The sequence below is a fragment of the Lissotriton helveticus genome, chromosome 7 (assembly GCF_964261635.1).
Source record: "Lissotriton helveticus chromosome 7, aLisHel1.1, whole genome shotgun sequence".
NCBI classification, from domain to species: Eukaryota; Metazoa; Chordata; class Amphibia; order Caudata; family Salamandridae; genus Lissotriton; species Lissotriton helveticus.
This window is the reverse complement of record NC_136068.1, coordinates 327,173,404-327,317,582: the sequence shown is the minus strand read 5'-3', so window position 1 is coordinate 327,317,582 and position 144,179 is coordinate 327,173,404.

Here is a 144,179-nt window from a genome sequence, read left to right as displayed (position 1 = left end):
GGAACGACTCCTGGTGGCCCACATCGCTAGGCACACCCCCGGAACCCACAGACCACGCACGCAACCTGGGGGTCATCCTCGACTCCACCCTCTCCATGACCAGGCAAGTCAACGCCGTCTCCGCGTCCTGCTTCAATACCCTCCGCATGCTCTGCAGGATCTTCAAATGGATCCCTCCCAACACGAGAAAAAACGTCACCCAGGCCCTCATCACCAGCAGACTCGACTACGGGAACGCCCTCTACTCAGGAACAGCAACCAAGCTCCTGAGACGACAACAACGAATCCAGAACGCCTCGGCATGACTGATCCTTCACGTCCCCCGACGCAGCCACATCACACCCCACCTGAGAGGCCTGCACTGGCTCCCCATCAACAAGAGGATCACCTTCAAACTCCTCATCCACGCACACAAAGCCCTACACAACACCGGACCTACATACCTCAACAACTGACTCAGCTTCCACACCCCCACCCGAAACCGCTCAGCCAACCTCGCCCTCGCCACAGTTCCTCGCATCCGGAAAGGCATCGCCGGCAGCAGATCCTTCTCCTACCTCGCGGCCAAGACCTGGAACGCTCTCCCCACAGGCCTACGACAGACTCGGGACCTGCTGGCCTTCAGTAGACTCCTCAAGACCTGGCTCTTCGATCAGTAGCGGCCCCCCTCCTCCCAGCACCTTGAGACCCTCACGAGTATGTAGCGCGCTTTATAAATGCAGTGATTGATTGATTGATTGATAAATATGCCCACACTCGCCCAAGCAAACACACAGTGGTTTGGAGCAGTTCGACTATCTACTTGCCCGACGCACCCTGCTACAGCAAGTGCTGAAGGAAGCCAACCCTCCAGCAGACGCACTGAGAGAGACGCTGTCTTTTCTCCTGCCGAGAAATCCAGCTCCAGTGTTTCCAAGCTACCCTTGCGGGTTGTTGGGGAATCGAGTCCCGAGACCAGCCTTCTCCATTCTAAACTAAGGTACGGAGCTGATTAGACCCTTAGAGAAATATTGAGCAGATTCTTGGCAAAAGAATACTACATTTATGCTACACCTCACTTACTTCCTCCCTCGTAATAAGCTTAGGTTAGGTTCACTGGGGTAGGCGTGTTTTAGAAGCACCAATTGAGTACTTTTAGCCTCTGTTATTTATGTATGTATTTATATATGGTTTAGGAACCATACAATGCTCTTACAGTATTATTTCATTCTACTATTTATACTGATTGCATTATATTTTACAACCAATGTTACGATTGTAGCAGTTAATTTCTTATGCTTGAGAAAGAAGACTGTTCAATAAATCCTTTTATTGAAAACGCCCGTCTATCTATTTCTCTGCACCTCTGGTGAAACGAAGCATGCACGATTGACTGAGTGAAATATCTATCTATTGTTTCCATGACTCTGAAGAGATGTTTTATCTTGGGGAAACAAAGTTGTCATGCTTATGCGGTTGTCAGAGACTAATCCCTTCTTGTGAATTCGAGAAAGTTTCTAGTGTCCTCAGAGCTAGCTGGCACACACACTTAAGTCTAGTATATTCGATAGAGACCTAGTCAACCTCAGTCCTACGTCTAATCTATAGGATATATTATTCCAATGAGCAGAGCCTATTGGGAATATAGGAACTACATTACATGGCGCCTAACGTTTGGTAAGGCACTAATTTAACGCTAGATACTAGAGTAACTCAGTCGTGCTTTTCACAGAGACCCCTTTTATCCCGTAAATACTCCAATAGACATCTGGAGTGGGTTAAAGGACAAAATATCCGTCATAACTGAGTAGGACGAAAATCCTATGTATTAGTTTTTTGTTTGTTCAATGTTGAAGGATACAGTGTTCCAAAATATTGTGCACCTTATCTTTATTTCCTTTAAACTTGCTCTGCAAACCTTCATAATAAATGACGGAGAGTGACGAAGAGTTAGCTAGAGCTGCAGCAGCAGCAGTTGCACAAAACCTAGATTCTACAGGTTTTAATGAAAATGACCCGGATGTTGTACACATCCTGGCAAATGCAAAAAAAATTATAACTTACAAACTCATAAATAATGGAGTATCATTGAGAGGTGGTAAAGTATTATTTGTAATAGAGGCACATGAATATCGGCAGACGTTGAAATTCCACTAACTTACCAAGAGCATCAGTTCTCGTTTAATGGCGCCCTACAACATCAAAATCACATTATCAGGCTCGGTCCACTAGATAGACCAGGTGCTACATGGCCTGTACTAGCCAGCTATACACCACATCCTAAAATTGAAAGAATGTCAGATGTAGAACTGTTAGCTCAGCTAAAACAACTAATAAAAATACATAGACAATTGGTACAATATGTCATGCAGGCTTTAACAGTCCAACCTGCTAGAAGAATTCCACAGCACACCCCTCATCAGGGGAACACAAACAAAATCACACCACAGACTATACAGTCAGTAATCGGTAAGTTGCCTGCAAAAAGGGAACAAATTCCATTTTGGTTAGCCCAGAAAATTACTCAAATAGAGGCAGTATTTCCCAATAGTACACCTCATGAGAAACACAAGATTCTAAAAATCTGTTTACCAATGGGGATTGCACCCCACGTAGAGGAGGGTGACACTTGGGGTACAGTCTCTGCTTCAATCTACAAAAAAACACATGGTGTCCTGTCTATGGCAGAAATACCAGATGTTCTGAGACAGATTCAAAATGAATACGGTCCAGAACCGGTCTTGAATTTAGGTATGAAATTACTGAAAGATTTCAAACAGGTCTGAGCTATCTTATTAGCTAACATTAAAGGTGAAACAGCATCAGTGGCAATCCGCCAAAAATTAAAAGAACTTGATATTACTGAGCAACTGTATGAACTTGCCAGAATTATTGAGAAATCCTATGAAGAACTAGGAAGAGATAGTTTGGGAGGGAAACTTGTAAAGCCTGAACTAACAGAAAATCCTGAATTTTATTTATCAAAAACAATCTAACTACTCCTAAAAAGAAATGGGAAAATAGTAAACAGTCACTTCCTAAAGAGAAGCGCTCTCAGTTCAGAGGTAGATCTCCTCAAAAAGAGCACTCTGAAAAAAGATATAACCCTAGAAATAGGGTAATTTAAGTAAACCTGATAGATATCAAGATACTGATACACGATCCTCTCGTACCTTTCAGACTTCCTCGCAGAAATCTGAAAGAAGAGGACTATCAGAACAAAACGAAGAACGTGTGAAGTCCAAAGACGATCAACACGTTCCAAAAAATTAGAAAACTCAATTCTCCAAAAAGAAGGTAGCAAGTATTAAAATCAGACATGCCGAGGATCTTGAGGACACAACTCAAGAACGGGGAGTGGGCCCAGACAATTCTGGACAGCGCAGCAGAGGTCACCATAGCTCGCAGGATCCTGAAAGATCATCTGGAGACAGTGGACCTGAATGAATGCATTCAGGTTTAAACTGCAGACACCAGGGTTAGTGTACCTCATAAGTTATATGAAGTAACACTCCGAATTGAGGGGGATATAACTAGGAAGATAAAAGCACTCTTTTAGGAAAAATTACCTAAAGGTTATGACATCCTTCTAGCTGAAAAAGACTGGCCACCTGAATTTGTCAGGGAGTGCCCACATGGCGAAGAGATCATTATGCCAGCCTTCTCTAATCATATTCCTATTCATAAAAAATACACCTATGCCAGAAAATGGGCTGTAGCCCAGGCTCCAGCATTATATAAAAATCATGTGGGATGAGATGAGGATTCTCCTCACCATAAAATCCAGTTACAAAATCAACCTACTGCTCAGAAGCAGTATCCAGTAAAGCAGGAAGCTTAAAAACAAGTCAGGGAGATCTTAGATCAACTTGAATACCAAGGGGTGATTGAAACATGCACCTCGTCAATGAACAATCCTTTGTTTCCTGTCTCCAAACCAGATGAAACATATCGTCTAGTTTTGGATTACAAACATTTAAACTCTTGTTGCAAAACATTTGCAGTACAAAATTCACACAGTGCAGCACTGATGAATAATATAGTTCAGAAGAAATATAAAACTACTTTAGATATTTCAAACAGTTTCGTCTGTCAAAACATTGCACCAGAAAACAGGTACTTGACCGCTTTCTTAATAATGGGGAAACAACAACACTTCTGTTGTCTCCCCCAGGGATTCAAGAACAGTCCTGGATTATTTTCAGCCAGAGTAACAGAGTTACTACAAATGTATGATGATGAGGCATTATCTTATGTCGATTAAATCTATCTTACATATGATGATTTGGACAGGCACTTGAACAGGGTGAACACCATAATACTAGTGTTCGCCTCAGAAGGGTATAAATTCAACTTTAAAAAGTCCAGAATTGCCCACCTCAACGTCCTATTCTTGGGATACGAACTTTCAAGTGAAGGTAAAAGCCTGGCAGCAAACATTTTAGAAAAATGTGCGCTGCCCCAAACTCCAAAAACGCTGAAAATCTTACATTCAATTCTAGGTTACCTAAACTTCGGAAGAACTTACATTCTGAATTACGCAGAAAGGGTTAAACCTCTCTACGGACTAGTCAAACCTGATTTCAAACCAACTAATTGGACTCAAAAACACACCACAATTTTGCGTTCAGTACAAACAGACATGTTGGCAACAACACACTTACAAACACGCGACAATGTACCCAACCTTGTTATGCGAATCATCCCAGGGAGATGCGGATTCACATACCTAACCTTTAATGAAGGTGAAAAGGTACCAATAGCTTACAAACCACACTTGTACACACAAGCTGAAATGAAATTCACTTCAACAGAAAAGATTCTGACAGCAGTTCAAACTGCTGTAGCAAAGGAGAGAGCCCTTGCGCAGGGTAAACACATTAAAGTCTTTACACCTGTACCTGCCTTAGAGGCAGTGACGAAGACAAGCATTCCAAATGCAAAAGCTCTACATCCAAGATGGATACAATGGGTTAATTCTCTTGCTGTAACAGACGTTGAATACGTTTTTGACCCTTACTTGAAGACACAAGAATTTCTCCAATATGAACAAGAATGTCCTCTGCCTTCTGAAATTCTACTTCTAGAACATTACGGCTGTATAATATATACAAACGGATCAACACAGCCCGCAATTGGGGGTAAACAAGCCTTTAGTGCTACGTGCGCGATTGTTAAAGGTCGCTGGCATGGTCACAAAAACTCAATCTCTCGGAGGCTGTACAGCTCAGTGAGCTGAACTACAGGCATTTGGGAACAAGTAGTTCTTTTACAGAAAGAACTACAAAAGACTCACGTGATTCATACACTGAGTCACCGCATGATGGCGTTCACGTTGCAGGGAATTCATTGGCTGATGTAGCCGCGAAGGCAGCTGTGCAAACGGCTTCCGTAGCTACAATCAATCATTTGAAAACGACAACAAACGGTGAAACCATCCTCGCTGTCAATGCCACGAGCAAAGACAGTGGAGCCACGTTACCTCTAAATTATCATCTCGAGTATACATACATAATTGATGCAAACTATGTTCCTTTTGCTCGAATCCCTGGAGTGGGGGCTAGGGTAATTCCAAACAGGAACTGGAGAGGTGCTCTCGTTTTCGAAGCATATATGGGAGAGGGTCTGATACATCAAGGGATCTCTAAATCTCTACTAGAATTAGAAGAAATGTACTGGTGACCAGGGATGAAAGCTCATGTATACGAATTCGGAATTAATTGCGATGACTGTTACAAATACCACAGCTTTGAATACCACTGTTAGACAGTAGAGGGCTATCTACATGCGGATGTCCGAATGGACTGATGCAGTCCCACAAATATTAAGACGAGATTTATTTGGATGTGGCCTCAGCGCTCAGCTGACGCCCAAACTGTTATAAAAGATTTGCGAGTCTTTATCGGCACATACGCAATCGGCACGCTACATTCTGACCAGGGTCCTGCGTTTAGCTCTAGGGCTTACAAGGAGGCCATGGCCAGCTTGGGCGTTGCATTTCGATTTTCGAGTCCATTCCATCCTGAGGGAATTTCAGTGTGGAGAGAAAAAAACGTGACATAAAGCAATCTATACCACCTAGGGTATTAGGTTCGGGTGATGGGTGGGTCAAACATCTAATAAATGTCCAACATAGTCCTATTAACCTGCCAAGAAATTCTCTGGGTGGAATCACTCCATATGAAATCCTTTTTGGTACTAGAATGCTGATTGAAGATCTCGATTGTCACACTTCAGTGGTGGAACAAAAACCCTTTGATATCAAAGATCGTTTGGCTGTTTTACAGGACTTAAATGAAACAAGAAGAAGTCTAAGCAATACCAGCGAAAAACAAATGACCACTGAAGAAAAACCACCTGTCCCAGCAAGACCTGTCTGGATTCCAAAGGTGGGGGATCTGGTCAGGGAGAAAATAGTGGACAAGAAGGAATTTGGGCCTTCTTACAGAAAACCAGTACCTGTGCTAGCAATCCACGGATCAAGAACAGTACTACTGCCGCCCCTTGCTGGAGAAAAGGAGAACCGGTCTGTGTCAATTGACCTGGTAAAACCACACCATGTGGCCGATAATAAGTAGTAGGCCCAGTGGACTCCCAAGATGTAGCAGACGACCAAATCTTGCTACTATCCAAGAGGTTCAAACTGAAAGACTCATCACCTTTGAACATTCTAAAGTAAGAAAAGAAGGACTATGCAATAAAGCCATGGAACTTGTGCCTCTTGAAACCCAAATAACAGTTCGTCAAGAAACTCCCTTCTACAATGATGTCGCATCTGACTATACAAACATGTCAAAGGAAAAAACAACTCCAGCGATTCCAAATAATCCGAATGGAATACCAACTATTGACAGAACTGCCTCTGGCTATTTTATCAACTTCGATAACTTTTCAGAGGATCCCAGTGAACCTGAAACTACGCCAGAAAATAAATCTTTCAAGGAAAAAGTAAAGGAACTTGGTCAAGAGATTACAAATACATATCTGGTTTCACCATGGTTTGAACTTTGGATTGTGTTAGGTGTACTTTATCTCCTGCTATGGCTCATTCTTGTGTTAAATTTGGGAGAGCTGATAGATGGAAAACACATTAAAATGGACACAGCAAGTAAGAACATCAACTTGCTCCTGAAGCCACACAAATCATCTCATCGTGTACAACGAGACCTGTCATCAGTGAACATCACAACGGTCACACTACCTACTGGAATAGCATAGGATACAACTGATTATGACATTTATGGCCCTGTTGAGCAGCTAAAGATTCCTCATCAATTTAAGGTTTCCTTGAGTAATTTTGTTTCGCCCAGCACATTTTCTGATGATTGGGACATTTAGACTATTAATAACATGATGGCAAACTTAGAAATGTCAGCAAAATTTACAAAACATGAACACTTAGAAGGTTCAGCAAATCATTTTGGCCATCATTACTTGCATAAATCTGCAAACCCTAGAAATGTTTTAACTTATAATCAATGGGAACATTGTCCAGCTCCTAAAAAAGGTAGTTCTAAACATTTCTTAGAAAATTTCCATATTTCACAGCTTTTAATGTTACAAACCCAGAAAGTTTTTACTTTAAAAATGTGAATAAGACAGGGATGAAGAGTATGTTGATGAATACAAAACACATTTATTCTGCTGCCTTTTATGCTCAATTGTCCACCTTAAACTTTGACTTTTGGAAAGACAACATTGAGGCAAAAACTGTTTGTGGCACAAAAGACTGGCAGGTACAAAGTTTAGAAGCATAGTTCAGAGCCTGCATCATCCCAGAACAAATGATGTTCCTAAATGACACTGTTCAACAGACATCTTGTCTTGGCATTGCTAAGATAAAAGATTTAAACAAACCGTCCATACCTAAGCCCACACCTGATAGTAATTTAACTTCAGATGAGGAGGTAGATGTAAATTATATTTTACAACAGAACAGAACAAATACTGAATGGAAAAAATGGGTAATCTGGCCCACAAACACAAATAACTGTCAAGATAGATTCCTGAACAAGACTTAAGGGTTCACAGTAACTCGCCAGATCCAAGATATATCCAAAGACAACATCCAGGGATAATAACAACTTATAGTGTGGGAAAACTATGCCATGAATGGCTACAGAAATCCACACTCCAGGAAATAAAACACTTATCTTTGCTTAAAGATGGCGTTGATTTACGAGAATTCTTACTTGGACCTCGTAATCCATGTCATAAACGTTTCATATACGCCTGTATATACGCTGCTTACAATGAAGCTTGGAAAGTCACGCAAATGGAAACAGCTGAAAGAATACGAGAAATTGATTGTAATAATTTAGAGAAATCACTCTCTGTAGTTGACAACGGGTTAACAACTCTGTCATCCAGAATTTATTCTTTGGACAGCATTGTATCATCTGTGTGAGAAGTTGGCCTGATATATGATGTTTCCAATTCTGGAACCACCTTGTATCAGTCCAAGCTTTCCCTTATGGTGTCTGGTTGTAAGTCAACCTTGTAGACAAGCTATCTTAATGGTAGCATAGACTAAGCAGCCTTAAAGGCTTAACTCAAGAGGTCGTGTTAAGCGAGCTGTTTTACCAATCACAGTCCTGTAATATCAAATGAAAGGACACCACACAAGTATATATTATAAAAATATATGTATTTATTACTTAAAATAATCCCCAGTATTCTTTATGAACAAAGGGGCACAAGCGTTAAATCAAAAGCACAGTATAACATACAAAGTTGCACAATTATGGATGAGGGCGAGGGGCCACTCAGACCATATACTAAGAAAGTGGTATAAGAGATACCAATCGAACAGTGGTTAGGCCTAGGGCCTAGGGAATCACTGGGAGCAGTTGGGACAAGCAATGCTGAAGTCGGGAAAAGCCCGCGGGATTCGGGTGCAGTGCTGAAAGCACACGCATGCACCAATGCAAGTCAATGGTGCGTAAAAGTTAAGCAAATAGAGTTTTAGGACACTTCCGCTGAACCTAGAAAGACAAAACTTAAGACACAGACCCTAGAGGTGTGTACCAGTGTGGAAACACCGGCGTTGCAATGTTACCTCACCCACAGGAAGCGGGTGCACAGGGTCGAAGTAGTGTCGGGTTTCGTCACGCTGGTTCTTGGTGCTTGAAGCTGAAGAGGCTGCAGGCGCTGTGAAGGAGAAGTGTCCGGTGGGATCCAAGGGTGGATCGAAGTCGAAAAGTACCTGAAAGCAGAGGGGACAGAGTCTGGGTCACTCAGCAGTGACCAGGGTGGAACCAGGATGGAATCAGGCAATGTCGGGCGCAATCAGGTGGTTGTTGAGGAGCTTCTCTCCGCTGTCACGTGAGCTCTGGGGCATCTACGAAGTCCAGGAGCGGGTCAAGATCTGTCCCACGCAGGCTCTCGCCGTCGGCGCTGTCGGCTTCAAGATTGGAGCAAACAACACTTGGCAAAAGCAATCCACGCGGAACTGGAAGATTGCTTCTCACTCGGACCAGGAGGGTCAGAGTGGGGGCTCCTTTTCACGGGAGCTGGTGCAAATCTGGAGCAACCAGAATCACAAGTCGTATTTCGGTTTTCATTGGCACAGGGGCCACAAGCCAGCTGGCAAGGGACTGGCCAACGCGTTGAGCCAAAAGAAGCAGAAGGGCCTCACGCAGCACTCGTCGAGTGTGGAGGGCTGAACTTCGGTGCAAGAGTGGCTCAGGGTTGGGGCTTCTCAAACCCTGGTGTACAGCTTCGAGGGTCACTCGTGGGCTGCACGGTCAGCGTCTCGTGGTCTTTTCAAGAAGGCGCCCCACGCTTCCGGTCGCCTCCACGGGTCTCAGCTCTGCAGGGACTGTAGATCGGGCTGTTAGAAGGCAGGCAAGCTTGATCTCGTCGATCTCTGTCGCTCGAGTTCCAACGGGAACTGCAACAAAGCAGACGTCGAGGTGCTGGATGGTGCCTATTTGCACAGGGTGGTCACTCCTTGACCACAAGGGAGATTCTTCAGTCTTCTACGTTGAGTAGGATGTCGAAGGGTCCAGAGTTTCATTTCTTATGTTTCATCAGGATAATCTGAAGTGCATTGGCACTGCTCCCACTCTTATTCGAATCTGGGGGGCTGGATTACCTGCTAGGTCCCCTCCTATGGGTGGGACCCAGGAAGGGGGTGGATACACCCCTTTCCTCTGATCCAGGCCGCGCTGGGACTGGGGCTGGTGTGCCCCAGAACCGGTTTGACCGGATTATGCAAGGGGCAGCCTTGTGCTCCCCATGCAGTGTCTGGTTTCTTTCAAACCTCCCTGCTACAATCCACTATCTCCTGTCTGGGGGGTGTGACACCTCCCTGCGACAGGAAACCCTTTGTCCAGGCCCCTTTGGCTGAGTTTCGGTCAGCTTCAGGGGGTCAGACTTGTGTCTGTGGCAGAAGCATCCATTTTGTGGATCTGAGGCCCTTTTAGAAATTAACCGCATTTCAGTAAAGTAACATGTCTTACCCCTCTAGAGGGGTGGAATGCTATCCCCGTCGCCAGAACTGGCGAGGGGATAGTATACCTAATCGTATGACACCTTACACAACATGTTTTGATAAAGCCAAACCAAAGTTGCTATATAACCGCGAGGATTATAATGCACATAATAGTATATGGTATGGCATTATCCTGAAACAGCTTAGGGATTTGTTCCCGACGGCTGCAGACAGGCTCAGCTCATGCTAGAGCTCCATCTCACATTAAACCACGCACTCTGCCTCCAGAATTGATAAGGCCTTCCATAGGAGTGGCTCACAGGTTTATATGTGTCCAGATATAGGTTTAGATATAGGTATACTATTTCTAAGCAAGAGGTGATTACACCATCTTGCCCCAGCTGAGTGATCTGCCAGTTGTGTCAATTTAAGAACCAGCCAGGGGTGGCAAAAGATATGCTGCAGCCCCTGGTAGGCCTTGGTAGCACTAATGCCCTGAGCACCTATAGTGCATGGTACAGGGGCTAACAAGGAGTCAATTTCCAATTGTGGTATGTACCTATAGCATATGTATTAATAATTTAGAGAGAGAACAGCAGGCTGGGGGTCTGATTAGCAGGCCCACAGCCTCAGTAGTCGAAAACCAGTGAAGCAAAAAGCAAAAATGTGGGGTGACCATAGGATAGCAGACCCTACTCTCCTACACAACCCCCCCCCCCCAACGCAGGGACATTAAACTAACCTTCACCAGATAAGTCTTCATGTTCTAAGTGGAAGTACCTGGAGAGACCATCTGCATTACCATGGTCAGTCCCTGGGCGGTGCTCCACTGTAAAGTCCATCCCCTGTAGGGAAATGGACCACCTGAGCAGTTTGGGATTTTCATCCTTCATCTGATTTAGCCACAAGAGGGGCTTATGGTCTGTCTGAACTAGGAAGTGAGTACCAAAAAAGTATGGCCTCAACTTCTTCAGGGCCCAAACCACAGCAGGCCTCCCTTTCAATAGCTGACCAACGTTTCTCCCTGGGGGTCAGCCTTCTGCTAATAAAAGCAATGGGCTGGTCTTGACCATCTTGATTAAGTTGTGAAAGCACAGCTTCCACCCCCAACTCAGAAGCATCTGTCTGTACAATGAACTGTTTGGAGTAGTCAGGACTCTTCAGGATAGGTGCAGAGCACATGGCCTTCTTCAGGTCATCAAATGCCTTTTGACAGCTAACTGTCCACTGAACCTTTTTTGGCATCTTCTTGGATGTCAAGTCATTTAATCGTGTCACAATGGACCCATAGTTTTTCACAAACTTTCTGTAATACCCAGTCAGGCCCAAGAAGGCTCTGACTTATGTCTGGGTAGTTGGTGGAGCCCAGTCCTGTATGGTCTGGATCTTGCTCTCCAGTGGCTGAACCTGACCCCCACCTACTAGGTGGCCCAGGTATACAACCTTACTCTGCCCTATCTGGCTCTTGGTAGCCTTGATAGTCAGGCCTGCCTTTTGCAGGGCCTCCAGAACTTTCTTCAGGTGGATCAGGTGATCCTCCCAGGTGGAGCTAAAGACGGCAATATCATCTAGATATGCTACACAAAAGTCATCCAAAAGTCATCCAACCCAGCAAGGACTTGGTTCGCCAACCTTTGGAAAGTGGCAGGTGCATTCTTCAAACCAAAGGGCATTACCACAAACTGATAATGCCCACTAGGGGTAGAGAATGCTGTCTTGGCTTTTGACTCTTCAGCTAGTCTGATCTGCCAGTAGCCAGCTGTCAAATCAAATGTGCTCAGAAACTTGGCTGAAGCCAATTTATCAATGAGCTCATCTGCTCTTGGAATGGGATGTGCTAGTCCTAGTGACAGCATTGAGACCTCTGTAGTCCACACAAAATCTCATTTCTCTCTTTCCATCTTGGGTATGAGGTTTTGGCACAAGGACCACTGGGCTTGCCCATGGGCTCTCTGATGGCTCAATCACTCCAAGCTCCAACATCTTTTGCACCTCAGCCTTTATACAATCCCTGACATGGTCAGGTTGCCTGTAGATCTTATTCTTCACAGGCAGACTGTCACCGGTGTCCACCTCATGGGTGCACCAGTTAGTTTGACTGGGTGTGAGTGAAAACAAGTGTATGTGGGCCTGCAAAACTTGTCTGCAGTCCATCTGCTGCTGGTCAGTGAGGCTGCCTGCCAAGGCTTCTCCATCAACTGAACCATCATCAGGGTTCTGGGAAAGCAGGTCTGGTAGAGGGTCACTCTCTTCCTCCTGTTCCCCATCTGTGGCCATGAGCAAGCTCATGTCCTCCCTGTCCACAAATGCTTTCAAACGATTTACATGAAGCACCCTGTGAGGGCTCCTAGGGGTTCCAAAGTCAACCAAGTAGGTGACTTCTCCCTTTTTCTCAATGATAGGGTAGGGTCCAGTCCATTTGTCCTGGAGTGCTGCTGGGGCCACTGGCTCCAACACCCACACCTTCTGCCCTGGCTGGAACTCAACCAGAACAGCCTTTTGGTCATGCCAAGCTTTCTGTAGTTCTTGACTTGCCTCCAGGTTTTTGGATGCTCTCTCCATATACTCAGCCATCCTGGAGCGGAGACCAAGTACATAGTCCACAACATCTAGCTTAGGCTTTTTGAGAGGTAACGCCCATCCTTCCTTCACCAAACATAGTGGACCCCTCACAGGGTGGCCAAACAAAAGTTCAAAAGGGCTGTAGCTAACCCCCTTCTGTGGGACCTCTCTGTAAGCAAAGAGCAAGCAGGGTAAAAGGATGTCCCATTTCCGCCTGAGCTTCTCTGGTAAACCTTTTATCATTCCCTTGAGGGTCTTTTTGAATCTCTCCACAAGCCCATTGCACTGTGGGTGATAGGGTGTTGTAAACTTGTAGTTTACTCCACACTCCTTCCACATTGCTTTTAGATATCCAGACATGAAGTTTGTACCTCTGTCTGATAACACCTCCTTTGGGAAGCCGACTCTTGAGAAAACTGCAATGAGGGCTTTTGCCACCACAGGTGCTGTGGTGGTCCTTAGGGGAATTGCCTCTGGGTACATGATCCACTACCACCAGTATAAATCTGTGCCCAGATGCTGTTTGAGGATTCATGGGACCCACAATGTCTATTCCAACACGTTCAAAGGGCACCCCCACCACAGGTAGTGGTATCAGGGGGGCCTTTGTTGTGCCACCTGACTTACCACTGGCTTGGCAAGTGACACAGGAGCGACAAAACTCCTTGACATTTTCTGACATATGAGGCCAGTGAAAGTGTGGAACAAGCCTGTCCCAAGTCTTGTTCTGGCCTAAGTGTCCTGCAAGGGGAATATCATGGGCCAAGGTGAGAAGGAAACCCCTAAACTTCAAAGGTATAACCAACCTCTTGGTTGTACCAGGCTTGGGGTCTCTAGCCTCTGAGTAAAGGAGTCCATCATCCCAATAAACGTTATGGGCAGCTTGGGCATTCCCTGCAGCCTCAGCAGCAGCTTGCTGTCTGAGGGGTTCAAGTGAAGGGCAATCTAATTGAGCCTGCCCCAGGTCTGCCCTTGAGGGTCCCCCTGTCCCCAGAAACTCAACCTGATCAGGCTCAAGTTCCTCAGAGGCAGTCTCCTCTTGGACTGCAGAATCAGTTTCCTCTGAAATCTGATCCTCAACCTGGGGCAAGGGGGAAGACATAGCCTTAACCCTCTTGCTCCTTCTCTTGGGTTGTGGTTGGTCTATTGTTCCAAGATCCACCACTGGTTCAGAAAGGCACTTCTTAGCCTGAGTCCTTGTCACTGCAAGGACATGTGCTGAAATCCCTAGCATTTCTGCATGAGTCCTGTACTCCACTTCTGACCAAACTGAGCTTTCAAGATCATTGCCTAACAGACAGTCTACTGGGAGGTCTGCACTCACAACAACTCTCTTTAGGCCATCTACCCCTCCCCAGGAGAAGTTCACAACAGCCACACTATGTGAAGTAGTGGAGTTGCTTGCATTGGTCACTAGGTAACTTTCACCTAGTACAATCTGTCCAGGGTCCACAAAGTCAGGTGTCACCATAGTGACACTGGCACATGTGTCCCTGTAGGCCTGAGCCAGTTTCTCATTTATCAAAGGTGTCTGCCTATATTTGCCCAGGTTACTGGGACTCACTGTAGTGGACAAAGCTAAGTCCACATCATATAGGAGAACTGCCTGAGTAGGGATTCTGACTAGGCCAGATTCCATCTCAGTACCCAAGGTTAACCCAACTATACCCTTAGGTTGTGTACCACCACTGTTAACTGTACTGGGGGTGCAGGTGCTTTAGGAGCTACAGTGGTGGGGACTGGATTTGTCTTGGTGTATTCACTGCCCCAGTGTGAAACTGATTTGCAGGTATTACACCAAGGTTTCTTTGGGCCATCATTCTTCTTTTTCTTGTTTCCATTTTGGGAACCACCCTCCTTATTATTAGTTTGGGGGCCTGAAGACTTCTGGTCCTTTTCTTTATCTTTCTGATTCCCACCCTTCTGGTCTGTTTTCTTCTGGTCACCACCTTGGTTCTGGGGTTTCTGCTTAATCCTTAGTCTGACCCATTTGTCTGCCTTCTTTCCCAATTCTTGGGGAGAGGTCAGATCAGAGTCAATAAGGTATTGATGCAACAGCTGGTTCTGACAGTTATTAAGGATCTGCTCTCTCATTATAAGATTGTACAATCCTGTATAGTCTGAGACTTTACTTCCCTGCAGCCAACCCTCCAGAGCCTTAGTGGCACAATCAACAGAATCAGTCCAGTCCTGAGTCTGTGCTTTTTGGGTGTCTCTGAACAACAACCTGTATTGCTCAGTGGTTAGGCCAAACCCTTCAATAAGAGCACTCTTCAGGACAGAGTAGTTTTTGGCATCCTCAGGTCTAACTGTGAGGAGCCTATCCCTCCCTTTCTCAGAAAAGGAGTACCATAAAATTCAAGCCCACTGATCCTGAGGAACCTGCTGTACCATGCAGGCTCTCTCAAGTGCAGTCATCCATTTGTGGATGTCATCCCCTTCCTTGTAGGGGGGCACAATTTTTATCAGGTTTCTATTATCATAGCTCCTGTCTTTCTCTCTAGGAATTATGTTGCCACCAGTGGCATCTAAGCCACACAACTTTTGCTCTCTTGCCAAGGCAAGTCTAGCTTGAGCCAGGGCTACCTCCTCCCTCTCTATTTGGAGTTTGACAGCCCTCATCCTGGCTCTATGTTCTATCTTCTGAGAGGAAGTCATCCCTCTCTGAGATTCTCTTGAGGCACTAGAAATGTGAGAGTCCCCTGATGGAGATCTCACTCTTCTGTTGCCTGGGAGAATGATATTTTGGGATCTGGGGAGGTGCTGGCCCTCTCCATTCCCCAGTAGGTTTAAGTTAGCCTGGTTAAGCCTGGCAACTATAACCTGGTTACCCTCTGATCCTGATGTTCTGGGTCCGCTACATCTGAGTCCTCCTCCTCCTCCTCTTCTTCCTCTTCTTCTTCCTGCTCTGGAGTCGTATCCGTTACATGGGGGTTCACTCCATCTCCTGAATCTAGGGGAGCTGCACTCGCCTTAGCCAAGTCATCCTGTTCTAGAATGGCTATCAGGGTAGGAATGGTGGGTCCTCTGCCCCTTTTTAGCCCTCTTGATATGCACAAGGCACACAAGTCTTTGTGGCTAAGTTTGTCATAGCTGGAAGTTGCCTGGGTAAGGTCAACTGTCACAGGCAGAGAGCTGGGAGTCTCACCTGTGCCAGACATGACTGCTAGTGAGGTGTAAGTGGTGCACTTACCTGCACTAAGTGTTTTTCTACTGTACCTTGCTAGTGAGTTGTAGTCAGGGTGTGCTAATCCCTTTAATCTACAACTACTAAGATTGCAATGTTAAAACAACAGCAAGCTCAAATCCGCACTGCTGCGCACCAATGTGAGAAGTTGGCCTGATATATGATGTTTCCAATTCTGGAACCACCTTGTATCAGTCCAAGCTTTCCCTTATGGTGTCTGGTTGTAAGTCAACCTTGTAGACAAGCTATCTTAATGGTAGCATAGACTAAGCAGCCTTAAAGGCTTAACTCAAGAGGTCGTGTTAAGCGAGCTGTTTTACCAATCACAGTCCTGTAATATCAAATGAAAGGACACCACACAAGTATATATTATAAAAATATATGTATTTATTACTTAAAATAATCCCCAGTATTCTTTATGAACAAAGGGGCACAAGCGTTAAATCAAAAGCACAGTATAACATACAAAGTTGCACAATTATGGATGAGGGCGAGGGGCCACTCAGACCATATACTAAGAAAGTGGTATAAGAGATACCAATCAAACAGTGGTTAGGCCTAGGGCCTAGGGAATCGCTGGGAGCAGTCGGGACAAGCAATGCTGAAGTCGGGAAAAGCCCGCGGGATTCGGGTGCAGTGCTGAAAGCACACGCATGCACCAATGCAAGTCAATGGTGCGTAAAAGTTAAGCGAATAGAGTTTTAGGACACTTCCGCTGAACCTAGAAAGACAAAACTTAAGACACAGACCCTAGAGGTGTGTACCAGTGTGGGAACACCGGCGTTGCAATGTTACCTCACCCACAGGCAGCGGGTGCACAGGGTCAAAGTAGTGTCGGGTTTCGTCACGCTGGTTCTTGGTGCTTGAAGCTGAAGAGGCTGCAGGCGCTGTGAAGGAGAAGTGTCCGGTGGGATCCAAGGGTGGATCGAAGTCGAAAAGTACCTGAAAGCAGAGGGGACAGAGTCTGGGTCACTCAGCAGTGACCAGGGTGGAACCAGGATGGAACCAGGCAATGTCGGGCGCAATCAGGTGGTTGTTGAGGAGCTTCTCTCCGCTGTCACGTGAGCTCTGGGGCATCTACGCCGTCGGCGCTGTCGGCTTCAAGATTGGAGAAAACAACACTTGGCAAAAGCAATCCACGCGGAACTGGAAGATTGCTTCTCACTCGGACCAGGAGGGTCAGAGTGGGGGCTCCTTTTCACGGGAGCTGGTGCAAATCTGGAGCAACCAGAATCACAAGTCGTATTTCGGTTTTCGTTGGCACAGGGGCCACAAGCCAGCTGGCAAGGGACTGGCCAACGCGTTGAGCCAAAAGAAGCAGAAGGGCCTCACGCAGCACTCGTCGAGTGTGGAGGGCTGAACTTCGGTGCAAGAGTGGCTCAGGGTTGGGGCTTCTCAAACCCTGGTGTACAGCTTCGAGGGTCACTTGTGGGCTGCACGGTCAGCGTCTCGTGGTCTTTTCAAGATGGCGCCCCACGCTTCCGGTTGCCTCCACGGGTCTCAGCTCTGCAGGGACTGTGGATCGGGCTGTTAGAAGGCAGGCAAGCTTGATCTCGTCGATCTCTGTCGCTCGAGTTCCGACGGGAACTGCAACAAAGCAGACGTCGATGTGCTGGATGGTGCCTATTTGCACAGGGTGGTCACTCCTTGACCACAAGGGAGATTATTCAGTCTTCTACGTTGAGTAGGATGTCGAAGGGTCCAGAGTTTCATTTCTTATGATTCATCAGGATAATCTGAAGTGCATTGGCACTGCTCCCACTCTTATTCGAATCTGGGGGGCTGGATTACCTGCTAGGTCCCCTCCTATGGGTGGGACCAAGGATGGGGGTGGATACACCCCTTTCCTTTGATCCAGGCCGCGCTGGGACTGGGGCTGGTGTGCCCCAGAACCGGGTTGACCGGATTATGCAAGGGGCAGCCTTGTGCTCCCCATGCATTGCCTGGTTTCTTTCAAACCTCCCTGCTACAATCCACTATCTCCTGTCTGGGGGGGTGTGACACCTCCCTGCGACAAGAAACCCTTTGTCCAGGCCCCTTTGGCTGAGTTTCGGTCAGCTTCAGGGGGTCAGACTTGTGTCTGTGGCAGAAGCATCCATTTTGTGGATCTGAGGCCCTTTTAGAAATTAACCGCATTTCAGTAAAGTAACATGTCTTACCCCTCTAGAGGGGTGGAATGCTATCCCCGTCACCAGAACTGGCGAGGGGATAGTATTCCAAATCGTATGACACCTTACACGACATGTTTTGATAAAGCCAAACCAAAGTTGCTATATAACCACGAGGATTATAATGCACTTAATAGTATATGGTATGGCATTATCCTGAAACAGCTTAGGGATTTGTTCCCGACGGCTGCAGACAGGCTCAGCTCATGCTAGAGCTCCATCTCACATTAAACCACGCACTCTGCCTCCAGAATTGATAAGGCCTTCCATAGGAGTGGCTCACAGGTTTATATGTGTCCAGATATAGGTTTAGATATAGGTTTACTATATCTAAGCAAGAGGTGATTACACCATCTTGCCCCAGCTGAGTGATCAGCCAGTTGTGTCAATTTAAGAACCATCCAGGGGTGGCAAAAGATATGCTGCAGCCCCTGGTAGGCCTTGGTGGCACCTATGCCCTGAGCACCTATAGTGCATGGTACAGGGGCTAACAAGGAGTCCATTTCCAATTGTGGTATGTACCTATAGCACATGTATTAATAATTTAGAGAGAGAACCGCAGGCTGGGGGTCTGATTAGCAGGCCCACAGCCTCAATAGTCGAAAACCAGTGAAGCAAAAAGCAAAAATTTGGGGTGACCATAGGATAGAAGACCCTACTCTCCTACAATCTGCCATAGACATAATGCAACAGGACTTGCTACTGTTACAACATGGCCAGTCTAAATTACGTTCTATAATGCTATTAGGCTGGACGTTGCAAAACCTTCGTTCTGGCTATGGGCCCTGGCGTTTAATCAACACTACGTCACTGTTTACTGTATTTAACCTTACAGATTAACAAATCTCGTTGGCACAGAGGGGAGCAGACTATACGGTGCTGAGCATTGAAAAACTGGAGAGATTACCATTGACCATTTCTGACAAACCATCAGTTGAATGGATAATACATGACACCATCACGATACCCGTGACGACTTTCCAGTTTCAGTATTGCTTAAAACATATACCAGCAGGCCTGTATGGAAGGTTGGGTAAAGAATACATTAAGTCGACCTGAGATTTACCATACACACACAAATGTTGGAGTGGGGAAAAGGAAGTATTTCTTAGTGGTAACATTTGTGAAAGCTCACTAAGCGGTACACTATTGTGTCAAGGTATTAATTTACACAAAGCCTCTTCCAATAACCTTTCTTGCCACCTGCAGGGTTCGCCCACAGCGGTGATAGATCCAATTTTCAGGCAGCTTTCCAATGGTAGCTACGTTATGTTAAATGATCACAGCTGTTGTGGAATGATGCCAGGAATAAGCTATCTCGTTACTGTGTCAGCCAGGGTCACTTACTGTATGCAAGTATTGTTTCCTAAAACTAAGACAGACGGGGAGTCACCACTATGGCCTTCACTGAACATCTCTTCTATACAAATTGATACTTTAAGCAGAATGAAAGCCATTCTTTTGCAAAAAACTGTGCCACTGACCTCGTCCAGAGAGACGTATGATCTGCAAGTTGCAAGGTCCTCTGCAGAGAGTCATGCATTATTATCAACAAACTGCCCAGTACATTTCGCAGAAATGATAGGTCGTATCTTTAACATGTCTGATACCAGGGGTATTGCACATGTATTAAAGACGATTGTTTTGGGACTGTTAGCACCCTTTGAAGCAGTCCTGGCCCTTATTCCTAACTTCGTGCACTCTGTGTTCAGCGGCCTGCCTCTCATTTTGGGACTCGAAGCAGCAATCTTATTTTTATTCCTCCTGCTCGGTTATGGCAAATCCAGCCACCAGTGATACCCAACTCAGCATGGAAAATGCGCTGCAGGCTATGAGTTACCTTGACAGAATAACACAGATCCTTGGCTTGGCTTGTTTGAGAGATCTGAAGACCACATGGTTCCTGTCATTCAGACCAATCTGGCAAGATTGCATCTTACCTGTTCTACGATGCCTGCTTTGTGGAGAGGAATGAGTGGTAGATGTCTGTCTAACACTACCATCGGTTATGCCAACGGATGCTGAGGCATTACTGGGTCCGGTAACGGCTCATGTGTTGTGTTGCCCCTAACGGCTACCAATCCTGATGACGGCATTCATTGAGATCTCACCGTCAAATCCAACTGGAGGTGAGATACGCGGATCAACAGGCACAGGTACTATCTGCTATGAACATTGCTAACGCGGCAACCAACGCTGACGGCGATGCTTCACATATGTGCACAATTGACCTTCTTAATGAAGTAGGCGAACTTTCATCTACTGTGGTAGGCGATTTCTTTGCCAGCCTTTATGACTTAATGTTTTCTCCTGACACCGAGATTAACTTTTGAAATTAGCACACAGCATTCTTTCGAACTCTGAAATTCGACCTTCACTTTTTTCAAAACAAAATCTACCAACTTTGGAACTCTATTTTAACGACAGATTTATTTGACTTTTTCCAACAAACCAAATGTATTTTGGCACAAAAAGTAATCTGCTTAAAGTAGAACTATTCTTAGAAAACAAGAAATTCCTTGAACACTTCCTAGAAACAATATTAGCCTAATCCACAAACAAAGACAGTTTGTATATTCTGCTATGGGATGGTTTCAACCTTTTTCTTCTGTAACTAAGAGCCTTTTCATAAATGTAATTTTCGTGATTCATTCAGTTAGCACTGCTAATATCATATCATATGCTTACAATGAAGTAATTTCCTTTAAATGTGTACTGCACAAAAATGCTAATTTTTTTATGTGCAACCATTTCAAATGCATTTTATATGATTTTTTGGGGGTTGTAAACACATGCTCTAGATTATATGTTTTAGTATTTACTCTTAGATGAACATAATAGCGTGGAGTGGGTGTTATGTATCATTTTAGGACCCTATTGTAAGTTTCTCGATTCATGCCCTTTTATAGGTATAAATCACTATATCCTTATATAGGCATAGAAATCATAACCATATTAGGCATAGCTCATGCAGTCCAAATACGGCAGGGATACTTCCACTAGTTCTGAAAATCCACAACGATTTCTTGGAAAAACCCGCCTTCAGCAGTCAGGAACTTCCCCTTGCTTGAGTATTGATTTATCCAAGAACTCATGGAGTTTTCAAAGAACTGAGACTCTTTGATGACGTTATTATGTCCAACTGTACGTCAAACTCGGCACCTTCAAGGTGTAAATATGCCCACACTCACCCAAGCAAACACACAGTGGTTTGGAGCAGTTCGACTATCTACTTCCCCCACGCGCCCTGCTACAGCAAGTGGCGAAGGAAGCCGACCATCCAGCAGACGCACTGAGAGAGACGCTGTCTTTTCTCCTGCCGAGAAATCCAGCTCCAGTGTTTCCAAGCTAACATTGCGGGTTATTGGGAAAATGAGTCCCGAGACCAGCCTTCTCCATTCTAAACTAAGGTACAGAGCTGATTAGACCTTTAGAGAAATCTTGGGCAGATTTTTGGCAAAAGAATACTACATTTATGCTACACCTCACTTCCTCCCTTGTACTAAGCTTAGGTTAGGTACACCGGGGTAGGAGTATTTTAGAAGCACCAGTTGAGTACTTTTAGCCTCTGTTATTTGTGTATGTATTTATATATGGTTTAGGAACCATACAATGCTCTTACAGTATTATTTTATTCTACTTTTTATACTGTATGCATTATATTTTACAACCAGTGTTACGATTGAAGCAGTTCATTTCTTATGCTTGAGAAAGAAGACTGTTCAATCAGGTTAAGCTTGTTTGACCAGTCCTTCAGATCTTCCAGAATGAGTGAGGCATGGTATTTAGGTTGGGTTTAAATAAGCCAGGATGACTCGTTCCTAAAGATGGCTTGAGGAATGCCATTAGGTCCTTGAGCACCATCTCCTCTGCCTTTCTGTATTATACATATAATTTTGTCAGCCGAACAAAAGGACTGATCTAACTTTACTTTGAGGGAACAGGTGCCATATTTACTGTGTTTCTTTGTGGTTTCCTCGGATCACTGAAATAATATTGAGTTCAAAAATATAGACTTGCAGAAATATCGAGGATAAAATATCATATACAAAAATATCGAATTCCTATCTACAAGCAGTTAAGTACAAAAATATTGAATCAAAAATATTGTGTAAAAAAATAGGTAGTCAAAAAATCGCATTTTTGTAAATGTCTTAAAAGTAATTTAAAATAAATGAAATATTAAAAATAATTAACTAAAACATACTTAAAAATACTTAAATAAACTTTAAATTAGAAAATAATTAATGTAAGCTATAAAAAACATACAATTTTATTTTTAAAACATATATATATTGACATAATATTAATAAAAAATATACAATATTTTTACCGTAGGATAGCGGGGGGGGGTAACATTTACTATTACCACTCCGGTGAGTGCAACAGTAGGGAAAGCGTTGGATAGCGTAGGGGTAAAAATTACTATTCCCACTCCAGTGAGTGCAACAGTAGGGAAAGCGTTGGATAGCGTAGGGGTAAAAATTACTATTACCACTCCAGTGAGTTCAACAGTAGGAAAAGTAAATATTTAATATATTAATAAAAATACATTAAATATCAATGCCAATAAAAATTAATTTTAAGTAATTACCAATTTAAGATAATATATTAATTAATCAATTATAAAAACTATTAATTATTCAAATTCATTAACTATTAATACAGATGAATTACCAATTAACAATTAATTAATTAACAATTAAAAATTAATTACCAATTAATTCAAAATAAATACCAATAAATACATTAAAATAATTACAAATAAATTACTTCCCACCCTATTCCCCTATAAACCCACAACCCGCTACGGAAAATAAATTCATAAAATTCACATATTTATCAATTAATCAATTAATAAAAATGAATTACCAATTAAAAATAAATTAATTACCAATTAAAAAATAATTAACAATGTATTCAAAATAAATACCAATAAATAAATAAAAATATTTAATTAATTACAATTAAATTACTTCCTACCCTATTCCCCTATAAACCCACAACCCGCTACAAAACTAAATTAAAAATAATTAATAATTTCTAAAAAGTAATATTATATTTATTATAATTAAATTACTTCCCACCCTATTCCCTATAAACCCACAACCCGCTACAGAATTAAATTATGCAAAAATTAAATAACATAAAATTCATTACTTAAAATAAATTACAAAAAAAATATTCACTTTTCACACATATACTAACATACAAAACACTTTAAAAATTCGATATTATTAAAAATTCTATATATTTTAATAACCTATATTATATACTTCAATATTTTGCTATATTTATAAAAATAGATATTATTGTTGACTATATTCTGTCCATTCAATATTTTGTCCATTCTATGTTTTGAAGTCGATATTTATGTAAGTCGATATTTTTAACTCAATATTTTGTGTAGTTACCGGTTTCCTAACATCAACTCCTTCTTGTATGATGTTTTCCGTTGTTTCTTTTGCTACCACTAGTTCTTGGTGGTATTGCCCATCCTGAAGCATCAATGATAGATTATCAACAATTGTGATTTCTGTAAACTTGGTTGTTAGAAATTTAGCCCACTCATGTTCTTGTATGTTTGAGGTTAGAGTATTCACCGGCCTGTTCAATTTATTTATCATTTCCCAGAAAGTGTTAGAGTTAGTTTTCTTAGCACTACAGAGTAATTAGGACCAGAATTTATCATTGATATTTCTCTTTTCTTCCCATTGCTTTTTTTTAACGCTTTCCTCAACTGACGTACGTTGCCCCAAGCTGTTTGGTCAAGGTATGTTTTTTTTAACCTTCTGATGGCTTTTTTAAGTTCACGTTTCAGGGAGCCCACCTATTCCTGAGGTACTGGGTTTTTCAGAACCGGTACTGAACCGGCAACCCAGCGGTGCCAGGGTACACCCAAAGACCTCGGGTTCTTCCTGATTCAGACCACAGAAACTCAGAGTCTTCTAGGTGAAGTCAAGGATCGATTTTATTGGCTGCAACCAAGAAACAAGCGTCCTAGAAGTACAACACACGGGATGTATATTCTCAGGAGACTGCTCGAATTCACAAAGCCAGGCTTCTCTTTTTATACAAAATATTCAGCTTCAGGCAAACATTCTTGAATTTACAATATACTATTCGCATACTTTAATTTACAAAGGAAAAGCAGAGTCATGGTGACAAGCCCATATTTCACTTCGTCCAGCCCTCAATAAATTACCCGGCAAGGTCCAGTATTTCCATCAGATATCGGTGGACCCTCAATAAAAACGGGCACCTCCCCATCATAAAGCAAGTGAAGCAAAAAGAGCAGAGACAGATGTGAGCAAGATACAGCAGGTGTGTGTACAAAGAGATACAGGTGGTAGTGTTCCCAAAAGGGAAACGTCCGCACAACACTCTATACAGCAAAAATAATATCTCCAAATTCAGTACAAATCTAACAATGTATGTTATATGGAAACAGTAACCACAAAAGGGTGCTAAAGAATCTCAAGGCACCTACCACCTCGAGGTGCCGTTAGTGAACACAAATGTGATACACATACAGTCAAACAAAGTTTTGAGAAACTATTGACAGCACTCCTGTAAACAAGTACTCATCACCGTTAGGGCATAAATAATAGGCCCTGAATTCCAATGTTTCAAACTCTATTAGTTATAGAGTTATACAAAAGTTATTTAGATTAATGGCACAATAATATCAACATAAATTTTAGTCAACACAGGGGGTTCAAAAAAAATATAATCCACTTCTTTCTCTTTCTTCAATCTTTATTCTTTCATTTTTCATAAAACAGGTATTCCCAGCAATAAGTAAAGATCACCAACACGTGTTTCGTCCTACACAAGGACTTTTTCAAGGCATTAGTAGGATAACCTGAGATGAATAAGTGGCATCAGAGTGTCGCAGAACCAGTCATCGTATGTTAATGAAGCTTAGTATCTAGAATAGAAATAAGTATGGCGCGGTGAGTAATGCAGCGCGTAGAAGGCAAGAGGGGGGGGTACTCCCAGTATGTGGCACCCTTCCCAGCGGTGAAAGGACGTCTCAAATAATACGCTAGTTTCAAAATATGTAGTTCAACTATGAAAGGGTAATGGCTACAAACGAGTTCCAAATACGAACACTCGATAAAGTGGTCCACACAGTCAAAAGACAACCATAGTAAGTTTTAGAAGCGTGAGAACTAACGTCACATTTCTTTATCCCAAAACGTCTCAAAGTCACGGCAGGTGTGTGTGCGATGAAAAGGTTTTATGGCTTGTTGAGCCTTGATGCTATCTTGTTCGGCCACTGGGAGAGGAACTGACCTAACAGGTTCGGCCTGGGGCAATGGTTCCAACTTGCACAGGTCATAGGAAAGTCGATTAAGGTGTATGTGTCCTTTTGGAATCAAATTCAGCTGCTGGATTATAAGCCTATGTAAAGGGCAACTTACAAAATGGCTTCCATACATAAAATGGAAGCCGAGGGTTCTGAACGATAATGACGATTTCGAGGTGAAATCGTCACTCGAATATGCTGAAAATGCTTGTACATGGTGTACTCGTCATTCTCGGTCTTTTGATACTAAACTCGTCATGTTACGATGAAGTTTTTATTCTCGAGTCCAGAATAATTACACGAGTCCAGAAGTTTCAGAACCACAAACCCTCCTTTTGCCATTACATAGGCAATTAATCTATCCTCATGCTAATCTGAGTCCAGATCTGTATTCCTAAAGTCATTGAGATGTTGCTGTTACATCATTCTAGTACTTAGTTCATTTCTTGATACAGGCTTCCTTACACATGATGTGACACAGAGGCCACATATTGCAGGAGCACACTGTACGCATAGACAGAACAGGAAAAGAATGGCTAAGACCATCCCAATAACCATCAGAATTTTCCATCCCCAGGCGGATATCAGTTCCCAGAACCATCCCAGTAACGACCAATCTCCTTTATCCACATGAATAGATTCGGAAATTTTATGCAGTTTGGAGATGGCCTGGTACACTGTTGGAGCGTTATCTGGGATGAAAACACAGCAACTCGATTGGATCAATCTGCATACCCCACCTCGGTCTGCAAGCATGACATCTAATGCGACCCTGTTCTGAAGGGTCATAAGACGATCCGACTGGAGCTCAGCAGTCAAGTTACTAAGGGCACCAGCAGTTTCAATCACGGTGGACTCAACTACCCTTGTCAATTGCCTTATGTTCCTGCTGTTAGCCATGGATCCCCAGAACGGTAGAAAACCCTTTGCAAAGTCCCCAAATTCTTGACCTGCAGTGTCTTCTTCACTCAAGACACCTCTAACTACCCTTGTCTTGTGGTAATCTGCCGCTGCTGTGTAGGTGGGAGGCAACAGGAATGAAACAAAACAGGAGCCCGAAAAGTCAGGGGGCAACCATGTATAGGCTCTATCATGGCAGATGAAATAGGTACCCTTAGCTGCCAAAAACGCAGGGGGAGGCTGAGACCCAAAAACATACGTTTCAGTACAGACACTCTTCCCTAACTGAGCTCTGGGATTCTTGCCAGTACCCTGCAGACACAGGTGACCCTGATGGGGTACAATCCAAATCGGGGAAGATATCTTAGCTTGCTGTTTCTCACTCAGAATAGCTCCATATCCTGTCACGTTCCATCCTATATAGGCACGTATCTCATCTTCGGGGGTAGTTTCATAAAAAATACCATCCTTAATCATGTCAACTATACCCTTGACTAGAGCACTATTTTTAGGATTGTCTGTTACAGAACGTAGGGGGTAGACTTCACGTGCATATATGAACATTGTTCTGTATGCCCACACAGAACCATTGTGGCTAAATGGCAGGACCAGATAAGGAATACCTTTATCCGTTGTGTGAGGCATAAGACCATCCCGCTGTCTGAGTGGTAATGTATAGCACACTTTCACTGGGAACCCACTTGGTTCTCTTCTGATAAATTCATAAACAACAATAGTCCATTCACTGTTTAATCTTGTTTCAAGACTTTCATGTTTATTGATTTTGTTTCATCTTTTTAATTACTGCGAATCCTTTTATATCCATGACATTTCAAATAAACATTTCCCATGTACCCAATGCATTTCGGGTCTATGATGACCCTTCTTCCGGGGTCTCTGTCAGAAAAATCAAGAAAAATGCAATCAGCCTCATAGCCATCTCTCTATATAAACAACTAGTACATTGGTTAGCATTCTGTGTTTATATACAATCAAACGAGTTGTATAACAATACATCCATAACCCAATTGGAAAACTAAAAAACTCAGAAATCCGTATCCCAACTGAAAAAAGTCACCCCCTTCTATGTTTGTTTCCACCCGAAAATGACCTACATTTGAAAAAGTTGCTAGCGCAAATGAGCGAAAGTACTCTTTACGCGCTTACAAACAGTGCGTCCTGTCTAATACAATTAAAATAAACTTAAGCAAAAGAACCCAAAACTTCTCGAGCTAAACAAACGCCCTGCTTTCTACGCTCGCGCTTACTCACTAGGAAATGCAGACGTCCTCAGTTTCAATAATGTCGACCAATCCGCTGCTTCCTCACATTTGGAATGAGGCTATATGGTGCTCTAAGCACTGTGATTGGCTAAACATGCGATCACATGACCGCAACCACGGACTTGTCTTTAAGCCCTCATTTGTACTTAATAAAATTCAAATAAATGTGAGTGGCTGGTACACAATATATCGCGCTGGTACAGAGCGTAAATGCCATTAATGTTAGATGATAAACTAAAAAATTCGTGACATGTCTGAAAAAATTCGCATATCAAAAAAACTGTTGCATATTAATCATAGATATGTTTCCAACACTAAATTCCTACTGCTATTAATCTGCAAGAATAAGAAAGCGATAAAACGACAAATAATAAACAGTTACACAAAATTCCTGTCGGCCATCTTGGATAGGGGAGTTTTCACACTTCATGTTATGCAAGGAAATATTGACAGCTCTCCCAAAATCAGTTTATAAAAAGCAGGATAATTCTATCCTGTCATTCAGTCCATTAGGTTGTAGACTTCCCATCTTCTTTATCCAGAAATATTCCGATCTAAGTCTTTGTTTGTGTGAGTCTCTCTCTGGATGATATTTTATGACTTCCAGTATGGTGAAACGTAATTGTGCAACATTATGTCCTGCTTCCAGCCAGTGTGCACTCACTGTAGATTTCAAATTTTTCAACCGAATGTTGCTCTTATGTTCTGTTATTCTGATTTTTATTTTTCGCTCAGTTTGACCTATGTATAATTTTCCACATGGGCACTTGATGCCATAAATTACGTTTTTTGTATCACAGGTTCCTGAATGTAACAAAGTCACCTTTTTGCCAGTCATTGGATGTGTGAACATCTGCCCCACCATCACGTTGTTACAATGGACGCAATTTTCGCATCTCTGCATACCCTTGTAATTAGTTACATCCGGTTTAATTTTCTTTTTCAAAAGTTCTTTAAAATTTTTTGACCTGTTGTATGCGAACGTAATCCGATCAGCGACCAATGGTTCTAGATCAGGTTCTTGTGCAATGAGTGCCCAATGTTTCTTCATAATGTTGGCTATCTTCACTGATTGAATCGAATGTTTCAGAACACATACTGTCATTTTGGTTACATTTCTTTCTTTAGTCACAAGTAAAGACTCTCTCTTCATGTTCAAGACTTTAGTTTTGGATTCTTCCAGTAATGGTTCCGGGTACCCTCTTTGTAGGTACTTTTGGATCTGTTTGTCAATGGTGGAGAGTAAATCTTGTGGATCAGAGGTGATTCTTTTTTGACGGATAAATTGGGACACTGGAAGATGTTTCTTTAAGGAGTGATGGTGAAAACTCTGATAGTGTAAGCCGCTGTTTCTATCCGTTGGTTTGGTGTACACACTGGTTCTTATACTGTTCTGTTCAAGATGAATTTTCACATCTAAGAAAGCCAATTCTTTCTGGTCCATTTGGTAGGTAAATCTAATGCGATCATGAACTGCATTGAGTCTTTGAATGTTATTGATTAATTCTTCCTGTTTACCCTTCCAGATGAGGAAGATGTCATCAATGTATCTTTTGAAGACCATTAGCCCAGTTGTCCAATTCACGTTGTGAATTATATTGTCATGCTCAAATTTTGCCATGAAGGTGTTTGCGTAGGACGGTGCCCCCGCAAACCCCATGGAGGTCCCACTGCACTGTTCATAGAAATTGTCTTCCCAGTTAAAGTAACTGTGTAATAGAGCAAACTGCAATAGTTCTAGCATAAATGTTTTTTCTCCACCACTTATTTCATTATTCAGTAAACACCATTCCATCGCTTCAATTCCCTCACTGTGTGGGATTGAGGTGTACAAAGCGGTCACGTCAATAGAGCATAACCATATTTCTTCGTCAGTAGGAATATTAACTGTGGATAACATGTTAAGAAATGCAGTGGTGTCCTTTATGTGTGTGCTCCATTTCTGAACCAAAGGTTGTAGGAACCAATCTAGGTATTGACCCAGTGGTTCCGATAATGATCCACATGCTGAGACAATTGGTCTAAAAGGTGGTCTCTTGGGGTCCTTGTGTATCTTAGGGAGCATGTAAAATTGAGGTCTCCTGGGATGTTTGGGGTTTAAAAATTGATATGTCTTCAAAGTGATCCATTTCATCTCTAAAGCTTTATCCAGAATTGTTTTGAGTGTCATTCCAAAGCTTTCTGTTGGATCTTGGTCCAACTTATGGTATATGTTTTCATCCTGTAGATGAACCAGTACACTCTCTTTGTAATAGGTAGTATTCATCACTACTATTGCGCCCCCTTTATCTGCCTTTATTATGGTGATGTCGTTGGCCTCTCTCAAAGTTTGTAAAACTTGCCATTCTTTTCTGGAAAAATTATTAGTGGTACCACTAGAGTATTTGATTTTCTGAATTTCAGATGTTATAATTCGTTCATATGCATCAATGGTTTTATGTGAAGTAGGAGCACAAAATGTGCTTTTAGGTCTGAATTCTTTCAGATCCATCTCTGGTCTTTCACTCGGTGGTAAGTTGTTGAAGAAGTTCTTTAATCTCAAATTCCTTAGAAATTTATAGATTGATATTTCAGTTTCCTGGGCATTAGATTTATAACTTGGAACATACGTTAAGCCTTTGTTCAACACTTTAGTTTGAGCCTCCGTCAATTGTTTATCCGATATATTGATGACTAAGTCAATTTCGGTTTCTTTGGTCTTAGTTCTCTCTCCGCTATCGTTTCTTTTACTTGCGTTTTTTCTTTTTCCTTTTCCCCTCCTGGTTTGGAGGGCTCTGTAATTATTACGCTTGTCGATGGGGCATTGTTTGCTGCTGGGCTGGTATCTAAAAAAGAAACCTTACTTTGTTGATCTTTACGTTTATCCTTTGGTATAGGTCTCCTGTTTTGCGCTGTATCAGAGTCAGATACCACACTTTCTTGTGAAGAACTAACGTTAGTCTGTGGTTGTTGCCAATTCCTTTGATTGTAAACTTCTGCCCAACTGTACACCTCTTCAAGTTTATAATCAATTGTGTCTCTCCGGTATTTTTTGATCTTTCTATCTTCAATCTCTTTAGCGTATCTTTCCAGCTTTTTGTTAACTTCTTCAAGTGTAGCTGATAGGTCTTCAAATTGATTCAACTCACTTTTTATATTATCAAGTTCCACTTCCATTGTTTTCAGTTCTTTTGACAACTCTTCCACGATCAGCAAAATCAGGTCCAAACTACATTTGTTCAAGATTTGGTACCACTTTATTAGGAAAGCCTTATTATTCCTGCACAACATGGGTTTCAGGGCTATTCTTAAACCCCTCGGGATTCGTTGGTTCCTATGATAATGTATTAGAGTTGTCGCGTGCAATCTCTGATTTATTTCTCGTTTGCTTGCATATTCCAGTTGTTTTAACAGTTGGTTTACTGTACTTGGCTGCGGGCTGAAGGCTCTAGTTTCCTTGATCAAACTATAAATTCCTTCCGCTTCCTCTGCGGTGTATGCTAAAGTTTCTGCCTTGTTAGATGTGATCTGCGCTATTTCTTCTAAATTCATTTTCGTGGTGCTTAGATGAAGAGTAGACTGTGAATTTTGACTAAAACTTTATTGAGTCCATCCAGCACTCTGGTAATTTTATTATTTCTTCTTGGTTACTCCTTTCGTTGTTGTGCAACACTAACCAAGTGTTTAGTCTGAAAACACTTTCCTAAATGTGAAAAATTGGGAGTCAGCGGACGTCTGCATTTCCTAGTGAGTAAGCGCGAGCGTAGAAAGCAGGGCGTTTGTTTAGCTCGAGAAGTTTTGGGTTCTTTTGCTTAAGTTTATTTTAATTGTATTAGACAGGACGCACTGTTTGTAAGCGCGTAAAGAGTACTTTCGCTCATTTGCGCTAGCAACTTTTTCAAATGTAGGTCATTTTCGGGTGGAAACAAACATAGAAGGGGGTGACTTTTTTCAGTTGGGATACGGATTTCTGAGTTTTTTAGTTTTCCAATTGGGTTATGGATGTATTGTTATACAACTCGTTTGATTGTATATAAACACAGAATGCTAACCAATGTACTAGTTGTTTATATAGAGAGATGGCTATGAGGCTGATTGCATTTTTCTTGATTTTTCTGACAGAGACCCCGGAAGAAGGGTCATCATAGACCCGAAATGCATTGGGTACATGGGAAATGTTTATTTGAAATGTCATGGATATAAAAGGATTCGCAGTAATTAAAAAGATGAAACAAAATCAATAAACATGAAAGTCTTGAAACAAGATTAAACAGTGAATGGACTATTGTTGTTTATGAATTTATCAGAAGAGAACCAAGTGGGTTCCCAGTGAAAGTGTGCTATACATTACCACTCAGACAGCGGGATGGTCCGCTGACTCCCAATTTTTCACATTTAGGAAAGTGTTTTCAGACTAAACACTTGGTTAGTGTTGCACAACAACGAAAGGAGTAACCAAGAAGAAATAATAAAATTACCAGAGTGCTGGATGGACTCAATAAAGTGAGGCATAAGACCACACACCCAACAGTTAGTCGTGTTCATTACAAGTTGGTGTTGGTGCAAGAGCTGAACAAAGGAGTTATTAATAAACTCTAATCTCCTAGCCGATTCGTGTTCAGGAAGGGGTTGAAAAGAATGTGAGGAAACAGTAGAAGGAGGAGGTATGGGCGACGTAGTGGGTGCAAATGTTACTCGAAAAGAGAATAACACATATCCTATTAAAAATGTCATCACACTGAATAACATAAAAATGCACAATATCAAGAAGCTTTTCTTTGTCATAATTTCACATAATCTGTGTTTAAAGTTCATTTCCTTGGCAGGTCTCTCCATCTCGGGAAACTCCATCCTCTCTAAAGTGCTGCCCGCGACGGGAGGTTCATTCTGCTAAGAAATGCTTCTGTCAGTCTAGGGCAACTCCCTTGGACCAACCAGAACTGCCGACCTAACGTCGTCAGCTGCACCCCAAATATTTTAAGAAATCACGGCCCTAGCAGCGGAACCCGGATGGTGGTTCGAAAAACAAAAATAAGCAAGTTTCTTAGATGGGGGGGCTGCACTTTCAAAAATAGTACTTGGAGGAAAAAAATAAATATATTTATTTGTCCATAGGTCTCGGTCTCAAATTGTAAACAAGAGTTCAGGCTCTGCAGTGTTCAATCGCTTTGATGGTGATACTGCTGGCTGCAAAACATTGTCTCTCTCTTGTTCAGTTAGTGTTCCTTTTACACGTGCATCACTGAAAGGTATGACACGTGGCACGGTTTCAGGTTCCGAGTCAGCGACACCCTTCTGGACCCACTGGTCATAAGGCAGAGGAAAAGGGATTCTTTTACAATGGACCCCGTGGATCCAGTTGGCCTTCCCCTCCACCCGAACAGCTGATCTTGTGGAAAGAAGGACGAGGTGCGGTCCGGTCCACCTGGGCTGGTCGTTCTTCGTTCTCTGGAAGTTCTTGACCAACACCCAGGATCCAGGGTCGATCCGATGTCCTGGAGTCTCAGAGACCGAAGGCAGGGTGTCGTGAACCTGTTGATGCAAAACACCCAATTTAGCCGTCAATTCATCCAGATAATCAAGCAAAACAGGGTGTTCAATCTCGCTGAATTTAGTGGGTCTAGGCACTCCCCATATATTGGCCGGGCGGCCAAAAACTATTTCATAGGGACTAAGTTTCACTCGCGAATGCACAGTCATTCTGGTGGATAGGAGTGCTAGGGGTAGAGCATCAGGCCATTTAAGACCTGTGCTCGCTTGAATTTTGGCCAATTTAAGTTTTAAAGTGCCGTTGTAGCATTCTACTAATCCAGCTGATTGGGGGTGATTTGCAGCGTGGAACTTTTGCTGGATACCTAGCCCTTCACATACATTCTTCATCGCACGACCCACAAATTCACTCCCATTATCAGTCCAGACCATTCTAGGCATTCCAAACCTGGGGAAGTACTCTTTCACAAGGGCTTTTGCTGTGGATAAGGCAGTATTGTCTTTTAGGGGGTATGCTTCTACCCATCTTGAGAAGGCACAAACAATAACGAGTACGTATTTTAAATTGTTGCACCTCTCCATGTGAATGAAATCTAGCTGCAAAACCTCAAACAGATACGTAGGAGGTGCAAAATGACCAGCTGGAGTTGGGGTTCCCCTACCAGGATTGTGTTTCAGACACACCATGCAATTCTTGACAACATTCTCTGCACACTTGGGAATTCCTGCATTTTGCCATACTGGAGCGAACAACTTGCAAATCCCTTTCACGCTGATATGAGCCATTCCATGAGCCATTGTAACCACTGCAAGCACATATGCATCGGGTAACAACCATCTCTGATGCTCTGACAATTCAATCCAACAGCCATTTGCATCCATTCTACCCGTACTTTTTCTCCACATGCTCAACTTTTTCTCTGTAGCTTCAGCTTGAATAGACTTCACACTCTCTATCGTGTCCTCACACATTCCAACATCACCAACCCATTTTGCAGGGCCTGCAACATACATTCGGCTCATCACATTCCTTGCAGTTTCTTTCGCGATTTCGTCAGCAAATGCATTTCCACGACCAACATCATCAGTCACCTTTTTGCGAGCGCTACATTTCACAATCGCCACTTGCAGAGGCAAGGTCAGTGATTCAAGGAGCTCATTCACCAACTGACCATACTGAATCTTAGCTCCATGCGAAGTCAGGAACCCACGTTCTCTCCACAGTCGTCCAAAACTATGAGCAACACCAAATGCATACTGGCTGTCGGTGTAGACAGTCACTTTCATTCCTTTTGACAACACACATGCTCTTGTAAGTGCAATCAATTCTGCTGCTTGAGCTGAATTATGTGGAATACGTGCATCTTCAACAATAGTATGCAAAGTCGTGACAGCATATGCTGCAGTCGTGGCACCACTCGGAAGCTTGAAGCATGAACCATCCACCCATAATGTACCATCACACTTTGCAAGAGGAGTGTCCTGGAGGTCTATTCTCCCTTTCGTTTCTTCTTCTGTTTTAAGAAAACAATCATGCTGTTCTGAAGCATCTAATTCCTCTACAATTGGCAACAACGTAGCTGGGTTGAGTGTGTTGCATCTTTTTATGTGCACATGACTCGCTAACAATGTTAATTCGTAACCTGACAATCGAGCCCTAGTTAAGTGCTGTGTCTTGGTTCTATTTAACAACGTCTCTACTGCATGTGGGACCATCACGACTAGTGTATTGTTCATTACTAGACCAGCAGACTGTCGAATAGAAACAGCTGCTGCCGCTGTGGCTCTTAAACAACTTGGCAACGCTCTAGCTACTGGATCCAAAGTCGACGAAAATTATGCACATGGACGCTGTTTGTCCCCAAACAACTGAGTCAAAACTGACAATGCACAACCTTCCTTCTCATGGACATATAATGTAAAGGGCTTACTGTAGTTGGGGGTACCTAACACAGGAGCCGAACATAATGCTGTGCGTAATTCAAAAAAACTTTTCTGACACTCTTCAGACCAAGGAATGGGATTGGGTGTATCGTTACACGTTAATGCCACCAAAGGTTGGGCCAATAACGAAAAATTTGGAATCCACTGTCTACAGTACGATGTAGTGCCCAAGAAAGCACGCACTTCTCTTTGCGTTTTTGGCACACTCAATTTCGCTATTGCCTGAATTCTTTCTGGGGTCAGTTTCCTTCCCTCCTTCGATAAGAGGTGACCTAAGTAGGTCACTTCTTGTCGGCAATATTGTAATTTGGAAAGTGACACCTTGTGATGCAAATCACACAGATGACGCAACAATGACAACGTGGCTTTCTTACATATTTCCTCAGTATCTGCAGCAATAAGCAAATTATCAACGTACTGTACGAGAGTAGCACCTTTAGGTAAAACAATCGTATCAAGCTGTGTCTTTAGAGCTTGACTATATATTGATGGACTTTCACAGTAGCCCTGAGGAGCGCGTTTAAAGCGGAAACTGCGACCTCCTAAACTGAAGGAAAAAATATCCCTGCTCTCCTCAGCAATCGGGATGCTGAAGAAAGCATTCTTCAGGTCAATTACCGAAAACCAAGTGGCAGAAGCTGGAATCATAGTCAATAGGGCAGTAATGTCGGGGACAACTGGAAATTGTGGTACAACTATTTTATTGACCTCTCTAAGATCAATCACGAATCTGTACACAGGTGGCTGAGAGGGATCAGTTCGTTTTAAAACAGGCAGAACAGGACTATTGCAAACGTTGCCTCTTGTCTCTTCAATCACATCCTTTTCAATCAGTCCGTAAACGATCGCTAGCAAAGCTTCTTCACCTTCACTAGAAATTCTATATTGGGGAATTTGTGGCATTCTAACATTGGCTTTCAATGTTACAACATATGGTGGTATTTCCAAAAGACCTACATCATTAGGACCAGTAGCCCAAAGAATATTAGGGAGAGATGACAATTCTGTTGGAAGTTTGTCTCTCGACAAATACATTGGAGAAACCACTGTGAGAAGTTGGCCTGATATGCCGTGCTCACTATTCTAGTGATCACTATGTATCATTCCAACAACCCTTATTGATGATTGGTTGTAAGTCAACCTTATAGACCAGCTATCCTAGTAGCATGGATACGAGCAGTCTAAGGCTAAAACTCTAGAGGGCGTGTTAAGCCAGCTGTTTTACCATCACATGTACCCCTTGAACACCAAGTGAAAGGGCACCACACAAGTTGTTATGAAAATAAACAGATATTTATTTATAACAAGACTACCCTGGCTCTTTATGAGACAGGGAGCTAAGCACACAACAAAACTCTTGAAGAAATACTTAAAGTCGCACAATTTACACAAATGCCCGAGGGGCACGAAAAACCATATATTATACAAGTGGAATGCGAAATACTAGCAGGTAAGTAACTATTCTCATAGGCTTTAGGATCGCTAGGACTGGACTACTGAACCTTTAGATTACAAGCAGGAGGCCTAGGGACGTCGTGTGCAGAGTGGGAACTCTCACGCGTAAGGCGGGAAAAAGTCTATGGAGGCTAGTAAAAGCAAAGTTAGTGTTTTCGGGCGAACCCGACTAGGTAGGTCAAAAACGAAAGTGGATCTAGACACTTAAAGAGTTGGTCTACGCTGGAGCACCGGAGTACTCGGTTTACCTAGCCCAGGGGCTGCGGCTGCATAGGGTTCAAATGTCGTCGGGTTTCTTCGTTGATGAACCAGGAGCCTGAAGAAAGAAGTTGCTGGCAGGCGACCAGTGAAGAAGTTCGTGGTGATCCAAGCCTGGATCAGGGAAGAGGAAGACCTGTAAGCAGAGGGGACCAAGTTCTGAATCACTAGCCAGTGATTTAGTGGGCACCAGAGTGGCACCGGACGAAGTCACCTCGACCAGGTGAGTGGGAGCTGCTGGGCTCTGCAGTCTCTCGGACCAGGAGGCGTTGTCGGCGACCAGGATGGAGGTGCGAGCTGTCCCACGAAGGTATCTGCTGTCGACGTCGCTGGACCCAGGATTGGGGCAACAAGTCTTGGCAAATGCAAGCCCACGCGGTGGACTTAAAATGGTGTCTGAAGTGGACCAGGAGGGTCCGGGGTGCTCCTCTGTTGGAGGGGAGCAGGGGCCAGTCTGGAGCAACCAGACCAGCGGTGTTTGTCGTCGAAGTTCGTCGTCAGAGGGCCACTAGCCAACGGGCAAGTGACCTGGACAACGCGGTGAGCAGCAAAGAGCAGAAGGGCCCCACGCAGATCTCGTGGATGCAAGGGGACTGAACTTCGGTGCCGGAGCTGCTCAGGGTCGGGGCTTCTCTTACCCCAAAGCACTCAGTCGAGGGTCACTCGGTGGTCGTGCTGGACAAGCGTCGTGCAGTCTTGAAGATGGCCGGTCCTTCGAGGTCTCGTCACACCCACGGGTCTCAGCTGGGCTGAAGATGCAGGTAGAGGTCAGAGGTGCCAGGGAAGCCAGTTCTCGTCGAGCTGGGCAGTCTTGATCCGGAGGAGAGACTTACAGCAAACCGCGATGCTTGGATGGTGCCTGCTGCTGCAGGGTGACTACTCCTTAGTCACAAGGGAGAAATCTTAGGAAGAGTCTTGAGTTCCTTTCGTAGAAAGTCGGTTCAGGATTCAAAGATGATCTGATTTGGAAGGGGGCCTGCTCCTACCTTTATCCTGCAAAAGGGGGCTGGCACGCGACTAAGTCCTGCCCTATGGGTGGGACTAGGAAGGGGGGTGGTTACACCCCTCTCCCATGCCGGGCTTTCCCCAGCTCAGGGGCTGGTGTGCCCCTGGAACTGGTTCAAGCCGGCATATGCACAGTGAGCACCGGGGTGCCACTTGCAGTCACCTTCCTCTAAAGCCCTGCCTACCTAGGATACACAAAATCCTGTCTGGGACGGTGCTGGCACCGCCCCTGACAGGAAACCCTTTGTCCTTGCCTCCCGTGCTGGGAGGACTCCCAGCAGCAGGAGGGCAGACTTGTGTCTCGGTGGCAGCATCCATCTTGTGGAGCTGAGGCTATGTCTGACTTTAACCGGGGTTACAGGTTACCAACATGTCGTGTCCCTCTAGAAGGGTGGAACGCTAACCCCGTCACCAGAATTGGCGAGGGGTTAGTATTCCAATTCGTATGACACCTTACTCAACACGTTTTAATAATGTTATACCAAAGTTAGCATATGACCGCGAGGTACATAATGCACTTAAGAGTATATGGTATAGCGTTATCATGGAACAGCTATTAGGACTTGGTTCTGCAAGCTGCAAACGGGCTCAGCTCATGCCAGAGCACCATTTCACAATATTCCACGCACTCTGCCTTCAGGATTGTTAAGGCCTGCCATAGGAGTGACTGATAGGAATATATGTGTCCATTTTAGGTTTAGATATAGGAATACTATATCTAAAGCAAAGGGTGATTACACCACCTTGCCCCAGCTGTCAAGCAGCTAGTTGTGTCAGTTTTGGATGGCCAGCCAGGGGTGGCATAATACATGCTTCAGCCCCTGGTAGGCCCTGGGTACACCTATGCCCTGGATACCTAAGGTATACTGTACAGGGACTAATAAGGTGACTCAGTATCCAATCAGATATGTACCTAGGGTACATGGAATCCATTTTAACAGAGAGAGCAGTGGGCCTGGGGTCCTGAATAGCAGGGCCCCAGGTCAACTAAGTCAGAAAATCAGCAAAACACCAGGCAAAAAGTTGGGGGCAACCATAGTCAGGGATCTACCTTCCTACAGCCACTTTCTTACCTAAAGTAAGTTGTACTCCAGAAGGAGAACAGTACAAAGTTGCATACAATCTTTTTAGCAAATCTAATCCTAGGAAGTTTTCACCACAACCTGTTGTCAGAATAAGGGGTGCTTCAAATTCACAAGGTCCAACAGAAAGGGACAAAGGGTCAGGAATCGGATTTCCAACTGGGGCGCCAGAAAAACCTAGAGAAACATTCATTTCGCCAGACAAAGGTGCGCCAGGGAGTTTGGAGTGCATAATAGAACTCTTTGTAGCACCAGTATCCAACAGAAAAGGCTCTGACACACCTGATGTAATCACCTCAACGTAAGGTCCACTCTGATCTACTGGAACTGAAACAACTCCCTCTCTTTGTCTATGGCTGTCCTAGCAATCATTACCTTCCCAATGCTCATCTTCTGCATAGTAATCATCAGTATAGTACTGAGCTGTCCTACCAGATGCGTTATTCTGCTGATCAAACCTATTCATCGAATTTTGAGGTGGAAGAGACTGTGTGTTCTGGGGGAAATTTCCACGTCTTCTACCTCTAGACGCTTGCTGAACACCTCGACCTCTAACACCAGAAGCACCATTTGCACGCTGTAATAAAATAGGACAACTATACTTAAAATGACCCTCTTCCTTACAATATGAACACTGATTGGGGCCTACAGGGACACGTGGTTGAGTATACTCGACTCTTTGCGAGTTCCTCTGATACTGTTGAGGCTGCTGATAATTACTCTGATAGTTACTCTGACCACTATTATTTTGACCACCACTATTCTGGCCACCACCACCACGTGGCGGATATGCTTGCTGTAACAAAACCTTAGTTTTCAAATCTTTAGTTTTCTTTTCTGCTCTATCTTTCTCGTCTTTGTCTCGATTTTCGTAATACTGTGCAGTAGCCAATATCTGTGCTGAGGAGGAAACTGCCCATGAACTCTCTGAATCTTTTAACTTTTTACACAACTCGGGAAGCAGATTGTGCACAAATTTATCGACGAACAAACGCTGACCACCTTCTGTGCTCATATCTTGACCACTGTGGTCGACAAAAGTCTCTTCAAACCCGGTGAAGAAATCTGAGACCGTTTCATCTTTCTTCTGCTTACATGCAGACAACTTATCCCAATTTACACGTATTGCAGGCATTATCGTTTTCAGGTAATCAATTATTTTACCAGGAAGTTCGGCTATTAAAGGCTCAGGCTTAGCGCCACCAACTTGTCGGGCATCTGCAGCAGCAATATTAGCCCATGAGTCACCTAACTCCTGATCATGATCTACATGACGAATCTTACCCCATAAAGGCTGTGGAACAACATTCCCAAATAACATATCGATATCGGCTAAATTCATTATACATGACCCAGCAGTTTGTGACAACTCTTTGTAATACCCTGCAGGATTTTTACGGGGATCAGGCAATGTCTGTTTAAGTGCTAAAACTTCAGCTCGCCTCCATGGGACATGTACCCACACATGCTGAAAATGAGGCTGAATAGGTGGGTCAGCAGTTGTGTCACCCTCTCTCCATTGTGGGGGAACTTCTCTCATGGGGAATTGTCGCGCCTTTTTCCTACCGTGCTCAAATAGCAACTGAGAAGGGCCCCCCTTACTCCGATATGACAACAATATCTCAACCGCTCTCTTGACATCGCGACCTACAATCATGCCCTCTGTGAAATTGAACCGCACGCGACACAACTCTTGTGGGTTGTATTCCAGATCATTGTCTTCCAAATCCTCACAAAGAAAAACACACATTTGTTCAAAAACATATCTCTGCGTAGGTGCTTCCCATTGACGGAAGACTTCCATGACTGACTCTACATCATACTTTACAGTGTCCATAACCCATTTATGTGCTAAACGATTCAGTGAATCTCTCTCTTGATAGTCAGGCAGTTGACTTCGCAACTGTCTTCGTCCCATGTTAGGGGTCGTAGTAGGCGACCCGAAAAGAGGTGAGAAAAGATTAGTAACAGTGTTGGCCATTTTCTGCCGAACGGAAGGAGAAACTGAAGGAAGAACGGGTGGAAAAACAGTCTGAGACAGGGCAGGGGCAGAAGCAATAGCAGAGGGATCATTAGGAGAAGTAGAGGGTGCACTAGGCAAAGTGGTAGAAAGCACAGGTGAAACAGATGTGATCGGTGGACCTTGAGGAGGCTGCACGGAAGGAGCAGAAGCCAGCTGAAGAACAGCTGGTGGGTGCTGTGGAGGAACAGGAGGCAGTGTAATCACAGGTTGCGCAACTAAAGGTTGCGGAGGTGCCGTAGCATTTTGTGCATAGGGGGTGGCGAACTTAATAAATGCGACATTAACGGATCTTTTTCACGCTCTTTTGCTGCCTCTTGCTGAAGAGACGGCAAAACTGGATAGCATTTATCTATTACCATTTTATGTTGCCTGTGCAACTGCTCACTCATCTGTTCTTCTTCATCGTCTTTAAACTGCATAGCAGCTTGCATTATCGAAATTCCACCTTCTCTCTTATTTTTTCTGGCTAATTTAATTTCCTTCTGTTTGGCTTCCTTACGCCATAGGCGGAAGGAGTCAAACATCGCCGGCCGGGCTTTCTTTTTGAAAAGTTTAACTTCAATGTTATCTAGGATTTCGGTATCAAATCTACCGTATTGGGGCCATTTTAAAACACCATCTTTTCTGGTGATTTTGATCCACACCTCATTATATGTGATGGGGCCTACTCCATGTTTCACGTATAATTCATAAGTTGGAGTTCCAACCGGAGGAACCGGACATGAGTCCTCCAATCGGGAGTCCCTATTATTACAATCAAGACAAAACTCATTTCCAAGTCTAAGACCAGGCATCTTCGCTCTCTAGTCTAGTTCCAAACTTCAAAGGATTATCGATTACGGTATTTCTCGTGAATACACGAGTCCTTCGGCTTTGGCACTTGCAAGTTCCACATAGATCCCAAAGGATACCCAAGACTAAGACCAACTAAGGACTGGGAGACGCTCCACTTATACTTAACTGAGATATCGATGACGTCACCAGAAGACTCGTCTTAGTGTTTCGCTCTACCAAACTTCAAGGGTCCAAATCAGGGCGATAGCCAGGGCAGCAGTCCTTTGTAGCCGTCGGGAAGCGGGGAACCTCGCAGCAAAGACTTTCGGACCACGTCGACATGCAAGGGTCGATGAAGTGGATGGCCTTCCTCCAGAATTTTCACACAAAGCTCCTCACGAACCTCTGGCTGGACTGGTACCGTTGGTAGCGCCCCAAACGTTGGGCGCCAACTGAGGTACTGGGTTTTTCAGAACCGGTACTGAACCGGCAACCCAGCGGTGCCAGGGTACCCCCAAAGACCTCGGGTTCTTCCTGATTCAGACCACAGATACTCAGAGTCTTCTAGGTGAAGTCAAGGATCGATTTTATTGGCTGCAACCAAGAAACAAGCGTCCTAGAAGTACAACACACGGGATGTATATTCTCAGGAGACTGTTCGAATTCACAAAGCCAGGCTTCTCTTTTTATACAAAATATTCAGCTTCAGGCAAACATTCTTGAATTTACAATATACTATTCGCATACTTTAATTTACAAAGGAAAAGCAGAGTCATGGTGACAAGCCCATATTTCACTTCGTCCAGCCCTCAATAAATTACCCGGCAAGGTCCAGTATTTCCATCAGATATCGGTGGACCCCCAATAAAAACGGGCACCTCCCCATCATAAAGCAAGTGAAGCAAAAAGAGCAGAGACAGATGTGAGCAAGATACGGCAGGTGAGTGTGGGATGAAAAGGTTTTATGGCTTGTTGAGCCTTGATGCTATCTTGTTCGGCCACTGTGAGAGGAACTGACCTAACAGGTTCGACCTGGGGCAATGGTTCCAACTTGCACAGGTCATAGGAAAGTCGATTAAGGTGTACGTGTCCTTTTGGAATCGAATTCAGCTGGATTATAAGCCTATGTAAAGGGCAACTTACAAAATGGCTTCCATACATAAAATGGAAGCCGAGGGTTCTGAACGATAATGACGATTTCGAAGTGAAATCGTCACTCGAATATGCTGAAAATGCTTGTACATGGTGTACTCGTCATTCTCGGTCTTTTGATACTAAACTCGTCATGTTACGATGGAGTTTTTATTCTCGAGTCCAGAATAATTACACGAGTCCAGAAGTTTCAGAACCACATTCCGTCAAATGTTGTGTGTTTTTATTTTTTGTGGCCTGATGTTGTTTCCTGGGCATTAATGTTGTTAGTTCTGTTGTAAAATTTACCCATTCTTGGATTTTATTTAGGGTCTTGGTTTCACATTCCGTTATCAGCCTCTTTAATTTCATTTGAAGCTCATCTATAGTTTCATTTGACCATTTCAGATGATTAAGATCGATTGTGTAAATGTTTCCCTCTATAGTGGGATTGACCTGGTGTTTGGGTAATTTAAAGTTGAAATGAATATGCTGATATGGGTGGTCACTCCTAGTTGTATGCTCTATCAAAAAATGGAAAAGTGATGGCATCAATGATAGTGAGATGGCTGCATAATCCAGTCTAGATCGCTACTTTCCTCCATGGAATGTATGTTTGGGCGTAAAGTCATCTGGTGTTCTGACGTTTATTACTCTCAATCCCAGAAACTCTAAAGCTTTTACCAGGAGTAGGCCAGCATGGTCTGGGGGTATCATCTTTAGCTGGTATTGAAGTGGGACTTTCTAGTATGTGTTGTCAGCTGCTAGCTTCTCATCGTCATCCGGGGTATACATTAGATTGGAATTAAAGTCCCCTGTCAGTACTATGTCCCATAAGAGATGTGTGCACCATATGTCTGCAATTGTGGCAATTAACTGAAAGTTATGGGCTTTTTTTCCCTTACTTTCAGATGTGCACACGTGTGCAAAACTGTTTTTGATATACCGGCGATGCATGAGATAAGTTTTATTAATTGGACATTGGGTCCCGGAGAGATTATCTTTTCTGATTTGATGTTTAATGCTGTGGAGACATAGACTACCGGGCCACCTTTCGGCCATCCGTGTTTCTTAATTTTTACTACAGGTGAGGTATAATTTATATACCCGGACAGGGGTAAGTTGTCCATTGCCCATGTCTCCTGAAGTGCTATTATGTCACATGTTTCCCAGTTCTGAGGGAGGCAGCCTTTTTCCTGACATTTTTTGCTCCTAGAATGTTCCATGAAAGCAGATGAATGTTTCCCTTGTTAAGCTTGTCGGAGAGCCTTTCCATGGGTCAGTTACCCTTGTCTATATTTAGTGCTCCTGATAGCCAGCTCCATTTATCTTGATCTGGTTCTATAGCTGCTTTCTGATCTTTTTGCACCCCACTCCTCTGAGAGGTCCATAAGCTATATGCTCCCTTTGGCACTCTGCAGAACTGAAAACGCTTGCTGGTTCGTTTTTCTTTGTCCTGATACTTGATTAACATCATAGTTAGAATTTACAATCAAAGGGCCGGGGTAATGTGGTGTAATCAGTCTTGACAGCTTAATGCCCCAAGTTTCAAATTACAAATGATAATTTATGATGAGCTGGACTTCTTCTTCTGACTGCCATGTGGTCAATGTTTGTTCGTTGTTTGTATGATTTTTTTTAAGTAAATTCTACTGGTATTTTGCTGCTTCTGTCCATTCATCCAGATATATAACACAACAACACCTACAACAAGCTAGTACTATTGGCTTTGTCAATGTTTGAAAATTGCATAAGATAAATAAGCAACAACTGAAAAATGAGTCTCTTTGAAGTTACATCAAAAGCAGTAACAGGTTGTACTATTGCAGAGTCAAGCTTTTTTTTCCCACCCTGAAGGTAACAATGGAGAACCCGGTAGGGACTCGGCTCGGCAGCTGCTTTTAAGAACTGCTGGTGCTGAGCACCGGCAGGACCTGGTCCACTTAAAGCCCTCAATACATTACCCGAATTTTGGAAGAATTGGCAATTCATACTGAAACGAGAATTGAAAGATATGCTCTCCTTAAGCAAATTGTTTATTTCTTCCAAGTAGCGCACGCAGGAGGAGTTCGGCTGCATGCATGCTACAGCAGATAGGAAGACAGTGTGGTTATGGAGGGCCGGGGGCACAGACCAGAGGTGCCATAGTCCATAGCTACTGTTATTTATGCGTAGCTTGTAAATGTGTGCTATATGTATAAACAGACACATTTACTATTTATCTATGTGTGTGTGTCTTTACAAGGCTACACAAAATCGGGACAGGCCATACATAAAAGTAAGGATAAAGACTTTAGTCCTGCTTTTATGTCTGGTCTGTCCTGGCTTTTCCTTCTCAAAATCTGGTCACTCTAGGGGAGAGGTCTTCAAACTGGGGGCAGGCCCCCCTAAGGGGGACTTTAGTTATCCCAGGTGGGCGCCAGACTCTGGCCAAAAGAAGCACTATGATGATAACAGTGCTTTGTTTTAAGAGGGAAAATGTGATAAGCCATCACGAACATGATTTGTCATTTATATGGGAGTATGTGCCAAAAGGGAAGGGACTCCAAATATTCTTCAAAACCCCCACCCCCATGTCTGATAAGCACTCTGGATACTTGTATACATTAGGCCTTACCAAAATAGTATGTTTAGCAATCATGTATTTGATTGCATTTTTAAAAGTGTAACACAATTTAACTGCAATGTTTAGTTAAGTCTAGACATATTAAAACATTGACAATTTAGAGGAATATTTGTGAAAAATTCAGAGAAGGAGCGAAGATTTTTTTGTTTAAACTGGGTAGGGGGGGGAGGGGCGCGATTAAAAAGTTTGAAAACCTCTGCCCTAGGGAATAGACAGGACAAATCCGATAATAGTCCTTTCCATATGGGTCAGTTCAGAAAGGACATTAATATCTGCAGGATAGCAAAGTGAGCTGTGTTTAATACGGGATAACAAAGACAAACCACCAGGGCCGATCAGAGACATGTCGTAGGTCACACGGTTATTGCACCGGAACTACCTGTCGGTAGTCTGCTCCTCCTCTGACCCAAAAAAAAATACGAAAAGCTCCTTTTGCTTGGCCACTGAATATCATCCTCTCACGACACACGCAGTGAAACCGGCCAGCTGTGCACGTCTTCCCTGTGCCCTGCTATGCCAATGTATTTCTTTGGACAGGTGACGGACTCACACACTCTTGCCAATCTCCAGAGATTTGACGAATGGTTTGGAAGGCATTGAGCTCACAGTAAGGGAAGGTTAATCGCTGGCTGCAGATAATCCCTTGCAAAGCAAAGCGTCCCTGTGGGCCGAAATGACGAAGACTTTAATACAATACGTGGATTTGTTCCTGGCGTCAGGTGTGCGGTTAGAAAATGGACCACCTCCAGCACCAGGCAGGGGCGCCATTTTGCAGTCTCCGCCTGCAAGCAATCAACCACACAGGACACCGCTTTTCAGTACATTCATCAAATACAAACATCTTTTTAGCGACCTGCCATGTTTTCTTAGTCGACTATTCCAGACAGAAGAAGAACACGCTCCTATTAAAACCCGACAGAATCAACGCAACACGACAAAACTGAAAGCTGAGCACACAAGAACCAATCACATCGCACACTGAACAGCAACAACAATTTATTACAAGGGCGCCTAATCAAAGTGCGCCTATAGCCCCTTTGTAACAGTTTGCACATTGCACAGGGTGTTGAATTTTGGTTATTTGGGCTATTATGTTATTTTTAATAGATGCCATTTGTCAAGTGGAATTATGAATTGATATGTTGATTGTGCATGGGCCTGGGTGCCGTCACGGTCGATTCGGCTCAAAGAAGATTGAGGAGCGCGGAACCCACCAAAGAAATGCAACGAATAAAATGGAAAATAGGATGGAATACAAAATTGAAAATAGAAACGAAAAACTCAAATTCGAAAGCAGCATAGTAGAAAAAAATGACCCTGGAAGTAGAAGTGTAGCTGGTGCTTCATTACCCATTGATGAATTGCAGACAGCTTGGCAGGGGAAAGGATAATAAAGAAGCCATTTCTTGTGTCTTTTTCTTACAACAAATGTTTAAAGGTAGTCACATGTTGGGTTTAATTAAGCCAGGATGAAACTGTTTGCAACAAACTACTGTTAAATTGGATTGCCATTTAGAATTATGTTTTCTATTATCTCCATTCAGGCTTTATGTATTTTGTTTCAATGCACACATGATCACTGAGATGTTAGGTATGATAAAATAAACATTAACTTGAAGTATTAAGTTATTTTCTTAATCATATATTACCTTAGTTGATGTTTTATAAATGCGATATTTAATGTTTTCTGTTCTCGGCTCAAAGAAAGGGTAATATAGGTCGGCCATATAAAAGGACTGCTAAACTCCACAAATGTGAAAATATTTGCTATAATCCTTTCCACAGTTTTAAAATATGTTAATATATTACAGCTGACAGTAGACCCAATGAGACAGTTCCACTCAGTGAACCTGTGAGACTGGAGCTCATATTTTTAGCAATGTCAAAAACAACCCAAAACGTATTAAATAAATGCTTACACTATGGTAATTTATTATTGGCTTTTGCAAATATCTCCTATTTGATATGCAATTGCCAATCAATAGCGCAATGCTTTATGTGACATTATGACTACTGGCACACATTGCACATTAAGTTCATGCACGCATATCATTTATTTAATCAATTTCATCCTAAGACATCCACATCTTTTTCAACGCATATCATCTTATAATTTATTTATTACTTTGGCGCACACCATGTTCCTATGAGAAGTACAGCGTTTCATTGAGGCCATTTTACAGCAGCAAACATGAGGTGCTGTACAAAGAATGGGGTGGTTTGTAAAATAACCAGGCACAATTGTACCACATACATTTATTTTTTGGAAATATACTTCAGAGTGTACAACAGGAACCCATGTTTTTTGGGAAACCCTCCACATTCAAGAAGGAAGTTGTATGGCTCATTTCTCCCTCTTACAGCAGTATGTGTTGATCAAAATCCCTTTTTAACGTGCTGACATCAATAGTCTGAGACGAACGCCAATCTCTACTAAACTTGTGTGAGAGAAATGAATTATGTGATTCCACCCGGGTCCACAGATGACAAACTTCATTCGTAATTTTATTACAGATTTAATTTTGCTAACCACTTTCTATTTTGACTAATATTTATCTGCCTTTTATTTTCTTTTTTTTTTGCTTTGTTTGTGGTTAGTAGGCTAGAATCTTTATTGTTATTTAGGTATATATTTTTCGTTTTCATTTTCCCTTTTTGGCGGAGATTGTGTAGAGTCTAGTTCACTGAAGGTTTATTCATTTTATTCACACTTGTTAACTGCTGACCACAAGTGTTCTGGGCAGACATAGTTCACGTTCATGGGAAGGTGGATCGATGTTAGTAGGGTCTGTGAATTTACAAAAAATCACAAAAGTTTGGAAACTGACGAAATGTCCTTGGAGGTACCTTGCATGAAAACTGCCTGCATGAGCACTGCACGTTCAAAAGGTACACAACATCATATGGAGTACGGCCCTTGGGAGACATTTTTTGTTCGTACAGGTCTCCGTTAAGCCTGGGCAGAGTGCGCGCAGTTTCGCTAGGCAGATCTCCGCGAAGTGACAAAAAATTCTGCTGCGCTACACGGAGTTCCATGAGCAGCAGAGTGCATTATTGTCATGCCACTCGCTGTGATTTTAAGCGCCGGGTGTTGGTCCCGCACTGTAAAATCATATCATACAGCACCATGCGCATCTCAAGATGGCGCAGCTTTCTTTTTGCTGCTCGAGTAGATTTTCTATTAGAGCAGCAGCTTTCTCAAAGCGAATGGAAGGTTTCTCAACGTGAGTGAGAAATCCGACCACCCGTGTTGAGAAATCTCAGAAGGAGGTTGATTTCTGTCGCTCGCCAACTACACCTTGGTGAACGCACGCAAGGAAAAATTGAACGATCGCGAGCAAGGAAAAAACTGCGATTGGAGGAGCAGAGTTTTTGGAAACTCTACGAAACGTAAAGTGCGGAAAACTGTACAAACTCCATCAACAGAGCAGCGTTCACCACCCAGGGTTAAAAATTATGCAAAAATGTGTGCCCTCAAAATTTGCGAATTTTGTTAATTTTTCATTAATAAAAAAATACAGGGCCTAACGCTGAGTACATTTGCACTGGCAGCTACCAATAATACCAGGAGGCTTCCAATAAAATTATCTTTTGGATAAATGTACCCAGGTATGGCTTTTTGCCAATAATATCACGATCCAACTAAATACATAGATGAAAGATTTCTACCATTGATACAAGGGTTGAACAACATATGTCAAGAAAAGTGTACTGCAATTAACAATGTGCGACTGAATTTGTCAAAGATTTTGTTCCTAATTTGTGACAGTGGTTGCAGATGCTGAGTATCAGCGCTCATTTTATGGGGACCGGAATTATATTTCATCTTCATACTTTGACTCCAAAAAAGAGAGTTTTCCCAACTCAACCCAGAAAGGACCGGGAAATGGCACAATACAAAAGAAATTCCTTTCTGCGTGTTTTAAACTCCTAATGGTAAATACATTTACACAAAACCCTTTGTTTAGACCACTTTCATAGTTTTTTACCGCCCTATATATAAATTTGATTAAACCATAAACTTGTGTGTATCTTAATGATCATTTATTTTATAATAAAAACCAAACTTAAAACAAATGCAACAATAAAAACTTTGTCTTCTCTGTTCTTGTACAATTTGACACACAGATTATTTTTCTGTACAAGAACAGAGAAGACAAAGTTTTTATTGTTGTATATTGTGTAATATGTACTTGTATGCAAAGTTATTGTAATCAATTTATTATTGTCTGATGAACATACATGCATTTGTTTTAAGTTTGGTTTTTATTATAAAATAAATGATCATTAAGATACACACAAGTTAATGGTTTAATCAAATTTATATATAGGGCGGTAAAAACTATGAAAGTGGTCTAAACAAAGGGTTTTGTGTAAATGTATTTACCTTTAGGAGTTTAAAACACGCAGAAAGGAATTTCTTTTGTATTGTGCCATCTTCATACTTTGACCCAGATGAAGAGATAAAAATGCACCAAATAATAGAGAAGAAGGAAAACAAAAGAAAGGAAAACAGTGGCAAAGAGACAAATCAGAAAAAAACAATAATCTATATAATAAAGAGACAGAACGTGTAGTATAGCAGCTGCAAAATCCTCACTCAAGGTTAGGCCAAGTAAGGATACTGTTTGAGATAGCCCTCCTCACCCCTTTAGTAGCTTGGCACAAGCAGCCAAGCCTATCTCCAAGGCACAAGTGTACAGTATGCAAAACAACAGTTGATGGACAGAATGCAGAACAATGTCATACATTCACCCCAGTACAGAGATCTGGGCCTGAATCCATCGTTTTTTGCACTCCACACCACCCCAGTTCAGACATGGCCATGTGCAAATCAACCCTGACCCCGTGTCTCATGGGAACAGTCCAGCCCGAACTGCCAAGCCATGTCTTTCCTCGACCGGAATCAAGCCTCCTAGGACCGGTTTCTGGCTATCAGCCGTCTTCAGCCAGGATAGCTTGACTTCAGTGGTGTGGAGAGCATGGGACTCACGTCTGAGCATACCCATCCCACTCGGGGTGACAAACGCAAAACAACAGTTGATGGACAGAATGCAGAACAATGTCATACATTCACCCCAGTACAGAGATCTGGGCCTAAATCCATCGTTTTTTTGCACTCCACACCACCCCAGTTCAGACATGGCCATATGCAAATCAGCCTTGACCCCGTGTCTCATGGGAACAGTCCAGCCCGAACTGCCAAGTCATGTCTTTCCTGGACCGGAATCAAGCATCCTAGGAACGGTTTCTGGCTATCAGCCGTCTTCAGCCAGGATAGCTTGACTCCAGTGGTGTGGAGAGCATGGGACTCACGTCTGAGCATACCCATCCCACTCGGGTTGACAAATGCAAAACAACAGTTGATGGACAGAATGCAGAACAATGTCATACATTCACACCAGTACAGAGATCTGGGCCTAAATCCATCGTTTTTTTGCACTCCACACCACCCCAGTTCAGACATGGCCATATGCAAATCAGCCTTGACCCTGTGCCTCATGGGAACAGTCCAGCCCGAACTGCCGAGCCATGTCTTTCCTGGACCGGAATCAAGCATCCTAGGACCGGTTTCTGGCTATCAGCCGTCTTCAGCCAGGATAGCTTGACTCCAGTGGTGTGGAGAGCATGGGACTCACTTCTGAGCATACCCATCCCACTCGGGGTGACAAATGCAAAACAACAGTTGATGGACAGAATGCAGAACAATGTCATACATTCACCCCAGTACATTATCTGGGCCTAAATCCATCGTTTTTTTGCACTCCACACCACACCACCCCAGTTCAGACATGGCCATATGCAAATCAGCCTTGACCCTGTGCCTCATGGGAACAGTCCAGCCCGAACTGCCAAGCCATGTCTTTCCTGGACCGGAATCAAGCACCCTAGGACCGGTTTCTGGCTATCAGCCGTCTTCAGCCAGGATAGCTTGACTCCAGTGGTGTGGAGAGCATGGGACTCACGTCTGAGCATACCCATCCCACTCGGGGTGACAAATGCAAAACAACAGTTGATGGACAGAATGCAGAACAATGTCATACATTCACCCCAGTACAGAGATCTGGGCCTAAATCCATCATTCTTTTGCACTCCACACCACCCCAGTTCAGACATGGCCATATGCAAATCAGCCTTGACCCTGTGCCTCATGGGAACAGTCCAGCCCGAACTGCCAAGCCATGTCTTTCCTGGACCGGAATCAAGCATCCTAGGACCAGTTTCTGGCTATCAGCCGTCTTCAGCCAGGAAAGCTTGACTCCAGTGGTGGGGAGAGCATCGTACTCACGTCTGAGCATACCCATCCCACTCGGGGTGACAAATGCAAACAACAGTTGATGGACAGAATGTAGAACAATGTCATACATTCACCCCAGTACAGAGATCTGGGCCTAAATTCATTGTTTTTTTGCACTCCACACCACCTCAGTTCAGACATGGCCATATGCAAATCAGCCTTGACCCTGTGCCTCATGGGAACAGTCCAGCCCGAACTGCCAAGCCATGTCTTTCCTGGACCGGAATCAAGCATCCTAGGACCGGTTTCTGGCTATCAGCCGTCTTCAGCCAGGATAGCTTGACTCCAGTGGTGTGGAGAGCATGGGACTCACGCCTGAGCATACCCATCCCACTCGGGGTGACAAATGCATAACAACAGTTGATGGACAGAATGCAGAACGATGTCATACATTCAGCCCAGTACAGAGATCTGGGCCCAAATCCATCGTTTTTTTGCACTCCACACCACCCCAGTTCAGACATGGTCATATGCAAATCAGCCATGACCCTGTGCCTCATGGGAACTGTCCAGTCCGAACTGCCAAGCCATGTCTTTCCTGGACCAGAATCAAGCATCCTAGGACTGGTTTCTGGCTATCAGCCGTCTTCAGCCAGGATAGCTTGACTCCAGTGGTGTGGAGAGCATGGGACTCACGTCTGAGCATACCCATCCCACTCGGGGTGACAAATGCAAAACAACAGTTGATGGACAGAATGCAGAACAATGTCATACATTCACCACAGTATAGAGACCTGGGCCTAAATCCATCGTTTTTTTGCACTCCACACCACCCCAGTTCAGACATGGCCATATGCAAATCAGCCTTGACCCTGTGCCTCATGGGAGCAGTCCAGCCGAACTGCCAAGCCATGTCTTTCCTGGACCGGAATAAAGCATCCTAGGACCGGTTTCTGGCTATCAGCCGTCTTCAGCCAGGATAGCTTGACTCCAGTGATGTGGAGAGCATGGGACTCACGTCTGAGCATACCCATCCCACTCGGGTTGACAAATGCAAAACAACAGTTGATGGACAGAATGCAGAACAATGTCATACATTCACCCCAGTACAGAGATCTGGGCCTAAATCCATCGTTTTTTTGCACTCCACACCACCCCAGTTCAGACATGCCCATATGCAAATTAGCCTTGACCCTTTTCCTCATGGGAACAGTCCAGCCCGAACTGCCAAGCCATGTCTTTCCTGGACCGGAATCGAGCATCCTAGGACCGGTTTCTGGCTGTCAACCATCTTCAGCCAGGATAGCTTGACTCCAGTGGTGTGGAGAGCATGGGACTCACGTCTGAGCATACCCATCCCACTCGGGGTGACAAATGCAAAACAACAGTTGATGGACAGAATGCAGAACAATGTCATACATTCACCGCAGTACAGAGATCTGGGCCTAAATCCATCGTTTTTTTGCACTCCACACCACCCCAGTTCAGACATGGCCATATGCAAATCAGCCTTGACCCTGTGCCTCATGGGAACAGTCCAGCCCGAACTGCCAAGCCATGTCTTTCCTGGACCGGAATCAAGCAACCTAATACCGGGTTCTGGCTATCAGCCATCTTCAGCCAGGATAGCTTGACTCCAGTGGTGTGGAGAGCATGGGACTCAAGTCTGAGCATACCCATCACACTCGGGGTGACAAATGCAAAACAACAGTTGATGGACAGAATGCAGAACAATGTCATACATTCACCCCGTACAGAGATCTGGGCCTAAATCCATCGTGTACACAGCAACCCCCTGGTGACACCACAAATGGACTCCACACAAGTTTGATAAAAACAAGTATAAACTTTATGTAGAAAGTTATACGATCAGACCACACAATTCAAAAGCCAACATATAATAAAGGGTAATACTCGTTCCAGCTGGCTGGTAGGTTCAAATCCCAACACTGCTTTCAAAATGCTATGCTGGTCGCAATGCTAGAATCACCCACGTTGCAATGGACAAACAATAATGCACGGTGTAATGATACAATGCTATGCTGGGCAAAGGACAAATAAAACAATGCGTAACAACACACCCCGGTACCTGGGAATGGGAGAAATAATGCAATGCGTACCGCTTTGTTCATGTACTGCGCAATGAAGGACTAATGCAATGCGTCACACCCCAATCACGTACTTTGCAATTAAGAAATAACGCAATGTGGGCTGCTACAATCATGTACTATGCAATTAAGGAATAATTCAATGTGTAACTACAATCATGTACTTTGCAATGAAGAAATAATGCAATGCAGGCCGCTGCAATCCTGTACTTTGTAAGGGAGAAATAATGCAATGCGAAGCGCTACAATAGTGTACTTCGTTATGCAGTAATAATGTCAGGCGTCATAAGACAGTCCGGCAGTTCGTTAACAGCAATATTGACAATGTGTATTACGACAATCATCCTCTTCGATAACAGTTGCCCCCAAACGTATCAACGATGACATAAATTACAGCTTCTTCCTCTGGCCTCAGTACTGCCACTCGTTTCATCATTACCGGCCCCAATCGGAGCCAAAGCAAAGGCACACGTCGTCAGAAGAACTGAGAGGCTGAGGTACTGTCCCTCCAAGCCTGCACCCCACCCATGTAGTGATCCAGGTTACCTGGAGGAGCAACCCCACTCTCCTCTCGTCCTTCAGCGAACTGGGCCTTCTGTGTGGAACTTTCTAAATGGGTCTCAACATCTCAGCCTGGCAGCTCAGCTCCTCCGAGGCTGCCGGTCTTGGCAGCGACTGTTAGGAAGGTTTCCGGCGGCAGCAGGGCATATGTACCCCATGCCCCTGACATTACTTTACTCCGGGTGCCCATTCACCTCTGCACCCTCTGGGTCTCCTCTGGCACGAAGTCACACACACAACACTGATGGGACTTCACGTCGACTCCGAGTGCACGCTCACCAGGTACTCCTTCCTGCGGTCTCAGTGGCACCAAGACACGCACACCGCACTGCAGAAACCCACTTTCTTACGGTGCACACAGTGATCAGCCAATCTTCTCCACAGTCCCAGGTTGCACCAAAGCACGCACACTGCTTCGCTAAGACTTACTCCAACTCTGGTGCCTCGATATCCAAGCGCTCTTCACCAACACCTTCGGCCACACCTCGACAAACTCACCTTGTCAGAACCTCACTTCTCCTCCATTGCATTCGATGACCAGGTGCTCCTCACCAATGCCTCCTGTGCACCACTACATGCACCCTGCACGTCCGAGACTCACTCCACCTCCGATGCAAATGCCGAGCAGGTGCTCTTCACCAGCGCTGCGGTGCACCATGACACGCACCCTGCGCATCCGAGTCTCACTTCACTTTCGGTGCACACGCTGACCAGGCGCTCTTCACTAACACCTGTGGTGCACCATGACACGCACCCTGTGTATCCGAGACTCGCTTCACCTTCGATACACACGTGGACCAGGTGCTCTTCACCAATGCCTCCGGTGCACCACGATACGCACCCATCGCATCCGAGTCTCACTCCTCCGTGTGTCCAAGATCACAGGGCACACCTTCCGAGGGTCTCAAGCTGCCACAACATGCGCCCACGGCATAGCTTGAAACTTCTCCGGTAACTTTTATGATCCTGTGTTTCCAAACAGGGGGACAGCTCACCTCTGGCCCTTGGGGTTACACGTCACAGCACAAAGCACAGTCTTCATCAAGCAGGGGGACCCAGCACACCAAGCACAGTCCCAACAGCCTCTTCCTTGGGTAGAACAGCAAACTGCAGACTAGCTACAGATCACAAACCAAGGTTTGGTCTTTCCCCCGCAGTCTCTTCAGTTGTTCCTTCCTTTGCAGAGGTTCCTCTTGACCACGAAACAGGTCTAAGCCTTTTCAGTCTCAATCCATTTCTGTTCCATTCCAACGGTCAGGGGTTTCAGCTCTCATAGCTAAACCCCTTAATGTCTTTAAAGTTTGTTGTGCTCAGTGGTCCCTGACCCCTCCCTAAATCAGTTCTAGGTATCTCCCTCCCAGTGTCTCCTTTCTCCCTTTGATAGTGGGGGTCTGGATCTTTAATCACTCAGCAGGAGACGAGTCAATTGTTTCATAGCAGCAGCCCAGGCCTCTTCACCTCCCAGGGCTTCTCCTTGCCTACTCTCCAGATGCAGGTCAGCCTGGTGCCATCTCAACCCTTCCCTTGGGTCAAGACCTCCCCCAGCTCCTCTCACCTTTCAGATCCAGACAGTCAATCCACATTCAGCAGAGAAACACAGAAAAACTTAAAGCACAAAACTCAGCCACTCTCTAAAAGAGTGGTTCTGAACACACAGTGACAAAACCACTTTCATAGAAAGATGTGTTATGACACTGTGAATTCATACATACTAAACTTCACCCGCCATTAGAAACTTATAGGAAACTAGGCTACCAAAACACAATACCCAGCCTCCCCCTTTCTGTCCTATGGGCAGGGTGACCTTTCACCAGTGAAAACAAAATGGAGTGTTTTTCACTGTCATGACACTGCACACACCTCAGTATATGTCCTTCCTTTCACTTACACTGCACCCTGCCCAGGGGTTACCCGGGACCTACAACAGGTATGCCCAATGTGTATGCAAAAAGGGAAAGTAAGGCCTGACAAGTGGTTGTATTTGTCAGGACAACATGCTAACTTAGCAAACTGCGCGCAGGCCGTACACTGCAGTCCTAAGTACCCTTCTCCTCGTGCCTTTGCATTACTAGCCCTGGGACACACAGTGCACATCACTAGGGATTTTACTAGTAAGGCAAATATACCAATCATGGCCAACCAATTACCATCACTTTACACAGGTAACACTTGTACTTTGACACTGATCAGCAGTGGCAAAGGACCCAAAGCATCTAAATTGGCGACTCAATGTCAGGAAAACGGTCTAGGAGGAAAGCAAAAAGTTTAGGGAACTTTACCAAAAAGGCCAATTCCTACAACAATGTTGGTTTCAATGTGCTTTCACACTTCTTTTTTCATTGCAGGTGTCTGATAATCTTTATTAGTTAAAAGACTAGCTCATTGTTTTCCTTTTAGAAATGTTAGAATAAAAAAAGATGATTTGGCAGGTTGTTTTCATTTATGCCATGCATGTGGATGGGAGAGTTCCCCCATACTAGGCAGGCTGGACTGGGGATACTTTCAAGGCCATGCAATTGTGTGTGCAGTTGTCTGATGGTGAGAATGGGAGGAGTTTGCCTACTCCAAGAAGACAATGCAGCCTGATTGGCCCCATTTGATTGGGGGTTTGTGGGAAGAAATTTTGGAAAACTCTAATGTTCGTTAACTATTTGTCGTTAGGATGTTTTAGCATTTCCTGTCCTGACGTCAATCAATCAATCAACCAGGTTTCTTGTAAAGCGCAACTACTCATCAGTTAGGGTCTGAAGGCACGGGGGAGGGGGGTCTGCGGTTCAGTCAAAGAGCCAGGTCTTGAGGTCCTTCTGGAATTGAGGCAGCGAAAGTGATTGCCTGAGATGTAGAGGCAGGGAGTTTCAAGTCTTCGCTAAGAGATAGGAGAAGGATCTTCCTCCAGCCGTGGCCTTCCGGATCCGTGGAATGGTGGCCAGGACCAGTTGGGTGGTTGGAGATGTCTGGTGGGTGTGTAGAAGGAGAGGCGGTGGTTTTGGTATTCAGGTCTGGCATTGTGGAGGGCTTTGGAGGCATGCTTGAAGAGCTTGAAGGTAATTCTTTTATTGATTGGGAGCCAGTGGAGGTATCTCAAGTGACAGGTGATGTGGCTACAGCGGTTGATGTTCAGGATGAGTCTGGTAGAGGCATTCTGGATTTTCTGCAGTTTCTTGAGGAGTTTTTGGGTGATGCAGGTGTAGAGTGAATTGCCGAAGTCAAGTCTGCTGCTGACGAACGTGTGGGTGACCGCTTTCCTGGACTCAGTGGGGATCAACTTGAAAATCTTTCCAAGCAGGCAGAGCTTGTGGAAGCAGGAGGACGAAACAGCAAGGAGTCTAGGATGATGCCGAGTTTTCATGCGTGGTCCGTGGGTGTGGGGGGGTGCCGAGTGCAGCGGGCCACCAGGAGTCACCCCAGGTGGAGGGGGTGGAGCTCAGGATGAGGATTTTGGTCTTGTCTGATTTTAGCTTGAGGCAGCTCTCCTTCATCCAGATGATGACTGCATTCATCCCGTTGTGTAAGTTGCTCTTGCAGGCTGGAGAATCAGCTGGTTGTCATCGGCGTAGGAGATAATGTTGAGTCCATGGCTTCTGACAATGGCTGTGAGTGAAGTCTTGTAGATGAGGGTGCGGATGTCGTCTCTGACAGCGAGCGGTCTCGGTGTTGCGATTGCTTCTAAAGCCCGATTAGAAGAGGTCAAGGATATGGTACAATTCAATGAACTTGGAGAGTTTGACTTTTTGATGGCCTTCTAGATGACTTTTGCTGGGAAGGGGAGCAGAGAGATGGGTCTGTAGTTATTGAGGTCCATCGGGTCGGCAAAGGGTTTCTTCAGCAGGGGGTTGATCTCTGCATGTTTCCAGTCTTCTGGGAAGATGGCAGACTCAATGGAGCAGTTGATGATGCAGCAGATTTTGGGGGCGATGGAGGTGATGTTCAAGATGTGTTGAGGGCAGGGATCCGAGGGGGCTTCAGAGTGGATGCTCTTCATGATCCTATGGGTGATGTCAGAGGAGAGAGTGGTCCTGTTAGGACAGGGTCTGCTGGGGTCTGGCGCCATTGGCTGCATTGGGTGGGTATTGGGTTGTGAAGCTGTTTTTGAAGGCGTAGTAGTCTGCCAAGATTGTATTGCTCATTTATCTTTTCTGCAGGTACGCCTGGATTCTTGGAGGGTGGAGGAAAACTAGCTGGCTTTCTTGGAAGGATGCTTCCCTGAGGGTTTCCTGAGGGGAGCCAGTGTGTTGGCGCAGTTGGGGAGCCAAAGGTGGAGGTTGTGTGCTGAGATGTTGGTGTCCGTGGATGTTGGTGCTGGTGTTTTGCTGAGGTAGGTATTGAGCTGTCTTCGGTGACCTTGTTCCAGATTCTGCGAGGGTAACTGTGGGCATAGTGGTGTAAGGTGAGTTTGGTGAAGGAGAAGTGAAGGAGAAGTGAATGCAGTGGAGGTCGGTCCAATGTTGCTCGGAGATGTGGCTGATAGATATGCGGTTGCTTGTGGAGAAGATGGGGTCAATCGTGTGTCCTGCTAAGTGGGTTGGAGAGCTGATAATTTGTTTGAGTCTGATGGTGGTAAGGTACTCCGGTAGGGGTGCAGTGTTGTGGTTCCCGATGTTGTCCAGACATAAATTGAGGTAGCTAAGGAGGATGTAGTCTGTTGAGGCGAGAGCGTGGTGTGCTATAAAGTAGGCTATGGCTTCACTGAAGAGGTCTGTAGACGAGGGTACCTTGGAGGGTGGTGTTCGAGTTGATCTGGATCTGGATGTAGAGGTGTTCTACGTGATGTCCCCAAGAGACAATCTTTCCTAACTCTAAAGCTTACCTTGATTCTAGATTATTGAGCTCACCTCTTGAGCACCTTGACTATTTCTAATTGAACATTAAATTGGTTCACTTCATGCTGACACCTTCCACTCAGGGTTTCTCCTTGATATTCCTGGAAGCTTAATTCAGGTTAGGGAAGTTGCTTTTTGGAATTGACTGTACTGCTCTTCTGCATCTTGTATTTTGTAATTATTTGCATTGTCTTTACCTTGATATAAAATCACCAAATTGAACAACTGTTTTGATTGGTTGAAATTTCGCTTGTGTTTGATAACATATGGAAAGCGTTATTCCGCATTTATTCCCTTGAGTGAGTGATCCGTTGAATGTCTTTAATTGAACGGACAAGAGATTTTGGTTTTAGGTTGCGTCTGTAGAAACTTGCTGGTTTGAACCAAATTGTAAGGGAGGGTGAGCAGCTGCGAGGTGCTGCAAGATAAATCATCAGGTGCAAGCGGTGGTATGGGTCAGTTGGTCTGTATGCTGCACTGGTATTGGCCATCACATCAGCAGGTGCTATGCTACAAAAGGCCAGCATAGAGTGTGTCACGCTGAGATTGGACACAGGTATTACTGTGTATTACATTGTGTATTGCTGAGCACTGCTGCTTGTTTTAATTGAATTAATTGATTTTGAGATGCCGAACTTGAAATAAAAATGAAATAGGCCCCACCTAAGGGAACACCTGGTCATTACATGGAGATCAATTTCAGGCTCCACACATGTATTTGGCTTAACCAATGGAACAAGATCGCTGAGAAAGAAGGGGCATTGAAATCCCCCCCCCCCCAAAAAAAATGCTACCAATATTTTGAATATAATAGAACATTTTATTCTAATACTCTATGACATGAAGGCCCAATCTAGACCACGCGATATAAAGACTTTAAATGACTGAGAGTGTGCTTCACACACAAAGGATAACAATCACTAATAATAAAATGAAGAAGAAGAAAGCTTTAGAAAAGGACAATACAGGTGTACAGTCTGAGGCGGGCATTGATAGTGATTTCAGCAATGACTTTCTGGAGGAATTATTGCCTTCCCAACCACAGCCATACAATACAGTTCAGCCCACTGCAGGGAATCCACCAGGTGTTGGTAATAATGCGGCTACACCTACTAACCAAGTCCAGGTCTAAGCGGGTGGAGTACCTTCTGCAGTTACAGCAGTCCCAGTTATGACAATCCCAGTTGTGGCAGCCCAGGTTGTCACAACCCAGGGGCAACAACCCCAGTTATAATAATGACCTCAGTAACGTCTGTAGGCACCCCAGTTAATAGTACTGTCACCTCTACCCAAAGGTCCCAAATATTTGTATGGGTCCCAAAGAGGTGCTAATGCACCTGATCCATCTTTGGTGATTTCAACTCCTGCTACACTACTAAACTGAGTGCTACAGGATTTGTAGAGATGGGAACAGAAACCAGGATAGCCTGAACACCACGTGAAGCAAACCAACTGCCGTGATTAATAGTAGTCCAATGGCACAAGACCTGTAGATGTTGTCAGGCTAAATGTAGGATTGGATGAGTTTATTTAGGGAAATCTAGATATGGGGTATGTAGATGAATATAATGAAGATAAACCTCTGTTCCTATGTTGAGAAGATACCCTATAGTCTATTGAAGACTACAAAATGTTAGAAGGGGCAGCTGCTGAATTCAATGTTGGCTTATCTATGACTCAGTGCCTGCAAAAGAAGTTTAAGGTCTGCATAAGACACAATATGTTATTCAGCATAATGACTCCTGGGTTGAAGGCACACATAAGAGAACTAGGGCCTGATTACAAGTATAGGTGCTATTTATCGCACCTGGTAGATAACAATTCCACAGGGTTTGTTATTTATTGGGTGTGAAAAATAGCACCTATTACGAGTTTCTGCAGAATAGCATGCAGATTTAGGTGTTTAACACACCAAAACATGCCGGATACAGTAAATACCCTATGCTTTTCCCTATCATTTCATTTCATAAACTTTATTCGATTGTTATAAAAACATCATAAAAGTATACAGATTAAAACATGACACACAAAGTTTACGACAGGGGAAGTACATCTCATAACATTACTTAATGGGTAAAGCATAGACTAGCAGCAGTATTTACAATAAGTTTGTTAATGGAAAACCATACTTTTTCTTGCAGTAATAGATTTTAAAATAAAAGTTGCAGTACAAAAACATACATCTGGGGAGAGAAGTGAGAATAAGAGCTTCATAGCATTTCCAGTAATGAACACAGAGTATTTCACAAATAAAGGTTTAAGGTAAAAAATACGTAGGGTTTTGTACAAGGGACAGATTAACAAGAAATGCAAACTACTTTGCTTAGTTAATCCGTCACAGGGACAAGGGGTGGCAGAATGGATTTTCATCTGTGGAAATGCCACCAGGTTATGTACAATGCCAAGTCTTAATCTTGAGAGGACAAATTGATGGGACTGTCTACAGATAACTTTGAGGTACATGGGTAAACCAAGACTTTCATCATTATTAGAAAGGTAGTAGGCGTGGGTTGAGTAGTCTCTAGTTTCAATTTTACGCTTATTAGATTGAACTCTCAAAAATTCACCTTTAACCTCCTTTTTGGATAGAGTAATTACACTTGTAGGGTCTTTACATACATCTAAGTCATAAAGTACATTAAAGGTTGATATCACATACTTTAACCATGGGATTTTAAGGACTTTATCCATGTGCAAACAGTCTTTAATTATTTCCTTGGTGAAGCTGGTTTCATCCTTGATCCAAATAGATCTCCACACCATTAGGGGTCGCAAACCAATTAGGTCGGATAAATAGTCCAGCCCTAGTTCTTTATGTGTTAGGCCGGTGGATGCCGAGGGTGGAAGACAAAGTAATCGTTTTAAAAACAAATTTTCCAATATTTGCAAGTCCCTTGAGGTCCAGTGTCCCCAAACCCCTGAGCCGTAAAGTGCTATTGAGGCACATCTATGTCTGTAAATGTTCAGCATATCTGGGATACGACGGTTTCCCAGTTTAGTGGCAAAACGGAAAACCCCTAATGAAGCCTTCTCCATCCTAGATTTTACATTCTGTTGCTCTGGGGTCCAGGACCCTCCATTATTAAAAGTAATCCCCAGGTAGCAAAAATTATCCACAACCTCAATACGATTTTCCTTAAAATAAAAGGATTTATGATGGTTTACCTTTTTGCCGCATGCCATAATAAATGTTTTTGAGTTGTTGATTTTAAGTTTCTTTCCCCGGATAAAATCGTAAAAGCTATTCATAAGCTTCTGGAGGCCTAATGGGGTTTTTGAGAGCAGCGGAGGGGGTTGAGTGTTCGACACGGTTGAAGCACTCAGTGTTGTATAAAATACCCCTCACACACCAAAAGGCCCCTTGGTGTCATGCTTCATCATCGGGGTCTTCGCACCCCTCTATCGGGATGCGGCGTGCTACGACCAACGACTACGCGGGAGCACTTATAGTAATGACTATGTATGGTGTGGATTGTGTGGGGTGTATTTATAAGTGAGTGGTGGGATGTGGTGAAGGATTAAAAAGTACCTGGCACATAAGTCTATAGAAAAAAATGTATTCTGAACTCTGGCTGGTACTGTTAAAAGAAGTGCAGTGTGAGGTCAATTCTGTTAATTTAAGGAACAGGACCTCTGGTGTGCGTCGACATGTTTCGGAGTCAAGCTCCTTCTTCAGGACAGGGGCACAACTTCCCCACCTTACTCACGTATTTTTAAGAAAAATAAATGTGTATTTACAAAAAAGTGAAATAGAGAGGCTTAGTGTGCCTACAGCGGTCTGCTACAAGTACAATGACCTGCAGAAAGACAAAAAACAGAGATAAACCAATGGTTACCCTGTAGCGGGTAGTTCAAGCAGGTGCAGTCACCTGGAACCTCACCAAATGCTTATAATAAGCCCTGTAAAAAGAAAAAGAAACTCACAACACATACAACATATAACATAGAAACACTAGGAGTTACTAGTAGTAGTGGTCATACTTATGAAGCTTGTTTGTTGGCCTCATGAGCATAAAGGCACGTCAGGGGTGTTGCTTGATTCGCAATCTGTAGTAAGGAGGAATGATGCAGTTTTTAATAAATCATTCTTCACTTACTTAGGAGAAAGAAGTCGTTTTCTTGGTTGTTTAGGTTAATACTCACATACACAGGATGCTTTGGTCACGTCTTACCCCTCACGCTGCTCCGCTGGTGTGAGGCGGTAATCGGGTTTGCGCTATTTATACTTTTTTGTAATAGGGCGGAAGTGTCTACATGACCTAACATGGATGTTCCGCTCGTTGTTGTTAATTGTACCCATGTAAGGAGCATCCGCTCCCTGACCATACAAAGCACTCGTATGTCTGACACGGGCTCACATATGGCCAGCCTCTGTGGGCGCGCGTGTACCCCTTGCGCGCATGCGCGTAGCTTGAATACTTTGTACCGAGCATGCGTGTGAAAATGCGGCGCTCGCGTAGGGCACTGATGTTTGGCGCATGCGTGCCTATGTCCTCAGTTCAAAGTCGGGAAGGATATTGACAGATAGGAGGGCTCGTGGGTTAAGAAAAGTTGAAAAATTACGAAGACATGGCACATCAGTAGAATTTACATTCAAGGATGTTTTTAGTCCATAAATCACGGAGAAAATAAAGTGGGAGTTGGTAATTATCACGCATGTACATATTGGTATTTCTCACTCTGGTAATTGATACCCCTTCAGTATTACGTGTGATTCTGAACATACATATTAATTAGATAGCTGACCCCAGGGCACCTCATCATTGAGCCCGATTTTGTGGGTGCCAAGTCTAAACACCCATCTTTGTTCCTTTTGAAATAGGCCATTCTCAGACGGTAGTTGCTCTATGATGGTCCAGTTTAGATCATTCACACAATGTTGGGCTGTGAGGTAATGTGTGGCCATTTTCGTGGTGGTCTATGGTGAAAATGGCCACACATTACCTCACAGCCCAACATTGTGTGAATGATCTAAACTGGACCATCATAGAGCAACTACCGTCTGAGAATGGCCTATTTCAAAAGGAACAAAGATGGGTGTTTAGACTTGGCACCCACAAAATCGGGCTCAATGATGAGGTGCCCTGGGGTCAGCTATCTAATTAATATGTATGTTCAGAATCACACGTAATACTGAAGGGGTATCAATTACCAGAGTGAGAAATACCAATATGTACATGCGTGATAATTACCAACTCCCACTTTATTTTCTCAGTGATTTATGGACTAAAAACATCCTTGAATGTAAATTCTACTGATGTGCCATGTCTTCGTAATTTTTCAACTTTTCTTAACCCACGAGCCCTCCTATCTGTCAATAAATATCCTTCCCGACTTTGAACTGAGGACATAGGCACACATGCGCCAAACATCAGTGCCCTACGCGAGCGCCGCATTTTCACACGCATGCGCGGTACAAAGTATTCAAGCTACGCGCATGCGCGCAAGGGGTACACGCGCGCCCACAGAGGCTGGCCATATGTGAGCCCGTGTCAGACATACGAGTGCTTTGTATGGTCAGGGAGCGGATGCTCCTTACATGGGTACAATTAACAACAACGAGCGGAACATCCATGTTAGGTCATGTAGACACTTCCGCCCTATTACAAAAAAGTATAAATAGCGCAAACCCGATTACCGCCTCACACCAGCGGAGCAGCGTGAGGGGTAAGACATGACCAAAGCATCCTGTGTATGTGAGTATTAACCTAAACAACCAAGAAAACGACTTCTTTCTCCTAAGTAAGTGAAGAATGATTTATTAAAAACTGCATCATTCCTCCTTACTACAGATTGCGAATCAAGCAACACCCCTGACGTGCCTTTATGCTCATGAGGCCAACAAACAAGCTTCATAAGTATGACCACTACTACTAGTAACTCCTAGTGTTTCTATGTTATATGTTGTATGTGTTGTGAGTTTCTTTTTCTTTTTACAGGGCTTATTATAAGCATTTGGTGAGGTTCCAGGTGACTGCACCTGCTTGAACTACCCGCTACAGGGTAACCATTGGTTTATCTCTGTTTTTTGTCTTTCTGCAGGTCATTGTACTTGTAGCAGACCGCTGTAGGCACACTAAGCCTCTCTATTTCACTTTTTTGTAAATACACATTTATTTTTCTTAAAAATACGTGAGTAAGGTGGGGAAGTTGTGCCCCTGTCCTGAAGAAGGAGCTTGACTCCGAAACATGTCGACGCACACCAGAGGTCCTGTTCCTTAAATTAACAGAATTGACCTCACACTGCACTTCTTTTAACAGTACCAGCCAGAGTTCAGAATACATTTTTTTCTATAGACTTATGTGCCAGGTACTTTTTAATCCTTCACCACATCCCACCACTCACTTATAAATACACCCCACACAATCCACACCATACATAGTCATTACTATAAGTGCTCCCGCGTAGTCGTTGGTCGTAGCACGCCGCATCCCGATAGAGGGGTGCGAAGACCCCGATGATGAAGCATGACACCAAGGGGCCTTTTGGTGTGTAAGGGGTATTTTATACAACACTGAGTGCTTCAACAGTGTCGAACACTCAACCCCCCCCTCCCCTGTGAGTTGGATTCTCTTTGTTTATTTAAGTACTTAGTGGAGCAGGAATCCAGCCCTTCGCTCTACCTCCCTTTAGTGTTTTTGATATGTTCTTGAGAGCAGAACAGTATCATCGGCATAAAGCAACACCGGGATAGATTGACCTCCTGCTTGCGGTGCGTCTGCCTGGACTTTTTTTAGTTCCTGCTCTATCTAATTAATAAAAAGGGAAAAGAGCAACGGGGCCAACACACAGCCCTGTCTAATACCAGACTTTATCTTGATCTTTCTAGAACATTCCCCCTCAGGACCATAACGGATCTGGGCAGATAAATTGGAATAAAGTCTCGCTAGAAAGTGGATGATAGCAGTAGGTGCACCCATATCAAGTAAGGTTGACCATAACAGAGTGTGGTCCACCAAGTCAAAAGCACTTGAAAGGTCCGCAAAACATAGGAACAGGGCACCCTGTTTAGCCTTGGTGTATTTTCCTATTAGGAGATCTAAATTAATGCACTGTTCTATGGTGCCAAGACCCTTTCTGAAGCCATATTGAGAGGCTGCGAGAATATTGTTGTCTTTAGCCCAATCTTCCAGACGTAACAATAGGACCCTGCTCATAATTTTTAGTGAGGAATCCAGAAGGGAGATAGGGCGGTAGTTCTTGGCCTCTCCTCTAGCTCCCTTCTTGTAGATCGGTAGAATTACAGATTCACTCCAAGTTGACGGGATACTATCGTCAACAGCGGCATTAAATACTTGGGTCAATAACGGGCTCCACAGGGCCGGATCGAATTTATAAAGGTCGATCGGGACACCATCCGGTCCTGGGGCCTTCCCCCCTTTACTATTAGCAATTGCCATGTCGACTTCATAGAGGGTGAATCCCAGAGTCTAAAGTGGTATGGGGGAGTTACTACAAGTATTATCCTGGGTCTCCCTATTTGGGTTGAAAATCCCAGTAAAATATAGAACCCAGCTATCCTCGCTTACTTGGGCTGTAAGAACTGGGAATTCTTCCTTCTGGAGAAATGGGCTATTAATGGTACTCCAGTACAGTTTACTATCCCGGAGGGCCGCAGCTTTATTAAGGTCATCCCAGGCTTGCTCTCTGAGTTCTTGTTTCCTACGCTTTAGTTCGTTATTATAATTAGCCCTCAGATGTTTAACCACTTCCCTGTCTCTCGGGAGATTTGATAAGGCCTTCTTTAGGGCTTTAAGCGCCAAAGAACATGCTTGATCAAACAAACCTAGCGTTTCCCGTTTAGTTATGACCTTGTTGATGGTAAGAGATTTCTTGATTATAGTACCTAGTTCTTCGAAATTATTTATAATGCTCGCAGAGGGAGCCTCAATCTCGAGACAGCGGGATATCACTTTAGTACCATCTCTCACAATTTTGCGGTGTATGTTATCGGATTTAGCTCCACACCATTTAATCCGTATCCCGTTAGCCCTACACGGAGTAATTTCATCTACAATCCTGCCTGTAAAAACGCTTTTTGACCCCCACATGAGAATAGACATAGTTAGGGCGTTATGGTCACTAATGCCCAAATCCATGATAATCGGGGCCGAGCAGAATGGAACAATCAGGGTTGAAATCAACAGGTAATCGATAACTGAAGCAGTGTTCCTCCCTGTGAAGGTTGGAGCAATATTACCATCTTTGTCGAGGGCAGGTTGAAGAATAACCAGGTCATACTTTAACAAGAGATTATTAAGAGATACACCATAGGGGGAGTGGAGAAAATGTGCTAGGTTCTCTCCAGTATCCCCATCGAACCCACAGGTGTTGGTATAAGAATACGGACAAGTTCTAATGTTAAAGTCTCCACCCCAAATAATGTCAAAAGGTTTATGGATATTATTGCAAATTTTGTTCAGGGCTGCTTCAGGTTCATCCACAACAGAAGTGCTGAAGGGATCAAAGGTGTTATTATAATGATTGATCAACAAGGTATTCCGGCCCCTCTTATTTTCTAATTCTAGTATTTGAGAGTGGGAACCAACTGTGAGGCAGGATCTTACAAGTACTGGGAAGTGTACAGACAATAGAATCAACAGCCCACCTTTAGCCCTCCCCATAACAGATTCTTGGGCTGGACAGTTGTAGGAAACGAAACCGTCATAATGGATGTCAATAGTCGACCAGGTTTCCTGTAGGCATAAGATGTCAAAGCCTAGAATATATTCCCTCCATCCCAGGGCTGAGACTCTCTGTCGCCACCCTGCAATATTCCAGCTCACCATTGAGTAACCTGATTGACTAGGAACCATTACCTGTTCTGTAGGGGCATTTATTGGGTGGGGGACTGTACTAGCGCTTCCCACATCTGCTGAACCGGGTGCATAAAGTACAGAATGAACATCCCTCAGCTCAACATGCGGGGCATAATTCAGGGGTATCATGTCAGGTATTGATGAAACGACCAAACATTCATTTGAAGATACAACTTTGGCTAGGGCTCCCTCGACTGCACTATCATTGGCCATCTCAAAGGGTGAAGCCTCAGGGGTGGAAATTGGGGATAGTCAGTCAACTCCCTCGAGACCCTCTAAACAACTGTACCGATTGTAATCAGAAAAAGGATTATACTGGGGCATATATGGAGATGGTATAACAGGTCTCGTATCATAAAGTCTTTGTCTGCCCCTATGTTCAACTCTAATCCAGTCATTTCTTCCAGTATAGTGGGTAGAATTGTTAGGTGGGAAAAAGAAGGAAACTGGGAGGGTTTGGATGGTAGAATCATAGGACCTATTAAATCCCGCACAGATATGGGATACCGTGCGGGGGTCTCTAAAGCTGACAGTAATGCAGTCACCATTAATGGATTTCGGCGTCTTACCGACCCAGGGAACCCTCCTAACCATAATAATTTCATTATGCAAGTGGGCCGGCAAGGGTCTATTCCATTAAGCCATTTAATGATTTTGCTTTTCAGGGAACTAAAGGTTTCGGTTTCCCCTTTTTCCAGGGGGGGGGGCTCCAGCTAGAACTACCGTAAACCGATTAGCTTCCGGCGGGAGGTCAGGCCCTCGTGGTCTGGGGGTTTGGTATTCTTTAACGAGGGACCCTCGTTTCTCCTCAGCCATAGATCCAGGTGGATTGGTCATAACGGGTTGATGGCCCGGGGGTTGTTGTAATGGTAAAGGTGTAGTATTGACTTTACTGGGTATAGAACGAGCAGGTAAGGGACCAGCCGGGGAACAAACAGGGAGTTGGGTCATAGTTGTGGGGTTGGGAACTGGAGGGGTGGGAACAATGGATGGAATACATGCGCTATTGGGCGTAGTGGAGTTAGCTAAAATAGTCGCGGCGGTTTTCTCAATGTTGGATATTCTAAGATCCAGTCTATCTAGTTTAGCCTCAAGCGGGGATACAATAGATTTAAATAGGGCAGCAATCCTTTCTATGGAGACCTCGCATCTGGGGGGAGTTGGATCTTGTAAAATGTTGGGAGGTAGCGGTTCATTATGTAACTTAGCTGCTTTAGAAAACCTTCCAACTTTTTTGTTGTTTTTTATTATAAGATCTTTTCCGTTTCCTAATTGCTCCTTCTCTTTCCCCCCGGGTTTTGAAATTATTAGAACTCTCTTCAGGAACAGAGACGATGGAAACACTGTTACTGTTAAAAGTATGGTTAATTTCAGCTACCGTTACAGTTGCATTTACCAGGGTATCTGAGTCCGCTATTGGGGGAGGCAGAATATCCGCCGCTGAGATAGATATATCGATTAGTTTTTCCGGTGTTTTGGCATTAGCCAGAGTCCCCAAGGATGATCTTTTTAGAGTCGTTAATTCTTTAGATAGGCGTTTCTCCAGGGTAATAATTTCCTTATCAATAATATTATTTGCCCTGATAAGGAATTTTTCCTTACCTCCGGCAGAAGAAGATCCTCCCGCTATCAAGGACTTACTCCGAGTTTCTCACCCAGCCATAGTTCCCGTGTCAAGTAGAGGCAAAACAGTCGGGGGTGTAGCCCGGTCACTACTGGTCATGAACGGGCACAAACGGGCCAGCTCTTGGCCCGGTCTTCGCCCGTGCGCGTCCGCGCGCGTCCCGCGGGCCGGGAATGAGGGTCCAGCAATATAGTTCCTTTAGGGAAGACCACACCCCCGCTTTCAACACACAGGGAGGAGGCGGCAGGAAGAGGACCAGCTGTGGCAGGTTAGTGCACTGCCCGCTGGTCCTCGCAGTCCCGCAGAGGAGCCTTTGGTGGGATATGGCTCCTGGCCTCAGTTCGCTGTAGATGATGCTGGTATGAACCAAGAGGGCGAGCGGCGCCCGCGAAGCGGGAGCCGCGAGGCGTGGGTCCGGGTCCTGGTCGGGTCTCGGTAATCAGCAGGTAGGGCAGAGTATGACCGCAATGCAGCCCGTCCTCCCAAAAGTGCACACGAAGCACAAGTCCGGCCCCCGCTTTCAACACACAGGGAGGAGGCGGCGGGAAGAGGGCCAGCTGTGGCAGGTTAGCGCAATGCCCGCTGGTCCTCGCAGTCCCGCAGAGGAGCCTTTGGTGGGATATGGCTCCTGGCCTCAGTTCGCTGTAGCTGATGTTGGTATGACCCAAGAGGGCGAGCGGCGCCCGCGAAGCGGGAGCCGCGAGGCGTGGGTCCGGGTCCTGGTCGGGTCTCGGTAATCAGCAGGTAGGGCAGAGTATGACCGCAATGCAACCCGTCCTCCCAAAAGTGCACCCTATCAGATTTCTGCATGTTTGACCTGCTGAAATGTACAGTTTGTTGAGTTATTTTACACAGCTGATAATTATTGGATGCTCTTAATTAAACCAAACTTGTAATTCCGACCTATGCATGAACAGGGTTTACGCATGGGTTGGAATTTAATGAGCAACTAGGAATCAGTGCCTTGGTAATCAGTATACCAAAATAGAACAATCTGTGGAAAAGTAAAGATCAGTGGGCAAGGACAGCAAATAAAAGGAAGGATAAAGAGGATTCAGGAGAGCCATTGAGAAAGGGTAAACAAAGTGCTTCCACAATTAACGCTTATCCTTTGAGAGAGGTACACGGAAGAGGGTTTGTTCATGTGCCTTGAAGTGAAGGTGATCTAGATACCTTTACAAAGTTGTTATGGGAAGGTCTGAATACCTTTTTCAATATTGTGGTGCCCAGTGATTTGTGGGCTGAATGTAAAGTGGCAATACAGTGGCCCAAAGTAGAACCCCTGAAACTAGCCCAGACAAATGCTCAATCCCCTAGGGTCATTCTGAAGTATAATCAAGTAATACATTTTCTGAAATGTAAGATCCCATAGAAAGAGATTGATTGGTTAAATATTAATTGTATCAGCCAAGAAGCTAGACAATCAGTACATGCTTTTTATGAATGCCTATTGTTTGTGTTCCAACAACATAGTGATGTTGAGAATCCAGAGTGAGGGAAATCTAAGAAATCTTGTATACCAGTTTCTTTTTGGATTGCATCCAGAAATCAGTTCTCATATTCAACTAATGTTATTTCCTGGCAGAGTAAACCTTTGGATGAAATACTTCATTACACAAAGTATCGTAGTGATGAGTTGGAAATGAAACAGTAAAAGATCTTGGGAAAATTCATGTTGAAGCAGGCAAAGTTGGTGCAAAAAGGTTTTCTTAATGGTCCAAACTTGGGAAATCCAGGTTATAATCAAGATGTCATTGGTGGAATGCAGGGAGTGGGATTTCAAGATGTAGTACAAATTTTATATAGTAAGAATGGTATTCCACAAGGTAGAGGCTGTGGTGTTCCGATTGATCCGAACACTGGAGTTTATGTGGCGACTCTTAAAGGGTATAATGGATATTGTAATAAATTGGGACATTGGAAAAGGGAGCGCAGGCTTAAGTAAAACAGAATGTCAGGTCATGGTTATCTGCAAAATGTAACTCAGATGAAGGTGCAGAATATGCAGATGAAGAGTACTCAGAATCTTGGCATGTCCCAAGCCCCAATAATGCAAATGCCCCATGCCCCAAGCACGGATGGTGCTGCAAAACCTGGGTAATCTGAGGTTTTATACGATCAAGTCCTAAGGGCTAACTAAAATCCTTTTGAGAATCATGGCAGTTTTCAGCAGTTCCCGGTCTTTGATGTTTCCGGAGACTATGGGGGATATTCTCAATAACGTGCGATAATCATAGCCAAAATCGTTTAAGGCAATCTCTCATATCACCGTCTATTGTCGGAAAATAACTCTGTGTCAGCGTCGTATTCACAACATGGCGTTAACATGCGATAGTATCCCGACAACGCGTCAAATGTCCGCGATAAATGTCCCTGGGCGGCGATAAAAATCTACAAACAAAGACTTGCGATGGGCACAACTGCGATACAAAATCCAGTGAGAAGCAGCGCCAGCCTGCTAGTCCCACAAGTCAGGCAGCCAAAATCACTATAAAAGTGGCAACCAAAATCACAAACAAGAACCAAACAACTGCGAAGCACCATGGAGGTAGCTGGAGCAAATACAGAGGACACCAGAACCCCACAAGCCGCAAGGAGGATCAGCCTGGGACCATCGTTGGGGAGACGGTGGCAGGAGTTGGGGGACTGGACACTGCGCAACATGACCTGAGCTAACAGCAACAGGGTGAATAACGACCAGGGACTGGGGGAAGGGGGGAGATGGCCACAATGGCACACATGCACAAGTAAATATAGCACATCTGCCTGAGAAACCATGCCCAAGAGTCACAACTCTGACCAAGAGCCCAATTTACCCAAGTCTGCAACATCTCAGCATTGCATAAGCACAAAAGTGAAACACACACCACCTGAAAAAGATAAGGGCCAGCCAAATCAGAGCAGAAGGGGAAACCAACCCACAATACAGCACACATACATAAGATGCAGAGCACCCCAACATTGACAATAATGCGGTACAAATTGCAACACTTTCACAAAAGAACAGACAACACAACTGCTGCTGCTTGTGTGTAGAAAATGGCCATTCGCATTTGGCATAGCAACAAACTGTGAGATGACAATGTACAAGTACAACCTCACATCCCTGATGGAGTAGAAATGCCAAGTGTCCTGCTTCAAATAGGCGTCTCCTCATAAACAGTCACAATGTACATTTCCATTCAGTCTGACAGTATACTTGTACAAATGCATGAACATACATGTGAACACAATGTCAATCTGCATTTCCCCTTCATATTGCAGAGGGAGAATCAACACCTCCTGAAGAGCAGACCAAACAACTCAGCCCTGATGATGAAGAGGACCTTCCCAACATCTATACCGATGCACTCCAACAGCTCAGGGACAGCTCCGGCACCTCACCTCCAGGAGCAGGGCAGCCCAGCTGTTCCAATGCGACCCCACCCCCTGCACAGACCACATAGCAGGAAGCACCCACCACCACAGCTGTCTCCCATGACCCCCGCGAACATCACATGGCCTTCCAACGCCATGTGTTAGGGTGCCAGAAGGAGATGTCTGACCAGCTGCGGGTGGATTTTGACCTCAAGGCAGACAAACTAGATGCCATATATGGGTGTCTAAGTCCCCTCAGGGACCACTCACAGTCCCTAACGGACATCCACTGTCCGCTCCTTGCTCTACAACAAGCCATGGCTGACATCGCTGGAGTCATGACTATGAGCCAAGAACAACTGTCTAGTCAGAGTGGCCCCAGCGATGTCATCCGTGAGTTGGGACACATAAAGCGAATGATGGAGTGCTTGGGGCGGATTCAGGTTGAAATATTGCTTGCCACGGCTGCGCACCAGCGATATGGAGCTGGGATCTACCATGCCCTGCAGATTCTCGTCATGTCATTGCCACCACAAGGCCTGGCGCGGATGGATGCTGGTGCTACTACTACATCCACATCTCGTCCCCCTGAAGTGACAGTGCCACACAGTTCACCAGATTTTCCACCTCCGTCCCCTGATGTGTCAATGTCACACAGGGATGCAGACAAAACACCACCACCCACATGTGAGGCAGCTGACACATCAGAGGACAAAGATGATGATGAATATGGCTTTGTGGCTAGAATGAAGTGGTAGCAGTCACCGTCACCATATGGCCAGGTTCAGCTTGGTTCTGCCTTCTGCATCATGCCCTGGAATAACACCTCCCACTGTCCCCCTATACATTGAGCAACACTCACCTGGGACCTCGACATGGACTGCCTTATTTGGTTTGCTTACCAATGACACAGCAATCAAACTGCAGACTGTAGTCTTCCACTCCCTATGAACTTGTCAATTCCGAAAGGACTCTGGCCGGTCCTTTACGGGCCAACAATGCAAAGTGGGATTTGCATAGCCCTGTACTGGTCCATCTTCAACACTCCACTGAATGTGAATAAAACATTTCAATTCACGCAGATTTGTCATGGCCATGATCAATCAAGAAGGAAAGTATGGATGAATGTAGGGACAGTGTTTCCACAAAAAGGTACTCCCTGGGTAATGCTATCAATGTGCATGTATGGCCCTGAACCAGGTAGGCATTGAGACAAACATTGTCATTCAAATCAACACTCATCACAGAAACTGAAGGTGCGTCCACTTTATTAGCATATGCGTGTTAGTACGGGCAAGATAAGTGCCACAACATGCAGACAAATGCAGCAGTATGTCAGAATGAGGAACGTTGCCAAGCCCCGCTGTCCACTCCGGGGAAGTGCCTCACCTTCGGCAGGAGTGTGTTAAGCCGTGTTGTTGTCTGCTCATGTATTCGGAGCCTAGCCGAATGCAGCCATGTTCACTGTTGTCGTGGCATATGTGACTAGATCTCCAAGATGCAAAAAGGTGTTGTAATATGTGCAATGTGTTCCAATCTGTTATGGCTGCAGGTACTTAGTTACTCGTCCATGAAAGCGATTGCAGCTTCGTAGTCTAACATTTCCAACATGAGGTCATTGTCGACTTCATCAGACAGGATGGTGAGGCGATCCATTAGCAGGTCCAGACAGATGTGCTGCGTCCACCCCCTTACATCAATTAGCACTACAGCCCAATAGGGGAGCAGTTCACTGTGGTCACTGCACACGAGGATTTGGGCAATCTCCCAGGTCCAGCAGCCAGCATGTATGGTAAGTATCAGCGAATCCCATCAACGGGTATCACGGTAACACTCCTGGTCGTGGGCCAAGAGGGGGCACACACACATGTCAAAATCCAGTTCAGCTGCACTCCTGTTAGAAAGGCAGACATCCATGAACCACTCAAATATGCACAATCGACAATGCAAACCAGGCTAAATGCAGGTGACGTTGGCAAGGCGGAAGCTTAGCCGGTAACTGATCTGCAGCACTGCCAATGGCAGTGCCCCCAGTAAATGCAGCATTCGTGCATGGTACAGCTCCACGTGACAAGGGTTGTGCATGTGTCCAGGATGTTTGGCCAATGCATTAGTGGTTCTTGTTGAAGCGGCACTATTCTGACCTGTGCCAGTTCTGTGGATAAAATGCCACATCTCAGATCAATGAGCTGTTTTAGTGTGCACCAGTTGTACGCCTGAGTTGTTGTGTGAGTAAGTGTGAAGGCCATTCCATGGAAGATAATTTCAAGCAAGGACTCCTGTGTGTGGGTGTGTATACGTTGGTCTCTCGTCGGGCTGTACATAGTGTGGGAGTCAGCATCAGCTGCTATAGTATCTGTCAGGGGTTGCTGGGCACATGCAATTTCGAGGTCTGTGGTGCCGATGAGCTTCCGTCTAATTGTTCAGACAAAGGATGTTTCATCCCTAGTGTAAGTTTTTAATCGGCTTGCATTTATGAAATGTGAAATGGCTTGTTGGGGGTGGGATGGGATGAGTGCGACTTTGGTATTCATTTTCGACATATCTTGCATGTGGCAGAAGAGCGGCATCACTGTGTGTTACGTTGCCTCACAGCTGCTCCTCCCTCCCGTGAACCCTTTTACTCATGTGCGCTGCACGATTGCAGCACTTGCACTCCTACGGCACAGTATTGTCATGCCTGTCTGCGCCTGTCCACAAGCCTGACAACAACACTGTGTTGTTGGCCGTTGAAGGTGGTGGGCCACGTGAGTGTAGGCCTATGGTAAGGATAGGGCGGACACAGATGTAGAGTACATGCCTGACTGAACTGGCACTGCTAATGTGGCTAGGCATTTGGCTCATGCTGCGGCAATATAGATACAAACAACATTTGGCATGTATGATCATGGACCCCGAGCGGTCTTGTGCTCCTTCATTACTCCATTCGTGCGAGCCCACCCTCCGGGGGCATGCTACATTGCAACATTGTTGCTTACAGGGGGGACAACTTAGCCACATGTCCAAGCCCTTACCCACTGCCTGAGGTGACATGGTTACGTCCGCTGTCCACAGCACACTGTAATGTGGAAGGATCCGTGGACATCATTCATACATAATGACCACACAGACACACTTGGATAGATAGTGGAACTGGCTAGGGGCATGTGCACCGGCCCCATTTTATTACCAGGATCACATATCCAGTGACGCTTGTACTGGATGGGTGTGGGGTGATTGTGAGCGAGCCCTAAGGGAGTGGTGGTGCTGGCAACAACTTGAACAGTGATTACCATTAAAGCGGAAACAGAAAAACCAACATAACACAAACAACTGCGAAGCATCATGGAGGTAGCCGGAGCAATTACAGAGGTCACCCAATATCCAATCAGAAGAGGCCATGACTTGTGGCGCACTGAGGTAGGGGCACCAGAGGTGAGCGTGCTCATGTTAAGAAATTGTCAATGATTGGATATTCGTGCTGCAGCTGCTGTGGGGTGTGTTACACCTGCCTCATCTTCATCATCATCATACTAGGTCTTCCACAGTGCTTGAGTGACATTGTTGCATCCGCAGTCCACAGTACGTAACCCAATGATAAAGGGTCCATGAGTTGTGGTGCACAGAGTTAGTGGCACCTGTGGCGCTCAAGGAGTGCGTGGCCTGCGATCATGCGTGGTCCGAGCGGGCCACACTGCTAGCAATGTCTGCTGCTAACTGGACAGCGTCATCTGCAATTGTGACTTGAAATGAATTGTGAGCCCGCTGACCGCAGTGTAGGCCAGAGGCAGAGGTCAGCAGGGGCCCACAGCCACGTGGCGTTGACTTGTGGTGCACATAGTTTGTGGCACCTGAGGCGCTCAGGGGGTGCGCGGCCTGTGATGATGCGTGGTCCGGGCGGGCCGCATTGGTAGCAATGTATGTTGCCTACTGAACTACGTCATCTGCAATCGCGACTCGATCTGAATTGTGAGCCCTGCTGACCTCAGTGTATTCTGGAGGCAGAAGTCAGCAGGAGCCCACAGCCATGTGGCGTTGACTTGTGGTGCACAGAGTTAGTGGCACCTGAGGCTCTCAGGGGGTTTGTGGCCAGCGGTGATGCGTCGTCCGTGCGGGCCATACTGGAAGCTATGTCTGTGGCCTACTGGCCTGCGCCATGATTCAATCAAGGCTGGATTCGAATTGTGAGCCCTGCTGACCGCAATGTAGATTGAAGGCAGTAGTCAGCACAGACATAACTCTGCGGTGCTGTGCCGCTGGGGGCCTGTGTCGCTGATGCCAGCGGTCTCAAGGCAGGGTGAGTGGTGCCGCCCTGGCAAACGCGGTGGCCATCCCAGAAGTGACCCACGTCCAGAGCCCCCGCCTATTTATTCACACTCCTATGCTGGACCAGCCCACTCCACTTACGCTTACAGCTACCTGACAGAGGTCTTCCCCACTGCCTGAGGTAACATGGTTGCGTCCACTGACCATAACACTGCAAACACCAGCAGTATGTGTCCACATGGACAGATCTGTGCTCTGCATACTGAAGTCTGTACAGCACACCTGGCATTGTGTGCATTCTTACTCATGGGTGACATGCACAACACAAATGGGGCCGCTCCCAATGCAGTGACTTGTGGTACTCTAGAATAAAATTGGGGATGTGGGCATCTCACAAAAAGTTAATGACTGGCCTCACACATCACCAGGTGTCATGCTTCATCATCGCCCAACCTCACCCTCTAAAAACTTGTTTTGATAGAGGGCGGGACTTCACTTGACGACAGGGAGGCACTTCTAAACTAAGTGGGGGCCTGTGAAAAGTGAGTGATGTAAAAACCATTACAGTTACCATTAAAATTTGAATAGGACGAGTAGCTATATGGTATTAAAAGGTAGACAGTGAGATGGGGAAATTTATTGTCCCCTCACCGTAGTGAAGATGGTCAAAATGTTTCTGCCGTTTGGCCCAACTGGGTCCGTGGCATTAATCAGGAATAAAAAGATTGGGCTCCGTTCTTACCAATTCTGTGGTGAGAGGGTACCACTTGGTAGGATGACCTTCGTCACACTCCACCAGAGATAAGGGCACACATTCAACCCTACATGCCCCATGGAAGGAGAATGGAAGGGAGACTCCTGTTGTCAGACTTTCATCAAGGTGTGTCTCCCGTGATTACCTAGGTGTGTTCACCCATCCTTCCCGACATGGGGAAGGATGGCTGAACACGCCTAGGTAATATCACGGAAGACGCATCTTGATGGGGCATATAGGGTTTATGAGTAGGGCTTGAATGCGAGCCCTTATCTCTGGTGGAGTGTGACAAAGGTCATATTGTTGTCCCCTGTTGTTCATTGTTCTGAGAATCCTGCTGTAATACTGTTTCAGATACCATTTGAAGACAAGTGGTGACTGATTCGTGTCAAGCATTCTTTTCCATACCGCTGCAATTTTATCTTTGCATTCCAGGTACCAATACAGAATTTTGGCAAGGTCCCGAGTTCCAAAAGGGTATACTGAGAGTTCCCCTATCTTTAAGCAGATCTTGGAAAATAATCTGGAGACCCTAAAGTTACCATTCAATTCAGCTCTTGTCCAATATATCGCCTACCTATTAGTGGCATTGATGTCACAAGAATCACGCCATCAAGATACTATTTCTCTATTCAATCATTTGGCTGAAAACTGACATAAGGTGTCTCCAAGTAAACTGCAATACTGTCACAAGGAAATCCTGTCTCTGAGACATTATACTGAGAAGAGAGCAAGGAAGGTTTCACAAGAATGAATCTCTTCTCTTCTGAAAATAAACTCTCCAACAATGCAGAGAGAAGTATGGATGTTTCTTTGATGGATGGTCTAATGTCACCTAACATTTAACTAGTAGTAAAACCTCTAAAGAGGCTGACACACAAATATGTGTGTGATCCGCTTCCGTGGGACAACAAGAGCATGAATGCCTTCCTTGAGCTGAGAGAAAATCTTTGTCACGGCCCAGGTCTAGCAATGCCAGATTACAAAAAAGAGTTTGCTTTTTATAGCAGAGAGAGAGTTGTTTACTAAAAGCCATGGAGACTCAAAGAACCTGGTCACCTATTTCTCTCACAAAGCTTGACTCAGTAGCCACAAGGTTACCAGGTTGCCTAAAGGCTATGACAGTGGTCGGTGTCAGCATACAGCAGAGTGAGGCAAGCATTAAGGGCTATCTTCTCACAGTGATGATTCCACCGTCTATGGAAGTTCTCCTCAGCACCTGACCAGTAGTCGCCACACCAGATATGGACAAGTCGTACTGTTGGCGGACAATATTACATTGAAAGGGTGCTCATGCATAAACCCTGTACCTTGTTTGCATAACCTGAAACTGAAATAGATGGGGCAGGAGGTTGAACCTGATTGCCTTTATGTGACTGAATTGTGCACTAAGTCATGGCCTGACATCAGAGATAAACCCCTTACAGAGCCTTACTATGTATTGTTCATGGACAGCTCTTGCTTAAGTGATAATGAGATAAAAGATATGACAAATGCCATAATTGTAAAGATTCGATTGAGACTATAGTTCATATACTGTTTGCATGTCCCCTTTATGTCATCCCTCGTTGTAAGTGGCTAAAATCAACCTGTACTAACTTGGGTACCCGGAGGTACATTGAGGCTCTAAGGATACTAGAGTCAGATTGCTCACCCTGTATAGCGATTGCTGTAGCTAAATTTTTAAGGTGGACGTGGACCATACGCGGTCGCACTTTACAACCTCTAGAAGCTAGCTAATGGACCTTAAGATGTTTAAAAATATAAGAATGGCCACCATTTTATGCACTATTTTAACTGATCTAAAAAGTCTTTTAAAAACTTTTTTATTCTGTAAACAACAGCAATCTAGATGTAATATTTTTTTAAATACTGTATTTGTTATGTATTATTTATAATGTTTGTGACATGATGTATGTGTTGCTTTTATGACATTCTGTCGAATAAAGCTTTCAAATCGAATCGATAATGGGGGAAATGTGAGAGCTGCTTATGCCATCTGCTCTGAGGGTGTAGTAGAAGCCTCCTGCCTGTGTGAAGTAACCTCTGCCTAAGTTGCTGAATTGGTAGCTCTTACTGGATCTTGATGTGTTTCAGATGAATTGAAAGTTACCATGTATGCTGATAGTCAGTATTGCTTTGGTGTCTTTCATGTATTTGGGCCGTTGTATTCACAAAGGGGGTTTATTACATCCTCTAGATAGCCCAGATAGTACAGAAAATGTGTCCTGAAACTGCTGGAGTCACTGCATGTCCCCTTTGAGATAGCAGTTGTGAAGTGAACAGCACACAGGAGCATAAATTATTCCATCACTGCAGGTAATCGATCACAACATTTCTGGATAGTGCACTCATGGGTCCTGTGACGTCAATGGGAAACATTCAAATGAATCAGAAAGTGAGACTGCTATGAACATGTTCTTTACCATTGCTGATATGTAGCAGGATTACAAGAGATTGCTGGTAGAAGCACCAGAAAGTGAGTAAAAGGGGAGGGTCAGATCAGGTTGTATGAAGAATGAAGATGAAGTCTGGGTTTAATAAAAAATAAATAATCCTGTATTTGTAAAGCGCACAGATACCCGTAGGTTTCCCGGCGCTGGGGGCCGTCAGGAAGATTAAGCAAGCTATTGCCCAGAGTCACATGGTGCTGGGCAGACCCCTGCCGCCGGTGCCAGGGATCAAACCATGATCCGCAGCATCTGGCGTCAGTCGCCCTGGCCGCTGCGCCACATTTCTTCCACCTCTTCTGGAGATGGAGGGCCACTTCTACCAGACAGTGTGTTGTCACCTATGGTTAGACACTTTCATCGTCCTACACCCATATGGAGGAATGCAATGATAAGGTTGTTCAAAGAGAATTTGTTTAATGCACATTTGTGGGTACTGGCTGAGGTTTTTTGTCACCAGGTCATGACATGCTTACAGTTGAACGTAGAGAGGAGGATACCAGTGACACCGAGCCACATAGGGAGCTCAGGTAATCCCTTTAACTACATGCAGTTAGACTTTATTGAGATGTCCATGTGTAATGGACTGAGATATATTTTAGATGTGATGTGCATCTCTCGCTGGGTGGAGGTGCACCCAACTAGGAGAAATGACAGACTTACTAGAGCCAAATTATTGTTGCATAAAATGATAAACCCGCTTTGAATTCCATGTTTCTCCTGAATAAGACCGTGGAACTCACTTCAATAATGAAGTCCTGAGAATGATGTGTGTAGCCTTGCAAGTGGAGCAAAGACTAAACTGTAGTTACCAGCCCAAAGCATCCAGAATTTTTGAGCAGGTTAATGGCACGTTGAAATCTCACCTTGCCAAAGTGTGTCTTGCTACTTTTCTTAAGTGGCTGGATGTCTTGCCTCTATTGTTGATGAGTCTACGAAGTGCCCCTAATTGGTGAACAGGTATGTTGCCACATGAAATTCTCATTAGAAGAGCTATGAGGCTGCCTTCCATGCCTGCAAATGTACTTTTGAATATATTAGGTGATATTTTCTCAACTTCTGCAAAGGACTGGCTGATGTGGTGTGTTCTGTCTCTCATCAGCTCGTGGCTGCAACTACGTTTCTGAGTCAGGAGCAGTGCCATGACCTCAGTCCCTGAGACTATGTACTGGTGAAGAAGCATGTCAGAATGCTGTGCCTGGAACACCATTGGCATGGCCCCTTTAAGGTTATAGTGTTCACCAACACAGCTGTCAAGTTTGGATGAGTGCTTCCCACACTTGGAGAGAAAGACAGTGGTAATGAAGTGGTGACAACAGCTACTGACTTACAGATTTGAACTTCTGAACTCTCCAGAGAAGAAGAGAGGGTTGGAGAGAGCACCCAAGTGTCTCAGTGTTAGCAAGAATTGCAACCCAAGAAGTATCCCAGAGTCAAACTAAGACGATTGCCGAGTCAGTGGTGAATGAGTCAAGAGTAACCACAGTAAACCAATTCAGTGAACCTGTGAATGATGGTTCTGACCCAGGAAAAGGGCAGAGTAATATGACGGCTAGTGACCACAGAAGAGCATAGTGATAAAGGGGTTGTACGAGACTGAGACATTTATCCACAGAACGCATGCCCCAGACTGTCACTGAGAAGACTGAGTCAAGTGACCAGCGTGACATTGAAGATGAACAGTCAGTTGTCAGGCGATCAAAAAGTTCAAGGGCGCCTAAAAGATGGTACTCAGCTCTCGAGCGAACATACTTTGCTGAAAGTGAGCTTGATCCAATCTCTTATGAACCTGTTGATAATTGGACAGTACCTGCAGAACCAGAGTGAAAAAGGCTATCACAGTGAAGATTGTTGATCACTTACATTTTTAAAAAATTTATTTTGATTTCTGACACAACAGTTGAACTGACACTGCAAGTGAACTGTACCTATGAACTGAACTTTATTGAGCACTGAAGATTCCCTAGGGCCAAGGCTCCTGGGGATGAGGAGGGTTGACATTTTAGAAGATGATAAAATAAAGTTAGGGATGACTCACAAAGACAATTGTATATAAGAATAGTCACCTGAAACAACTCAGTTTTGCAACTTTGCACAGTTACAAACAACAAGTAGTAATCATACGTTTGCTTCCAGCTGTTATTTTTCTAAGGACTGACTGTGGAGAAACAATGATGATCCTTTCAAAGAATGAATGTAGGGTATTTATGGCTTTATCACTGATTGACATTATAATTTTCCTCATTATTTTGCTAATAGGTTTAAGTTCCCGTGCAGACCCTAGTCCTGTTAAGTCATATCCCAAACTGACTCCAACCGCTTCACATTTAGAAGAGTAGCATAGTTTTGACCTGAGATTGTGCATAAGTATGCTTCAGGATGAGATTTTTCCTCAAATGTTTTCTTTAAGCTGGTATTTGAGTAACCTAACAATGCAATCCAAAAATTCCTATGTGCTTACTAGAATCTGCAGCGGAAGGTATAACCTACATCCATATTTCAGTTATCTTTGTTATTTCATGTAGTATAATTCTCAGTTTATTGTATCATTAAGGCAACTTTGAATATTATTTTTCGAATTATGACTTGATTTCCTCTAAAGTGCCCATGTTCAAACGTTTGAAACTCAATGCTAATGCCAAGGAAGTGGCTTGATACTGCCCCCAGACAAAACTTAACTTGTTTTTATTGAGTCATCATCATCATAAAATCTTTATTTCCATGTGTATATCATAAAAGACAACATATTAAAAATGGGAGACATAACGTTCCAAATAATCAATTCTATAGCAGAGAAATACAACAGGGGATTTGATTGTTAAGTTAGTCGATCCATTAAAAAACATAATTTAGCTTAAAAAAGATCCATAATACCACTAATACAAAAAGATAAAAAGAGAGTACAGGGTCAAAGTACTTTTAGCATCACAGAATAGAATTATAGCTACAATAGAATAGAATATTTCTAAAGCGCAAGATCTTAATGTAGGCTTAATTTGCGTGCACGTATTACCCACATCCAGTGTAAGAATTTGGTGACAGCAATGGCCACCAGCTCTGAGCAGTTGGTTTTTAAAATTCTTAGTGCCTCGGAGCCAGTGGTGATGCCCATCTGTAGACAGATTCACTTCAACCACGTGTGCCTCAGGAACTTATACTCTGGGCAGTAAACAAAATAAGAGCTATACTTTTCCACTGGTTAGGGCAAAATTGGCAACTTGGATTGTTGTTGGCGTGCCATTTGGCAATAAAGGAATTTACAGGAAGCGTTCCCACTCTAAATTGGTGGTACCGCTTCCTGTCTCCGGGAAGTGTGATAAAACCCCAGTATCCCTCGTAGGCCGCTTCATGTTTAAGCTCCAAGAAGTCTCTTGAGAGTGACGGGCCAGTACAGTTCTTGAACCTTCTCAATGAGACCATGCTCCAGTATAACTCTCTAAAAACCTTCCTAGGCGGGAATGAGTTAGCAGTAGGGTTTTCCCACAGGGAACTCAAGCCCATGGCAGTATACACCGCCCTTGACTCCCTCATCCACGGAATTTTGCGGGCACTATCAGCATCTCTGACTTCAAGGAAAGCCTGAGCATACTGGGAGAGATCTGGGGTTACCCACAGTCTCCTTCAGTATGCCACTGGTCTGAATCGGGCTAGGTCCTCAAGTCGTTGGCAACCCAAGTTATAAAAAAGGGGCATTAGTGGAGTCGAAGCTGGGAGGCTAGTAATCCCCCTTAAGAACCTTATTTTGGGCGTTCGTTAGTAGGACAAGATTACTGAACCCCCACAGCTCTGCCCCATAAAGAACTGCTGCGCTAATTTTAATGCCATAGATTTTCAATGCAGCGGCAATTGGCTGTGTGGATGAGAGGTGGAACTCCTTAGTTAGGGCACCTGTTAGTTGTGCATGTTTGGTAACCAGCTGGTTGGTGTGGGGTTTCCAATCAAGTTTCGAGTCCAGAGTTATACCAAGGTATGAAAAGACCTGGGTCTGTTCTAACAGGGCACCATTCATGACCACCCTCCCTCTTACATGCTTGTGCTTATGTAGCACCATAAACTTAGTCTTGCTCACATTAATGGAGAGACCAAAGTCCCTGCAGAATACCTCAAACCGTTCTATGGCCTTCTGAAGGCCTTGCTGTGTCTTAGAGATTAACAAGGTATCACCCGCAAACATTAGCAGAGGGATCAGTTTGCCATCCAGCTTCAGAGTATCAGTGGGATGGTTGTCAAAATACTGAATTACCCTGTTAATGTACAGCGAGAAGAGAGTTGGTGCTAATACACATCCTTAGCGTACCCCCCTTAAGATGGGAAACCTGCCTGTTACTTTCCCTTGCTGACTTCACCGAACTTGGGCAAAATTGTCGTCGTGAAGTTTGATTAAAAAAGCCAATATATCTGATCTCATACCCTGCCCTGCGAAGACATTCCACATTTTCGCCCGTGGCACTAAATCAAAAGCCGACTTAAGGTCGACAAATGCAGCGAAAAGCGTGCCTCCACAGAGTATTACCACCCGCCAGTAAATTAAGACAAATCTAAAAACTTGATCTATTGTACTCGTGTGAATATGGAACCCTGCCTGGAGAGGAGATAATATTCCTTCCTCCTCAATCCAGCCTTGGATTCTCTGCAGGACGAGCCTAGCTATCACCTTCTGGATGCAATCAATTAAACTTATCGGCCTATAATTTCCTGGGTCAGAGCGCTCGCCCTTCTTAAAGATCGGAATGATCTCAGCGCCCTTCCAGGTATCGGGTATGGGAGAGCCATTGGCAATGGAATTGGCAAGGGACTGAATATAGGGCGCCCATACTCCCTTATCATGCAAAAAGAAATTGGCTGGTACTTGATCCAACCCAGGCGCTCTGCCCTTTGGGATGGTATTCAATGTTCTGTCAACCTCGTTTTTACTAAAATATAACGGAGTAATATCGTTAGAAATAATCACAGGGTCTGGGTCCTATTCAGAAGAAATGTATTGATGATTTTGAAGATCGGAGAGCAGAGATTGAAAAGAGGATGTAAACTGTGAAATATAACCGAAAAGATGTATAGAAAGAGACAGAAGAAAAAAACAAAGAGTTGGCAGTACAGCTCAAGTCAAGCTTAGATTGGCAACACCAAGGAACATTGTGTTTCTTTAGTAGAGAGGTGAATGTTCCTCATTACGAATTAATGGGACCTAGTCATTGTGTCCAAACATTTGAAGTTTCAGTCTACATGAATCAGACCTTTGCCGGGCAAAATCCTTTCATGTCATTCTTGGTGTTTATCATGTGTGTGGTAAGGATGCTTACTTCAAATTACCTGCAAATTGGGTGGTGACATGCTATTTAGCATTGACATTTTCTATAGTGTAACATGTGGATAATTTGGATAGTCAGACAGCTGGATTTCCAGGTAGAGCTAAGCGTAGTAGTAGTTGCAAATAGTAGAGACTTCTTTGGTGCTATGATACCTTCTCTAGTAAAATAATCCATTCGGTATTTATGGATTTAACTGGAGGCATTGGCATCGTTCCATCAGCCATTGGATGATTGAATTTGGCTCTGACCTTTTTATTACGTAAGCGCCGTACACTGGTAACGGTACAGAATATCACCAAATTGGCTCCCTGTTTTTTACTTTTCTTTCTCTTTTACTCTCACCTCCGTGATATAGTTTTTTCTACTTGCTCTTGCTATCAGAGTTGCATTCAACACTCTACCACTCTGTCACTTCCTTACCAGCTTAAGATGACTGACACCATTCTTACTTTTCCTTGTCCCTCGTTCAGCTCTATCCAGAGACCACATGACCATTTCTACCCAATCGCTCTGCACCACACAACAGAAAAATCCTTGTCTCTCTTTCGTCTCTATTCAGAGACCACATGACCATTTCTACCCAATCGCGCTTCACCACACACAATAAAAACCCATCTGGCTAAGGGCTCTCCCTCCCGCATATCGGAAGCAAGCATTTATTCTTTAAAACCCAGGAACACAGACCTAGGTAAGCGCTCTCTCCCTCCCAGATCCTACCACTACGCTTGAAGACACCATTCTTCAGACCTGAACTCATTCTTTCCTTACAGGACAACCCTGTTTCTGGAATTATAGGTGCACGCGGCTGCGGCTCCCTTCCCCATTGGTATACCCAAGCCATTGCGCCTTCCCATCACTGGATGGGTAAGCCCTCTTTTCCTTCACTCACGAATTTCTATTTCAGAGCGATTGCTCTGCACTTTTTTTCCTTATTATTCTTGTTTGTACAGGTTTCACTAATATCACACCATTGCACTTGACGCTTTAATCAGTCCGGTTCCCCTACACCTCTGATTGTATTTTTCTAGGTAAGCACCCACTTGCTCATACTCTGGCATCTATTTTAACTCCCTCTTCCCCATTACTCTCCTTCAGGTCTGGCTGTTCATCATTCGTGCCCTCAGTTCCATAATTGTTATTATCCATGCGGTAGTTGCCAACATGTATGTGTTTCTCTATAAGTGTTTATTCACAGCTTAACTTACGTAAAGCGCGCACGTTCACTCTTCCCAGTTCACAGCGGAATCGCTCGCCTTCTCATATTTCTTAGGCACCTTCCCGCGGCCAAGCACAGAATGTCTATGCATTTTCCTTCCTTACATGTTTTATCTCTACTCGCACAGCCTCCTTCAGACCTTGTCATTAAGGCAAATGTGTAATTGTACTCTATTTATGAGGTGTACCCAAACCTTCCTACATGAAACAGAATAGTCCGTATTTTATTCTTATGTTTGTACCTGAATCAGTGCTCTCATTTAATTATTTGTATTTCCTTTTTTCCCCCTTTTCCTTCTCCTAATTGTACCTCAGTTATTACAGGCAATTGCACACAAGCATGCTTATTCTAACTGTCCTGATGATGATCCATTTATTGTATAGATGAATCTAAACGCAGTCGACACTCGATACACCTTATAGACTGCTCTAAATTGTTATTTAATATGTAAAGGTGTTCTCTTGCAATCTGTTTGTTACATTGAAAATTGTGTTTTTTACAAACCTACAACTTTGCCTGAGCCTTTTGTGTTCTTTATTGTTAGTCCCTCTTGGTTTAGTTGGATGCAGGCTTGTGTCCCACTTACAAATTGTTTTGTCTGTATTGTTCCTATTTTGTTTTGCTCACCGTGCCACCACAGTTTGCTCCCAGCTATATACAAATCAGTCTTGACCCTGTGCCTCATGGGAATGGTTCAGCCCAAACTGCCAAGCCAGGTCCTCCCTGGACCAGAAACAAGCATCCTGGTACCGGTTTCAGGGCATCACCCCTTATCAGCCAAGTTTGAATTTAGTGTCGCAGTGAGCACGGGATCCATGTCTGGGCATACCCTTCCCACTTAGGGCGACAAAAGCAACAAATGATGGATGGAATACTGAACAATGCAAACATTCACCCCCAGTCACAAAGATCTGGGTGTAATCCATCATTCTTTTGCTCACCATCCCACCCCACTTTGGACCCAGCCATATGCATGTCAGTCTTGACCCCATGCCTCATGGGAACAGTCCAGCCCGAACTGCCAAGCCAGGTCGTCCCTGGACCAGAAACAAGCATCCTGGGACCGGTTTCTGGGCATCACCCCTCATCAGCCAAGCTAGCTTGAATCCAGTGGCGCAGTGAGCACGGGAGACATGCCTGGGCATACCATTCCCACTTAGGGCGACAACAGCAAAAGGAACAAATGATGGAAGGAATGCTGAACAATGCAAACATTCACTAGTCACAAAGATCTGGGTTTAATCCACTGTTCTTTAGCTCACCATGCCACCTCAGTTTAGAACCAGCCAAATGCAACTCAGTCTTGACCCTGTGCCTCATAGGAACAGTCCAGGCCGAACTGTCAAGCCAGGTCCTCCCTGGACTAGAAACAAGCATCCTTGGACTGGTTTCGGGGCATCACCCCTCATCAGCCAAGCTAGCTTGAATCCAGCGGCCCAGTGAGCACGAGACCTATGTCTGGGCATATCATTCTCCCTTAGGGCGACAAAAGCAAAAGAAACAAATGATGCACGAAATGCTGAACACTGCAAACATTCACCCCCAGTCACAAAGATCTGTGTGAATCCATTGTTCTTTTGCTCACTACGCCACTCCAGTTTGGACTCAGCCATATGCAAATCATTCTTGACCCTGTGCCTCATGGGATAGTCCAGGCCGAACTGCCAAGCCAGGTCCTCCCTGGACCAGAAACAAGCATCCCCAAGGTTTCTAGTTTACATACATGTACAGGTGTTCTAGGTTTCCCTATGTATCAGCTAACCTAGGGCCCAGAATCTAACAGCTAACCACTTTCCCCAAAAACTGTCACATTTTGGTGAAAAAATGTGGTGTGTCCATGTTGAATTTTGGCCCGTTTCCTGTCATGGGCACACAAGAGAGGTGCCACTTTTTAAGGTCCCAAATTTGAGGTTTGCAAGGGATTCGGGAGAAGAAAACCTCAGGAGAACAACACACCCTGGATGTCCTTAGGTGTCCAGTTTTTAAAAAATTGCACATATGCTAGGTTTCCCTAGGGGCCACCTGAGCTATGGCTCACAATCCATAAATACTTTGCAAAAAAGGGTAATTTTTCAGTGGACAATTGTGATGTGTCCATGTTGCATTTTGGTCTGTTTTCTCTTGTGGGCACTAAGCCTACCTAAACATCTGAGGTACCATTTTTATCGGAAGACATTTGGAAATGTATCCAATTACCAAATGGATTTCACTGCATTTGTGCATTCCAAATATAAGCAAATGTGTTAGAAAGAAGACATTTTGAAAAATGCCTTATGAATCACATGCTAGTACGGGTACCCACAAACTCAGAGATGTACAAATAATAACCACTGCTCCTAAACTCCACATCTTGTGCCATACATATGTTTCCTTGACACCAAAATTTCACTCTACATATTTCACCATATGAATTGGTCTATATTTGGTACACAATGAAAAAACATTGTACGATGCAGGTCTATTGTTTACTCTGGGTATCTCGTGTTCTTGGTGAAACGCCAAACCGTATATATTCCAGCAACCAGAAGGGACATAAAATGGCATACTGATTTTGTAAATCAGCCGTCTTGACAAAAAGTTTCATATGAAAATGTTGTCACAGGTGGTGTTTCTTTCCTCTTCATTTTTAATATTTCTTTAGTTCAACAGATTGTTTCTTTAGGAAAACCTTGAGGGATCTGCACATATGACCCATTGCTTAATTCAGACTTTTGTCTACTTTTCAGAAACCCGTTGCTTTTCCTGGATCACAGATGGGTTTCATTTCAGTTTCTTTAACAAACTGGAAGTGGAGAAAATGCACAAAACAATAGGCTACCTCTTTGAAAAATATCAAAATTGTATTAAAAGATTTGGATTTTTGATTCAGCTCTGCAAATTTCTGAATGCTGGGAAGAGGGCAACTTTAGCACAGCAAATCTTTCATTAATACAATTATTAGGGAAAAAAAAGACACTTTTTGTGGAGCACATTTTTCCTATTCTTCAAAAACGTTGCTGTATTTTGCCTATTTTCCCAGTCCCCTGCAAAGGAATCCACAAACCCTGGGTACCTTTAAAATCCCCATGATGTTTAAGAAACAAGCTTGTAGAGATTACAGGAGTATAACCCATAGACCAATTCAGGACTGGGTAAGTACAGTGCATTAAGAAACAATGTCCTGATAGGTAAGGATGTGTAGGCAATTAATTATGCATGCATACAGCATTACTCAAATGGAAAGAAGGAGAAAAACAATGATTTCAAAACAAGATAGTTATTCATCTTTATATTCAAAAGTTCATGGTCGGAACATGTACAGTTTAGAAACAGCACTGCAAAGTTAATTGGTGACAACCATATAATACTTGGTGCAAGACAGTGATTGTGGTGAGAGTGGCGACGCAAGTGGAGAGGTGAACAGCAAGGACGGCGCACTGTAACGCCGTCGACCAAACAGCTTAACCAACAGGCGACTCCTCTCTTGTGGCTCAATCTCCAATTGATAAAACCTTGTATATAGTGATATCACGTTGTCACTCACTTTGGAGCCACTCACTGTAAATATCTTGCACTCTGTCACAGTGCGCCGTCCTTGCTGTTCACCTCTCCACTTGCGTCGCCACTCTCACCACAATCACTGTCTTGCACCAAGTATTATATGGTTGTCACCAATCAACTTTGCAGTGCTGTTTCTAAACTGTACATGTTCCGACCATGAACTTTTGAATATAAAGATGAATAACTATCTTGTTTTGAAATCATTGTTTTTCTCCTTCTTTCCATTTGAGTAATGCTGTATGCATGCATAATTAATTGCCTACACATCCTTACCTATCAGGACATTGTTTCTTAATGCAGTTTAAGAAACAAGGACACAAATTTGCCATGAATACCTTAGGTGGAAAAAAGTTATAGAGGCCTAAGCTGAAATGAACCCAAATAACCAAAAAAAAGGGCACCATCCGTTTGGGGTTGGCACCATCCGTTTGGGCGTTGGTGGGAAGAAATTAAAAAAAAAATCCAATGTAATTTAACTATGTGTCTTTAGGATAGTTTAGCAGATGCTGTCCTGACTTTGCTGGGGAAAGATGTTTCCTAACTCTGCTGGTTTGCCCTATTGTTGATTCTTGAGCTCGTCTCTTGAAGGCCTGTGACTATTTACCTAAGCATTAAATTAGTTTACTTGTAGCTAACTCCTTCTGCTTAGCGGTTCCCCTTAACATTCTTAGAGGCTTTATTTAGATTAGGAAAATTCTTTTATGGAACAATGCTAAACCTCATCTAAATCTTGTCTTTTGTAATGATTTGCATTGTTCTTTACCTGCTATATAATCTCAGAATAATTAACCATTTTGATTGATATGTTTATCTGATAAAACTGATTTATCGAATGATTATAGCTTGTAACATTGCTAATCTGCTAATAAAATGTTCACAGTTTGGAAATCATTGTCTCTGTAGTCCTTGTGGAGCCAAAGTGGATTTACTGTAAATTGACTTGTGCTGAATTTAGCTCACACAATACTCTTTCAGTCAATAACTAAAGGTCCTTACGACCAGTGACACAACTTATTTGATGATTATACCAAAACCTGCAGGCATAGAACAGAGTTCCATATCAGTGGAAGCAAACACAAGAATGGACGGAGCAGTGAAACTTTTCAGACACTCAACTCCAGTCACAAATCTGGGTTGAATCCATCATCGTTCTTTAGCTCACTTCCCCCACCCCAATTCAGACCAAGCTATATGCAAATCAGTCTTGACCCTGGGCCTCATGGGAGCAGTCCAGCCCGAACTGCCAAGCCAGGTCTTCCCGGGACCGGGAACAAGCATCCTGGGCCCAGCTTTGGGGTAACACCCCTCATCAGCCAGGCTATCTTGAATCCAGTTGCTAAGTGAGCAAGAGACCCACGTCTGGGCATACCCTGCCAACTTAGGCCGAACAAAGCAAACAAAAGAAGTTGATGGAAGGAGCACTGAAACTTTTCAGACACTCATCCCCAGTCACAGATCTGGGTTGAAGTGGGAGAGGCTTGAGGTGGAAACAAGACCAGGTAGTTGTGGTATTCAAGAACTCCAGCATTCAGTAATGCTAGCTGTAGGCTCCTAAGAAAAACGGTATGCCTAGGAACACATTCTTTTAAAAATGAATCATTGAAGTAGCTCATTTTTGAGAGTTCTGCTACCTAAGTTGAGCACGTAAAAGTTTTCCATAGTGCCATCAAATATGTCATTTGAGATTTCATCAATGATGTCATTTAATATGTCATAATATGTCATAATTAATTGAATATATGAGGTCATAAGCTCAGTGTATGAGGAGAATGCAATTTATAGTTAGTTGACTAAGCTATAACTGGTGAAGGTCAGTGTTTTTTTGATTTTTAATCATTAGTCCTTGTACCATTCCATTGCCCAATATGAACATTATTTTAACCTTTATTTTTTTTCATTCAATTTTTTTTTTTTTACAGAACTTAAGATTATATTACAATGCCTAACTACAACATAACTTTAACATTTGGTTTCCTCAGAAAATTTCCGTTTATTCCCCCTCATTTTCTAGATGTAACATGTGTAGCACCTTCTTCAGGTGGACATCCCCACCATGCATGGCTTTTGGGCACAAGGGCTAGGCTCTGACGAGACCTTTCTCCCAACCCTCTGCAAGCATCCAACCTGAACCCTTCTGCTGTGAGCAGACAAAATGAGGCAAAGGGCTTTACCTCTCATTGTTTTGACATTTTCTTTTTTCTGATGTTTTTTAAATGCTTTTTAAAAATGTATTAATCTTTGTTGGATTGGGTAATATTAAAAACACTTGTGAAACTTTATTAATGTCTTTACCAGTGTTGAACTATGTGTCATTCTTTAAGCTGGTCCTGTACGGCTCTCAAAAATATGTATTATTTTGCCTTGTCAGAAGCTACAACCTTGAGACAGTATTTGCATTATGTAGCAAAATACTGTGCATTGTAATCATTTTACTATTATATATCTGCACAAGTTCTGTGATTGGGGTGCATAGCCTGTAGATGTTTCTATATCTTACTAGCGCCCATGGAGTATTGGCAATGTTTGACCTTATGGAAGATCTGCTTGCACTAAGTGCATGTACCTTCTTTGGCAAGATTATTTTTGTCCAACGTAATATAAAAAGTACATCCAGGCACCTAATTTCTTTTCGGGCGTAATTCACAGTACTCCTGCAATTATTGATGTCAGTGCAATAATGCCATCATCTTATGATATTGCATGTATAGAAGGGTTGCTGAATGGTGTGTGTTAGACCTGGCACCATTGGCATGGGTCTCCCTTCCATTTTGTGCTGTTGCCTCATGTGTTTTTGCTGGTATTAGATGCTTTGGGCACTGTGCCACTGCTGTCCAGTGCCACAGTGCGAGTGCTCCCTATTGTAAAATGAATCTATTAATTGGTGACTCCATGATTGACTATTTAGTTTACTTGTCAGACCCTAGTACAGTGCATTGAATGTGCCCAGGGCATGTAAATCCAAATGCTGCTAGTGGGCTTGCAGCACTGGTTGTGCCACCCACAGAAGCGACCTTGTAACATGTGTCTAAGGTCTGCCATTGCAGAGCCTGCGTGCAGTCTGGTGCTGTCATGCTGACTGGGCAAGGGCAACCAATTGCCAGTCCCTAAACCTTCCCTTGTCTTCATATTAGTCACCCCTATGGTAGGCCCAAGGGCAGGGTGCATTGTAAAAATAAGGTAGGACAAGCCCTGATGTGTGTGGCATGTCCTAATAGTGAATTACAGACATTTTCGTTTTTCACTATTGCAAGGCTACCTGTTCTCCATAGGCCAGAATGGGCTGCTAGATTATTACATGTTCATAATCCTAAAAGACTCAGCGAACATGGTAGAAATTCGAGTTCAGTATGCCGGGACTCAGAATAATTAAATCCATCTTTTAGTGAAGTTTATTTTGATATTCTGTGTTTGCAAATACCACTTTTAGAAAGTAGGTATTTGCTTGCCTAACCATTTAAGCCTGCATCTGCGAGGTTGTGTATTCCTTGTTCTGGGTTTGTGAGTGACAGGGCTGGGGGATTCCAGGAGACAGGCTGGGGCAGCCTGGTAGTGAATAGAGAGATCTGCATCTAGATGGGAGGGAGGAGTTGCACCTGGGACCTGAATAGAGCTGGTCCTTCCCTCCACAATGCTGGCTCCACCCTCTGTGGTGCGTCTGATGTCTCTGCCCTGCACACTGAAAGAAGAGAAGGAAGACTGTAAACAAAGTGCTCCAGGACTGTACTAGCCTTCCACAATGCTGGCTCCACCTCCTGTGAGGCGTCTGATGTGCCTGCCCTGTACTGTGAAAGGAAAGGAGAAGTCTGGTAAACTGAGTGCTTCAGAACTGGCTTGAACTGGGCACAGGCCCCTCTCCCCTCAGAGAACAAAGGATATTAGGACCCTGATCCCAAGAAATCAGATCACTTCTGGACTTACGAGTCGAAACCTCTGCTGAGAACCTGAAGAAACTGAGGAGAGACCATTCCCTTAGCTGAAGTGCTGATTGGGGGATTGGCCTGCAGTGGTTGCCTGACTGCCAAAGAGAGAAGAAAGAACTTTGTGGACTTTTCTTTCAACTTGTACAAAGATCTCCAAGGGCTTGGAAGACAGCTTGCCCCCTGACCATAGTCCCAGGACCAGTGGACTTCACCAGCCTTTGTGAATTGCTGTTGGAAACAAGTGTCTATAGAGGCTGGGAGCTGTGACCGACTCTCACGACCGGCCCGGTGTCATGTGGGCACCGCATCAAGCAACGTCTGCCTCGAACAAAACAAGCTCTGCACTCGCCGACTCCGCCCTGATGCCGTCACCGAGCCATAGCCTGCACCGCGACTGGAAGGACACTGCGACGTGCAACGCCTCGCTACACCAAATCGAACTGGCTCTGACCGACGTAGTCACTGCTGCTGACTTCGAGTCCTGGGACCGCACCGGACTTGGGCACCGCCTCGCACGCTTTGCGATGCACCACCCGACTTACACCGCTGTCCGGACTGATCAACGCCAGCCTCGTTCGCCGCACCGCAAGCTGCAAGCACCGCATCGAAGCACTGTCTCGCCCTGCAACGCAAGCCTTGGATCCACTGACTTTGTCAACGGGCCGCTGCCTGCACCGCATCGAGGAACAACGCATACTGCAACACTTCATTTCTGCACCGCGACGATCACCGGAACCGGCTCGCACATCCGTGCCGCCGCCCCAAGTAAAAGGTACTGTGACTGAGTCTGTCGACCATTGAGTGGGCCCGTACCGACGCGATCTGCTGGATTTGCTAGACTCTGTTATTTTTAACAATGCTGTAGCCCGTCCGGGCTACCGACTCGCACAGAATCTTGATTTAAGCCTTTTTAACAAGAACTCTTGAAAGCTAATCATACTGTGGATTCTTTTTGTCGCTTATTGGTCTTGTGGTAACTCTATATAAAATATACCTATTTTTGATATAAAACCTTGTGTTGTGTCCATTTGTAGTGTTGTCACTGGGTTACTGTATGTGGTCACAAATGCTTAACTTACACCGCCTCTGAAATAAGTCTTGACTGCTTGTACCACGCCACCTAGAGGGTGAGCAGGGGTTATTTTAGGAGTGTAATCCCCCTTACTCTGACTAGAGGAGAGGATCCCTTTTTGTCACAAGTACCTACCTGTGCCAACTAGAGACCCCCAATTCTAACAGTGTGGTAGTTGGCTGCTGGTCTGGAGGGTTTCATGAGGCCATGATGGACTTGGTTTGTCTCCACAACAATCTCCCTCTGTTTAAAAACCTGTGCTAATGATGTTCAGGAAATTACTTTGAACTTTTCTGGAAAGCCTGTGGACTTGTGATTTGAGTAGTGAACCTTCAATGTCGAGGTACCCTTGCAGTACCCATAACGCCAATAATAGAGTGCCACATCTCTCCAACAAGGCCTTTACTTCCTTTGCCCAGGTCCTGTGGTACCACAAAAAAGCATTGCTTTACCCAGAAGTTTTTACTAAAATTAAGATTGCTGTGAACAAGCATTTTTATATGAGGTGTGAGCACATAGGATTGCTAATAGTCCCAAATAACTAAGACATTTAGCAGCTTTTATTAAAATTTCTGTGTTTTTAGGTTTGATGGTACAGCAGTACCAACAAATGGTACAACAGTTTCAATGATTCCCTGTAAAACCACAAAGAATGGTTAGTGGGGCTGTTTTCATGCATTTCTAAGTAGTTCCCATCCCATTGCTCTCAATAGCGATTGTTGCTGGCCTGTATCCACATCTTGGAACATTTCGTTGTTTTTTTTAGAGTTTTCCCTCTATTTAGAGTATCAGAACTTTATACAAACTGAGACCTATATATAATATATATATATGTATGTCAAGGTATATGACAAGGTATACCTTGACATACATATATATATATTATATATATAAATATGTATGTCAAGGTATATGATATTAATCAATGTAAATGGTGGTGGCCACTGTGTAGTTATAGTTAGTCTTTCTATCGGAAGAGCATTTTTTTGTTTAGCTAATAATATTGCAGCCATTTGGTGAAGCTTCACAAATCTTTACAAAAAGAGTTCATCCACCTCAGCTCCTTCCTGGAAAGTTTGGGGGTGTTCTGTCAAGCAAAGGTCACAGAACATAATTTTGCATGGGGTTTTGAACAGCTGTACAGAGCAGATGGCTGAAGAGAATTACACCAAAATTGTCAGAAAGTAAGTGCTTTACCCAGAAATGTGCTTTGTTGTAATTTGGTTTAAATCTGTTTGGCTGTTTATGAAATATTGTGGAAAAAAAATAAAGCGTGCTTGCAAGGTCTTTTGTTCTTGTCACCTGGTACCGTCCTACATGACCCAATGATTCTGCTGTATGAAGTATCGTATTATAGGACTCCGGGACTTTGTCTCAGTGCACTGAAACATTACAAAAAAAGAAAATTAGTAGAGGCGGGTAGGGGTACACCCAACACCCTTAAGGGGGTTTCTGGAGGTTCCAAATTACAAAAAGAATATCGGGCCTGCCAGTCCTGTGGGACTCTTGTAGGAGATTTTGACAGCTCAAGGGCATCACAAGGGACCCAGCACACCTCCCTGTGTGGTCCCACTTAATGTGCGGGAGCCAGGACCCATGTGCCTCTGTTGAAGTTCTGTGGGCCTGGAAAAAAAGGAAGAACATGGAGTGGTGGTCCTTGGGTGGTTGGTTGCTCAGGGGGGCTTGACCCCTGCAGGAGTTGGGTGCAGGGCCAGCTCTTAACCACACATCATGCATTGCCGAAGGCAGGAAGTTGCACTCTGGTGGGTTGGCCAAGGGCCATGAGTGGGTAGAGGTCGTCCGTCTGTGGTGGTGAGTATAAATCTTTTTATACATTTAAAAAAACAGAAATTCACTGAATAAAAAATACTGAAGTGACGGTATAGTTAGGTATGGTAATAAGATTGTACTTTACATTAAAAAAACTGAAATTCACAGAAAAACCAAAGGTTAAAGTCATGTTATAGTTATCTTAACTGTCAGTCATGACGTCATGTTTTAAATGCAAAAACACACTGAAATCTATAGTTTACAGAGGTAACTATAACGTGCACCCCACCATGTCCTGCTTATGACTTCACATATCACATCACTCATGACATGTTCAATGACAACATTGATGATAGCAGTGATGAGATCTCAAATGCATCATTGATGAAATATCTGATGACATCACTGCAGCTTAGTACTAAATTGCACTGAATCAAGCAATGAATCATGTAAATCATAATTTACCATTCACGTACCTTAGGTGAGCCAAGATCCTTCCACGTGCAGCCCCGGCCCTGTATCAAACACTTTGTGGACAGTCAAACTTATGTGCAGAATCAACCAGACACTTGTGGACAAACCCATACTATAAATGATCTTTGCTTGGTGAACAAATTTTCATGGCGAACCCACTCCGTTCAGACATCCACCCTCTACTACTCACAACCTTTGTAGGGAATGCTTTGCAGAAAGCTGACATTTCAAGTGCAATCATCAACCGCTCATTTGTGGGTAAGTATTTTTTAAGAACAGTTTTTGCCCTGTGCAGAACGGCTCCATGGTGAGTCCACACCCTCAACACACACAATGCTTTTCTGTTGCGCTCTCTGAGTTAGGCAATATCAAGCTATGACTCTGCTACATTATTGACCTGTGTTTTTGTTACCCACAGAAGACAAACGTTAATGCTCTGAACAATTTCATATTTGCAATTTCCACTCAAAATAAATTACTTATATTCGTTTTTATACTCACCATGGCTGGATCTTTTCATCTAATTTTTCCTTCCTTATTTTTTGCATGCTATGGAGAATACCTATGAAGTCATATACTTAGTAAAGGGACTTCGCAACCTATGGTGGGTGAATTAGGAGACAGGTGAGTTCTTTGTAGTCAGAAGAGAATTGATAATAGAAAGAGTTAGAACAGATAGTTTATAATTATTGGACTTTTTGAGGGAACCAGAGCATATGGGTTGGGACCGTCTAGCTCACAGGTAGACAGAATTCCTGGGGAAGAAACGGATTTAGGGAAATACTGGAAGGTAGCACTATGATTTCGATTTATGATGGTATGCATTGGCACATCAGTCCCAATTCATAATTTTGTGCTAAGGTTGATAGGTAGTGTTTTAGAAAAAAAGGGGGTTGGGTCCGAAGGTGACTAGGAAGGACCTATACAACAAACTCCTAGCTTTCACTTTATAAGAGCTGCTTTTAGTTAAACAGACTCAGACCATTCTCTGATTCATTTGGTCTGGAGGATTTTATTTACTTCTCTTTAAATATTTTTTGCATATTCATATCATTAATCAAACATATCATTTTGAAAGACAGACTACCTACTATATTTATCTAAACAAACATACACACTGTGCTGAACATAGAATTAAACATACATTATATACAAGGCAACAACATGAATGAGGTTAGAATCAAGCTGAATCCAGTCAATACTCAACACAACAGCCATTTAGATGGTTATTTTTAAACAATTAGTCACTGATACTGTTGAGGCTGTTACCTACTCGGTACACGTTTAAGGTTTGACAGGGCAAAAAGTTTTCAAACAGATTGCTGCCTACAGAAATGTATTGTTCAATATGAATGTTTACCCAGTAGGAGTTAACGCTGACGCGTGTCGAGTCCCGTATCAATTTTTGGGGTTCTCTTCAGGGCTTTAGACTGGACAAAATCTAGAATGAAAGGTCCAGAAACATTTAATTGAAACTTGCCGCTCTCTCATAGTTTTTTCGTGAACATTACAATTTCTTCTTCAAGATATAAATATAGTACCTGTTGTGGATCATAATGGAGCCAGGTAGATAGGTTGGCAAATTGTAACAGTTTGCAATTCAAAATCAAAACAAATCTAATACAGCAACCCAAATTTTGGGCATCCACTTGAAACCTAGTATAATGTGGACATTCAACGGACACATGCACAATTGCAATTGATCAGGGGCATGTGCCGGAGGTCTATGAAGAAAAAGGCCGTCGACGTTTCGACCCCTAGCCGTAGGCTATGTTAAATCCTTATACGGGGTCTTCATCAGGACATGTGCAGGAGAAGGGAGGGGGGATGGCAGGGGCAATTCTTTCTGTGAAATTTAAAAACAAGAATCAGAATAATGTATATATAGAGTCGTCATTTTATTTGACATCATCACCAATATAGTCAGGGGGGATAATATACCATGGGGTCTGGGCCAAGAACCGGCCTCAGAGCAAGGAATATGAGTGAGACCAACCTGTTTTCAGGGTCAAAACTCATCAATATTCAATAAAACAGAGGGAAAAATTAACACAAGTTGAGTAGGTCAGGCTACATTTACAGCTAGACACATACTAACACTTGAGGCTCAGGTGAAGAGCGCTATATAATATTGGGACTAAAGAAGCCTTAGGGAAAGATAACGTGACAGATCATTCTAGGGTTTAAGGAGAAACCTCAAAAATAATTAGAACTGATGAGCGCCAAAATTAAAGGCGTACCTCTAAGTTGGTTAGAGAACTTCAGCGGCAATTATATCAGACCCTCGGGTCCCGGGCTGGACCAGTAGTTAAAGGATGCCACAGTACCCGAATCCTAAATAAAGGAAAACCGGTGGTTTAAAGGATAGTGGACTTGATAGACAAGGCAAATTACCAATACATGCAAAAGGTCGCCCCTAACGCAGTTTTTTCTATCTAGGAATTGATCATACTGACGACTTTGTAAACTCCAGAATCGAGTGTTTGATTTAATCACCTCTACCCGCTACGCATGGAATTAGTTATTTCACGTGTAGATCTTTGTCAGTAAAGAACCTCCACAAATGTGTAAGTGACCTTTTGCATGTATTGGTAATTTGCCTTGTCTATCAAGTCCACTATCCTTTAAACCACCGGTTTTCCTTTATTTAGGATTCGGGTACTGTGGCATCCTTTAACTACTGGTCCAGCCCGGGACCCGAGGGTCTGATATAATTGCCGCTGAAGTTCTCTAACCAACTTAGAGGTACGCCTTTAATTTTGGCGCTCATCAGTTCTAATTATTTTTGAGGTTTCTCCTTAAACCCTAGAATGATCTGTCACGTTATCTTTCCCTAAGGCTTCTTTAGTCCCAATATCATATAGCGCTCTTCACCTGAGCCTCAAGTGTTAGTATGTGTCTAGCTGTAAATGTAGCCTGACCTACTCAACTTGTGTTAATTTTTCCCTCTGTTTTATTGAATATTGATGAGTTTTGACCCTGAAAACAGGTTGGTCTCACTCATATTCCTTGCTCTGAGGCCGGTTCTTGGCCCAGACCCCATGGTATATTATCCCCCCTGACTATATTGGTGATGATGTCAAATAAAATGACGACTCTATATATACATTATTCTGATTCTTGTTTTTAAATTTTACAGAAAGAATTGCCCCTGGCATCCCCCCTCCCTTCTCCTGCACATGTCCTGATGAAGTCCCCGTATAAGGATTTAACATAGCCTACGGCTAGGGGTCGAAACGTCGACGGCCTTTTTCTTCATAGACCTCCGGCACATGCCCCTGATCAATTGCAATTGTGCATGTGTCCGTTGAATGTCCACATTATACTAGCTTTCAAGTGGATGCCCAAAATGTGGGTTGTTGTATTAGATTTGTTTTGATTTTGAATTGCAAACTGTTACAATTTGTGAACTTTTATGATTGGGTGTATTCTTTTCTGACTTGACACTGCCCTGAGCACTTCCCTTCCCTTTCCTTTCCTCCCCCTTTGGGGCTCTTAATTAGACATGAACTTTTATATTGACTACTATTCAGTATTGTAAAATAAAGGACAATACTTGTCATTAACTTGATTCATATCTCCTGTTTAATGGTTATGTTAGTCAATGCTAGTGTGTGTTACACATGACACTTTTTTCTTGTGGGGACCCCTTTCTACATTTACCACTTAATCGCCCAGGTCCCCGCGACTGCATGGGTTAAAACCCCCCTTTTGTAACGAGGTAGATAGGTTGAGCAGGAAGTGTTGTTAATGATTGTAATTTTGTGCACATCCTACAGGCTTTTTGTATTGAGAAGCCAACAGGTGCAAGCATTTTGTTGTTTTGCATCATGCTAGTGCCTGTGGAAAACCTTAATAAAATATATATATATATTATAGATTTCTGATCTCCAGGAGAGCCCATTTCACCAGAGAGATGACGATGGAAGTTGGAGACCAGATTCTGATCCACAGAAGAGCAGACAGTGACCAGAGTGCCACGCTCTTGTTCCCTTTCCCTTTTCACCCATTAGAGTGGAAGCTATCTCACAGGCACCCCATAGTAGTGGTCTGTGACAACCACAAAATGAGAGAGGGCTAGGTGTATCTACTGCATTCCCTCTGGATTCATTCAAGTACCAACAGTTTAGAGGCTCATTAGGATGTCGGGCAAAAAGCCTCTGCAAAACATTGACTCGAAATTGGGACCAACCAATTTGCAGCCAGAGGTTCTGACAACCGGATTACGATGCAACCGAACATGGTCGGAGTCCCATTGTTCCCTATGGGAGCTTGTGTTCCACCCGATAACCAGGCTTCTATGGGGGAACAGGGTGTTTGCAGAAAACCCTGCACCCTTTTGCAGACACCCCATGGTGCCTGCCACACGGTGCAGGGTTTTACAGGGGGGTCCTTTAGGTACTCCTTTGGCCATCAACCGGAGGCCACGGGGCCTAGGGGGCCCTGCCAAGGCCTCCAAAGTCACTTTCCGATTGCCTTTTCATGTCCAACAGGCCAATGCGGAAAAGCTGTTGGAAATCAACATCATAATCCCAAGGGCGGAAACGCTGTCCATACGGGTGTATGATATGGTTCCAACAGACAGGTATATTCCACGAGTCGCTCTGAACTGATTCGGAATGACCACAACATCATAATCGGGCAGTCAGAATGGAAACCGACAGAGTCGGTCAGAAGGGCTCTGACGCGGTAAAGGAGAGCGAGATTCTGACTGTGGGGAGGAGGCTTTCCACCCGACATCGTGATGAGATCCCTAAGTCTGGAAAATATTATTTCTGCTATGTCATCCAGTTCACTACTGCATCTCTTTCCATTCAGCAATTTGAGTTGCACGGAGAAGGCCTGACCTCAAAGCTAGAAGAAAGAGGTTACCCTCGTAAACTCCTGAAGCACTCCATGAAGAGAGCGAGATGGACACCCAGGGAACATCTTCTTGAGAAGAGACCAAGATCAGTGACTGAAAGGATGGTATGTGTATCCACCTTTGGCCCTCACACCAATCAACTCCAAAATATCATCAAAAAAAGTTGGCATTTGGTGCAGGAAATTCTCCCGGAGATAGGCGTTCCACTCTTTGCTCTAAAGAAGAACAGGAGTATTGGGGAAATGATTACATCCACTAGACCACCTCCTAAAAGAGACTCTCAAAGCACCATCTTTGGAACCAATCCAGTCAGAGGGCACCGCAAATGCGGGACATGTTCTGTTTGCGATCTGACAATGGAAGGCTCGTTGTTTACGGATGGTAATAGGTTTTGGCGTCACAATGAACATACGAATTGCAAGACCAAGTACACTGTGTATGCCATACAATGTCCGTGCAGGAAGTTGTACATTGGTAAAACCACTCAGGAGGTCCTTCAAAGGATCATTCAACATCGATCGAGGATTAACAATAAAACCATGACAGCACCTCTGGTCTCTCATTTCCTACAACAAAAACATTCCTGTCTTGACATCAGATGGACTGTTCTGGCCGTCATCAGGGGTGGCACTGGTGACCCTGACCTTCGGCTTTCCCAGAAGGAGGCGTACCTCATACTGAAATTTGATACATCCAACTCCGGTCTGAATGAAATGTCGGAGACTGGCAGTCTGTGAATCTTTTTCAACTCACGGAGTTGTGTTTGGCTGTGCTGCATCTTTTCCTTTTCCTAATTATTTTTCATTAGCTTTCCCAAATTTATTTTCGCTATTACTCAATGAGTGTGTTACACGACCACTGAACTGGGTATGGGATGCTAGAGCTGTCTTGATTGTCTGTGAACTTGTGCCACCATGGGATTTCAAAGTTGTCTTTATTGTTTGTGAATTTGTGCTTATTGTACGCTAAAAATTGGGTTGTGAATTTGTGCCTATATGACGCTAAAAATTGGGTTGTAAATATGCTCTGATGTGCCCTCATTTACATATACGGTATTGTAAGTTGTGGGGAAGCAGACGGCATCTCGTAATGTGGGATGTGGTATGCTTATTTCTGATATACATGAAATATGCGTGAGGTTTGGTTACTGCATTGTTCATATAGGTGCTAGTCCCACTGTACTCACGATCAATTGAAACTACAATGACCAGCATTCCCTAGGGTCCCGATTGGCCACTCCCACCAGTCCCTTGACCCGGTAGTTTTAATATTATCCTTGCTAGCAGTCGCGTTCTATCCATAGACTGAACGCCGTGTGGACATGATCGATTGACTCCTTTTGAACGAGTAAGTGCAGAGGGCCGCCTTGCCATAGTCTCAAGCGCCATGAGTTGTTCTGGCCGTGGACTGTGGGATTAATACGCAATCCCCCTTTGTTTCCCTTCGCAGCAGGCTCCGGTAAAATAGACACCGCCTGCTGACTGGAATTTGTTTACTTGCCGAGGAATCTCTATCGCTCGCTGTTGGTTTTGAATGCAGGTAGGAACGGTCCCTTCGGCTATGTGTCTATGACTGGCGGTTCTTTATAATCGACAGCACCACTGCCTTGAAATGTTTAAATAATAGCGCATTCTCTCTTGTGGCCATCCCCCCAGATATCATTACCTTCACTGCAAAATGAGAGCGACACATCATGTTTGAGTGTGCACCGCGTCGCGGGCATTACATTTGCAGTCCATCAGCGAGCTAATTGCAGGTATGATGCATAACCGCAAGTTAATCCATTGTGAGCCAATTGTCCCATACATGACGGGTCAGTGACCGTGTTGAGCATTCTTTATTTTTTAAATGTTGTTTCAGCCTTGAATGCTTCTTGGCGATTTACCCTCACTACTGCATCTTTTTGCGGCTTTGTGCAGGTAATTATTTTCCCATTTCTCGTTGGAGTCAGAGTAGGTTGCCATAGCACTATGAGATATATCTGACACCCACTCCATATGTTTTTACAGATTGATTGTTCCCAGTCCCTGTCCTGAAGAGAACCTACAACATCCTGGTTCGAAACGCGTCGACATCCCCACCCTGTGGCAATCTCAAAGGGTGCCGCTAGGACACAATTAATTTCATGTTTCTGGACCCTAGCTGTGTAACCCCTAAGAAACATTTGTCCACAGGTTTTGATAGACAGGCAGGCACTCATTTCCATCCTAATCCCGCCTGTCCCCTGGGTTTATCATTCTAAGGACTGGTTTTCCTGTTTGTTTCATGCATTATTTCTGCACTGTATATAACTGCAATTTATTTGTGACAAGTATATGTTTTATCGTCTTGGGTGTGTTATCATTTGTTTCGTTTGATTCGATTATTGTAAATATTGTATATTTGTAATATTGGATTCTTGTAGATACTGTGTACATGAACTCACTGTTCTGATGGATATTTTGTTTGTGCTTGTTTTTTGAAACTGTAAGAAATCTTCTAAAAAACGATAGAATAAATGCGTTTGGAATAATTATCCAGTGGTCACGTGGTACGTGTTGACTACGTGGCTGTAGAATTTCTTTGAGAATTGTTTCCTGTCCAGCCAATTTTTTCTGTTTTCCTTCTCTTTCCTTTGAAGCAGTAAAATGTTTTCAAATCTGTCAAGCCTCAGCAATTCTTGAGGATGAGGAAATGCATCTCATCACTGTTATTTTGCCTTAAAAGTGAACATGTGGGGGAGGAGCTTCGCGCGCAACCAAGATGGCCTCGTGAACACAGGGCTCCCGAGACACTCGCAACCTCCCGCATCTATCCTGACAATTATCCTGATTACGCTGACAGGTTATTGAAGACGAGCCATAGCTGAGGCGGTAACCGTTGTCCAAATTTGAATCGGACTTCAGGAACCGGAATAACAATGATTTGAATATTGCGGCCTGCCCCTCGGAGTTGTCCGGGGCTCGAGTTGGCATGGTGCCCGGGCAGAAGTTGAACAACAGCGGCCTGAGGGGATACGGTCTGTCGTACTGATTTGGACTTTCACTTTCGCTTTTGAGGCTCCAGTCTGATCCTGTCTGAGAGCGTGCCTATGCGAGCAGAAAGCTATTGGATTGCGCGGCGATCATGGGTGATGTCCTGAGTGTGTATACTGGGCCTGGATGGGCTGTGCCCTCTGGTTGCCGCTGATAGTTTGGCTGCGGTTCCCGGTGCGGCCATCTTTTCTCGTTGCCCACTGCTTCTGGGGGTCTCCTTATCCGTGATGGCGGCCAGACTTGATGGAGACAAGCAAAAGTCCAAGACCACTCGGCGAGGTGGTTATACCCAAGCAAACAACATGGATCGGTATGCCAAATCTAAAGGATCCCCCAGTGGACCGAGTAGATCACTTGAAGGTACTAGGGAGGACCCAGTCTCATCGGCTGAATTGACTTTGCAAGACGTCATGGGCGCCCTTGATGGGATGAAGGCCTCCATCGGCCAACAATTTGAAACACTTGCCCACAAGCTGGGCACTGTTTCGATCGATAACAATTTGATCCGCACGGATTCATGCAAAACTAATGAGAAAGTCAAATCTTTAGATCTGAAGACTTCCAGCCTGACGGGTGATGTGTCCGACTTGCAGACAGAGGTCCGCAACCAGCGAACCTCCAGTGATCTTTTTGCCCGCCGATTGGAGGACTTTGAAAGTAGGGCTCGGCGTAACAATGTACGCATTATTGGGGTCCTGGAAATGTCGGAGGATCCGGCGGTTGATCTTTTTGTTGAAGATCTTATAATTAAGCACCTTGCACTTAAAGGGCTGAGCAAGTTCTTTGCAGTTGAACGCGCCCACAGAGTACCGGGTGGTAAACCGAAGTTGGGTGCCCCACCGCGGCCCATCATCGCCAGAATCTTTAACCTCAGGGATAGAGACGCTATCCTGCAGGCCTCGCGGGTGGGTGGACCCATGAAATACGAAAACACCACTGTAAGTTTCTATCCGGACTTTACACAGACAGTCCAAAAGCAAAGACTATGATTTTTGGATGTTAAACGACGACTGAGGGAGATGGGACTGAAATACGCAATGCTTTTTCCAGCCAAGTTGCGCATTGAATTCGAGGAACGGACATATTTCTTTGATCGTCCAGAGGTTGTGGGAGACTGGCTCGACACTTTGCCTCACCAACGTGGCCGGGAGGAACATTCTGGAGGAGCGGAGGGCGGTCCGATGGAGCGCGAATAGGAGCATGGTTTCCGGTCTCTGAACTTTGCTGTTAGCCCTGACTGTGGTTCGATGACTTTTATTGTGTGATTTGATGTGTCATACCCGGGGGTGGCGGTGCGATTGGTGGGACTCTTTCCTCCTCTGGGGTTCTTTTTGTAGATTAGTTTGATGTCAGGGCGACAGGGACACTGCATGTTGGGTGGCTACTTAGTCTTATGCAGGGGTGCAGGGTGGGGGGGTTTGTAATTTGGGTGTTCATTTGGGTGTGTTTTGTTTCCGTACAAGGCAACGTATTGTTCTATCATTTGACTTGGATGCTAAGCTCCGAGGGGGGTTGGATCTGCTTTCACTTTCGGGATGGGGGTAGGGGATTGAGACTAATGAGTTGGAATGTGAATGGGTTGGGGGACAGGATAAAACGAGGGGTTGTGTTACAACTATTGAAACGCCTTTCCCCTGATGTGGTATTGTTGCAGGAAACACATTTGATTGGTAACACCTGTCATGCAATGAACCGGAGAGGGTATCGTCTGGTTGCCCATGCGGGGTTCTCCTCTGGATCCAGAGGGGTGGGTATCCTAGTTAGGAGTTCTCTCCCCTTGGAAATAGATGCAACAGTCCTGGATGATAGGGGGCGCTACGTAGCTCTCACTGGACGGTGGGAGGGTAGAACTGTATCCTTGCTCTCTGTCTACGTTCCCCCGGGTTTACAGTCGACAACTTTTGCGGACTTGGGGCGAGTAGTATTGGGACTTCCTCAGCGGACTCTGGTCATGGGCGGAGATTTTAACTCGGTTGTCTCTGGTAGGGAAGATCGACACCCGCCCAGGTACCTCACAGGGTCACAGAATTGGCTTAGCGGTTTTATAGATACACTGGGGTTGGTTGACTGTTGGAGATTGCTGCATCCGGCCCAGAAACAATACACTTTCCACTCGGGTGCACACGGTAGCCTTTCCAGGATTGATTACATCTTGATGCCAGCTGCGCAGGCCCCCTCCGTTACTGAGGTTCGACATCTGGCTCGGGGAATATCCGATCACTCTCCGCTGTGGCTTCGGATGGAGTCGCGTGTAGATGCAGAGGGGCGAGTAGCCCCGATCAATTCATGGTATCTCCGTAACCCTAAGACCCGCGCTGCGTTGGTCAAATCCCTTGACCAGTATTTTGTTGAGAATGAGGGATCAGTGTCTTCGGCGGTGTCGCTCTGGGAGGCTTTTAAGACGGTCATCCGAGGTCAGGCGTTGTAATTGATTGCTGGCGCTAAGAAGAGTAAGAATGAGGAGGTGGTTAGCCTTGAGGCAGAGATTACCGACCTGGAGCGTGATTTGGAACTGGGCGTCACCCGTGGGAAGATGCATGTTTTGCGTCTAAACAACTTGAATACAAGGCTTTGGTGACGGATGCTGCGAAAGTCATGAGCAAGGAGCAGCAGGGCCGATTGTATGATGTCGGGGATAAAGCGGGTAAACTGATAGCATGGTTGGATAAGAAAGAGAGGGCGAGTCGTGTGGTTCCTGTGATCGAGAGAGTGAATGGTATGCGTGTGACTGAACCCGAGGAGATAGTCCAGAGTTTTGTGGAGCATTTCCAAGAAGTATACTCCCCCGTATCTGATAGGCCGGAGGAAGATTCACATTTATTATTGCGCGACATTGCATTGCCCAGTTTGTCTGATTCCGATAGAGAGTTGATGGATGCAGTAATAACCGCTGATGAGGTGGCTCTTGCTATCCGTTCCATTCGTTCGGGGAAGGCGATGGGTCCTAATGGTCTCCCCATTGAACTTTATAAATTGCGCACCGACAAAATGGCGCCGTATCTTCGTGACATGTTCCCAGAATCGCGAGATAGGGGCTCCCTTCCCCGTGATCAGCGTCTTGCGACCATTGTGGTGATTCATAAAGACGGGAAGCCAAGAGACCGCTGTGCCTCTTATAGGCCGATATCACTCCTTAACGCGAAACCCAAGATTCTTGCTAAATTATTGGCCAATCGTATAATAAAGGTGATTAGTGACTTGATCCATCCGGATCAATCCGATTTCATCCCGCATCGGAATACGGCCCTGAATCTGCGACGTTTGCATGGTGTCCTCGCGAGGACAGTGTCATTGCGTGAGCCGGCCATCTTGGCCTCCTTGGATGCCACGATGGCTTTTGATACTGTGGAGTGGCCGTATTTGTGGGCCGTACTTGCCAAGTTTGGTTTCGGTCCTGGCTTCATTGGCTGGGTGAGACTCCTCTATGAGGACCCGTTGGCGCAGATTGTGGTGAACGGTCGGGTCTCTGAGCCTTTCGTTCTCGGGAGAGGTACACGACAGGGTTGTCCATTGTCGCCGCTCCTGTTTGCCCTTGCTATTGAGCCCCTTGCTGCCTGGATTAGATGGGAACCGTCGATGAGGGGTATTCAGTGGGCCCCAGACTTTGAAGATCGTATCTCGCTTTACGCAGATGATATACTGTTGTACCTGACGTCGCCCCAGAAATCGGTAATTGTTTTGTTTGATGTCCTCACCTCTCTTGGTATGAATTCTGGCCTAGTTATTAACTGGACTAAATCTTACTTATACGCCCTCTCGGGAGATGTCCCCCTTTTGCCGCGCGGTTGTCCCATCCAGGTTACACAGACGGGTTTTAAGTATCTTGGGGTTCATGTATCGTTGAACCCGGTTGTCCGATACGAACGGAATTTGCTCCCACCGCTAAACCGGTTGAAGCGAGACGTGGTGGGCTGGCGCAAGCTGCCGCTTTCGCCGCTCGGCCGTGCGGTGCTTTTTAAGATGATATCATTGCCACGCTTTCTGTATGACTTCAGAACGCCTTCGATGTAATTCCTGCGAGCTATTTTCGGGCGGTGGAGGGTCTCCAGAGGAAGTTGATCTGGGATGGGCGATCACGTATTGCCCTCGCCAAGCTGACGCTTCCATGGTATGATGGTGGTATCGCTCTCCCTGACATCAAACGATATTACTGGGCGTCTCAATTGGGGGCCATTAATCATGGCATGTATGGTTCCGAATTGAACCCCGCGTTTGCAATGGACAGGTGGTTGTTGCCGGGGGGGCGATTACTATAGAGCGCTCTATTCGAGATTGGCTGGAGGGAAGCTCTCGGGGCCCACAAAGATTACGGTACGGGTATGAAACTGTGCAAATAGTGCGATGGGTTGGAAGGATCGACTGACCCGAGCGACCCCGCTTTTTGCTTCCGAGAAGCTGGGTAAATTGTGGAAAACGAAAGGATTTGAGAAATGGGTTATGATTGGCGTTAGTAAGGAGAGTGACCTCTGGGTTAAGGGCAAGATTAAAACCTTTGAGGAATTGAAGGCTGAGTTCCAACTGAGTGAAAGGGAATATTTTCGGTATGCTCAGGTCCTCCATGCCCAGCAGTCTGTTTTTCCTGAGGGTGTGGAGATTCCGGAGTCCTCTCCGCTTGAGGATAGAATACTGGATGGTCATGTGCCAGATAGTACAATCCCTTTGATCTACAAAAAACTGATTAACGGTAGGACTGATCTGTTGGTGCAGCTCCGGGACGTATGGACCCGAGATGGCCTTGAATTGGATGATGAGGAATGGCAGTCTGCGATCTCTTCTCCTAAGGAGGTCGCGATTTCGGCCTGTCTCCGGTTGGTGCAGCTCAAAATCCTGTACAGAATTTATGTGACTGGCCCCCGTTTGGTTAGAATGGGTTATTCAGAGGATGGTCTGTGCAAGCGTGGTTGTGGGCTGCTCGGGACGTTTCTGCATATAATTTGGGAGTGTCCTGAAGTAGCTGCTTTTTGGACTGGGATACACAATAAGATGAAGAAAGCTACCCTCCCCTAATATTGTCTGTATACCTTACTGTATTGCTTTTTCCTTCCTCATACAGACTGATATCCTGCTGTATCGTGTTTATTGCCTTGTTTGTTTCTTTAATTTTCAATAAAAAGATTTAAAAAAAAAAAGTGGACATGATACAAAGCACATGCAGCACCATCCTTACCCGCCGATGCACTATTCCTCGTGCCATCACCATAGTCTGGGATTCTGATGAAATGATTGTCATCAGTTATGTGGCATCCACACCGCACTCCAAAGGGTCGGAAAGCAAGCTCACACACATTTATAGAGCTGCATTGAACTGCTAGTGAGGAAGCAGGCATTTTATAATCTAAGGATCATGTAATTGCATCATGCACCCTTATGGAGGAGTGTCATGCACACAGTCACTATTGGGCACGAGGCGTGGCATATCTTACCACCCCGACCTTCATATTCACCCATGCGCCACTTTAAAAATGTTTTTTTGCATGCTAAATTTACTTTTCCCATTTCCTCTAATCTCCCACCCCTAATCGTCCAACAATGGTTCTTTTCTACACAGAAGTAATAGCTATGTGGTAGCGCGGTGCATTTTAATGCATCAGTTAAATCGCATGTCAAAGAGGCAAGTCATTTCTGCCTGAAATGCGCAACCGAGGGACGAGTAGGTGATGTGGGAGAAAGGAGCTGCCAGACGACGCTGATTTGATGGAACGCCATCAGCCTGACAGCGTTCTTTATGACCATTCATAGCTGGAATGCATTCGGTAAAAATATTTCTGAGTCCTGTAGCTGAAAACACATTATATACCCATCTTGCGCCCTGCTCCTGGGGCTGTCACTACTGACAATTGAGGGAAGCGAGCGTCCTCGTGCCGCGCTCGCTCGTGTTCGTGGTGTGATCTGATTTACATGTGCCAGCTGGGCATTCAAATATCCATTCAGAATGTACACGGCACCTCCCTCCCTAAGATGCTTCAATATGAGAAAAGTGACACTTTCTGAGATCTGAATACACGATTTTCTTCAAGTTGGATGAGTCACTGCAAATGCGCTTCTTACATTTCAGTAATTGTACTGACCTAGGGCTTTAAATGGGAAAAAGAGGGGCAGAATAGCAGATGCTCACAAAACATGTCCTCGGACAAAAGAGGGAGTTTAGAGGAGGAGTTTGGGGTGGGATATGAGCGGGGCAGGAGGTAACCTTTTAATGCAATCTATATGTCCTCAATATGCAGCTAGGCATGGTGATGCAGAGACATTTCTGTCACGTGTAAAGCGTTCTTTTTGCCCTTGCATGTATAAAATGCTACATTTTAATTGTGTCTTTCAAATTTACGGTGTGCAGATTTACTCTACACATAAGATAGGAGAAAGATATTTTAAGTACGCACAATAACATATCATGTGGCCATTTGAGAAAGAAAATTGAACCATGATCCCTGATTCCAACACTTCCCGGCCACTTTACATCCGTGGCCTTGCCTTTTGTTCCCTAGTGGCATTGTGCTTAAAATACACCATTCTAATTCTACTTTCCATCCTTTTATTATCTTCTATGCTAACTCTCAATCCCTCCACGGTGTTCCATCCCTCCCCATCCACCAGGCGACCAAATGACTCAATGTGATCTTACCTACTCTAACGTTTTAAAATTATTTTCTGGCGCATCAGCTCAATTAATTCAATTGAAGACAAGTGAATCAAAAACTACAACTCCCAGAAAGCAACTACATTGAAAGTGAAAGGCCAGGATTGAAAAAGGGTTTCCTCTTACCTAGTTATTCTCTGCTTTCTGCTTTCCCTCAACCTCTTATTTTCGTCCCACTTCTTTTTTTTGCCAGCATCCTACATCCTACCCAATCAAAGTACTCCTCTGGCTGCTAAGAAGATTGCTTTTGACAATGCTTATTCGACATTGTTGTAGGGTATTGGGCGTAGGAAATGAGTAATTATATTGACAGTAGCCATTACTGAACTGTGAACTAAAAGCAGCTGTTCCTTTTCTTTTCTTACCAGCCACTTTTCAGCAAGGAATGAACTTTGCAACAGTCTGGACCAACCGATGAAAGGTAGGTTACTGGAGGGGAAATGTAGTCACCCAAAAAAAACTGGATATGAATGGTAAAAATGTTGCAGTTTGCATTATGTTTTTAATCATATACTGCCTTTCCCCCTTCTGATTTTCCCATTCCTGCTGCCCCATTTCAGCTTCTTTCAGTTCCTTACTCTATCCATGATGTGTGTGACTCTATCTTACCTCCCTTTTTCTGCTCCCACCTTACTCCTGTTCTTCGCCTAAGCTTACATTCTGTTTTTTAACTTCTCCTTTGCGCCCGTCTTGTTTCAATGAAGCAGAGGGTGGCCATGGTAAATTTAAAATTCTGTTATGCCTATGTAGACTAATTCTTTCAAGATGGTTCTTTCATTTCTACCAGGTGCAATAAAGTGTTGAGATTCGGCATTTTATACTTTTAGGTGTTTATTCATTCATGGGACTCTTTTTGGCATGTTTTAAAAGTTTTTTTTGTAGAAGTCTGTGGTCATTCAGTTATAATAATAATAATGATCATCTTTATTCGGAGGTAATCATATCCATAAAAGATACAATATTTAATCAAAGACAAGCCTTAAAACACTTCGTCGCTCACATCCATAAAAAATACAATGATAAAACAGCTAGAAGCCTTAAAACACTTTATCAGCAAAACTGAGTGTCAGTCTAGGTAATGTGCAATAGAGCAAAATCCAATCAGCCATTAATAGATCTGGTATTTCTAGATCTAAGTGCTGTTCTTAAAAAGTTAATAACTGCAAAGAGAATATGATCATTAGGCAGTAGCTGCAGATACATTAAGGCAACACGGGCTTGTCCAAAACTCATTGCTTTTAAAAGGGGTTTAAGATTTATTCTCCTAGCATAAGTAAAATATTTGCATAAAAGTACAAATTGTCGGGTATCCTATGGGGACCTATTGTTGCATCCACAGGGGCCTCTCATCTCACCATGTTAAACAAAACCAGCCTGCTGAGCTAAAAGGTGGTGAAGTTGGTTAAATCTGAAACGAGATATTAAAAATCTATCAGAGGAATTTCTCATCCTACATAGGCAATTCTCCATGCTCTGAACTGATTTTGGGACAGCATGCCATGTCACCGCTGGCTTGGTTAGCTCAGAGTTTTCACGGGCGGCCGTGGTGTGCTTTAAAAATAGCTCCTTCACTATGTTCATGTCCCGAGGCTTCACTGAGTCAGCTGCCCAAGGCAGCAAACATCACTTTAAGGTACCGGAGCCAGGGGACTTTTGGAGCATGGTCTAGTGCTAAACAATCTGATACAAATAGTCGATTTAAGGCCAAATCGTTATGAGAACAGATCTTTACCCAGCAGTTCAAGGGTTTTAGTGCCACCATGTCCGCTATATAATTTACCCCTAGTTCCTCATGCACGGAAAACGATGGGGTGCCCTGTGGGACCTTCAATATACATTTCACTAACTTATTATCTGCAATCTGGAGCTCGGTGGTGACTATGTAGCCCCACACCTCACTTCCGTACAGGGCCTGGGATACACAAAATGACTGACAGAGCTTTATCATCACACCCGGGGTCCATGTACCTAGGCTGTGGGCATGGCTAGCAATGGCTCCCAATGATTTATTCATATTGCCTATCTTCATCTCTAGCAACTGTTTCCAGTTCAATTTCTCATTGAATAGGATTCCTAAATAATGAAAATCTGGGACCTTAGCTAAAATGTGGTCACCTGCTTTGAATGTTTTTGAATGGCTCCCTTGGGGCTAACTTCCAAAATGAATGACTTTGTGAAGTTGGCCGCAGGTCAAGCCCGCTCATAAAAGCTACAAATCCATCAATCAGGGCCTGTAGGCCACTCACAGTGCATGCCATCAGGGCTGCATCATCTGCGTAAACATTAACTGGGATTGCTTTCCTACCCATTCTGGGACAGACTGTCTTCAAAGATGTTAGGGCCGCCTCTAGGCCATTAATTTATAGCGTAAATAAAAAAGGGGCTAAATTGCACCCCTGGCGAACCCCCTGGTGTACTCAAAACAATCAGTGGTTCCCGCCCCCTGTGAGTATCTAACTATGGCTGTAGGGTGGGCATGGAGGGTCCTAAGTAACTTTACAATAGCAGACTCGATCCCCAGGGAATCAAGTAGGACCCATCATTTTTTGCGGTTCACCCGGTCAAAGGCTGCGGTGTGATGCATAAAACCCAGAAAAAGGGCCCCAGGTTGGGCAACCTTGTATTTAGCAATTTTTAAATACAGATTCAAACATGCTCCGTGGTTGATTTTCCCATTCGGAAGCCATAATGCACATCAGAGGTGATACCATTTATGTCAGCCCATTCAGAGAGGCTATTAAGTAAATACTGACCTAGAACTTTAACTGTAGAGTCGATTAGAGAGATAGGGTGGTAACAATGGGGATTATTCTTGTCCCCCATCATGAAAATCGGCACGATCGTGGCAGTAGACCACTACGGTGATAACCTGTTCCTTACTGCTGCGTTTAACACCCTCATCAAAACTGGGGTCCATACATCAGTGTTATCTCGGAAAAGATCCGGTGGAACCCCATCTGAGCTCGGGCCTTACTCCAGGCTAGTCCCTCGATGCCCACCCGTTCTTTGTCCAGGGTGAAGGTTATAGGGGTTTCCGCCTGAGTTGACCCTGTCTCGCTGTCAACTCCCTCACAATTCTCATAATTATAGACCCCTTCATAATGGATAACACAATTTTCCAGGGTAATATGTTAACATAGGGCGGGTTTCAGTGGGTCTGAGAAACAGCGTCTGTTTATTACTTGCCAAAATAGAGTGCTGTCCCGCTGCTCACTTGCTTGGGTTAATTCTTCCCATGCCTGCAACAGGTGTGTTGGCCTCGGGTCCTTGAACGCCCCTTTATAATTGGCGCGAGAATCAGTCACCCTCTCTCTATCCCTGGGGGTATATCTTTCAGGGCCTTCTTTAGGAGACAAAGAGCCAGTGCACACTTATCATCAAGCCATTTTGGATGGTCGGGACAGTTTGGCCTCCAGAAACTAATAATACACTAGCAGTTGACTGCTTAAGGATAATGAGGGAGTTAATAATCTTTCTTCCGATGCTAATGGCTCTAGGCAGTTTGAATCTACCTTTGTTTTAAAAGGAGAATGATTAAAAGCCTTACTATCTACCTGCGAACAACGAACGTGTCTCCCCATGTCACTTACAGACTACGAGCCTATAGATATACTGGGGTGCTTCTACTGATTAACCCCCCACTTAAAAAAAATAATGTCAAGGGATTATGATTGCAATAATGACTATGGAGGATCTTAAAGCCAAGTGATGATCCTCGCAATGAGGCAGAAACAAAAATATAATCAATAATTACAGCATATCTCCTTCCTTTGTAAGTTGGGGGGGGGTAACAGTATTAAAAAAAAATGGTCACTTTTCTATGGTGAACACTAAATTGTGGGTGTGTAGAAAGCTATTCACTTCAGACCCTACTGCTGAGTGCTCCATATGCAATCCCTCCTTTATCAAACAGGTTTTGGCACTATGGTGAGACTGAAGTGAACCATTACAGGGGTGATAGTTAAAATCCCCAGCTATGATTAAGTTATCAAGACATAGGCCCTCTCCCTGCACTGTGTCTTATGGCCCTCTTAGTTCTGTTAGACTTGATGGCCCCAGCCTTCCCTTCTTTGCATTCTGAAAATTTATTAAGGTCAAGTGTGAGCGATCTTCCCACCACTAATTTGATGTCCTGGAGCAATCTGGAATCCCACTACATTTTTTTCATCTCTCCACCAAGATCAAGGTCCACAAAGATAATCAAACCACCCCTTGCTTTACCCGCTCTAGAGCACGCCGCTGGGAGAAAGAAAGTTTTAAAACCCTCAATGAAAAACTTGTTCTCAATCTCCCAGGTCTCTTGGAGGCAAAAGATGTTAAAAGAACTAATAAAAGAGATCCACATTGCATCAGCAACATTTGCTGATAGCCCAGCTGCATTCCATGAGACAAGGCTGAGTTTTTTTCCATTGTCTTTTGTGCGGATTGGTTGAGGGGTAATAACAATAACAATTTCTGCTTGAGGTATAGCGACTTCAGAAGAAAGTCCGCAAATAAGATGCTCTGTGTTAAAGTTCAAGAGGGCTTCATCTTCTGCCAGAACCTGTAAGGGGGACCTTTGAGAGGGTTCATTCATAAAACGGATAGTATCTTCAACTGGTAGTCAATCCAAATCATTGAGGTCTGCCAGAGGGGCAAAGCGGTTTGACAATATGTTCAATCTACCCTGAACACAAACTTCCCCTCTTTGGACAGTGACATGTATTATTCTATCAAGGTCTATAAATAAAGCCCAGTGGTAATAGTATAACATTCGATTGAAGAATATTGGACTGGGCTGTGTATTTCAGGAGATCGCATGCTAGAGCAGGGTATCTAACAGTGATAATCACACAATCTCCCTCAAAGCTCTTCCTTGAGGTCCCTATCCAGGAAATTCTCCTAGCCCTCAGAATGTGTCTGTGGTCTGTCACATTAAATCTAGTGTTGTTGCCCAACCAATGAGACACTTTATTAATTAGTTGGCTCGTGGATTACTGATTCGCTGGGATGAGCCCTGGGACCCCTACTAAGACCACGGTATAGAGTCAACAGTCTGGGGTGAGGTTAATCACAGGGAGAAAGGGGGTATTACCCAGCCTTTTTGCTCCCTCCTCATTACCAGGATACATGGCAGAAGGGGCTGGGCAATAGGAACTTGCGACTTAACAGTCTCAAAAACTGTGTGTCCAGTAGGAATATCCTGGTTAGCGAGGCCCATAGACGTGTCAATGTTGGTTTGAGTCCGGCCTCTAGTTGGCTGCACTGGGGGAGGCTGTTTAGGCTACTGGTTGGGCTTGGACCTGAGGAGTTGAGAGTAGAGGGGTTTTACTGGTAGTAGACAAGATAATCTCGGCTTTCTGAAGAATGGTTCTCGAGTCTGACAGAAGTCTTTCAATGTTATCACAAAATGGAGTCATTAACTTGATCATTGTCTCTGTAATTTTCTGAATTAAAAGATCCCCAACTCAATTATATCCTTCCTGTGCAGCTTTGTTACCAGTCCCAGACTCCTTTCTCAAAATTGACATTTCTTCACCTTTTTTAGTTTTACATTTCCACTTGGAGGGAGGGAGCATTACTGATTCTTTTCCTCCAGATGGAGCTGATGAAGCTGGGATAACTATGTCACTCTTAGCGCAATACAAGGGGGGTTTTGAGTCTAGGGACAGTTAGATCTGTCAACGTTCCCCCTGTGTCAAGCGCCTGCACAATCCCGGATGGATCTATCGGCTGTAAAACTTGGAAGGATGGAAGTGGGAGTGAGAGGGTGCACTAATTAGCCCTACAACGACTGAGGCCTGCCAAGGTGCATCAAACTATTTTATTAATGAATGATTACTCACGATGAGAACTTCTGATATATCCTGCCAGCCCCTCCTGTATAGGGACGTGGAGTGTTACTTCCTCAGGTCGAATAGAGTGGGTCCAGCCCGGCCTCCTCCGGCCATTGACGGGTGCAGATGTGCCCGCTCTTGGCCCAGTCTTCGCCTGGGCACGCGCCCGGGTGTGTCCTGCGCTGCGGGAGCCCGTGCAGCAATTTAAAGCACCTCGGGCGCTGGTGTAGGCGATGTTGCACGGCTGCTGCCACGATCCCTTCTGGGGCGTGTGGTCTACCCCCACTGGTTAAACAAACAAACAGGACTTTGACATTCGTCTAACCACAAAACCACACAACTAGAAACAATAAACTCTATAAAGATTCCATTCAGTTATTTGGAATCCTTACAGAGTTTATTGTTTCTAGTTGTGTGGTTTTGTGGTTAGATGAATGTCAAAGTTTTCCATGTGCAGCTTAGTCGAGATACTATAGATTATTGTAGAATAAAATAGTTAGCTGAGATTCTTGAAGCTATCTTATGCAAGAAGCAGATTTAGTGATGATCAATCCAGCTGCATAGGGAGTTTCTGTGAATTGATATAAGCTCTGGGTGTTTGGTTTATAGAATAGGAAGTATGACCTACTCTAGCTGTTGATTCAATGACAGTCTCTTCCCAGCTGCCTGCCAGGATCGTGTAATAAAAAAAACCATTAAATAATTCACTTAACAACTTATAAATATATATCCATTCAGATACATAGAGGGCCTTTAGATCAGCTGTGCTCTGTCATTGGTCTGAGTGACACTTAAACTCTACCTCCATCCATGACAGCAAACTACATCGGATAAGAGTTTAGTCCACATCAATCATTGGCTCTCTTGCCTTGTGAATGATGGCATTTTCTGATCATGTATACACCCACCTGAGAACAAATGGGCTTTTATGTTAGGGTTAATTGGCTAGACCTTTAGGTTTTTATTTTCTCCTTTAATAGTTCCCCTTTCATTTATTTGTTTCTCCTCTTTCTATTAATGTTTTTTAGGAGGATACTACAGGTCTCTGGGCAGCCCCAAAGGGTTGCTTGTGTGTCAATCATGTTATCTGCTGTGTGCTTAATCCACTGTGGCAATTTCCTATAAACATGAAGACATTATGGAATTCTGTTATTCATAGTGTGGCATTGTTTTACCATTCCAAGATGGCCAACATCTTGGTTCTAATGATGGTGGCCATGCTTGCACGTTAAAGCAATGAAAACTATTTACAATAGCTTTGAAAGGTGCTGCTATGTTCAGTTTTGTTATTGCAAGCATAATCTGATTATGTTTAGAAGGAACATGCTTTATTTTTTCTACTTCCATTCTTATAATTTAAGATGCGCTGGTATGTTTAGTTTTGGCATTGTAAGCATATGCCTGGCATTTTTAGATGACTAGGTTTTCTATTTTCTATTTTTATTGCAACTTAACTTGAAAAATGTGAGTTTGTATTTGTTTTATTGTGGTTGTGTTAGATGGTGAATGCAAGAACGAGTCAGTGCATGGATAAATAAATGCATGAGTGCAAAGATGAGTGACAGAATTTATAAAGCCAATATCAGTGACATAAAAGACTCTTTCATTCATAAGCTTAACCAATTGACATTGCCAACGCTTGTCAACATGATCACCATTTTCAGAGGAAAGGTTTCACTATTTACTCCTTTTTATACGTCCTAAGTTGCTGTGTGAATTAGAACAGTGTTTATGTGTCTTTCTGTTGTCCTTCCTCTATGTCATTAGTATCCATATAGGCATGCACACATATTTATTTTCCTTTCCGTAGATTCTGTTATGCTTGCAGGTTTTTGCTTTACTGTTGTTATAATAATGTTTTCGTTGTGTTATGTTTGCTTGTTTTTAACCCCTTTGCTGCTAGGCATCCCCCCATGCTAAGCTTTTTTTGGCTCTTTGAGGTAGTTCACGCTTAGGCCCCTGTAACTTTGTGGCCACATAAGCTATCCACGCCAAATTTACGTCCTTTTTTTCCAACATCATGGGAATCCTAAAGATACCCAGGGTTTGTGGATTCCCAGGGAGGGGACCCATAAATTATCCAAAATACAGCTACATTTTTTTTGTTGGGAAAATGGGAAAAAAGGGCTACAGATGAAAGCGTCTGCTTTTTTCCCCTGCAAATGGTATCAAAAAAGGGGTTGTAGTGCTGAAATCACCCTCTTCCCAACTTTCAGGGAAAAGCAGAATTTTGTCAGAAAACCAAAATATCTTACACAATTTTGGAATTTTTCTGGAATATTGCCTATTTTTGCTATTTGTTGTGCTTTCAACCTCTTTCCAGTTAATGGTAGAAATGGGTATGAAAGAGATAATGGATCCCGGAAAGCTGTACATTTTGCATAGTAGACAAAAGTGTAAATTCAGCAAGAGGTCATTTGTGTAGAACCTTCAGGTTTCTTCATAGAAACTAACCGTTGAATATAGGAAAAATTTAAAACTAGTTGAAAAAATAGCCATTTGTGTCAACGTTTTCACCTGTAATTTCTTCTAATTATGACAGTTGTTTGAAAGCAATATACTGTTACACCTGCTGGACCTTTCTAGTTGTGGGGATATATAGGACTTGTAGGATCACCAAGAACCCAACGACCCCAAAGCGAATAACTGAGCAGCGACCTGAAATGGTTTTTTATTATGTACGGGGGATATAGCAATTATTCTGGGAAAATGTAAACATGGAAAAAGCTGTATGAAAGACACCTATGTGTTTCTGAAATTGGAACAAAATATAAAGTCTAGAAACAGTAGATATTTGCACATTTCCGATATTGGGAACACCCATACTAGCATGAGAATTATAGGTCATTTTTCAAAATGACTTATTTTTTGCACATTGTATTTCATTTATAAGGCAGAAATGCTTTGAAAGTTAATAGGTAATAACAGTTGCTCTACAATTCTGTATTACCCTAAGTCTCCCGATAAAAATGGTACCTCACTTGTGTGGGTAGGCCTAGTGCCCGTGACAGGAAACGGCCCAAAACGCAACATGGACACACCACATTTTCACAGTGAAAAATGACCCTTTTTTTTGCAAAGTGCCTAGCTGTAGTTTTGAACCCTAGCTCTGCCAAAACCTAGGGGAACCTAGCAAACCTATACATTTTTGAAAACTAGACAACCAGGGCAATCCAGGATGGGGTGACATGACTGGCTCCCACCAGGTTCTGTTACCCAGAATACCTTGCAAACCTACAAAATTGTCAAAAAAACAAATTTTCCTCAAAATTTTGTGGAGTAAAGTTCTGGAATCAGCGGGGATCCCATAGTCTCTTGAGAAAAATGGTACCTCACTTGTGTCGGTAGACCTAGTGCCCGCAACAGGAAATGGCGCAAAACGCAACATGGTGACATCAAATTTTCACAGTGAAAAATGACCCTGTTTTTGCAAAGTGCCTAGCTGTAGTTTTTGAACCCTAGCTCTGCTGGCACCTAGGTTAACCTAGCAAACCTATACATTTTTTAAGCCTACACACCCAGGGAAATCTAGGATGTGGTGACTTGACTGGCTCTCACTAGGTTCTGTTACCCAGAATCCCTTACAAACCTAAAAAATTGTCCAAAAATACACATTTTCCTCAAATTTCTGTGGTGGAAAGTTCTGGAATCTGCGTGAATCCACAAAATTCCACCCACCCCACGTTCCCCAAAGTGTTTTGAAAAAAATTGTATCTTTCTTGCGTGGGTGGGTCAAGTACCGGTGACAGGCAAGGGCACATAACCTATTGAGGCAACATCAAAATTACCTATCACAAAAATACCTGGTTTTGTAAGGGAGTCCCAGGAGTTTTTGGCCCGGGTCTCGGCGGCCATCTCGGGAAACCCAACAAACCTACACATTTCTAGAAAATAGACACCCGGGGGAGTCTAGCGAGGTATAGCTTGCATGGGTCCCCCAACATTCTCCTACCCAGTCCCCGGGAAACCTCTAATTTCTCTGAAAAAATCACTTTTTTTCTCAAATGTCTGTGTGGAAAAGTTCTGGAATCTGCAAGGATCAACACATTTCCTACCACGCAGCGTTCCCCCAGGTTTCCTGATAAAAATGGCAACTCACTTGTGTGGGTAGGCATAGTGGCTACAACAGGAACATGGCCCAAATTGTACTGTTGAGACTTCAAAATTACCTGTAACAAAACTACCTGGTTTTGGGGGGGCACCTTGGATTTTGGCCTTGGGCACCCCACCATCTAGGGAAACCTACCAAACCCACACATTTCTAAAAACTGGACACCCTGGGGAGTCCAATGAGTTATGGCTTGCGTGGATCCCCCAACATTTCCTTACCCAGAATCCCCTGCAAGCCTCAAATGTAGCTGAAAAAAACACATGTTCTTCATATTTTTGTGTGGAATCACCATGTCGGCACAAATGTCCTACCCCACAGCGTTCTCCTTAGTATCCCGAGTAAAATGATACGTCACTTTTTAAAAAAATGTAGCGCCTAGAATTCTCGGTGCTAGACCCTTATTCCCTATGTTTTGGGCTCTTCCCAGTCATAGGCTCTTGCCCCACCCACACAAGTGAGGTATCACTATACTCGAGAGACTGAGGGGAATGCTGTGGGGTAGGACATTTGCGCCGGCATGGTGATTCCACCCAAAAATATGTGACAAATGTGTTTTTTTCAGCTAAATTTGAGGTTTGCAGGGGATTCTGGGTAGGGAAACGTTGGGGATCCATGCAAGCCATACTCCCCAGGGTGTCTAGTTTTCAGAATGGGTGGGTTTGGTAGGTTTCCCTACATGGTGGCGAGCCTGGGGCCAAATAACATGTGCCACCCCCAAACTAGATAGTTTTGTTATAGGTGATTTTGAAGTCTCAGCAGTACGATTTGGGCCATTTCCTGCTGCAGTCACTATGCCTATCCACACAAGTGAGGTACCATTTTTATCGGGAGACCTGGGGGAATGCTGGGTGGTAGGAAAATTGTGTCAGCCCCGTGATCCTACAACTTCCCCACACAGGAATGTTAGACAAAATAGATTTTTTCAACATAATTTGAGGTTTGCAGGGGATTCTGGGTAGGGAAATGTTGGGGGACCCATACAAGCCATACCTTGCTGGACTCCCCCGGGAGTTTAGTTTTCAGAAATATGTGGGTTTGGTAGGTTTCCCTAGATAGCCTCCGAACCTAGGGCCAAAAACCCAGGTGAACTCCATTGCAAAACCAGGTTGTTTTGTGATGGGTCATTTTGATGTTTCCTCAATAGTTTTGGGCCCTTGCCTGTTGCGGGTACTTGACCCACCCACACAAGTGAGGTACCATTTTTATCAGTAGACCTGGGTAAATTCTGTTTAGAAGGAAATTTGTAGATCTACGCAGATTCCAGAACTTTACCACACAGAAATTTAAGAAAAAAGTGATTTTTTTCAGATAAATTTGAAGTTTGCAGGGGATTCTGGGTAGGAAAATGTTGGGGGACCCATACAAGCCATACCTTGCTGGACTCCCCCGGGTGTTTAGTTTTCAGAAATGTGTCGGTTTGGTAGGTTTCCCTAGATGGCTGCCAAGCCCGGGGCCAAAAACTCATGGGACTACTCTTGCAAAACCAGGTTGTTTTGCGATAGGTAATTTTGATGTCACCTCAATAGGTGTTGGGCCCTTGCCTGTCGCTGGTACTTGACCCACCCACACATGTGAGGTAACATGTTTCTCTGTAGACTTTGGGGAATGCGGGTGGGTGGAATTATGTGGATCCACACACATTCCAGAAATTTCCATCACAGAAATGTGGGGAAAATGTTTTTTTTTTACAATTCTTTAGGTTTCCAAGGGATTCTGGGTAACAGAACCTGGTGAGAGCCAGACAAGTCAACCCATCCTGGATTCCCCTGGGAGTCTAATTTTCAAAAATGTATAGGTTTGCTAGGTTTCCCTAGGTGCCAGCAGAGCTAGGGTTCAAATCTACAGCTCGGCACTATGCAAAAAAGGGTCATTTTTCACTGTTTAATTATGTGGTGGGTCTACGTTGCGTTTTGGGCCTTTTCCTGTCACAGTCACTTGGCCAAACCACACAAGTGAGGTACCATTTATCTTGGAAGACTTTGGGAAATATGGGGTGGGTGCAATTTTGTGGATTCACGCTGATTCCAGAACTTTCCACCACAGAATTGTGAGGAAAATGTGTTTTTTTAAAACAAATTTTGATGTTTGCAAGGGATTCTGGGTTACAGAACCTGGTGAAAGCCAGACAAGTCACCCCAACCTGGATTTCCCTGTGTGTCTAGTTTTAAAAAATGTATAGGTTTGCTAGGTTTCCCTAGGTGACTGCAGAGCTAGGGTTCAAAATCTACAGCTAGGCACTTTTCAAAATAGTGTCAGCTTTCACTGTAAAATGTGGTGTGTCCATGTTGCGTTTTGGGCCGTTTCCTGACGCGGGCACTAGGCCTACCCACACATGTGAGGTACCATTTTTCTCTGAAGACTTTGGGGAATGCAGGGCGAGTGGAATTTTGTGGATCCACGTAGATTCCAGAACTTTCCATCCACAGAAAATTGAGGAAAATTTTTTTTTCCCAGTTTTTTGAGGTTTGCAAGGGATTCTGGGTAACAGAACCTGATGAGAGCCAGTCAGTTCACCTCATCCTGGATTCCCCTGGGTGTCTAGTTTTAAAAAATGTATAGGATTGCTAGGCTTCCCTAGGTGCCGGCAGAGCTAGGTTTAAAAAATCTACAGCAAGGCACTTTGCAAAAAAAGTTTCATTTTTTACTGTTAAATTGTGGTGTGTCCACGTTGCGTTTTGCGCCGTTTCCTGTCACGGAAATTAGGCCTGCCCACACAAGTGAGGTACCATTTTTCTCAGAAGTCATTGAGAAATGCTATTTGGGTGGAATTTTGTGGATCCACGCAGATTCCAAAACATTCCACCACAGAAATGTGAGGAAAATGTCTTTTTTTGACAATTTTTTAAGTTTGCACGGGATTCTGGGTAACAGCACCTGTTGAGAACCAGTCAAGTCACCCCATCCTGGATTCCCCTTGGTGTCTAGTTTTTAAAAATGTACAGGTTTGCTAGGTTTCCCTACATGCCAGCTGCGCTAGAGCCCAAAAGCCACAGATAGGCACATTGCTAAAAAGAAGTCGGTGCCTAGTGGGCTGTCTGCCGCCTGGGGAAGGGTATCAGGGGAGGGGGGCTTTGCTTAGATATGCCCCCAAGGGGGGCAGAAAGACTGTGTTTTTTTTGTGGGGGTGGGGGCATTGGGCAGCCCCCACGCATAAAAATAGCCTGCATAATCGCTGGCGCCTAGTGGGCTTTCTGCCCCCCCCCCCAGGCGGCAGATCAGGGGCCACTGTCCCATCTGCACGGGGGTGCAAAAAGACTGGAATTTTTCTGGTGGGGGTATTGTCATGTCCATTTTGGGCAGCCCCTACCCCTAAAGAAATAAAAAAAAATCACTGGCATCAATTGGGCTTTCTGCTCCCCCGGAGGGGCAGATTGGGGGCTACTGCCCCCAACAGCCCCAAGAAAGGCTTTAATGGTGTTTGGGGTGTGTGGGGGTATTGGCATGCCCGTTTCGGGCAGCCCTCACCCTAAAAACAAATGCGCAAAAAAAATCCCTGACGTTTATTAGGTTTTCTGCCCCCCCCGGAGGGCAGAAAGCCTGTAATGGTGGCAGCGGGGGGGGGGGGTGAGGGCATTGGCATGCCCCTTTTGGGCAGCCCCCACCCTAATTATATATGGCAATGAAAAATCCCTGGCGTCAAGTGGGTTTTCCGCCCCCCACAGGGGAAGATTGGGGGCAACTGCCCCCAGGGAAGGCAGAAAGGCTAAAATGGTGGCGGGGGTGGGGGCATTGGTGTGCCCATTTCGGGCAGCCCCCACCCTAAAAACAAATGCGCAAACAAAATCCCTGGTGTTTAGTGGGCTTTCTGCCCCCCCGGGGGCAGATTGGGGGCTACTGCCCTATATGCCACCCAGGGGCGCAGAAAGGCTGTAATGGTGGCAGGGGGTTGGGGGCTTTGGGGTGCCCATTTCAGGCAGTCCCCTCCCTAAAAAAAAAATTGCCCAAAAAATCCCTGGCGTTTAGTGGGCCGTCTGGCCGTCTGGCCCCCCAGGGGGGGGGGCAGGAAAACTGAATTATGGCAATTATTTTTGGGGGGAGTGAAGGCCCTTGCCCGAGGGGCCGTTCCCCCCTCCCTGGTGTCTAGTGGGTGGATCCCTGCTTGGGGATTGCCCCATCCCTGCTTGGAGATCGCCCTCCTGGGATCAAGCAGGGATCCCCTGGGGAGGGATATCATTGGAAAGGGCAGATTCTTCTTATATCTTTTTTAGTAGGTATACTTTTAAGAGACCACTCACTCCAAAGGACAGTTTTATTAGAGCCTGGAAGAGCTTTGGGCTCGAGTCCCTGTGGATTGATGAGAAACTGATGTAGACACCAATACTGTAAGGCTGCGAGGACACTGTGTAGCAAACAGTAAGCAGAGGGATCAGGACAGGCGTCCACGCTGGCCACTGACCTCTCCCGTCTTTCTAGGTGCTCAGGGGGCTGAGGTAGCCCCCTGAGCACGTAGAAAGTGAAACTGAAATGAGCCTAAAGTCTTGTTTCAGTTTCGGTTTTCAGTGAAATGACGTCAGCGCGACGTGCGTGCTGATCGTCATTTTACTGAAACAGGGGGGGAGGCCTCCCAAGGCTACAGGGGAGAAATAGAAATCCCTCTGGTGCCTGCACCAGAGGGATTTCCGGGGCCATGTGTCATGACTGCCTGGAGCCGTCGTGCGCATACGAGCACCGTTGCACACAACTGCTCCCGGCCGTTGTGCGCTATCGAGGGGTTAATAAAAATAAATGCTTCAGCTTCCAGTTCAGCTTCCGCAAATATGGATGTGGCTCATTATTAAAACATATTCAGGGCCAGATTAAAAACATTTTCATGCAATGTAGCAATACACCTTACTGAGCTGCATGAAATGGAGGGGAAAGGAATGCACCTTATCTATGAAGATATGATGCATTCCTGTCCTCTGTCTGTGCTGGTGCACAATCGGCTGCCTAGCACCAATGCATGCACTTTTGCGCCATCGAACACAGGTGCCTGCATTATAGGCAGGATTGTTTTTGTGCAGGAATACACACATTCCTGCACAAAAAAATAATCGTTAGAGGCATTGTCCAGAAAAAACAAGAATAAATTAAGATATTTCTCCTTGATATGCTTCTGGTAGAAAATAATGAAATTCTGGCCCATTCCCAGGTCTACCAGTGTTGGAAAATCTGGAAATGCTTCAGAATGCATGGGTGGATGCATAGGAATGTCCATGCTCCACCCATGTAACGCCCTGAGCATGCAGGGTAACGCAAGGAAGCATCTTGCACTAACAAACGTTACTCCAGATTTACCAAGCTGTGCAGGGCTACGCAAGTTGGCCTTGCATGGCTTGCTAAATCTGATTCTAGGTTTTGGGTCACCAAGTGTCCCCTGGCGTGGCTCAAGGGTGATGCCAGTATACGTCCTTGTATTTTGTATGCTAGGCCAGAAAGATAGTGCCTTGTGTTAAGTAACAGGCAATAAGCAATAGTATTTTGTTAGTGAGCCTCAAACACAAAACAATCCTTCCCCACGATTCTAAAGTACTACTTGAGTGCTTCTTAGATAAAAACACAAATCATATTTCTATTATCCCTTACCTTAAACCTGTATTTGCTACAGTAAAAAAGGCCATTCCATGTTTACTGACCAAAAATACAAACACCAGTGTTATTAATCAAGCATAAAATATAAAAGGAAATCTTCCTCTTCAACTCAGTTTATTTTGTTCTCAGCTAATCATAGTTGTTTATACAAAATATTTTTTTTCTCCAATTGTGTTGGGAGTCATTTTTTATAATAATTTTTTTTTTCTTGTAAAGTCCATAGCCACTTTGATTGGTTCAGATGCTCCGTCCATCACCACCCTCTTTTGTACCGCTTTGGCCGCCATAAGTGTGGCAGGGTATGCTCAGACATGAGTCCCTTGCTCACTTTGCCACTGGATTCAAGCAAGCGGGCTAAAGACGGCTGTAATGCCAGAAACCGGTCCCAGGATGCTTGTTGCCGGTCCAGGGAAGACATGGCTTGGCGGTTCGGGCTGGACTGTTCCCATGAGGCACAGGGTCCGACTGATTTGCATATGGCCAAGTCTGAACTGGGGTGGCCGAGTGAGCTAAAGAATGGTGATGGATTAAACCCAGATCAGTTGACTGGGGGTGAGTGTTTGATTTGCTCAAACGCTCCGTCCATCATCCCCTTTTGTATCGCTTTGTTCGCCCTAAGTTGGCAGGGTATGCTCAGACGTGAGTCCCTTGCTCACTTGGCCACTGGATTCAAGATAGCCTGGCTGATGAGGATTATGAATCCGAAACCGGTCCCAGGAGGCTTGTTTCCGGTCCAGGGAAGACATGGCTTGGCAGTTCGGGCTGGACTGTTCCCATGAGGCACAGGGTCAGACTGATTTGCATATGGCCATGTCTGAACTGGGGTGGCCGAGTGAGCTAAAGAATGGTGATGGGTTAAACCCAGATCAGTTGACTGGGGGTGAGTGTTTGATATTTTATATTTTTATTTTTTTTAATATGTTTTATTGAAACAAGTGACATACAGTTACATTTCCTTGTGTAGAATAACAGTAGGGAAACAGAGAGCTGTTCAAATCGGACAAAGTCCGTGATGATGCTGTCAACAGCCAGAGTCCCAATGGGTACCAACATCAATGAGCCATGCATTTAACCACAATGGGGACAGTTCCGGCGTCTGCATCAAAGGCCACTCGTACATTACATTACAACGTATCGTGCGTTATCCATCCCACCAGAGTGTCCGGCCCACCCTGTCAGCTCGGGCGTGCCTCTGGCCATCTCCCTGTGTAGTGCCCACAACCCTCTGTTCGACATTGCAGTGCATCGTTTCCCAAGGACGGGCTGTCTGTCTCGGCCTGTTCAGAAACCAAGTGTATGGACGTCGTCGGTGTTAAGCACATCCTGGACATTGTCGTGATGCGATAGAGGGTTGCGGTAAGGGCCATCGTGCATTGTATGGTCATGCGTTTGCTTTTCAGATGTAAAAGTGCAGTGTAGTCAACTGGGGGGTGACAGTCTGCTAAACAACCTCCAAACCGAGGTAGGGAAAAAGGGGGGGGGGCGTAGTGAACCTTAAGTCAAGGAGGGATGGGTGTGCTGCAATGTGGTCTCGGCTTGTCTTGGCCCGTGGTCAGGTGGCGTATCAATGCGGAGTGGAGATGCTATGCGTATGTGGGTCAACAGTGACGTGTGAGTTGCGAGGACTTCTAGTGTCGGGGCGGCGTGTCCTGTGTGCATCGGCCGCGTAGTCGGTCCTCCCCAACAGGGGGGGGGTGCATGGGGGAGGAAGAGAGGGGGGGGGCATAAGCGGGGGGGGCTACCTGAGCGGTGGATCATTCCTGCATATGTACGGCTCCGTGTCCATGGTGTAGCTGTGGGGTACTCTCCCTCACTGTACCTCTTCGTTCCGCTAGGGGGGGGGCGGGGGCGGAGAGGGGGTTCCCTCCCCGCCTATGCCATCCCTCGGTCAAGGCAAGCTCTGGTGAACGCCTGTAGGATGTTATCCCAGATCTGGGCTAATGGGATGGCCCTCCGTCCCGCTGTCTCCTCCCTGCGTAATACTGTACCCTCTGCTGTCGCCCAATAAGTGAGGGAGGCGCACCAGTGCTTCGTCTGCGGTGGGTTGGCATCTTTCCAATGTCGTGTTATAAGTCGTTTGGCGGTGATCAGTCCCAGATCCCAAAATCTGACGTGGGCCTTGTTGTGTTTTGTCCTTTTGATCAGGCCCAGCACGCAGGCGTCCCAATCATGTCTCAGTACCGTGCCCGCCCCTTTCGTCAAGAGTGTAGTGACATCTTGCCAGTACGTCTGTAGTCTGGGGCACGACCATAGCATGTGCAGGAGATCTGCATTCAGTAGCGCACATCGTGGGAAGCTGGAGGTATCCATCGCGAAGTAACGATTTATCTTGTCCGGGGACAGATATGCTCTGTGTACAATGTAGAACTGTATTATTCTAAATCTCGAGTTGCGGGGTATGTGGCACGGGCTTTCCAGGATCCTCTCCCATTCCTTGTCCGTCCAGTCCCTCTCCCTGTCAGCCGCCCACCTGTCTCGTAAGGGCTGGAGTGTGCACGTGGTATGGGATTGTAACGCCTGTGCTAGCCAGTGTATCACGTGCGACCCGTTACCCATTATGTGTAGGTATTGTATCAACTGGTGCGTCTGAGGCTCCTCCGATATATCACCCCAGTGTTCCGTGAGCGTCCGGACCATAGAGGCGTGGAGTAGGAACTGCCCTGCCGGCAGGCCAGGGTCCTCCGTGAGTCTCTCGAACGGAACTAGGGCGCCGTCGTTATATAGGTCCGCCATGGATTCCAGTCCCACGTGTTCCCAGCTGACTAATTGTGCTGCGGTTACCACTCCCCCAGGCCTGGGCATGCCTTCCAAAGGGAGGGCCGGGGCGTAAGGCGGTATCCCCTTCGTCAGTGTTAATGCACGCTTGTAGCATCTAAGTGCCACCGCGAGGTGCAATTGTATTCCGCGAGCCGTGCCATTGAGGGGGTGGAATAGTGCGAGAGCCCCCGGACGTGTCAGGGCCAGGGCCATCGAGGCTGTGTCATTGAGGTTCCTTCCCGCGAGCCATGTCACCACCCATTGAAGTTGCGCCGCAAGATAATAAAGTTCCTGATTGGGGACCGCCAATCCTCCCGAGGACGTTGGGGCATATAACTTCTTGAGGGCTACTCTGGGTCTTCCTGCGTTCCATAGGAGCGCACGCACCATGGTTTCCAGGTCTTTAAATATCCGGGCAGGGACGTGTACCGGTATGTTCGAGTAATAATAAAGGAGTCTCGGTAAAACTATCATTTTCGCCAGGGTGATTCTGGCTGGGACATTCAGCGGGAGCGTGTTCCAGAAATTTATCTGGGCTCTCAGGGAGGAGATAGCCCTGATCAAGTTGCCCTCCAGTATGTCCGCCGGGGACCGGTATATATGGATACCGAGGTATTTGAAGGTGCCCGCGTACCAGGTTAGCGTTGTGCCCCCTAATTGCACTGCACATTCCTGCATATCTGGGGTAAAGGGGTAGACTCCAGATTTTCCCCAATGGACTCGTAGTCCCGAGTGGGCTGCGAATTCTTGTAGGGTTTCCGCGAGCCCCGGTGGTATCTGAGTGAGGTCCCTGATGTAAAGGAGCAGGTCGTCCGCGTATAACGAGACCGTATGCACACCGTCTATCAATGGGATGCCCCATTCCGCGCCTTGTCCCCTCAGTAACTCCGCTAGTGGCTCCATCGCTAAAGAGAAGAGCAAAGGCGACAATGGGCAGCCCTGACGAGTGCCCCGCCTGACTCGTATAGTGTCTGATAGGAGGCCCCCAGTCCTGACTCGAACGCTGGGGGTTTGGTATAGGAGGCCGACCATTTCCAAATAATCATCTCCCAGGTCAAATTTTTGCATCACCGCCCTTAGATATGGCCACTCCACTGAGTCAAACGCCTTTTCCAAATCCAATACAAGACAACCCGAACGCGGCCAAGGGTTCCTCGCGTATTCCTGCACCCTAAACAACCGACGGATATTGAGTGACGTGCTGCGGGTGGGTACAAAGCCGTTCTGGTCTGTATGAACCAGGGTGGGTGTGTACTGGGCAAGTCTTCGCGCTAGTGTAGATGCTAATATTTTATAATCTGTGTTCAAGAGAGCAAGCGGTCTGTATGAGCCCAGTAGCGTCCCGGCTTTTCCCGGTTTTAAGAGGGAGACCAGGGTGGCTTCGTTTAAAGAGGGCGGCAGCGAGGAGTCGTCAAGCGCTGTTGTGTACATTTTAATCAGTTCGGGGATCAGGAGGTCCCGATATGCCTTATAGAACTCCGCTGGGAGTCCGTCAGGGCCAGGGGATTTACCATTAGACAGCGCTGCTATGACCTCCCGGAGTTCCTCGGACGTGATGGGCGCTGCTAGATCCGCGCGTTGGGCGTCGCGGAGCACCGGCAACTGTATCTGACGGAGGTATTCCTCCGTGTCCGGGGCAGGGATGGGTAGGTAGGAGCGGTACAGCGCGTCGTAGTGAGTGACGAACGCGCCGTGAATCTCTGCTTGAGTGCGTATGAGCGACCCGTCTGTACCCAGGAGTTTCGTGACCGGTTTAGTCTTGTCCTCCCTGGTAATGAGCCACGACAACAATTTGCCCGGTTTGTCCCCTCTATCATGAGTGCGTGCCGCGTGGGCAGCATAATTCAAACACCTAAGCCTCTCCAGCAGTTCTTCGTGCCTTGTGCGCGCAGCTTGCAACTCAGCGCCACCATCTCTGACCGAATCCTGTTCATGTCGGATCAACTCGGCTTCTATCCTCTGTAGGTCTTTCTCAACACTCCGTTTAAGGTTGACCTGCGTGCCTAGACACTGTCCTCTAATGACCACTTTAAAAGCGTCCCATTCTATTTGTGGGGTGGTGGCAGAGCCCGTGTTCTCCTCAAAGTAATGCGCTATATGCGAGAATAGCGAATCTCGGAAGGGCGCATCTAACAGGAGATCCGGTTGCAGTCTCCAAGTGGGGACAGGGGGATGTGGGGTTGCCCAAGAGACAGTCAACATGTGAGGGTTGTGGTCGGAGTGTGTCCTACCCATGTAGTACGCCTCCTTGACTAACGGGAGTAAGTCATCAGTGAGTATGTACCTGTCTAATCGGGTGTGTAGGGTGTGAGCTCCTGAGTAGAACGAATACGTCCTGGTGGTTGGATTACGGTGTCGCCACACGTCTTGTAAGTGCCATTGGTCAGCCCAAGCTACAAGGGCTTTCATGGCGGCCACTACCGGAGCGTTGGGTAATGGCGGAAAGGAACGGTCTAGTGTGACGTCCAGCACGCAGTTATAGTCCCCTCCCAATACCCAGGGGATCCCATGCCAGTGAGATAGGGCCGTAGATACTGTCGCAAGAAAACCCTGCTGGTCCGTGTTAGGGGCGTAAAGCGACGCTAGAACCAATGGGTGTCCATCTAAACGTCCCTTTATCGCTACCAATCTTCCCTCCCTGTCTATGTGTGAGTCGTCAATTTCAAACGGAATTCCTGGTCTCACCCATATCAATACACCCCTCGCGTAGGAGGAGAACCCAGTCGCGTACAGCTGGCCACGCCATCGCCTGCGTAGTGTGAGTACTTCAGTCGCTGTCAGGTGTGTCTCCTGCAGGAGTGCTATTTGTACCTTATGCCTCTTCAAATAGGAGAATATCTTGTACCTGCGTGCAGGTGTGTGTATACCTCGCACATTCCAAGTGCAGAGTTTAACCTCAGCCATCACAATGCTTCAAGTCATTCTCAACTGCCCTCCCCCTCGCCCCATGCACACCCCCGGGAAGCCCTCCATCTCCCAACACCCCGACATTTTCCTGCATACCTGTGGAGCACCATGAAAAGTTCAGTAATTCCGCCTTTAAACTATGATTGCAGCATGGTAAAAGAATAGGGAGAAGGGTGAACATAAACTGGGGAAAACACCATAGGGTCGACTGCCAAACGTGCAGCCGTCCAAACACTCTACTGGGATATCCAACATTCCAGGCTGGGGGGTTGCTGTCCATCGCGCAAGGCGAACAGGGGGTGATGAGTTCCAGTAGAGCCTAAGTGCATGTACCGCCCCTCATGGGGGGAAGTATATAGTTCTGGCCAGCTATCAGGTGGGCTATACCGGTGGCCGCGCAATGCAATCTTAAAGTCTTGCGGCATCTGTGCTGCCAGTTCCCTGTGTGTAGTAGAAACTCCGCCCACCCGGAGTGACCCCTGTCGTATCATAACCCCGGTGGGAGAAGGCTCTCTAGGCCGATTGTTCAGCGGCAGGTGACACTATGTATGCTTCAATGACTACTTACTGCGTCTCAGATGTGCGCCATCGTGGGGAATAGTGAACTCACCGCCTCTGACTCACACCCGCAATCGGTGCCATCTAGTCGCCTCACTCAGGTACATTGGTCCCACCGGCCGGCAGGTGTGAGGGCATGGAGCGGGTGGGAGAGTGAAGCGAGGCAGAAAGAGCGCCAGGGTGGGACACTCCGTCAACCGAACAGATCCGATGTCTGTGGCGTGACTGCTGGCAGATCACCTGAGACCTGTGAGTCCGGTAGTCCATAGATCGCCTTGTCGTCGCTTGGTGATATCCCTGGGCTGGTGATAGGTGGGGAGCATTGAGGCGGAGAGCCGCCAAGTTCCGTGACCAGCCACAGAGCTTCCCGTTGCTCCCGGCGTATTTCCTCTTTAGAAGGGTTCGTGCTGCTGTGTGTAGTACTCGCTGCTGGTGAGGGTGTTCGGTTCCCGCGCCTCCATTTGGATCTCCTGCGTCTCCTTGACCTAGGCGGATATCCTAGCCTCCTTGTGTCTTTGTCGGTCCCGTTATCCAGCCAGGCTTCCACCTCCTCCGAGGTGTTGAAGAAATGTGTCTTTTCATTAGCTATGACTCTCAGTTTTGCTGGGAAGAGGAGGGAATACGTGAGTCCTAGCTGGCGTAGCCGTCTTTTCACTATCAGGAAGGAATGTCTCTGACGTTGGACCTGAATCGTATAGTCCGGAAAAAACATTATGTTCGCATTTTCCACTTGTATGGCGCCGAGTCTGCGAGTTTCTCTCAAGACCGCATCCCGGTCTCTATAGTTCAGGATCCGAATGAGGAAGGGACGTGGGTTGGAGCCGGTAGAGAGCGGTCTAGTCGGGACCCTGTGTGCTCGCTGTACCACAAAATGGGGCGAAAGGGTACCTTCTGGCAACAGGGCACGAAGCCAGTCCTCCACACGCGATGTCGGATCTCTCCCTTCCCATTTTTCGGGCAGACCAACTATTCGGAAGTTGTTGCGTCTCGCCCGTCCTTCTGCATCCTCCGCCCTGTCTTCTAGGAACTCCACCCTGTTGAGGAGATCTTTGATCTGCTTGTCCGACTGTGTGACTCGCGGTTCCAAGTCGGTCACGGTGGTCTCCAGGGTTGTGGTGCGTTCAGCCAGTTTTTTGTGATCCGCTTTCAAATGCGTCAGGTCAATGGCGACCCCGTCTATCTTCGCCTCCAGCGACGTCCGGGTGGACTGAATGGAATTCTCTAATCGCTCCATGGCCGCCAAGACCGAGTCCAGTCTGGCCGTCACCGGGTCTACATCCGTCTGCTTCTGTGATTTGTCCATTTTGTTCTTCGGGTGCGTGCTCCCGGTTCCTGTGCGCTTCCCTGCACCTCCAGACATGGGCAGGGTTCTGTGCTCTGGTAGCCCGGATAGCGTAGTGCTAATCGTGTCAGCGGGCCGTCCACACTACAGGTGTCTCTTCAAGGTGGGAGACTACGTCCGTACACCCGTGGGGGACGCTGTCGGGAGAGGTCCTCGTGAGGTGTCCACAGCTGAGGTGGGCCGACCAACATACAGGCCTGCGTGTCCCGGTGGTAGTTGCGTCACTTCCAGATTCTGCAGCTGGACACAATGCGTTGCGTGGCTCGGCCCCGAGGGCCGTATGCTGCGTGTGCAGTGCTGTCCCACCGCCACGTCGCTGAGCTGGCGGTAGTGGAACACGGGGGGGTCAGCGCCCGCAGGTCTGTATCTTCATGCCTTGTTGACCCCAGTGGTCCAGTGGTGCTCAAGTCACACAGGTGGCAACACCACCCGCAGCCTCCGTCAGTGTACCGCGGGGGGTCGCTATCTGCCGCCGCTCAACCCCCCCCGACGCATCCCCGCAGTGGCGAAGTATGTGGTCAGGTGGGGCTTCGCCCAGCCGAGTGGTTGATGACAGTTGGCGGTAGCGTGCCTCCGTGGCGAGGTGGTATCAGGCCCAGGTAGTCCCTACATCCGCCTGGCAGTATGGGGTATCACGATGGTCCCCCTGGGGGGCCCGGTCCAGGGCTGGTTCGTCCGCTCTGCGTTGGGGCCGGCAGTCGAGGCGCACAGCAGCTGGGCTCCCGCCAGAGTCGCCGCGCAGGGGGGGGCGCTTCCTCTCAGAGTCACCGTGGGGGCCCCCCAGCCGTGATCTGTGTTCCTTCGCCAATCGCACTCGCTCAGTGCCGGTGGCGCCGGGGGTCCCAACCCCGGTCAGGCGCCCATGGGTGCTCTCCAGAACGGGCACTGGTGGGTCCAGGCGGGTGCCTCGGCCCTCGGGCGCTGGGGTCTCGCCTGTCGTCGCCGGGGCTCTCTCTCTTTCCCCTTTGGAGACTCTCCCCGGTTGGCGCTGCTGCTATGGGCTGCGGGGGAGGGGTACCTGTCCGCGACCGGGGCTCCCCTGTCGATCCGGCTCCCAGCAGGCAGCAGCCCCAGCTCGCCGCCTCAGACCGTCGCTCTCGCTGCCACATTGGTCCCAGTCGGGCTATTGCCGCCCTCAGTGTCCATGATCACGCTCAGTGCGCCCCAACGCCGCCTTCACTGCACCGCCGCTGGGCGCCCTCGGCCCGCGCGGCCCGCACTTCCGGTCCCGACCCCGGACTTGCCTGGCGGGCCTCACCAGCCTTGCGGTGTCCCTCGCGGCGTGGGTGGGCTCCTAAGTGTCGGTGCGGTTCCGGAGCATGTGGAACCTTAAAACTCGGTCCGGAGCTGGGTAAGCGCTGCACAAAGCCTCGTGCCAACTACTGGCTAGCCAGTCAGAGAAATGACCGGATAAATTACCCCCAGAGTGGAGGGTCGCACCGGAGCTCCGCTAATGCACAGCCAGTCTCGCTGCGCGCGTAGCCACGCCCCCGTCCATCATCCCCTTTTGTATCCCTTTGTTCGCCCTAAGTTGGCAGGGTATGCTCAGACGTGAGTCCCTTGCTCACTTGGCCACTGGATTCAAGATAGCCTGGCTGATGAGGATTATGAATCCGAAACTGGTCCCAGGATGCTTGTTTCCGGTCCAGGGAAGACATGGCTTGGCAGTTCGGGCTGGACTGTTCCCATGAGGCACAGGGTCAGACTGATTTGCATATGGCCATGTCTGAACTGGGGTGGCCGAGTGAGCTAAAGAATGGTGATGGATTAAACCCAGATCAGTTGACTGGGGGTGAGTGTTTGATTTGCTCAAATGCTCCGTCCATCATCCCCTTATATAATAATCTACTACATAAGCATGGCTGAAAAGGACAGAAAGCAGTAAAACAGGGGCAAATATGACCACAAGAACCTCAAAACTGGAAGAGCCAAGTTTTCAATCCTTTTTGGAAAGTGTTTTCCGATGGCTCGGCTCGACGAAAGATAGGTAATGTGTTCCAGTTTTTGGCTGCCAAATTATCAAATGAGCGCTCACACATTCTTGCCCTTTAGATTTTAGGGATTTTAAGCAAGTAAGCCCCCGTTGTTCTCAGGTGACATATGGGGTAATAGAGGGCATGAAGATCATGGAGATAACTGGGTCCCTTGCCCTGCAGACTCTGGTGGCAAAAGCACAGGGCTTTAAAACAAAATCTTTTATTAACAGGCAGCCAGTACAGGGAGTCAAGGGATTTCACAGAGGAAGCTCTCCTCGGTAGATTGAAAACTAGGCGTTGCAGCCTATGGAGAAATGTTTTTGTTGCTCCAAGATAGAGGCATTTCCAAAGTCCAACTGGGACATAACAAGAATGTGAACCAGGGTTTTCATGGCTGTGATGAGGAGGATATCCAAAGTTTTCTTTAACATTTAAGGGATTCCAAAACACTTCCCTATAACCTTCCTAGTGTGGGTCTCGAAGGAGAGTTTGGGGTCCAGCCAGACTCCTACATTTTTAGCTTCCTCTTTAGGGAAGGGTGTGGGACCCAACGTCTTGGGCCACCATGCTGAGGACCAGATGGAACGGGACTTCCCTACAACCAAGACCTCAGTTTTATTGCCATTCAGCTTGAGGCAATTACTTGCCATCCAGGAAGCAAGGTCCCTCAGTCAGGAGGAGAACTGGGTAGCTGTGTCTTCTGAGTTGTGGGATAAAGTGACAACAAGCTGTGTGTAGTCCACGTAGGACACAATGGTAATGTTGTGTTTTTCTACAATCTCCACCAGGAGTCTGTTGTAAAGATTAAAAAGAGCTGGGCTCAAAATTGAGCCCTGTGAGAGTGGCATGATTTTGGACATATGTGGATGCAGTGCAACTTGAAAGCTACAATCCTGTAGAAAGGAAATCATCCACTTTAGAGCTGCTCCCTCCAGACTGCTTGATCAGAGTCGCTGCAGGAGCAATTTGTGGGATACTGCGTCAAAGGCTGCTCTGAAGTCCAGCAGGACCAAAGCTACAGTCTGACCGTGTCCTCACGCCTGTGTAGTGTCTCTGTGGCGAGGAGTATTACTGACTCCATAGAATACATGGCTCTGAAGCCTGATTGCATGGGATGGAACAGGTTGTGCTGGTTAATATGTGCAACCAATTGCATGTTCACCACCTTCTCTGCTATTTTAGGGAATTAGGTCAGGAGTGAAATGGTATGCAGGTTATCCAACAATTCCGGATCTGCTGATGGTTTTTTCTTTAGGGGAGGACACATGCTTGCTTCCACTTACTCGGGACCTCACCACAATGGAAGGATAGCTCCAAAAGTTACTGTACATAGGGTAATATTATGTCTAGCCCTTCCCTGATGAATTTAGGTGAAGCTGGGTCCATTGGAGAACCAGATTTAATGCTTAGGGAAACACCATTCAATTCTTCCAGCGAGGGGGGCAAGAATTCCGTAAGGTGGTTGGTCTCTCAGATTGCGAAAAGTTTCCATTACGAGCCTCATCAGCAAAGGAATTGCATATTGTAGATACCTTCGAAGCAAAGAAGTTGGCAATCTGGTTACACGACCGGATAAATAATGGCAGGTGCCGCAGTTCTCTCAAGGAAGTATAATTCTTTAAGGATGGCAAATAGTTCTCTAGAGGAATTGTGCACCTGCTCTATTCTGTCATTATAATAAGCAGCACACAGTTTTTTAATAAGAGAATGGTAATTTTGTTGTGCTAACTTATAAGCAGCTTTATTGCCATTGGAGAAATCTTACATCCATAGGGGCCCTAAGCGTTTGCAAGATTTTTTAACTGTTCTTAGCTCTTCATTGAACAATGGTGCTGATTTGGTTCATATCTGAGGGTTATTGGTGGTCCATGGAGCAACTGCATCCAATGTTTCAATTATCTACTTTTCCACTGCTGTCTTAATATCTTCATTCAATTGAGTCCATCTCTGCTGTAGAGCTTTAGTAAAGCTCTTCGCATTGAATCTGGTCTTCGCATTGAATCTGGTTCATTTTCTACATGGAATAGTTGAACTTATTCTAGCTGTGTGAGGACATTTGGATAACGAGATAGAGAATGCCATAAGATGATGATCGGACCAGAGAACTGCAATTGGGGCTTCAGCCACTAACTCTAGGCAGTTGGAGAAAATAGAATCTGGTACATGACCCAGTTGATGTGTCGGTTGAGTGGATTGAAGGTCTAACTGAAAGGCAGCTTAGTTCCTGACATAGAAATTGCGCTTCACTCGTGTGATCATCAAAATGTAAATTTAAGTCACCCAGAACCTTCAAATTATTATATCGTTGTACCGATTGCATCACTATTTCCACAAGACTTGAAATAAAATTAGTGGTGGGTCCTGGGAGTTAGTAAATCAGAAAAGCATTAACCATGAGATTGTTAGCTGCCCATTTGGTAAAAAAAGCTGCTTCACCATTTTCTATATTGGCTGTTTCCAAGGTACATTTTAAGGATAGTTGATGAATAATGGCTATTCCTCCTCTGTGCTTAATGGGACGGTCCTGTCTGAGGATGCCATATTCCTGAAGAAGAGCTTGTAATATCTCGGGCGGAAGCCTCATTCAGCCATGTTTCCATGAAAAACATAGCATCTGGTTGATTGTCTACAATATAATCACGAATTTCAATCTTATGTTTCGTAAGTGACCTACACTTAATAAGTAGGAACTTTAATGTATGCTCTTTCCTGGGCCCTACCTTTAATATGGTTGATTTAAACGGGCAGTGGGTGCAACACAATGTGTCTGCCTCAGCAGACAAAGTATGGTGGCATAGTTCTAAGAGCAGTGGTTCCAAATCTTTTATGCTCTCCGCCGAATACCTCAGGGGCTCCTGAAATGGGCAGGGATACTGGCCCCTAGCAAGGACCGTCCATGGCCGGGCCCAGACAGGGGCAGATGGGCTTGCCTTTGGCGTGCCCTATGCGCGCGTCCACTGTGCACCCTGTCCCTCCTTGCCATTTATTGGAGGTTAAAATCAAGTGGTAAAAGTAAAAGGGAAGTAAGCGCTGACACGAGGCAGTAGAGTAGCAGCCCTCTTACTGTAATTATGCTCCGCTGCTCGCCTGGTCCCTCCTTGCCATTTATAGGCTGTGGGTTCAAGACACTGGAGCGCTAACCTCCAAAAATGGCAGCCGGACTGGAAGTCGGTGATGGCTCGAACCTCCCCTTGGCTCGCTCCACACAAAAGGAAATATTCTGGCGGTGGACCAGAAAGTCAAGGGAGCTCCAATAAGGTGAGTGACCCTACTATCAGCAGTAGCAACAGCACAGATGGCTAAGCACACGGCTAAAACATACTATAGTTCATCTATATAAAACAAAAGTTTAAAACCAAGTGGTAAAAGTAATAGGAAAGTAAGCGCTGACACACGTGGCAATAGAGTAGCAGCCCTCTTACTGTAATTATGCCCTGCTGCGCGCCTGGTCCCACCTTGCCATTTATGGGCTCTGATTTCAAGACACTGTTTTTTGGACAACAAGACTCTAAATTTAATCTAAAGCAGATATTTTAACTTGGTCTCTTTACAACATACTGGGGTTGGCATCAAATATAGGCTGTATTTTTACTAAAAAATTATTGTAAAAACGATCTTACAAAACTCTGAAAGCCTGCAGTGTGGAGGTATTGCTGTCTTTCCAGTATTAGAAGAGAGGGATGGAATGGAAGCAAGGATGCATCATAATCAGGGTGATGTCCGAGGTAGGGGCCTGTCTTTCCCGCATTATAGTGGTTATCTTAGGGCTTATGCCAGGGGCTGCTAGTATACCTTGGAAAGAATGGTAGACGGGTGGCATATAAAGGGCCCACAATATGCCCAGACCACAATACACATGAGGAAACACAAATATGGAACTGGCTGCCCGGGGTTTTAAATAGTGTGTGTATGAATAATCGGCCTTTGCAGCCCCATATTTAGCCATGAATTAGAAATTGTCTCCTGGAATGTAGCGGGTGTAAAGAATAAAAGGGAGAGGCTCCAATGTTTAAAGGCATTAAGAGTGGATGTGATTTGTCTCCAGGAGACATGGTGCGATAAGGAGCTCCAGTGAACAACTACTCTTTGATTGATTGTAAAGCTAGACCATCTAGAAGGGGACATGCTAAGGGGGAGTATATTTTCTCCTGTCCAACAGGTATAAGCTTAGGTGTCTGCCTTGAGCAGACCCTAACCATGAAGGAGCATGCTGCTCAGACAACTGGCTCCTGCTTTCATGTGTTGAGTCTTTTGCGTCGTATCCTTCCTCTGCTCCCTGATTCATCTAGGAAGACGATAACCCAGGCGCTTGCTTTAAGTCACCTAGACTATTGCAATAGTCTTTTACTGTCTGCCAACGAGGCTGCCCTTGATAGACTGCAGGTTGTTCAGAATACGGCGGCACATCTGATTCTGAACGCACACCCAAAGAATGCCTCTCGGCCTTTGTTACACCAGCTTCACTGGCTCCCGATACGGAAGCAAGTACAGTTTAAGGTTTATTGCACAATTCACAAGACCTTGTCTAATTCCAGCCCCAGCTATCTTGCGGATACATTTATCCCCTACACACCAAGTAGATCTCTCCGATCAGAATCAAAACATCTCCTCACAGTGCCTAGAATTAAACGAGCTAGACAACGTGGGAAGGCACTATCTTATCTAGGCCATCGCCACTGGAACAAGCTCCCTGCGCAACTCAGACAGTGCACGGAACATCTCCATTCCAGGAAACTGCTCAAAACCCATCTTTTCACTTCAGATCTCTAGCTGACAGCTCTCTCCCTCATGCAGCCCGTCTCGAGCGCAGAGATACCACTTTGGGGTCGATTCTGGCGCTTTATAAATAAAATAAATAAAATAAGTAGTGATATGATTATTACAGAGACTCTTCTGATTTTGTTATGGCAGTAATTATGTTCCATCCTGAAGGATCTATTGGTAAATACATATATTCCACCAGAGGCTACATATGATCCACTTGTTCACAAGGTCATCTCTTTTATAAAAAGCCATCTCGATAATGCCAGGTACCACATATAATACTGGTAAGCAATGGTTGCTGCCAGCTATAAGAACTGAGGGGGAGCAAACTGCTGCTGTGCAGTGGCATGGTATCTGAGTGAAGAGGGGGAGGGTTGGAAGTAGATGGAAAGAGGAAGAGAAAAAAAGAAAAAAGAAGTCACTTACCTGGTTTGCAGGTGCTCAATGCCTCCCGATCATCTTCTCCACTCCAGCATGAGCTCAGCCAACTCCTTCAACCAATCCTGGTGCTGCTCTTATGCTGTGAGAGCCGCAACAGGACCAGATGGAGCAAGCTGACTGGACTCTCCTTCAGGGCCTGTAGGCCTGTGCTTGGTCTCCACCCAGCTGTCTAAGACATCTAGGTGGAGAGCTTCAATTGAGCATGTTACTTGGTCGGCACAAGACAGTCAGCCAAAGTGACATGCACACTTTGAAGCATCCAGCCAGCCACTGCTCCAATGCCCTGCATGTCTCTGGGCTCAGGGAACACTAGCTGCTGCAGTGCGTTGGTGCGCACATTGGAAAAATAAAATGGCAATTAAATATTTTCTTTTTTTTCTTTTAAATATTTTTTATTGTCAAAAACGGGAGCAACAATAAATCTTTTGTTCGTCTTGTGGCATAACAGAGAACAGTAATAATAGATATAAAATAATATAATAATACTGATACCATCTAAATTCCAGAGGCCCATAGTCCAATCCCTGATCTGTTCAGTCCCCCAAACTAGCCGGATAGCCTTATGTGTCAGATAGTATGCCCCATATAGAATCGAATTTCTCCAGGCAGCGGATTCCTCTTGCTTTAGCCAGAGCCTTCCCCATTCCATAAGTTTCCCTCACTATTGTTCACCATTCAGCCGCACAGAGGGGTTTTGGAGAAATCCAAGCCCTAGCTATGGTGAGTCGAGCAGCCACCAGAGTGATTGAGATCAGGGATTTCAGACCATGACTATCCTCTTTAAAGTCAACAACAAGGAGGGACATCGGGGGGACAATATTTATAGGGGTCCAGTGTGCGGTCCCAACAATCTATATAACAAATAGTTGCACACAGTTCCCCTGGGAATGGTGGTTGCGTAGTGCAGGGTGTTGTCTTCCTCTCTTCCTAGGGTGCAACAGGGAAGGGTATCCCTTGTCGGAACTAGGGATGCCTCACACAACAGGCTGGTTTAACGGCTGTTGTCATGTCACCAGCTAGTCGTATCGTGTCATCATCGGCTCCCTGCTCCAACGTCAAGCCGGCGCTGCAATGCCTGACGGGTAGCACGGGGTGCTACACTCTTGTGGAGATCTTTTGTTCCTTGCCGGTGGATGTAAGGGTGTGAGGGCCCTAGTGAGTGAAGTTGTGAGCGTGGGTGAGGTGAGTTAAAAAAGGTTGGTGTGGTCTACTGCTTTGTCTTTAATCGTGTAGTTCACCACCTTAATAAAAAGTGAGGGGCAATGGGACTGCAGTAGTTACGAGAAGTCAGTCCCGTTCAACCCTCAATCGTGAATAGGTCGACATGTTTCATGCCCTATTGGCAATTCTTCAGGACCAAAACAGTGCTCATAAACTTAGTGAGATGCCCCGCATCAGGCTGAGGCATCTAAAGGATACAACCTGTGTGGTTGCCGGATCCGGCCAGAGAGGGGTTCCTGCATCAAGAGGATGCCCTGTGGGGAGAGAAGAAGACTTCAACTTTTGATTCAGTTCCCCACGTTGCCCATTCAGGGGGATGCTACTAGATT